Source organism: Vicia villosa, linkage group LG5 (genome assembly GCF_029867415.1).
Source record: "Vicia villosa cultivar HV-30 ecotype Madison, WI linkage group LG5, Vvil1.0, whole genome shotgun sequence".
Classification (NCBI taxonomy): Eukaryota; Viridiplantae; Streptophyta; class Magnoliopsida; order Fabales; family Fabaceae; genus Vicia; species Vicia villosa.
The window spans coordinates 14,334,585-14,478,763 of record NC_081184.1 but is presented as its reverse complement, the minus strand read 5'-3'; the positions used below and the strand labels follow the sequence as shown (position 1 = coordinate 14,478,763).

Genomic DNA, 144,179 nt, shown 5'->3' with positions numbered 1-144,179 from the left:
TCACATGGAGTTTTGTTTTGATTCCGGAATTACTCAGACACACTCCAACTCCCTGGAATTGTGCTGGAGTTTAGGAATCTTAATTTCATTGTATTCTGATAGTATGGATCTCTGAGGGGCAGGGAGCCTAATGTCCATTGTGAAGCATCGAGGCAGTGAGGAGTAGGCGTGGCGGGAATCTCATTGGCACACTGCCCAGATACAAGAGTTAGGAATAAAATATGATAGGCACATGCTTCACCATTTTCTTTTAAGCCTTTTTTTTCTATCAAGTGCCTAGTTTATTTTAATGAGATAGGAAATTTAGAATGTGGTGTCACTCCATGTCTTTGGAAAACACATGTTTGCATGATTTCTTATGTGATTTAGAATGTTTATGTTTAATTTCAGTAAAGTGTTTCGGATATAACTTTTATTTATGGTTCTTTTATTTTGTTTTTGCAGACATAAACAGTTTTCTATAACATTCTAGTTCTGTACATACGATGGGGTGTTTTCCTATATTGAAGAGAAAGAAGAAAAAGTCTGATCAGATTGTGTATGTAAAACGCGTAAGCCCTGGCGAGGATTCTCCAACAGTACTGCCTGAACCTCAAACTCATACTCGTTCACTCCAGTCAGCGCCTCCTAGTTTTAAGATCAGAGTGAAACCTATTCAAACCAGTGTTAGAGTCAATAACAATAGAATACGAGCATTGTCTGCTCCATCATCTCTCGATGAAGCAGACCAAGATGCTTTGGTCTCAATTGAATATGAGGAAGAAGAGCCAAAATATCGAGCTGCATCAGTGAAGGAGCAGCGTTCGCCTAGTCCACAGCCTTTACCGCTTCCATCTCCCAAGGGTGGTGGTACGCTGAAGGCTATTGGGAGCTTTAAGTTGGGGACAGCTAGTGGTCCCTTATATGCTTCTGGACCTCTGCCGCTTCCACCAACTGGGTCACTTAGAAATTTTTCTTACGACGAGCTTGCTGCTGCTTGCCACAATTTCTCTTCAGATCGATACATGTCAGAATCTCTTTCGTCCACCATCTATAAAGCTTCCTTTGGTGACGATGCTTCAAGTTCAAAAAAGTTTGAAGCCACGGTCACACGCCTTCGCCCATCAAATCAGGTACTTTTCTCTGTATTGCAGTATTTTAGTTTTACACGCCTTCACTCATCAACTCAGGTACTTTTTTTTTCTGTAGTGCAGTATTTTAATTTCATTTCTCAGTATTCTATGCATACAAATTATTAATTGCCTAATTAGTGATTACATCCCCCATTTGCATGTTAGTGATTTTAAAATGTCAGTTGATAATAAAACATGTTGTTGGATTCACTAAAGGTAAATTGTTATTATCCTCGAATACACATGAACCATGAAGCTACAATTCTTGGCTTTTATGGTGAGCAAAATCGATTCTTAATTATTCTACATGTTTTTCTTTTACCAAAATGCACTGGGTTAGTGATGTTTCTTTTTGCCCTATCATCAGTACTTGTGGGCTATTGTTTCTGATATTAAGATAAATGTTTGTGACAGTTATTTTGTACCATTCCCTTGTATGTATGGGTGTCCGCGGATTTGATTGGTTCTGTTTGGGGAGAAAAAACTATGCATGTGAATATATTGTCAAATCCTCGCGGTGTTAAAAAACTGTTAAGAATTGCATACTTTCTAATTGAAGGCATAATTTCAGTTACAAGTTACTGTTAGTGTTGTGAATTTTGTTACATAAAAACTCTAAATTACTTTTGGATTAAAATTATGTGCCTTTTTTCAGGGCTTGAAGGAATTCATAAATGAGGTTAATACTCTTGCATCTTTGCGGCATCCAAACCTCTGTAGAGTACTAGGATTTCACGCTCGTGATGGTTCGGAACATAGAATGTTGGTTTATGAGAAGCTACACCATGGAAGCTTGGACCGCCTATTGTATGGGAGATCTGATGGACCATCAATTGATTGGAATACAAGAATGAAAATTGCAATATGTGCTGCACTAGGTCTTTCTTTCTTGCATGAAGAAGGGCCTTTTCAGGTAATTAGTATGAAATTATATTGAATTATGTAATGAACTGAAGAAACCTCGTGTCGTTATGTCTTCATTTTCTATTTGTATGTGTTGGTGTCGTACTCTAACACGTGTCAGACACCAGACATGCTTTCAATGTGAAGTGTCGGTACTTGGTGCTATATGATCAAATATATGGACTGTATTATTTCAAGGATTTCATGATTAGTTGTTTTGTTTCGATTGACCTCCCTTTAGCACATTATTTAATCAAGTGTGCGTTATTCTTTTTGTTGACATAGCTCTTTTGTGTCTGCAGGCAATGTATAATGAATTCTCAACTGCCAACATACAGATTGACAAAGATTTCAGTGCAAAGCTTTCAGGGTATGGCTGTGTTGGACATGTTCCCAAGGAAGAGATTTCAAGCAGTTCATCTGTAAGTGCTTTAATTTATACTGTAGTGTTCCTCTAAAATACCTTTGATATTTTGCAATACCCTCTATATTTTCATCATATTTATCATGAACATCTGTTCCATAATTTCTGTTCGCATTCATCATGTTCATGAATTTATTATTGCTCAGGCCGTTGGAAACCTATCCATGGAGACACTTGAGAAAGGATTGCTCACTCCAAAAAGCAACGTATGGAGTTTTGGAATTTTTCTTCTAGAGCTACTTACAGGAAGAAAGAATCTCGATAGCCGTCACCCCAAGGAAGAGAGGAATTTGGTGAAGTGGAGCAGGCCTTTCCTATCAGATAATCATCGTTTGTCAATGATCATGGATCCTCAGCTCAAAGGTCGATTTCCTTCTAAAGCTGCAAGAACCATAGCTAACATTGCACAAAGGTGCCTTCAAATGGAGCCATCAGAAAGACCAACCATGGGAACCGTCGTTGAAATTCTAAAAAAGATACAAGATTTGAAGCATTCTTCTAAATTCCCATTGCAAGAACCAGCACAAACCTCTACAAAACAAATGTCAAGATCACCAAGTCTCGACGCTATCATCCACCCTGCATCAAGATCAAGTTTCTCTCCTTCACCATCAGCCAGAGCCCTGGTATCTGTTTCGCCTCCAAGATGGTCGGGAGTGCCGATTCAACTTCCGCATCACGCCTTTTCTTCTACCCTATATTTGGAGGAGCTTGACAGGCAAGAAAGCCGCAAGTCATTAACCTCAGCCTCTAGAAAGGCTAGTGTTGTTGAAGGATTTTGATTGTCTATAATTTTCATTTTTTATTTTATTATTCTTTTTCTGGGTGTAGTTCAACAAAGATTTATAGGAGATAAAGATTTGTAAAATCATCCCTCAGTGTGATGCAGAGAGGATGCTCTTTTGTGCATAGTGCAAAGGTTGGTCCCCTTGGTTCAACTAGTTACTTCATTTTTATAAAATTTTATACAATCTTTTGCATTTCAACCCTTATCCAGTACTAAAGAAAAAGAAATATGGTATACCAGAAAGTTGCAAAGATTTTACTATGTGTTATATTATAAAAGGTGCAATTAATTTGGTCTTGAAGTGTGGAATAAGAAGTATACCATTACCAACAACATTAGTGGCAGCAGAGTGATTATTTCATAGCATGGTTCTCATTCATGGCTGAAATAGATACATCACAAAGTGCAACAGTACTTCTACTATAATACTTTTGTCAAGAAATCATTGTCAATGTTGTGTAGCTATGATTATCTTCATTTTTTTAAACATTTATGATATATAAGACATTTGTCATACCAATTTTGAGTTGGATTTTATTGGTATATTTTGTCAGTGTAACAATAAATTACATATTTGTTTAATCATATTTCATTATTATGCCACTGTCAATTGTCGTATGTCATTTACAAAAATATTTTTAGAATTATCTATATAATGAGAGGTGATTTAATGACATGTGTACATTTTTTATGCATACTGATGTTACATAACAATTATTAACTCTATTTTATTTTTTTTTACATAAAATAAGTAATTTAGGAAAACAAAATAAATTTTAATTAATAAAGAATCATGAATTAATAAAATGGTCAACAGTGCCATTTTAATTAATAGAGAATCATGAATTTCAATTTTTTGTTACAATAATGTAAGATGTTATTAATGATGAGTTTATTTAGGTTGTTTTCTTCGAAAAAAATTGCTAAGAAGAAAACATTTTTGAAGTTCTAGTATCCATCACTTAAAAAAGAATATTTAAATTCTAGTATCCATCGTTTACAAAAGAAGAATATTTAAGGATTGCCTAATAATGGGAAGGTACTCCCTCCAGTCTCAAATATAAGTAAATTTGCAAAAAAACTCACCCTTTAAGGAGAATGTCTCAATGCATTTAATTCTTTCTAATTCTACCCCTATTTTTTGCTTTGGAAATTGTTACAAACATTTATAATGTAAAAAATTGTAGGGTATATTTGAAATAGTGACATTTTTTTTTGCTTTATAGCACCGGTTTAGTCCGGTTCGGGGGCGAGTTCTGGCATCAAGTGGTTCCATCCCCCTCCCGATCGCAGTTGCGGGGGATCGAACCGTGGTTCTCCCTACCAAATATTGAAATAGTGACATTGAATGTAATAAATATTGATTTTTTTTTGCTTATATTTAATATCATAGAAATTTAAATTTTTTTTTCTTATATTTGAGACAAATTTATTTGTCAAATATATTCCGCTCTAACAAAAGCCACATTATAATCTTTGAAAGATCTCAAATGCGTGTTTTTGAATAGAAAGTGGCAAATTTTTAAAAATCATACAAATTCATAGGTTTGATGTCAATTTATGTGAATGAGTGTTTACCATATTGTTTTAAATAAGAGTGACAAGTGAGATTGAAAGAAGGTTGAGTATACAAAAAGTTGAAGAAAAGCTCTTTGGATTATGTTAGATTGAAGGCATAAACAAAAGTGATATCTCGACAATGATTGATGTTTGTCATTGGTTTAGTAAGTACAAATTTTCGAGGAAGATCACGGTTATGAATGAGTTTTTTAAGGACGAGTAACATTGTAAATTTGGAGTTGTAATGACCTAAAATAATCATATAATTTTATTAAGCATTTGCATATGTTTTTGATGATTTTTAGTAGATTATGTTTAAGTTTTATGAAGAAATAGGAAGAAAATGAAGAAGTGAAGAAACAACACAAAGATGAAAAAGTGAATAAATTGCGAAGGAAATAACTATTTCAGCATAATTTACATCATGATTATGTGTAGTATTTTGACCATATCTATAACTTTTATGAATAAGGCAAAGTCTAAATCGGAGTCAAAATAGACGAAAATTATGACACTGTTACAATGCTGAATTGTGGAATTGAGTTTTTTCCCAATCCTAAAAGAAGGAAAATTAGATTTTAGAGACTTTGACTTGTGAAAGAGTTTTAGGAGCAAGGATTGACGATCTTTCTCAATTGAAGACCAAATTCTGCTCAGAAATTCATGTATTTCTTCTTTAACGTATCAAATTTTCCTTTTATAACTTCATACTGACCTAAGAGATTAGTGATTTGTTGTGTAAAATAGTGAATTATACATCAAAGAAAATTGAATTATATAGGACCATAATTGAATATAATGACTTTGCAAATCATTGTAATTACAAAGAAAATTAATTTAGACAAATAACACCTTCATCAATAGTGACATACAAAGGGATTCAAATTAAAGTCTGATTGCCTTTAATCTTATAATTTTTCAACACTTTGTTTAATTTTTGTTTTAAACCAACTCTCACGAAATCCCACTATTTTATAATTCTAGTACTTTTAAATTGCTTTGTTAAAATAAAACAATCTCTGTTGATACAAACTTAGATTTTATTATTCGGTGACATTTTTAGTACACTTGCTAAATATTCTTCAACACCCAAAAATTTCAATAGATTATGATTCTTAAAAAGTTACAAAAAGTCCATTTTTAATGTTGTCTCAGATTTATTAGTGACAAAATACTCTTGATCATGACTTTTGTTAAAGAATATTTGCGGAAAAAAAATTTGAACTCATCCAAAAATATGAGGTGATTCACCTTATGCAAAATGACAGAGAAATTTAGAGTATAAGAAGTAGAACCAGCAACATGAACATATCAATTTGAGAGAATTACCTTATTTTTTGGTCTGGACGAATCTTTTCCATTAAGTTGGAACTAGAGGTGGTTGAGAAGATGAACTAGGACGTTTCTCTTGTGGCTTATACATTTATTTCTTAGAATTTCCCATTGATGAATGATGAAAACATGATGAGCAATGATGAACTCGAGTTGATTTAAGTTGAATGATGAAGGTTGGAGATTTGAAGGTTGGAGGGAAAAAGAGGTGGAATGCATAAATGAATGAATGAAAATTGAAAATTGAAACTTAATTATAATGGAATGAATGAATGAGATGAGAAGTAGAAAGGTTTTAACAACTAGTATTGATTTAGAATTATTCAAATCAAGGTGAAAGATGATTTGAACTAAAAGTGGAAATTTAATTGATTTGAATCAAGCATTTGTATGATTTGAATCATAATTTAGCAAAACTCAACAATGGCTCTTTTTTATTTGAATCAAGTTATTTGGCGATTCGAATCAAGTTGGAAGAGGCGAAATGTTGAGAATTACCATAATTATTAATTTGGTTAAAGCAAGGTGGTTATTTGAATCAGATGCGCATTTCCTTTTTTTTTTATTTAAATCAAACTAAAGGGTGTTTTGAATCATCTGCCAAAAAATTAAATAAAATTGAAATGCTAAAATTTACTTTAATGAAAATTTGATTAAAAGTTTTAAATAAAAATATTTAGTGCAAATAAAGATTTTAATGCATATGAAAATTTATTTTGATGCCAATTGAAAAACAATTGATGCAAATGAAAATTTTGATGTTATGCTAATGATGCAAAAAGACATGCTATGAATATATTATGCAATCAAATTACCTCAAATAGTAGATAAAAAAATCTTACTTAAACAACATATAAAACATTCTAACAATTAAGATAAATCAGACATACTACAAAAAGATTAAGGAGAGAGAAGAATGACCATACCAATGTCATCTAATATTTAACTTGTTGCACAAGTAACATTACTAAACAACTAAACATTTATAGAAAAAGAACAATACGATAAAAAAATGTGATTGGACACGTCTTCATTTGCTCGTGTTGATGATCTTTCAATTAGATATTAATGAATTGAAACAGACACTCATTTTGAATTTTGTGCATGCGTCTTGCCATTAAAAAAATATTAGCTACTTCTTCACTTGAACTTAAGCTTCAACAAATTTGGTAATTGGTTCAACATTGACAATGATTTAGTACACTCAAATTATATTGCTTAGTATATTTTCATATAACTATTAATAGGAATGATGAACACACCAAATTTGTCTTACGAAGATTCTTCATATGAACTGTCTACATCTTCATTTAGGGTGACCTTGGAAGAAGAGGTTTTCAAGGAGATACTTATTTTCTATTCATTAAATTTTTTCTTTGTTTAGATTAGATTCAAATGCTTCAAGCTTTATGATAAATCAGTTTTTCAAACAAAATTGAAATATATAATATTGTCAAGTCATGTGGCTAGGTTGGCATTTCCTACACATAGACCTTAACATATTGTCAACAAAATTCTAGTTAGATAAAGTTAATTCAAATCTCTAAATTGATGACCATATGTCTTGTTAACTAAATAATCTTAGATTGCTTCAAATAATTCAAAGTCATTTAATCAACTGATATCAAGTAAACAAACATGAAATCATTTCTAAATGTACAAATTCTGCCTTTTAATATGGGAGTTCTATTGAACACGCCCATTGAATTGTTCTCGCCTTTGAATTTTGATTAATTGAACAAACAATCTAACATTAACTGTTTATACAGTCATAATCGTATAAAGTAGATTCAAACTACTAGATCTATCATAGACCTACACTTACATAATAAATCTCTATAAGTATATAAAAATCTATTAACATGTGATTCTTGAAAGTGATAAAGTCTAAGTCGTGAAAATCTATACTGAAATGTAAAAGATATATATATATATATATATATATATATATATATATATATATATATATATATATATATACACACACACAAATAGATATATAGATAAATAGATAGATAGACACAGACATACACAGAGTATCCAAGGTTTATATAAGTTCAGTATGTTTGTCCTTTCTTTGCACTTAGTCCAGTATTCAATGGCAACCCACTAAAAATTTGTTACATCTTTCGCTATTTTTCAAATTAGTATACAAGATATTTTCTTACAATTGACAATCAATTAACACTCAATATTTCAAGCCAAATTGCTTAAGCCAATACATGTCTAAATATGGATTTCCCTTCTGTTGTTGTAGAACATTCAAAACTTCTAAATTCACAAGATCTTCACTTGATCTTTACCCAATTTTTCTGCTAGATCCAAAGTTGCGCTCCAAGATTCTAATCTGCAGTAGTTTTCACTTAACTCTATTGATACTTTCTACGAGCCTTTGTTCTACTCAAGGATCTTGGAAATCTCCCAACTTTATCCTGCAACTACCTTCACTTGGTTATATGAATTCAATGGAGAACACAATAAAATTTTCTTGTTGGAAGTCAATCTCCAAGCACCATAATCACAATATCCAATCTTCAATCTAATACACTTAAAAAGATTCACAAATAAGATTATATCCCCAATGTACTTTGTATCTACCTCTCACACTTAGTCACTAGAGTTGTGTACAACAACAATGGGGTTTCTTGGTTCAAGGTTGAAGATGATTGACTATCTTGAAGAAACTCACATAACTCTTAAAACAGGTCTAACTAAATCAACACACTATGTAGTTTTTCTACTAGTTTTACTTGAGAGAGAAGGTGTGAAAGTATGGTTTATGATTATTCTCAATCAACACACAATATTTTCTAGATTTATGAAAGTATGGTTTCTGATTATTTTCAAATTGATGAACAACATTAACTTCAATTGTTCTGTTTTTGGAGAGGATGATGAAAATGATTTATATAGGTACTAAAGGTTAAGCACAAAATAGGTGAGATACTGAGAAATTGAATCGAGTCAGATCATAAAGTTATGATTTGAATTAGATGAAATAATGACCTGAATTAGGATGATAAAATCTAGAAATAGCTTGTTTGATTCAGATCATAGTTTGAAAAATGTGATTTAAATTAAGTAGTCACATGATTCAAATCATAGTTAATTTTCAAAAATTTATTTAATCATTATTTGAGTCATACAATGTTGTGATTTCATCAAGGTGGACTGTAACAACCACCTATAATATACATCTAGAAATATATTACATATAGTGTTAATTGATATTATTACACATAAGTGCCTAACGACAACATTATATATACATGTTTAAAGGAATAATGTACAATATGACACATGTTATACAAGGGTGCCTAATAAAAACTAAGAGGTATATACATAATATACATATGTACAACATCCACAACGGAATAACAGCAAAATGAAAGTCTGTGAAAAATCATTAGAAAAGCTTATCCTTTCCTTTCACCTGCATAGAATCACCTAAGGCATTAAACATACGTGCATTCGTACAATAGCAGAAGAACAACAAAATGAAAGTCTTTGAAACACCATAAGTCTTAGCGGGTTCCTTATCTTATGGATCCACTCGGCTCTACAGGGTTTCTAAAATATCACCCAACTTAAGCTTCTCGACATTAAACATGTGTGCATTCACACAATAAAGAAAGACTAAAGTATTTAATGTGTTATTTTCTTTGTATGGAAACATGCTCAATATTTTCATCTCCTTCTCCTCTACTTTCCTTATACTCTCTCTTACCAACTTTCCTTCTATTCTCTTAAAACCAATAACAAATGAATGATTGGTAACAAAAGGAAAGGGAGAAAATATCTTAAAGGATATTTTCATCGTCTAGAACAATTGAACTACTAAATCAAATTAGCCATATCTTTGATTCGAAACAAGCTTAAAAAACTCTTTATTTTAGTATTTCTATTTTGTGATTCAAGGCACAAATATTTGAATTTGACCAACTTGCTTAAGCTAAAAAAAATTGCAACAGGTTCAATTCTAATTGAGTGTAAGGAGTAACTCAAGGCTCAATACTACAACAAGTAATCAAATTACAAATAAATCGATAGAATCAAATATCAATATACAAATATAGAAAATACTACAGAACATAAAAATACAGATGAACTTCACTTTTACAAATGAAGCAAAATAATCAAGATAAATGGAGGATATGTGTAGACGTAACTTATCTCAATCTGGTATGTTCCAAAGATCCATATCCCTTACCCAACATAGTCAAGTTGATTAACATTTTCTTAGGATACAAATTGCTCAATTTTATGGACATGTTCTTAGAGGACCACAAAATCAAGATGAACCCCTTGGACTCATTCAATACTTCCTTCATGACCAATAATTTCAATGATTATTATGATGTGACGGCCTTTGGTCTTAAGAATTTTAGTTTCACCTACTAGAGACATGTGGACGGGGTGTTTGTATAACATATATGGAAGAACTTTGAAGTATACATAGATGACATGGTAGTAAAGATTCCATATGAGAAGAAACACTATGAATATTTGGAAGACATCTTACTATCCTTTATGAGGTATAACATGCACCTAAGCTTGTCCAAAGGCTCTTCCGAGGTCCAAACAAGAAATTTCATGTGCTTCATGTTAGCTAGAAAGGGAGTCAAAGCCAACTTAGACAAATTCTAGACCATAATTTACATGAGAATCCCCACCACAACCAACTTAGACAAATTCTAGACCATAATTGAGTTCAAGGTGAGTAATAACCGAAAGCAATACGGAAGAAATACACATGGTAAAATATTTGTAGAATGTTCAAAAGTTGTATAGAAATTTCAAATTTTTTAAGGTAACATTTGTGTCGAGGGAAAAAATATACGACAATGGATGGATGACACCTAAATTCTAATACTTTCAAGTGAACATGTTCCCTCAAATGAAAAGGAGGCGAGAAGAATAAAAAAAATTCTATAAAATTTATTTGGTTGCAGGGAAATTATACAAGAAGGAAAGAGTATTATTAATGTTGAGGTGCCTTTATGAGAATTAGAAGGTATTGGTACTGATGGAGGTGCACGAAGACGTGTATGGGAGCCACATAGGAGGAAAATAATTGGAGAATAAGTTATTAAGGGTTGGATATTACTAGTCCAGTTTGCCAAGGTTCGACGTCAACTTTGTCAATAAGTGCTACAAGTGCCAACAATTTTCAAACATACGTCACACTCCAACCAGGGTCATCCATTTAGTGACCTCGCCATAGCCATTAATATGTGGGAAATTGACATTATGAGATCATTCTCCTTGACCCTATGACAGCTAAAATATTTACTTCTGGTGAACATTACTTCACTAAATGGATTGAACTAGAGGCGCGGTTGAAAATCACTATGGAACGAGTAAGGTATTTTTATTCAAAACAAATAATTTGTAGGTTTGGAGTAACAAAATGTATTTTCTCAGATAATGAAAGTCAGTTTGCCAATTCAACAATGAGAGTATTTTGCCAACATTTAGGCATCCAAACCAAGTTAGTCACGATCGAAAACTCTCAGGGTAATGGTAGAGAAAATAACCTCGAGACTCGATACTTCCTATTAGGTCACGTATTCCACATTGAGGTATATATATATATATATATATATATATATATATATATATATATATATATATATATATATATATATATATATATATATATATATATATATATATATATATATATATATATATATATGCTTAATGATCATATTCTTTGCAAATCAGAAAGATACGGCCAAAATAATATCTTAAATAGAATATATTATTAAACCTATTTATTTTATTTTATTTTATTTTATTTTTTCTCTATCTTTCCTTCATCAGCCAATTAAACTATAACGTAGTCCCAATTTTTTTTTTAAGGTTAAATTTTTTCTTTTTGAAAAGCTAAATTGATTCTCACATTTTTTCTAGATGTTATTTTAGAAATTAACATAGACTTTCAAACAAATTAAATATTTTATAACATAATAATAATAATAATAATAATAATAATAATAATAATAATAATAATAATAATAATAATAATAATAATAATAATAATAATAATAATAATAATAATAATACTTTAAAAGTTGTAATATACTCTCAAGAATAGTAAATTTCTTATATTACAATATTTATAATATATAAAGCAAGAGATCGTATTTATGTGAATAACCAATGAATATATACTTTTGACATAGTCTATATACATTTTTATACATTGCTTATAAACATTTTTGTTCTAGATAGGAAGAAATTATATTTTAGATATTTCTTTCACATAAATTTGTCCGAAGAAAAAAGCTAAATTATATAATTTTATAAACTTGAAAATTGTTTAAGAATAATATTTTATTAAATATTTATTACTCTTTAAATTTATTTACAAATAAATAATAATATTAAACTCAAATAATCAAAGGGATATAAAACAAAAAAAAATACTCAAAATAAAAAGTTTTATAAAATATTTTTATATGATAATTTATCACGTTTCACAAATGACACATTATTAAAATTAAATATATCTTTCATTTGAACAGTAAAAATGTAAAAGAAAGACTAAAATTATTTAAATTTAAAATATAATGACTAATTTCATAAATAAGATAAAATATAAATACCAAAATTGTGATTAAGAAATAAATAAAGGGGAAAATAATCCTTAATATGCATATTAAATAATGTGCAACTGCAAAAATTAATTTATTCAACTATGTAGGATAATAATAGTAATAATAATAGTAGACAAAATTCTCTCTCAAGAATTTTTAAATATTACATGTTAAACAATGAATTCAAAATCATAATCTCTAATTAAATTTAAAAAATTTATAATAATTTTTAAAAAAATTATTGATTTAAAAATATCATTATCAACAACTCCTTTTACAATATATAAATATAAGTAAATATTATATCAAGGTTGGAATTCTAAATCAACGTATATTCATTTAAGGCTTAATTACAACTTTGTTTCTCTTATTTTGTCTTCTTTTTATTTTATTTTAATTTTAGTCTCTCCATTTTTAAAATCACGATTTTAATCTTTCTTTTGAATTTTCTTTTGAAAAAGAGATAAAACTATAGACTACTTTTACCAAAAAAATAAATTAAAGGGATGAAAAATGCACAAAAAACTAAAATAATAATTTTTAAATTTTCTTTTGAAAAAGAGATAAAAATATAGACTACTTTTACCAAAAAAATAAATTAAAGGGATGAAAATTGCATAAAAATTTAAAATAATAATTTTTAAAATATATAGGTTAATATAAATAAATAAAAAACGAAATAGAAAGAATAAAGTTATAATTAAGCTTTCATTTAATTCAACTAAAATATACCTCCACACTCAAAAGGGGGAGTACCAAAACTGTAAATAAGAAAATAAATAGAGGTTAAAATAATCTTTAATAAGAACTAGTGCCTATAACATGATCTCAAAAATATCTAATTTTTTAAATCAAAGAACCTTAGATTTCAAGAAAGAAAAAGGGACCAATAAGAAGAGGACCAAACTAAACCCTCTCAAAATTACAAAGTCTATAGCTAGACGTCTCTCACTTGTTATGTATGAAGAAGAAGAAAAAAGGAAAGATAGAAAGATAGAAAGAAATTCAAAACAAAGGAGGAAGAAAAGGCAACAGTGTAAGCTTATTCGTGCATTGGTTGCCTTCACGAAAGATACGTATTAAAATACATATTAAATATCATTTGTGTAACTATAAAAATTAATTTATTTCAAACTAAGTGGAATATCGCAAAATTTTTTTGTAAGAATTTTAAAATATTATATTTTAAAATTGAATTTAAAATTATAATTTCTAATTAAATTAAAATATTAAAATATTTTTTAAAAAAATTTGGTTGATTTCAACCACTTATTTACATTAATACATAAATATAAATAAATGTTAGCGTAACTATTTGAACCATACATTAACCATTTACATTCATTTAATTTCAACATAAAAAAATTACAATAAATTAAAAATCTTATATTTAATATTTTGTAATGGATTAAATATATATATATATATATATATATATATATATATATATATATATATATATATATATATAATTTTATAGATGATTAATTTATTCATTGAATAAAATTGTAAAAAAAAAAGTTACACATTTATGAAAAAGTAATTAAGGTTTATCCTTTCAAAAAAAAAAAATTAAGGTTTATATGGGAATAACTTAAATTTAAAAGCCATACGTATCCTCACAACTTTTTTTTAATCACAACCTAGAAGGCACAACAATCAAACCCAAGAACATATCAAAAAAATGAAGAAATTAAATATGAATGAGAATGACAGTGTTGTTAAAAATTGGCACACTTCAATTGCTCATCAAATTTCAGTCTATGGTGTTGCTGCTGGTTACTGTTTATCTGCATCTCTACTGTCAATCATCAACAAATGGGCTGTCATGAAATTCCCTTACCCGGGCGCCCTCACCGCTTTGCAGTATTTCACTAGTGCAGCCGGAGTTTTACTCTGCGGCTGGCTTAAGCTTGTCCAACACGACAAGCTTAATCTGATCACAATGTGGCGGTTTTTACCCGCTGCTGTGATCTTCTATCTATCTCTTTTCACCAACAGTGAGTTGCTTTTACATGCCAATGTAGACACATTCATTGTATTCCGATCGGCCGTTCCAATTTTTGTTGCGGTCGGGGAGTCCATGTTTTTACACCGGCCGTGGCCGTCTATAAAAACATGGGCTTCCTTGGCTACGATTTTCGCAGGAAGTCTACTTTACGTTGCAACTGATTATCAGTTTACGCTCACGGCTTACACGTGGGCAGTCGCGTATTTGGTTAGTATGACGATAGATTTCGTTTACATAAAGCATGTGATCAACACAATTGAATTGAACACTTGGGGTCTCGTGTTGTACAACAACATCGAGGCTCTTATGCTTTTTCCATTGGAGTTATTCATAATGGACGAGTTCAAGAAGATAAAGAATGATATCAATGACGAGACTGATTGGCATTCTTTCGCGGTGGTTTTGCCGGTGGTGCTGTCGTGTTTATTCGGTCTTGCGATCTCTTTCTTTGGATTTTCGTGCCGGAGGGCTATTTCTGCAACTGGTTTTACTGTTCTTGGGATTGTGAACAAGTTGTTGACAGTTATGGTGAATTTGGTTATATGGGATAAGCACTCGACGTGGGTTGGTACATTGGGGCTTTTGATTTGTATGCTTGGTGGGGTTTTGTATCAGCAATCTACAAGAAAACCGAAAGAAATAGTTCTAGAGAATCACATTGATGTAGAAGCTAAGCGCTAGAGATCTTTGAAAAAAAGATTGTGGTAAATTTGAGTATGAGACTAAAAATGTGTAACGAAACACTAGCAAAATAATAGTCTCATTTACTATTTATTTAGTTTTCTTTAATTTTTTTTCTATCTTGCTCTTCTATTTTTTCCTTTATCAGCTAAATGAATAGTATAGAATTAAAAATTTAGTATTGTTTGAAAGAATATCTCAGTCTACACTTTTTTTTCTCGTTGAATTGTTCCGTAGATACATCTACAGAATCATTTAAACAATGATAAAAAAAGATTTTGTAGATGCATCTACGAAACAAATTAACGTAAAATTTAAAAAATTGTGTTTTTTGGAGATACACCTCCGAAAATAAAGGATGTTTTTAGAAACGCACATAGTGCGTGAGATATTCCGATATTTTTAGAAACGCGCGTGGTGCGTGAGAGATTCACGGAATAGAATGAGAGATTTTTAATCATTGAATGTGTTTTAATTTTTAATATTTAAAAATTATTTTTTAATTTGCAAATTCAATCTCAATTGAGAAAAATCAATATTATAAGGTTAGACATCATTATCAAGGTTCGAATCCCACAGTTGTATGTTTGAATTTAATGATTATTATCACTTCGTTTAGAGAAAAAAAATTTAAATCAGTTTGTAAAAATTATTTTTAAAAAATAAAATAAAATCAAATATGTTTGGTAATTTTGTTTTTAAAAATTATTTTAGAGATTAATAAATGTAAAATTTTGTTTCAAGAGTTTATTTTTAGGGTTTAATGGATATGCACTGACAGTGTAAAATAGTTTTACACTGTCATCCAATAGAAAACAAGTAATTTTCCATGTCATTAAAAAATTTTAAAGATAAAAGTGTGATGAAATTGGATACATGGTTGTGATTAGTTGACAGTATAAAACTATTTTACACTGTCAGTGCATCATCCATTTTCTCTTATTTTTAAAATATATTTTAAAAACTAAAAAAGAGTTTTTCATTTGTATCATATTTTTTTAAAAGTTTAAAATATTTATAATATAAAATTCATTAAATATGTATGGAATATTTTTTAATCAACTATATTTATATATGTAAAGTGGATACTATAATAATCATATTAACATCTAATATATTATTTTATATTAATTATCTTTATATTTTACAGAAAAATGATATGTATTGACAGTGTAAAATATTTTTACACTGTCAACCAATCACAATCATGTATCTAATTAAAACACACTTTTAACTTTAAAAAATTAATATGACATGGCAAGTGTAAAGATTTTGATTGGTTGTATGTATAAAGTTAATTTAAACTGTGAATGCACTACCCTTAAACTCTATATTTTATATTTGTACACATTATATTTATTATGACAAAAGACAAATAAATATAGTTTTGATTATTATTATACATATATTAAATATGCATAATTTTTTACTATTTTATAAAATATCTTGCAGACACAATTTATAATATGAGAGTGAGACATGTATAACTTTACGGTTTGAATTTGTTAACTATTTTTTTCAATTTTCTTGACAAATAATTGAATTTAGTGTGTATTTTATACGGTATTAAATATTATAGTAATAATTTTTGAATTCAAATAACTCTTCTCTTATTATTATTTATTTATTTTGAAATAGTAAACAATTTTTCTTTGAAAAATGTTCAAGTTGATTAACAAATAAAATAAATACAATTATAGTTAAAAAAATAAAAGATAAAAAGATGATTTTTTTCTATACCAAAATAAATTAATAAATAATAATTAAGTATAAGAAAAAAATGTATTGGAAATATTATTTATGAATTTATTTGCAATTTTCACACATTTGTGTTTATAATAAAACAATGTGATTCATATAATTTTTTTAAATATTTTTTTCAAAAGTCATGCCAACTAAGTGTGGAATTAGGCAAGGGACCCTCTAACCTCTATGCTCTTTGTTATAATGATGGAACACTTGAATAGGCTTTTACACAAAATGCAGCTGTACCCTGATTTCAAACATCACCATAGATGTAAAGATTTGCAGCTTACTAATATTGCCTTTGCTGATGATGTTTTAATGTTCTTCAGGGGTGATACCAGGTCTGTTGGAATGATGTTGAAAGTCCTGCTGGAGTTTTCTTCATCAATTGGTCTGGTGGTAAATCCCAAGAAGTGCAGGGTTTACTTTGGTGGAGTAGATGCTGATACCAGACTCAGGATTAGGGATATGACTACTTTTCAAGAGGGTGAATTGCCTTTCAAATATTTGGGGTTCCCAATGACTAGTAGGAGATTGGAGATCCATCACTATATGCCTCTGATTGGTAAATTGTTGTCAGAATTACACACTGGAGCAGCAAACTTTTGAGTTATGCTGGGAAAATTCAATTGGTGAAAAGTGTTTGATTTGCCACTGCAAATTACTGGTTATAATGCCTTCCTTTGCCTAAACATGTTATTAATCATATAGATGCTACCTGTAGGTCTTTTGTTTGGACAGGGGGTGCTACAATAAAGAGGAAAAGCCCTGTGGCTTGGCATAATGTATGCAAACCTCGTAAATTTGGAGGTTTGAATGTGCTGGATTTGCAGACCTGGAATGTGATTACCATGATGAAATTGCTATGGAATATAAGTAGTAAGAAAGACAATCTTTGGGTGAGGTGGATTAATAGCTATTATATGAAAGGACAAGACATTATGCAGATGGTGGAAAAAGAGCAACACTCATGGATCTTTAAAGTTATATTGCGCCAATGAGAAGAGGCAATGGGATTGCAAGGGTGGAATTAGATGCAGAGATTCAGCACCAGAACTATTTATAAGCAAATGCGATCTGGGGAGGTTCAAGTTCCATGGTATAAATTGTTATGTGGTGATAGTACAAGACCTAGAGCCCTCATCACTCTATGGCTTACCTGTCATGGCAAATTGGCCACAAGAAATCGTTTATGTCGCTTTGGATTAGTGGATCAATCTACTTGTTTTTGCTTGCAGGAGGAAATTATTGACCATATATTTTTTGAATGTTATGAGACAAATAGAATTTCGCAGCAGGTCCGTAATTGGATTGGTATCCACCATTAGGCTAAGCCGTGGATTGAGGTGCTTGGATGGGTGACCCAGATTTGTAAAGGCAAGACTGTCAGGGCAGATATGCTTAAGTTGGCTATAGCTGAATCTGTTTATGGGGTTTGGACTTATAGAAACTGTGTTAGTTTTGGGAGAGATATTGATAGAAATAAGATTTGATCCACAATTATGATATGATAATCTATAGAGGATGGGGTAAAATGAAACTTAGGCCTCATATTGCCCTTTTGATGTTATAGTCTATTTGGATTGCTGGACCCTTGGGGTCGCTTTGTAATCTTTGTTTTTTGAATTAATATATATCGTATTTTAATTTTAAATTTTTTTTCAAAAGTTGTCGATTTATAAATACTAATGTGTTTACATTAATACATAAATATAAAGTCGTAATATCTTTTTTGGTTTTGTATGTTAATCTCAGTATTTATTTTGATTCCTTAATTTTAAAAAAGTTCATATTAGTCCCTTAACTCTTAAAAAGTACCATGTTAGTCCTTTTTGTCTAATTATCGACAAAAAATTTAAATATTGGTCGCTAATTAAACAAAAAAGATTAACATGATATATTTTAAAGAGTTAACAGACCAATATGAACATTTTTTAAATTAATGGACCAAAATGAACTTCGAGATTAACATACAAGATCAAAAAGCGTATTAAATAAAATATAAATAAATTTCATCATCTGAGATTGAACCCTAAACATGTCGTTTATATTCATTTAAATCAACTAATAACTAGCTCATACCAATTGAGCTACTCCACTCACCCTTACAAAAATTACATTTTAAAGTTGCACAATATTACAACATTTTCATTAATAAAAATGGTACCACTTTTCCTTTTTTCCCCCTCTTTTTTTCAGTTTTTGTTATGCACGAGAATAAACTGATTAAGAGAAGCTAGTTTGAGTCTGGTGTCGCGACAGAGCTTTGACTCCCATGTGGTGGACGAAACTAGCCGACGAGGTTAGGACTCTAATGTCAAAATTAATGTGTAAGTGAATAGAGAATTTTCAAATGGGGTGAAGTCCATATAATGGTGTGCTTTCCTTTCTTTATATGAGAGTTTTTTTGTAACCAAAATGTTAAAGGACTTCAAAAAATGCGGATGATCGTGAGATGAGTTTGATAGCTTTGATCGTTTCGTCCTTCCTCTAGGAGCTGTAAATAGTCGTTTAGTCCTTTTGTTGCATTTAGTTCCTTCTAACTTTTTGGCCCTACCCTTTAATGGACTTTTGTGCTCGGTCTAGAATAGTTTTCCCAAGCCCTTGTCTTTGTTGCAAAAAAAAAGAAGGGAATGACTTTGTACTTGATGGTGTTTGCATGTAAGAGAGGGGGGGAGAGAGAGAGAGAGAGAGAGAGAGAGAGAGAGAGAGAGAGAGAGAGAGAGAATAATTGACATGTGTCCCTTACTCTGATAATCCTAAAGAGTTATATTGTCACCTCAATCGTCGCAAAGATATCTCGACCAATAGTAGGGAGTAAAATCATGCAACTCCGGTTTATTTGAGGAAGTTGAATGGGTTTATGAAAAGAATTCATTTCCTTTCGCTCTCCCATACTTATGACTTTGTGGAAAGCTTTTCTTTTCTCAACCTTTTTGTGTTGAAGATTCTTGACAAGTGACTTATCATTCACCCTCAATTGACAACAAAGGGAAGATACTATTGAGCAAGTTTAAGTTGAAGGCAGATGAAAATTTAACAGTTATGTGAAGTACATTCGATCAAAAATATTATAAAGATGTTGAAACGTCTTCAACGATTTCTTAATGATGAAATGTAATGTTAAATTTACTTTTAAAAGAATATGACATTTTCATGCCCCGAAATAATAGAAAAAATTATCCAAATAATCACCATTATGATCCTTGGACGATCTAACTTTTTCTCACTTCTATTTATAAATTAATCTATAAAAATAAATATTTAAATGTAAATTGTAAATTGAATATTCCGTATCTTACAACTACACAATTAATTCATTGGACCATATAAGACATAATTGTTAACAAAACTTTCTTTCAAAAAATTTAAAATATTATATTTAAACCATAATTATTGACAAAACCTTTTTTAAATTTATTTAAATATATTTTTTAATTTTTAAAAAAAATAATAATTATAAATATTAATATTTACATTAACATATAAATATAAATAAATGTTGTGGCTAAAAAATAACTCATAAGTAAAAAATTTAGCCAACTGACACTTACTAATGAATTTACTTTACATTTTTAAAACTCAATTCAAATACACAATCTTTAATTAAACTTAAAAAGAATTGTAATACGTATTCTATATCACAAATTGATTAAATAAATCATAGTATGTATATTTTTTTCTTAATATATTTTCGTCTCATTTATTAATTTTGAAATTTGTTTCAGTCCCTTAATTATAAAAAATTATATTGATTTTTTAACTCTTCAAAACGCGCCATAATAATCAATTTTTATTTAATTAACAATAGAAAAACTAAAAAATTAGCCGTTAAATTCATCTGTTAATTAAATAAAAATGATTAACTTGACACGTTTTGAAGAGTTAAGAGTTTAATATAAACATTTTTTTTAATTAGGGACCAAAATAAACTCGAAGATTAACAAATAAAAAAAAGATATTAAACCTTATATTTTAGATGTGATTAAAATTAAATAATTATAAAGATCTAACGGTTATGATTAACCGGTCCATATCAATTAACTTCTATAAATTATATATAGCCAATTAATTATATATTTATTTAATAAAAAGTAAACGAGATTCATTAACCGAGCCTTCTGATACCGAGCCTCATCAAGGAGATCATTTTCATTATATACGAAAAAGTGATTCCTCAATAAAAAGTGACCCTCAATCTAATACTTGGCGAACGAGTCGGCACATATATCCTCCACTCCATCACCAACGTCACAAATTGCTGCATGGGCTTCAGGGTTGACAAGTTACCAGAAAGAACTGGTCTTCAAAAGGGGGAAGCTCTGGAAGAGGTTCAAACCCATGAATAGTTGGCTTGAGGTAGAGTAATCTTCTACCCCTAGCCTGGGATGTCGCATCACAAATGCATTTGAACAGATGAAAAAAGAGAACACACGGAATGTTTTTTATTCACGTACTCACACAAATATTAGTAGTCTTTCATGTATACCCAACATGTAGGGTGGAGTTGCACAAGAGTCATTGCCAAATGTTTTAGAACCTGTATCTTAAAAATAATGAAGGGGAGACGAAGACCCATGGTAAAAAAACACATATAAAAGGGAACAACGTAGCTGCCATATTTGTCACATATTCTCTCGTCTTCATAAGGACTCGATATTCTCCAATCAAAAGACATACCAACTTCTGTAAAAGCGTCGTCAAGACCACCTGCTTTAGCAAAGACAGAAATAGTGAAAGAGTAAACATGATCCATCTAAGAAGATGGAGTATCCTTCTGGGACTTGTGAATACATTTTTTTGATTTCTTGTTCATATTGCACTAACTTTTTGGAGCAAATAAGAATAATTTTATTCCAAAAATTAATCGTTTGAATACAAGCCGATCAAGAAACGATCCAGGCATCAAGCAAGACTAGAAAAGCAAAAAGACAAACACCTAGAAACATAAAACTATCTCAGAATCATGTTACAATAGGCTACAATATTGCACTAACTTTACAGGTGCAGGAAAATGAAATGCTAAAGAAAGAATTAACTACTAAACTGAAAAAGAAAGACTCAACGAGAAAAGAGGATACTTATTCCTCTGAAAGAAAGTTATATCCTAGAATGCAAAGAGGTTTCACCAAACACGTCTAGTCACTCACACGCGACACTAAATTTTTTTGATTCTCAAGAGTTGTAATAATGATATCTATGAAAAGACGTTTTGAATATGGTGCATTAAATGCACGATTCTTTAAAATATGAAACACTTCTTATTCACCAGTCCTAAAATGATCAGGGGATGGTCGATATCCAGGGCTGCAATATCAAGCCCCCACTTACCTTCATGTTGACAAGGCCTTGGGAGAAAATTGTTCTAGGTCAACCATATCAACTTTGAATTGTTATAGACCAACCATATCGACCTCGACCGATTGCCAGGAAGGGGTCTCACTCCTTCCAGAATTTTCCTAGTATTTAAAGATTATTATCCCTATGATTATAAGAGATCTCAACTGTAAATACATTCAACGACTCTATAAATGTCGACGAATAAATAACTAGTTCGTTATTTTTCTTTTTCTATATATAGAGTAGACGCCAAATTAAGGTAATAAGTTTCAAATTCAATTTTATTTCACTCTTCTTTTTCATACTCTGACTTGAGTGTTAGAGTTTTAACCTAGTAGTTCCACCCACTCCACTGTGTCGGAAGCTACGATCCACCATCACCCTCGTCCATCTTCTCATTTTTTATTAAGAATAGAACAAAATTGAGTCAAATACTGTTCACCCCCTGCCAAATTAGCGAGATTCGGTTTTCCCCCTTATTAATTTTTTTTTAGCCTTTTCCCCTTAACAAATAAAGATTCTCCAGAGGGAAACCTTATTGAGGGAGATTCCATCAGACATGCCTACGTGTAATGGATCTTCTTGCTTATGTGGCTGGTTGTGACACGGTGGCAAGGTCTCCTAATATTTCTTCATCCTTATATACATAACCCCCTTGCAATTTTAGGGTTTAACATTGTTAGAAACTTGAAATGGGGAAGAAGAAGCGTGCGTGTAAGAATAATGTTCCGCCACCGTCAAAGGCCAACAAACCGCCGTCACAGTCCAAGCAAAGGAAGAAAAAGGAGCAGGAGGCGGTAAAGTCCAAGACGGAGAAGCAAGTGAGGCATGCAAACAAGAACGAAGAAGGAGGAACCTCCATTCGTGATGAGGAGGTATGTGTAGTTAGTCTTTCATTTTTTCAGTTAAGATTAGGGTAAATGCTGGGTTTTTGTAATGTATGATTATTTTGATTTCAGTTTAACGATAAGTTCAGTGCTGTACTCCAATATGGTGGGGAGTTTGTGTTTCTGAACGACGGTCGTACGATTTATAGAGGTGGTATGTCGTCGTTAGTTTCGGAACTCCGTTTAGAAGAGTTTACCTTGGATAGTATACATAGGTTGGTGATGGGTTGGGGTTACCGTGAAGGGACATATAGAATCTGGACTCTAATTCGTGAAATATGTGAAGATTATTTTCAGATTAGAAAGGATGACGATTGTTATGACTTTGCTGCATATAACTGTGCGAATCGAATAGATGGGGAACTTTTTATAGAACATGATGTTGTAGATATGGGAGCAACAGTAAGACTTCCTAGGTGTGTTAATGAGGTTGGTGAGATGGAAGGAAGTGATGAAGATGAGGTTGAGGGGCTAGGTGATAGTGAAGATGAGAGGGCCACTGCGCTTGTTGATGGTTTTGAGGGGGTAGATATAAGTTTACCACAGAAAGAGATCCCAAAAGTTGCTGAATATGTTAGTGTTAGTAAAGAGAAACCTTGTGAGGAAGATGAATATATTAGTGATGAGTTGAAAAGTTCTGATCCTGATTTGTCTGATAGTGAGAAAGCTAAAGTCCAAAAGTTCTGATCCTGGCTGCTCTATCTTTCAGACAACAGAATCCAGAAGATTTTGTAGACAGTTGTTATCATAGGGACAAGTATGCCATATGTTATAGTTTTGCTATAAGTCCAATAAATGGTGAAGAAATGTGGCCTGAAGTAGAAGCTGATCCAATAATGCCCCCCATGTACAAGAGAGGTCCTGGCAGGCCTAAGAAATTAAGGATTAGAGAGTGTGGAGAAGAAGGTGCTAGAAGAAGGAGATTACCAGGTGTGTCTTATAGGTGCACCATCTGTGACAAATTTGGTCACAATGCTCAAACTTGCAAAAGCACAACTCAGAATCCCAATGCACTTAAAAGAAAGGTATGTCTAGTTCCTATCACAACTCAAACTGTTTTTTCAACCTGTATATGAAATTAACAAATGTTGTTCTTCATTCATGTAGAAAAAAGTTAAGTTGGATGCTCAAACTGCTGCAACTCATGAAGCTGAATCTGGTGCAACTGATGTAGCCCAAACTGCTGCAACAGATGGAGTTCAAACTGCTGTAACTCATGAAGCTGAATATGGTGCAACTGATGTAGCCCAAACTGCTGCAACAGATGGAGTTCAAACTGAGACACATCAGACTGATTTTTTTGGAGACATCACTGATGATGTGATCTCAAGCCTGCCAGACTTTAACTCTACCCAATGCTCTGCTGTGGATGGAACCTCACAAAGGAGAGGTAAGAAAAAGATGTCACCTACCAAGCCAATCAAGAGGAGGACAAGTGAAAGACAGAAGTTGTTCTGGTTTAAAAAACCATTAACTGGCCCAGGTGCTAGCTCTGAAGAACCATTATCAGTGACTGATGAAGAGAACAATGATGAGTCAAGGCGTGGGAAGAAGAAATTGAAGAAGAAGTATTAAGTCATGATTATGTATAAGTCCTAGTTATGTATAATGCTAGTGAACTTCAATATTTTGTTTATGTCATTTTTTTATGGTACAATGATGATGTATTTTGGTACAATGTTGGTACAATGGTACAATGGTTGTCCATTTGTTATCCATTTTGTCTGTTAAGTAATTTTATGCTACATTATCAACCAAACTTTTCAACAAATTATAAGAATTTAATGAATCATACTAAATCACATTAATTGAACAACCAAAACACATTACATTGCATATAACTGTAGGTTACATCTTTTGTCTCAAATATGAATTCATTTCATTACATATATGTGTACATTACACCAAACAAAAACCAAGACATGAACAATGCCACTTTCAGATGGGAAATGCTTCTCTTCAAAACAGCCTGCTTCAATTTGGTTTTTTCCAGAATTCCTTCAATCAACTTAACCTTCATATTTGCCAATTCACAGTCCTTGCATAAATGTTCCGAACTGCTGATTTCGTCATCCCAAATAAAAAAATCACAACTATTCTCCATCTGCAACAATTACAAAACAACAATCTTATTCAATTTTCAGTAAACCCATTTAACAAAAAAATGAAATAACTAAAACCTTACTCCTGCATTCTTGCACTTCCAGAATTTCCGTCCGCGATTCTTGGACGTCTTGGCTACCCACATCTTCATGGGACGACTGCATCCACATGTGGGGATCTTCAAATTCACGTTGGAGATGTAGGAATTGCAGCTACCGATACTTTTACTGGATTCCATTTCCACGGGTGAGAGTATGAACGAAGAGAGGATGAAGCAACTGGAATCACGAAGAAGAGATTGCGTAACCCTAAAATTTGGGAATAAACCCACCCACGTTGAAACCGAAGAAATTGAAGGAGCAACAATGGAAGAAAATCAGAATGAATACCATCGTGAACCCTAAATCCCAAATTATATGAGGAGACCTTGCCACCGTGTCACAACCAGCCACATAAGCAAGAAGATCCATTACACGTAGGCATGTCTGATGGAATCTCCCTCAATAAGGTTTCCCTCTGGAGAATCTTTATTTGTTAAGGGGCAAAGGCTAAATTTTTTTTTAATAAGGAGGAAAACCGAATCTCGCTAATTTGACAGGGGGGTGAACAGTATTTAACCCAACAAAATTTTATATTTTTTTAGAGATTAATTGATATTCTTTACACGGTCGTTGCATAACAATCATTCATAGGTAGTACTTTAGACATGATTAAAATAAAAGTCAAACAATTATATTAATCTAAGAATGATAATTAAAATTTAAATGTAAGTGCATATTATGGGTTAATTATATATTTATTTAATAAAAGGTAAACGAGATTCACATGGTAAAAAAAAAAACTTAAATTCAAAAGTCATATCCACCTTCTAAATCACCCTCACAACTTTTTTTAATAACAACCTGGAAGTCACGGTAAGCAAACCAAACACAGAATAACAAAACCCAATAACAAATCAAAAACGAACAAAAACATTTAGAAACATCAAACATTTTCGCTTTCACTTCACAACGCTCTCTTCAATTTCCACTTCAGGTTAGTTACTTCCTTTCTCTTCTCTCAATTTCTTCAACAATACCCAAAACGCACTAACCCTTGTCGTTTCACGTTTCACACTCCTCTAGTTCACACTATACTCACAAATTGAATTCAAGATCTGTTTTTTAGATTCCATAGATTGATTTTAACACTAAAAATTTATGCTTTTTGTTCAGATGTCAAAAGATAATGTGAATGTGATGAATTTGAATGTGAATGAGAATGATGGTGTTGTTGGTAATTGGTATAGTTCAATTGTTCATCAAGTTTCAGTTTATGGTGTTGCTGCTGGTTACTGTTTATCTGCATCTTTACTGTCAATTATCAACAAATGGGCTGTCATGAAATTCCCTTATCCGGGCGCCCTTACCGCGTTACAGTACTTCACGAGTGCGGCCGGAGTTTTTCTCTGTGGATGGCTTAAGCTTGTCGAACACGACAAGCTTGATTTGATTACAATGTGGCGGTTTTTACCCGCTGCTGTGATTTTCTATCTGTCCCTTTTTACAAATAGTGAGTTGCTGTTGCATGCCAATGTGGATACTTTCATTGTGTTCCGATCGGCTGTTCCGATTTTTGTTGCGGTTGGGGAGTCGGTGTTTTTGCATCGGCCGTGGCCGTCTTTGAAGACGTGGGCTTCGTTGGGTACGATTTTCGCGGGGAGTGTGCTTTATGTTGCGACGGATTATCAGTTTACGTTCGCGGCTTATATGTGGGCGGTGGCGTATTTGGTTAGTATGACGATTGATTTTGTTTACATAAAGCATGTGGTTACGACGATTGAGTTGAACACTTGGGGTCTTGTGTTGTATAATAACATTGAGGCTCTTATGCTTTTTCCGTTAGAGTTGTTGATAATGGGTGAGTTGAAGAAGATAAAGCATGAGATCAGTGATGAGTCTGATTGGCACTCGTTTTCGGTGGTTTTGCCTGTGGGATTATCGTGCTTGTTCGGTCTTGCAATCTCTTTCTTTGGATTTTCGTGCCGTAGGGCTATTTCTGCAACTGGGTTTACTGTTCTTGGGATAGTGAACAAGTTGTTGACAGTTATGATTAATTTGGTGATATGGGATAAGCACTCGACGTGGGTCGGTACAGTGGGTCTTTTGATCTGTATGCTAGGCGGGGTTCTGTATCAGCAATCAACAAGTAAACCGAAAGAACCAAAACAGGTAACCGCACAAGAAAATGAGGAGGAACAACTGAAGTTGCTTGAAATGCAAGCCAATTCTGAAACCAATATTAGTGATACCGAAGTTAATAAATCAAGGGAGGGAAATTGAAATTATATTCATGTAGCGAAATATCCGTACTGCCTTTAAAGTGTATGTTGCACAGGTATCCGATTTAAATGATATTATCATTTTTTCACACATGTCAATCCAATATTCGTTTATCAATGATATCTCAATGAATGTCAAGCTCATCAGATTCAAGTATGTAGCGTTTTGTTTACTTTACATTGGCTGTTATAGTGTTATGTTTTAGGTAAGAAACAAAATGATAGATGAAACGATTCTAGTATTGTCCGGATTGCATTACTCTATATAGCATTTTATTTGATAAACAAAATGACTATCAATTTAGTTCTCTTACTTTTGAGCTTTTTAACTGCATCATTTTATTATTTCAATTTTCATTGTCTTATTTTCCTTGCGATTCTGTAGAATGAACATTGTATTGTTATCTATCCTATCCAATCACATGTTTTTCTGAGTCGGTTTTTCTACTGGGTATCTGAAATGGTTACATGTCAGTATTTATATGCCATCTCCTTAATGAGGTGCATTGATGTGATAGAGATCTGACAATTATTTTCTTCAAGGAAGAATTTTGATTCTTGTCGGTGTTTATGACACTCTTGACCAGTATTTAGGATAAGTTTCTGTTGATTGAATCTGAATATGCATAATTTAAAGCTCTATCATATTGGCGTTTGGGTAGGAGTGCCACTAATTGGGGTTATGATTTTAATGTCCAGAGTTATATCCTAATGTTATCAATGATAGAACCGTAGAAGGTAAAAAAAACTGCCATATAAACACGCCATTGCGGCCTATGGTGCCGCCATGGTGGGCAATCCATCATCCCTTCACAAATTTTCTATGACGGTTGCCAAAAAATTCACCAAACCATTCTGCCATGGCTGCCACCATTAACAGCACTGATTGTAGTTCCTTAGGAATCCATGTTTTTCTTTTGGTACTAATCAAGTTAGCTAAGAGAAGCTGAGTAATCTTGATTTCAGGTAAGTGACATTCTTGATGGCCTTCCAGTACATAGAGATCTATACTTTTCTTTTCTGCATCATTTCTTGCCAGAAGGGCCTTTTTACACTTAACAAAGTAATCTTGTTGCATTCCCATTTTAAGGTGATGCTCTAGGATTAGATTTTATAGAGGAAGTTAGGAAATGATAATGATTTGTCTTGCTAACTTCAACGTTTAGTTTAGTGACAAAAAGATAAACCTCAAATCCAGGGGATTTTCCTAGTGGATCGCATCTCTTTTCTTTCTATTCATTTTTTGATGTCATCTGCTTTTCCGATTTCAGTTTCATTTGGCTTAAGATCATGTTATTGCCAGGTTTGATTGCTGGAAATATATTAATGCTTATCTGAAATATTTATATAGCTAACAAATGAAAATAGACAATCTTCATATTCGACATGTCCTAGAGTCAAACATGTGTCGTTGTCCGACAGCTAGGGATGTCAATGGGGCAGGGCAGGGGATGCATTCCCGCGGGATAGAGAATATGTTCGCCGTCTCCATTCTCGAAGTGTCTTCTGGGAGACTTTGTTGTCTATCCCCGTCCCCACAAGAGGAAATTTCCCATCTTTGAGGTTCCGAATGGGGCAATTCTCGCGGGGATCTGCTCTAACGGATGCGAGTTGACATCCCGACTGCTGTAAGATTCGCTACACTTAGCAGTAGCTTCTGGGACGTAGTTATATATAGTTAGTACTTGTTCTTCTTTCTTCTCTGAAATAGACCTATCTTTATACCTTTGCTTATGATTTATTTGGTTAATGTCTTTGTTTTAAAACACAACTATTGGGCACTTGAGACATGTTAAAGTACTGCTATGGGAGGTTGGATTCTATGAAATTCACATTTGAAAATACTTTATTGTTGGCATAAAGACATTATTGTGAAAGAATCTTGGTGCAGTGATTGGATCTTTTGTCATGTGACTAAAAGGTCACAAACAACCCTCTTCAAATGCTAAGGAGGACTGCTTAATGCTTATAGTAGACAAACAATGGGTCCTACTTTTTCATGGAACCGGCCATGTTGGTCCTTCAAAGCACCTGTTTATCTTTTTTCCTCTTTTTCTAAGAGTATGTTTGAAAGGGTGATTTAAGAGAATTTTGAAAATAATGGTTTTTAAGAATTAGGTCTATATCTTATATATGCTCCATATTTTCTTCACTATAAGTTGTTTTTTTTTTTACTATTTCACATATATATTAAAAAATATAAGAATTATTGTATGAAAAAGAGAGGGAGAAATTATGAAAGATTTTACGAGATTACTCTTCATCAATGCTATAAAGAAAATAAATTAAAAGAATATATAGAACAAAGGAAAATAAATATTTGAGAATATAATAAAAAAAATTATTAATTATTTATTGGTATTATAAAATGATTTTTTTAAAGCGGTATATAATAACAAATAAAAAAGTTAAACGAATATTTTGATATGTGATAACAATTCAATCACACTTAATTTATTTTAAAAATATTTCATAGTTTGTTTAATTTCTTAAAAACAAATTAATCTTTCCCACTCTTCTAAATTTATCTTCTCAAACACACCCAAGACATTTTTGTGATAAAACAATAATGAAGTTCAACTGTTCAAATGTTTGTTTTGGCTTCAAATTGAGTAGTTGATTATTTACTTATAGCCCTTGATGATAAGGTTTGACTTTTAACAGCTTATAAAATGGTAATTTCACAATGCTTTAGTGAGGCTAGGGATGTATTTACTGATGTTTTTAGTAAACAATCACGAATAATTAGTTTACTTAAAAGATTAATTAGAAAAATTTCAACGATAATTGTGCAAAGAAAAGGATGTAGAAGAAAGTGTGTGTTTTGGGTTTAAATATTTTTGAATAACACATAATTGAATACAAACAATAAACTTTGAATAAAGAGAATAGACGAGAAACAAAGTTAATGAAGTAAATGATATTTAATATAAATGCTTTGAATACAAAAGATTTGCCAAAAGTTTAAAGAGTGGACGCAGTCATATTTCTCACAAATTACTTTGCTCTGTAACTTGGATAATTTAGTTCTATAGAGAGTCAATGAGTTTTGGAACTCTGACTATAATGCATAAGCATGGATTATATACTACTACAACGATAACTGTCGACAACAGTTCAATCCTATGGGTTTGACATGTATCCCACTACTTGAGCCTTTATGATCTAAATTGTTTCCACGCATCTTCAAGGTTATAACTACTAAAACCGAATACCATGCCGATAACTGTATTGATAAGTGCTCTGAACTTCTCAACTTCTTACAAGAATATCTGATTCAATTCTATAGCACTTGTGGAAACATCTCTCCACTTAACTGATTTTTAGACTTAAAAAATATACTAAGTCTTAGACACCTGGTAACCTCGTCGAATCCAACCATTATGTCGAAATCTCTTTTCTAGATTTTGGACATGTTTTAGAGAGAGAGAGAGAGAGAGAGAGAGAGAGAGAGAGAGAGAGAGAGAGAGAGAGAGAGAGATAGAGAGAGATAGATCTTTTTCTCGTGAATCTGCTCTTGAGATTCTTCCAAACAATGCTCACCATGCTAGTCGAACTATTTTGATCTACATGGCCAATTAGTTGAAGCTTCTCAGTCGAGACTTATTGACACTTAGCATTTTTCAGCGTGGCTATCAGTATTCTTCGTTGACTTTTCTCCAGGTAGAATTTTTAGGCTAACAAATGCTCCAAAAAATGCCACGTTCGATCATGTTTAACAGATGGAAGATAGGTGGCATTTTTTGTAAATGTTCGACACTGTTTGAAGTAGCCTATACACGTCATAACAACTAGACGCCTTTATAGCCATCATGATCACTTTCTACCAAACTATCACGTCTCAAACATGCGTGCAGTAAATATTCATTATCTCTGATTTCTAAGGATATTAATAATCCACTAACTTAAATGGAATTAAGAGAATTCATTTAGTTTTATTTTTCCCAATGTTTAAAACGCCATTTGGTGATTTGGACATGCCACTTGTCCTAATTCTTTTGGAGGGAAATTCAAGAGTTTTCTTATTATAAATACCTCCTCGTTTTTATTTTCCTCCTCTCTCTTACCATTTTGTTTGAAATCCTTTTTGAAAAACTCTACAACTTATCTCAAAACACTTATTTTCCAAAACTTTCAAGACCCAATAACGACTTCTAGTCGTGTCATCAAGCTTACCCTACACATCCCTTATGCTGCTAATATCCCAGATCCTATTCTCATAGTCAATCACACCTATGTCCTAGAGCCTTCCATGAACGAAGAGAAGAGGAAGCTCTAGTATTCTCATGTACTCATTCCCTATTCCGTTTCAGGTACTACTTTCGCTTTTATAGGACTCTTTCTAGGCACATTAAGAAACACCATGTTTTCAAACATTTCTGTCCCACCTATCCTTTGTGTGAACCCTTAGTGTTCCTGCATGAATCCTTTGATTTTAGTTTTATGAAAAACCACGTGTTTCGGTCATCTCCCCTAACTGACAACAACTCTTCATATATCAACTGGCTGGATAGGGTTTAAAAGAAGAAACAACTATTGACTTGATACAACTCTCAACAGTTGGCCCTAGATACAACTCCCATATGCTTATTGCTGCCATTTGTTCATGGGAATCCTCCACCAATACATCCCACTTACCATGTGCCACTACATCATTTTGACTATACATCAACACAGGAAAACCGTTGCAAAATCATAAAAATCTGTTTCCTTTACCTATGAGAATGGTTTTCAGGCCGTACCAAACCAAACACTCTTCGACATGTTGGTCTTCGACCAACTGAAGGACTCTTTGAACCTTTTAGGCCTACTAAGACTAAGCCCAAATTCGTTTTTAATAATCTTGCATATACCACATACTTAGAAGAACATTACGCCTTGACTAAGATTGTAGGAGACCATGAACACACAGCTTTCCTCACTTACTGACTTTTTCGCTACGTTTTTTGCTCTAGATCCCTTAAAGTGGCCAAGAAATTTGTGCATGAAAAGAGGAACGTTTGCCTTAGCAAACTGATCTTGTGTGGCCTTTATGAATCTCTAGGTTCGCTTCTCGTGCCCTCAAAGAACGGAAGAATCCTGCAAGCCTCTTGGACTCTGTCCCAATTTGGCTACTCCTATTATGGCTTAATGCCACATTTAAACCCTTCCGAAAAACCAACATCTCACCTAATTTAGAGGAGGTATCGAAGGTCTAAGACTTACTCAACTCATACCAAATGATGACAAAGTTGCATCAAAGAAAATTAACACCTATAATTATATAAATTTGTATGAATATTCTTAAAATATCATTGTTTTATATAAATTGACACATATAATTATGGATATATCATCTACATTCTTTTTTACTGTATTTATATATATTGAAAAATTAAAATATATACTTAATGTGTTTATTTTTTGTATGAATATTCTTAAAATATCAATTTGTATATACATATTTCTAAAACCATATTTTTTGAAGTTTATTAATCCTCCTTGTTAGATCCAATGAATACATCCTAGCTTGACAATATCTTGAGTGATTTTTCAAGTAGTAATCGATGTTCACAATGACAAATGACTAGATTGTGACACATTTATCATCTTTATCTTCTTGTTAATCAAATACACTAGAATTGAATGTTTTAAATGATTATCTTATTTTAAACATATGTTAACTTAAAAATTAGGCTAAGTATTTAAACTCCACAAGAAAAATCTTCTTCTCTAATCTCCAAAATCCAAATAAGATCATCCAAATTATGGTTTGCACGAGCATGACCCCACACTATACATTAAGCCAAATGTCCTTGTAATTAACTACAGGCCTGCAATTTACTTGTCACTTTCTAATTGGAACTACAAGTTTTAGACAAAATGTCTCTTTTACCTTTTCTTTACAAAGTTTTTTTAATGTTTCATCAATTTTTCTATTTAATAGTTTCATTAATAGAATTTCACATGTTAATTAGTAGTGAATTACATGTGATTTGCTCTCACCTTGGCAATGCCAAGGGTGGCCCTATCCTTAGGTAACCCTTAATTGTCTATCATAAATTCATAATGTGCTGCTGCACCTTTCATTATATATGAAATTAACTAATGAGTTTTTATATTAAACTATATTTCTTGTCGGTTGTCACACTCGCTAAATAACCAACATATTTAATATAGAGTTAAAAGGTAGTGCACTTACAGTGTAAAATAATTTTACACTGTCATCCAATAAAAAATTATAAATATGCCATGTCATTAAGTTTTTTTTAAATACAAAAATGTTTTAATTGAATACATGGGTGGTGATTGGTTGACAGTGTAAAAATATTTTACACTGTCAGTGCATCACCCCTTTTCTCTTTAATATATGTGTGAATTTACATAATCATTTTATTTTTATTCATTTGTTGTTTTTATTAAAAATTTGTTTATAAATTTCTTAGTTATTTATTATAGTAAATAAATAAAATAAAATAAAATAAAAAATAATTAAAAAAATATATTTTGGATTGGTCACAACTTCGAAAAGAAGAATTTCTATTGTTAGTTTAAAGTCTCTTCACTACTACAATGTAGTATAATTTAATCTTCACACTCATATTATATTAAAGTTTAATCTAGTCATCTTTATAAAATTGGTTTATAAAGTGAAAAATATTATTTTATATAAATTCTTTAGAGATTTTATATCTAATTAATGTGAGATTTTAGGATCTTCCTGATATATGTCATCACATTTATCACTCTTTTTGAATTTGCTGCGTAAATATAAACGGTGGGCAGCCGTAGCTTAATTGATAGACTCTAATATCATATTAAAGTTTGATCTTATTCATCTTTACAAAATCAACTTGTAAAATAATATATATATATATATATATATATATATATATATATATATATATATATATATATATATATATATATATATATATATATAAGTAAACATTCACAATTGCCTCTCAATATGAGACATCTCATATAAAATTTGAGATATTTTCTGAATCATAACTTGCATTACTCTTTATTCTCTTAATGACTCGAATATCATGTTAACCTTGCAATTCACTCAATCTAATGTATCAAAGATCCATCTTACCATATCAAGACTTTACTTAATCATGTCACCGAATTTTAGGTTATTTGGCATAAAATTATTATAAAAAATATAACAATATTCAAAATAACAAATACTAATTTGTAAAAAAAAAAAAATAGAGTACCAAGTTTAGTTATGTGAAAAAGAAAAAAAAGAGTATCACTTTAACTATATTTAAATTTTGTTTAATAAATGTTTTTGCAAATTCAAGTTCAATTGACAAAATATTTGATATTATTAGATCGAACAACTTATTTATAAATTTAAAAGTGATTATTGCTACTTTAAGAATTCCAATTGATCCTTCTTCCTATTTTTCATTACTACAATTTAATAATTTTTTTCTTTTAAAATAAAATCAGGCAAAGTGTCTCATCCAAATCATTTTCAAATTTACCAACCCCTTACAACTTTATTACACAAACTTTCATTCACCCACACCAAATGTTCAGTTTCACTTTCCATTTCCAAGCTCTGAAAATGAGTTCAAACCCACAAATCACCATTGAACTAGATTGATCACATGCATTGCAAATCAACATTCAATCCACCATCTTCCTACAAAGCTTCTCTTTTTCTCAATTTCCTTACACAACACAAAAAAAAAGATTTTTTTTTTTAATTTTTATTTTTTATAAAAAAATTGAATTTTGATCAAATCCAAAACGACCCAGATGATGAAAAACCCAATCCCATGGCCAACAATCACGGTAGTGATATCTTGGTACACTTCAAACATCGGTGTTCTTCTTATGAACAAATACTTGTTAACAAACTACGGTTACAAGTACCCTGTTTTTCTCACCATGTGTCACATGATGTTGTGTTCTGTTTTCAGCTACGTTGGAATTTCGGTTTTGGATATTGTACCTTTGCAGAGTGTTCAATCGAAGAACCAGTTGTTCAAAATCTGTGGATTGAGTGTTGTGTTTTGTTTCTCTGTGGTTTGTGGGAATGTGTCGCTTAATTATATTCCAGTGTCGTTTAATCAAGCTATTGGAGCAACGACACCTTTTTTCACTGCCGTTTTTGCTTATGTTGTGAGTAGGAAAAGAGAAGCTTGGGTTACTTATTGTACCCTCTTGCCTGTTGTTGCTGGTGTTGTCATAGCTAGTGGGGTAAATAATTTTTCATCTTCAATGTTTTTCTTTTGTTGCATTTTTTCGATTTTGAAAATTCGGTATTCGACCGTGATGAAATCGGTTTGAAATTAGTTGTTGTCTTAACTCAATCTGACACAGACACGTATACACTTTTTTCAGAGGTGTTTGTGCTACGTATCTGACATTATATAAACATTTTTGGTGCAGAGTGAACCAAGTTTTCATTTATTTGGATTTATAATCTGCGTTGCATCAACTGCTGCAAGAGCATTTAAATCGGTGCTTCAATCCATTTTGTTGTCATCAGAAGGGTAATGATTTTTTTGGATTTAGGTTCTCGAGAATTTACAGCCAAGCAATTCAGACAGTCTGATTAAGATTTAACGACTCGTGTTACAAGTTATTTTCAATCAAATTTAAAAAAATTTAGAATATGAGTCGTTCAATTTTGATCAAATTGTCTGAATTGCTTATCTGCATCAAATGCATTAATTGAACAATGACATGAATGTCTGACACGTAAGTTTTACGTTGACGCCACTAATAATTTGAGAAAAAGAAATTAATTGAATGTAATCATATGTGTCTGGTGTCTATTATCAATCATGAAGTTCATACTTGTGTATTCATTCATTAAGCATCACATTATATGCAAAAGGATGGAGGAACACTATAACTATCATGTTACACACATATTAGATAGTAGCTTGTATGACAAGTTAACTAACTAACAACCTTGAAAGCTAAGTGTAACCAACTTTCTAGCTATCTCCTATATCTGCTCTAACTAACTCTTCATTGTTTGATAGTGTCATTTCATTATCTGTGTCAAACACCGAATGTATCTCCGTTCAGAAGTGTCGTGTTACATGCTATAAGTGCTAACTAGTCCAGCTATTATCTACTGCCATTGTTGACTAACTTAGAATAATGTTGATGTTTTGCAGAGAAAAGTTGAATTCAATGAACCTGCTACTTTACATGGCACCTATTGCAATGTTGGTGTTACTTCCTGCAACATTGTTGATGGAGGGAAACGTGATTCGGATCACAATAGAACTTGCTAGAGAGGATTTCAGAATTGTTTGGTATCTGCTTTTAAGTTCATCTCTTGCATATTTTGTGAACCTCACTAATTTTTTGGTGACCAAATATACAAGTGCACTCACCCTTCAGGTATGTCTCAATATCATATGATTTTCATTATGAATGAACTTGACTTATTTAGATTATGATTCTTTAATAAAGATTATGGTTTTTAAAATGTGCTTATATTTTGTCAATATTTTCAGGTTTTAGGAAATGCAAAGGGGGCAGTTGCTGTGGTGATCTCAATTTTGATATTTCAGAATCCTATTTCATTGATAGGAATGCTTGGCTATGTACTTACTATCATAGGAGTTATATTGTATAGTGAAACCAAGAAGAGATATACTTAGAAACTAGTAAAACTAACAAGATCACACAATCAAAAAGGATTATGTTATTTACCACATGCAAGAGGGTTGACAAGTTTCATATGAGTTTGCAGCATACAAAGAATTTCATTTGGAAAGTGATTGTTTTTGTTACACTTATGTTCCATTCTTTCCAAGCATTGTAGGAGTAGCTTTTCTTCAATCACTACAATTGCTTTTTCATAGATTTTTTTTAGAAGGAATTACAAGTCAACTATTATTTGTGAAAATGTATGTACTTTCAAGATAAAGAACATTTATTTATGCAAGAAGACGACTATGATAGAGGGCTTATAGTTAATGTCTTAATGACAAAATAAGGTTCAACTATATCAATATTTATTTGATGTATGAGACTAGAATAAATGCAATCAAAATAAATAATCTCAATTACAATTAATATATACATAGAAGAGTATTAGCAAATTCACAAGAGTGAGAAAATGATAAAAGATGAGTATATAAAATTTGTTTATTTAATTTGATCATACAAATCTATTATTTGGGAGGGATGAACTCCCCCTTTCACTATATTTTAAAATTTGTTACAAGAGATTTTACATAAAATTTAAATGACCGCGTGACCAAAAACCTTGTTTTTTCATTAACCATAGGCCCTCTATCATAGTCCTCTTTTTGCATAAATAAATGTTCGTTATTTTGTAAGTACCTAGATTTTTACAAATAATAGTAATTCATTCTGAAATTGTTATGAAAAAGAAATTGTAGTGGTTGAAGAAAGCTCCCACAAATGAGATACAAGAAAATAATATTACTAGTTTCCAAGAACAAATCTTATTTTCTATTTAAGCGTTTCTAATCTCTCTAACTTCAATATATGAATCATATAAATTCAAAATATTTAGAAGTATATACTAATCTCCTTATATACCTCTAATTGTCTCTCAAATTTCAAGAACGACGAATTCTAGAAATTTCTACCCTTCTTTCTAAGTGTCTTTCATAAAGATTACCCCATCTTCCCTCTTTTTCATACTCTCTTACTAACAGAAGTGACAAAATCATATTTATAATGTCTTAAAATATGAATATGTAGATTTCCTCACTCATTCCACAAACTTACCTAAGCCTCCTCTGAGTTGATCGGGCAAATCAAATCGAATACAAAACAATTAAACATTAATCGTTGATCGACAATTTGGCGGTTGATTGGGTGTTGATAGTTAACCAATCATAACTGTTTTCCCCCTTAATCACTTGAAGTTTTTGAGGCATATTTTGACAAATTAATGGTGATGCAAATTTATCCATCAATCATTTTGTTCCTTTCTCCAAAGCTTGAATCATTATTCACTAAACTTGATCAAATCCAAATAGTGCTTGAACTTTGATTTATACACTTGCATCCACTTGAATTCAACTATCCACTCCTTCTTAGTTAGCCTAACAAATCCATAAGTATGACTCTTCTTCAGTGAATTCCTTTTACCATTCATCGCCTTCAATCATATTTGTCTCTCTTTGCTTTCAAATGTCTCCCTTAAGGTATCTGATTATGAGTCTTGTAAGAGTTCAACTACATTAGAAACATAACAACCAATGTCAATACAATTGTATCCATGAGATGGTACAATTATCCTCTTTACCATATTACGAGTCAAATGATGATCAAGAACCAACATAAATTTTCCATCACTAGAATTAGAACCCGAAGTCTTAACTTCCTCCTCATCCCTAACCACCCTAGCAGGATCATCCACGTCAAATCGAGTCTTTCCACCATAATTGTTTATTCTTTCGTCTCTAGGCCTCTACCCTTACACCATAGCCTTATGATCAAGCTGGTATATCTTGATTTGCACACATGGAAAAACTTTGAAGCCCTTCACAGTAAACTAATTTATTGTTTTTCCACTAATAACTTTCATAGATGTCTTGAAGTCTATTCCTATGAATTGAGATCTTCTGGTCTGGTTAGCCGATTTATTTCCAACCTTACGCTAAAAAATCTTTGGAAACTCAACTACTAATAATATGTAAGTAACAATTGTGTGCCTCTTTATAATTTCTTTCACTAACATGCTTTGATCTCAAATCTTATAGCTTTTTCTTATCATGAATTCCTTCATTAATTAATTATGTATGACCAATAAATATAATAGCGGAACCTTTTAAAATATATAATCCACATATTTTTAAACCTTTAGACATGATAATTCATCATACAAAATTTTCGACACCCAATGTTTAACTCTAGTGCAATATAATTGATAATTAAACATCTTATGAACAATAAATTCCACATAAGGTCAAGAACATGCCTTACATTGTGTAACAGGAACTCATGATCATCGAATGACTCCACATTCTTTAAGCTTCAAAGTCTTCTTTTCCTAGGCACATATAATAAAAGAATTTCGAGTCTATGACCCAACTCTTTTCAGTCTCCAAACTCGACCACTAACATACACCTATTCTAATAATCGTCCTATATGAAACAACCGCAATCTGAACATAATCATCCTTGTCCCCTGTATCAGGATAATTTTGAAAATGATTTGCTCTCACAAAGTTATGATGCTTGTCTTATTAGTTATCGTTTACTTCATCATTTACTTCATCATTTTAGTAATTTAATCTCATCTTAGTTAAATCATTGTGCATCTCTTAGAATTGAGCGTTTTTCATCAAAACGTATTTTTGCATGCATAAATCAAACCTTTATCTAAAGTCGGTGCATAATGGTTCAAGTCAATAAGTCGATAACTTAAATCAAGAAATTCATGAATGTATAGTTCAAATTAGGAGTTAAGATTCTCTCCATTTCTCAAAAGGAATGGAGAACACAGTTACTAAAATATTGATGTATAAATGTAAATATTTTTGAAATGTGTGACATCTAATTTACATAATTTGACTTGCATTTAATGAAAATATGGGTAATGGTACTCTCCATTTCTTTTGAGAAATGGAGAGGATCTCAACCCTCAAATTATACTAATTCTCAAAATTATAAACACTTCATCTTTCTCAAAATTTAATTCTTGAATTGTGATTTAAATTATCCTTATGTATAACTAGAATCATGATATGAACGAGTAAATCAAAATTTGATTTTTAAAATGTGATTTAAATCACAAAATTTTCTAATTCGAAGCAGATAAGAACTTGATTTGAATAACATGAATGATTGATATGAATCATAGTTGAACTCCTCAATTTGGAGTTTCTCATTTTAATCATGTATTTCTTTGATTGGAACAAAAGTACTTAAAAAAAGTTGCATTTGGACGGTTCCAAGTGGCCGCATAACATAATTTCCAAAACAATAATTACCCGATTAAAAAAAACCCAATTTCCGAACACATTACTCTTTCTAAGCGCTTATTTCAAAAACAAATCTAAAAAAGGAAAGTGATCAAAGTTAAAACAAAAGGAACAACCCAAATCATCAATCCCCAAACGCAACGCAACCTTTTTGTTCTTCTCATTTCTCTGGATCATTGCCATGGTTGCTGATTCCAAGTCCAAATCTGACATCTCATTCGCTGGAACATTTGCCAGCAGTGCTTTCTCCGCATGTTTCGCTGAGGTAATTATTCTTTATTCCCATTTTTCTATCTTTTCTCACTGATATCAATAAATGCTTTCTATAATGATCCTGTGTAGAATTCTAAGATCCGTTGTTTTTTACATTGCTTTAATGCGGTTCTTGTTGTAATGGATCTGAATTGTACTTTGACTCAATGGAACTAAACTACTATTTATACGATTAAACACACACCGGAAACACGACATTGACTCTGACACGATGATATTGATAATAAATTTAAAAAATAAATAAATGAAATGTAATCACAAGTGGATGTGTTAGAGTTTTGGTCACTGACTCCGCTTTTTCAGAGGTGTTGGTGTTACCGAGGTTATATATAAGCTTCTTTGGTATTGAGTCAGCAGAAAAATGGAGGATCAAGTGAATATTTTTGTGGAATTTAGTTGAATGTTTGGGGGAGAATGAATGGATATTGATTCAAAGGGCTTTATGTGTGTTATTGTTTAGAGTAATGCTATTTGGTGTGTTTATTATAGGAAACACGGGAAATAAGTATGTGTAAATAAAATAATAACCTGGCATTTAGCTAAAACTATGAAGCACAGACAACTTTAGGAGGAGCTATGTCGCGGTGTTTGACCTGCGTTGGTGTCCGACACTTGTATGACACCCGTATGACACGTGTTGAAAAAGTCAAACACGTGTGGAAAAGTCAAAACAAGTGTTTCTGAGAAAAATGATTTTTTTTCTTTGATTTGTCCCTCTTATAATCGGTGTCCGAACTCGTATAACACTCATACAACACGTGTTGGACAATCTAGACAAGTTTTCATAAAAAATGTTTTATTTTTCTTTGCTTCAACGCACCTTATAAATTTCTCGAACAAATCTCACATACATCTAAAAGAGTTAAACATCTATTGAAGCAATGTTATCAATGAAGAATGAAATACATTAATTTTGATTAGAATATTTTTAACTCTTTAAATAATAAATAGATAAATGAAACTCAAATACTATCATATATGCAGCGGTGTCGGTATCCTATATTTTTTTACATTATCAATGTCAAAGTGTCCCGTGTCCTTGTCCTTGTCAAAGTCAGTGCTTCTTAGGCTAAAACCATGCTAGTTGTGACCATTGTGGCTGGAAATTGATGGATAGGATTAGTTCCTATTATTTCGTGAATATATATATATATATATATATATATATATATATATATATATATATATATATATATATATATATATATATATATATATATATATATATATATATATATATATATATATATATATTCATAAACACTAGTATTTTCCTTGTTTTTATGTGAAAAAGGTTTGTTCAGTTCATTAATTTTGATTTCAAACCAAACACATTACTCCATTTATCAGTCACTGAGTTTTGACTTTTGACTGCTCGGTTATGATGAAAGGCATGTGGTTTACAATCCGGGCTGTTCATATTTTTGAGTGTTAAAATTGACCAAGAGTTTTCTTTTCCTTCCTCGTCCTTGGTTATCTGTATATGTTGAAATTAAATTGCTCGGATAAAAAAATGCTTGATTTGGAAACTGTAATGATCTGAGTTGATGGAAAACTCTTGGATTTTTTTGGTGAATAGAATGGAAGGGAGTGAGTTGGAAGTGATGGAAAATGGAAAGGAAGGGGAGTGAAGCTATACTTGACAAAATCGATTACTTTTTCAAATTATCTCCTATGGAAACATCTTCTATGTTGTGGAAGGTTTATTTAGAAAGTGTTCCATAAATATGTGGATTTTGTTCGTATTTTGCTATCAGTGGAGATTGATTCCACGATAGATTCCGCTTACATATATTTACTAGTACTACTAATTACTTGTGGTGTTTCTCATGCCTGGTTCATTTGTTAGTTCTTCTCATACTGCTTTAAACAAATACGTAATTGTACCTATGTTTTGAAAGTCTTGCTCAGAAGTTCTTATAATTGAAATAGGTATGTACCATACCTTTGGATACTGCCAAAGTTAGGCTTCAGCTTCAAAAACAAGCTTTAGCTGGTGATGTATCCTTACCTAAATACAAGGGTTTGCTGGGAACGGTTGGAACAATTGCCCGGGAAGAAGGTCTTTCAGCACTCTGGAAAGGCATTGTGCCAGGACTACATCGTCAGTGTTTGTATGGAGGATTAAGAATTGGGTTATATGAGCCTGTAAGATTTGAATCTGGTTGCAGAAACTTATTCACTTGTTTTAGGTCATCTGTATTGTTTGATTATTTATCTGATGCTGTGAATAGCACGGGGTTTTAACAGGTTAAGACTTTCTATACGGGAAGTGACCATGTTGGTGATGTTCCGCTATCAAAGAAAATTCTAGCTGCATTTACGACTGGTAAATCTCAATGACGATGTTAGCATTTCATGTTCTCTCTATCACATTTTTCACTACAGGAGTCTTCTATCTTCTCGTTAACAATGCTAAATGAACATGGCGAATCAAATGAAAACTGAAAAAAATGTTTATAGAAAGTAAACAGACCCTTACATTCTTTCAATAGGAATTTGTGTTGTCTCAACCTGGATACTCATTGCATACAACTCTGCAATTTGTTTTGTCAGGTGCTGTGGCAATTACAGTTGCGAATCCAACTGATCTTGTCAAAGTCAGACTTCAAGCAGAAGGAAAATTACCTCCTGGAGTTCCCAGGCGCTACTCTGGATCTTTGAATGCTTATTCGTCAATCGTGAGACAGGTTTCTATACTTTTAACCTAACATGCTTTATGAAGGAGAAATATGCTTTTATTTGTATTAGTTTCTAACTTTTTATTGGTTTAAAAATCTGCATCTAATACTTAGGAAGGAGTTAGAGCTCTTTGGACAGGGCTGGGCCCCAACATAGCAAGAAATGGTATAATCAACGCCGCCGAACTAGCTAGCTATGATCAAGTGAAGCAGGTAATTTACTCGTAACATGCATTATGATTTGTGCAGGAAACCTTTCTTTTTATTGATTTCATTGTAAATATTTGAATAACTGTATTTTATTTGTGCAGACTATTTTGAAAATTCCAGGATTCACCGACAATGTTGTAACTCATCTCTTTGCTGGCCTTGGGGCAGGGTTTTTCGCCGTTTGTATCGGCTCCCCAGTTGATGTGGTAATTTTAAAGGGTTCGCTAAACATGCATTATAGATTTGGCTTTTATATTTCCTATTGCTTCAACATTTATCTGTTTTACAGATTGATATGAATGTGTTCCATTTTCTTCCATGATAAGATAAGAATCCTAGAATGATTACACAATGGTAGAATCAGTTAGCTTTGATAGCTTACTAAAAATTAAAATTTGTGTTTGACAAAAGCTGATCTTGTTATGGTTCATTAGAGTCGACATGTTTAGATTTATTTTTGTTTGATTTTTTTATATTGGTTGCAAGAGATGAAGTGTGCTTCCTGCTTGTGAATTCTTACAATTCCACTAATTTCTTGTTCTATCCTCCTTTTGGTGAATATGCAGGTCAAGTCAAGAATGATGGGAGATTCTAGTTACAAAAGCACCCTTGATTGTTTTGTCAAAACCTTAAAGAATGATGTATGTTTCCTTTCATTATAATTTTGCTGTTAAAAACATTTACCGCCATTTTCGCTTTAGGCACAACTATTAACTCTGAATCCTTTCCTGTTGAGATAGGTGCATAAAATTCTTTTGACTACTTTATCATATCTAATTGTGATCTATAACCGTAATAGAGGCCGCAATATAACAGTTTTAGAACTCTCTGCAATGGTACTGCAAATGCAATTACGGCCATACCGACCACCTTTTTCATGCATTTTATCGTAGTAGGTTGCAGTGTATCTACAAAACTTCAATTTAAAACCGTGCTGGTTATGATACACAAGCTTAGTTAGCTGAACTTATATGTCACCTTTTATTTTTCTTTTGGATTAGTTTTGTTGAATGAGAAGGTAGACATTTTGATACATTTTTCTGTCACTTACCTTTAAATTGAGTCAAACAAGGGGCTACAATGTGAAAGGGTTGTCTTTTATCAAAACTGATTGGTTGTGTGATCTGATGTTTCTCAGGGACTCATGGCATTTTATAAAGGGTTCATCCCAAATTTTGGACGACTAGGATCTTGGAACGTAATCATGTTTCTAACCTTAGAACAGGTAGAATATGAAAACTCTACTACCTTTCGTTGTTGTTTTTTTCCGTTTATGTGAAAATGGCATACTATAAGTATATAGTCTGAAAAATGCATTTGGGGTCTGTTTGCTTTGAGAAAATGAAACGGGAAATTCTAGCTATGATTCCGAAAGAATCCAGTTCTCATCAGCAGAGACTCTAATAGTTTAAAATAAAGTCGTCTGCAAAGAGAAAATATGTAGAGAGAAAATTAGTGTTTTAGAGAAAAGATAATAGGATATTGATAACAGTCAGATAAAATCACGTAGAAGGAACCATTGTCTTGGATGCATAACATTAACATGTTTGAAATTTAGTTCATGCCGCTTCGAGGAACTCAACTCAAAATTCCCAAACAAAATGAACCTCTCTCTTACAGACTCTTTTAAAGATGATTCACTTACACATTAATAGTCCCATTTTCTTTGTCCATGTTGGCATCAATAAGAAAAAAAACACTTGAGTTTGCAACCTGAAGGTAGCTTGGTATAGAAATATGTTAGTCGCCCATTAGTTAGGGGGAATTAATATTTGTAACAACTTTTAGTAATTCCAAAATAGAAGTTAGTTAGAAAAGGAAGTTAGTTATTGTACTCGCAAAAAATACATCATTGCTACTTCACTGGAGTCGAACCAGTGAAGCTCAGTCGTATAAGATTTATCTCTCTTTTTCGTCGCTGCCATTCTCCTTATATATAGTCGCTCTGATCCAATCAGTAGTTAAAGCCCAATAAATGTCATTAAGGCGATTGTCCCGGTTTGGGGTGACCTCTTAATGATAATTGAAACCATGCCTTAATGTGAGATCTTTGACCATAATGTTGCCAGTTAGCCATAAATACCATATCCAAATACCTCGGGTCGTCAAATTCGATTACCACCGCCTTGTCAACGTTGGGCTAGAAAGATCGGCCTGACCCATTAACCTGACCCAGTCCGGCTTCCCTCTACCAGGCAAGCTAAGATTCGGGGTAGGCTGTAACTTAAACGTCACTGACCCGGCTCTAAATAGATCAGACATGGACACAGTCTCTCCAGCTTGAGGCCACCAAGGGAGAAGTACTTTAACTGAGAGACCAGATTATCCACCAACCCCTCAAGCATGAGGCCTGTAAGAGCGAAATGCTTTAAGTGAGAAGATAGAAATTAGAAACAGAAATAGAAATTAGCCTATTAAAATGCAAATTATATAATATTATAGTAACTATCACAGTATGTACATACTGTAACAGAAAAAGTATTCCACAAACTTTAGCTATTCATTTGTGTTTCTTTTCTCACTTATTTCTTTCTTCTTATGCAGACTAAGAAGTTCGTCAAAAGTTTAGAGTCATCATGAGCTCAATCAATTACATGGACCAAATGCAGTTGAAATTGTGGAAAATAAAGGTCCTTATATCTTCATTTACTAACTAGGATTTAGTCAAACATTTCAAAAAAAAAAGTACAAGTTAAACAAATGAAAATATTTTATAGATACCAGCTTCTTATTATTGCAATCTGTTTTGTAGGATTGCATGTTGTTTCTATGTAATAATTCTCTTCAAATTCTACTATCAACATGTTTGGATGAGATGACCATTCAAGCCTCAAAACCAATGCATTTGTTATAAATAAATTTAAACATAGCTTATCCCTTGATCAGGTTTAATTTAGATAGTGCTTTCATGGCCACTATTTTCTTCAAGCACTCATATACTTGACTCTTCATGGTTAAATTGTTTTGGTTTCAACCTAAATATTTCTCCACCTAAAATAGTGTGAGAATTATTTAAACTGAAGTGTTGCAACATTTACATCCAAATTTGCTTACAAAACTTGAAAAACTAATATCAGAACAAGATTTGTTCACTATAGCGTAAAACGAATGGAGCGGAAGATGTAATCTTCCAGCATTTATACTAATGACATGTGTATTTTTTTCTTACATGCTCCTTCGTATTATGGGATTATCGTAGATACACTATGATGTTAAAGTAACAAAAAATGTAAACATTTAGAAAGTAAAATGAGTTGAATGATCATACATGTGAGTAGACCCTCTATTTATTGCCTGTATGAACTCATAAACACTTTGATCAATTGTTATCTTCGTTGAAGTAAACATTGAGAGCATATCATTCAGGATAAATGTTACACTTCATTATAGTGTCGTGTTAGTTAAAAATATATTTGTTGAAAAAATTTCACATCATTTAGTTTCGTAAAAAAAAAGTCATAGACTATATAATAGATTCAAGTTCATCGTTACGAGATACACAAATCAATAACACTTTATGTTTGTATTGGACTTTTTCGTTCTCTTATTCTCTTGTGTTAGAATGTTATGAGATGTAGTTAAATATTAGTTTTGGAGAGTGTGAATGTAATAGGAGCCTAAGGGTAGTTAAAAATAAATTATGTGTTGTAACAATTTTCACAGAATGTTATTCTCTAGCTGTTATTTGACAACGAGCGTAGTTTTTTATCTGGTTTTAGAGTTTCCACGTTATGTCTTGTGTTGTGTATGCGTTCTTTTATTTTCCCATTGCTTATTTTTCAACCGATTGGTATCACACTAAAGATCTGAAGCACCTATAACGAATCTCTATCTCCATTTAGCTTAACGATCTAGATTTACTAGTCGGAGGTCCTTAACTCCTTACCTTGATTTGCACTTAAGTTTACCGACAAAATCCCACTTGACTGAAGAAATCTTAATATCTCGCTTCACTCTTCCCAAAGGAACATTTGAATCTTAATAAGCTTCTTTAAAATTCTTTAAAATGTTCACATGTATCTTCATAAAAGATAGAAAGAATACAGGGTTAACATTAAGCACATAATTAAAAAGAACCACTCGACCATGCAAACTAAGATGTCTATGCATCTAGAAATGAAGAGTATTTTGGTCAATAAACTTACTAAAAAAGTTCTAAGTAGTTTTAAGCTAATGATTAGCCCCACCAGCATAAATAGATACTTAAATGAGAGGGTTTCAAACCAACCACAGAGGAAATCACACGCAGAGGTCAAAAAGACAAGGTCCACAATAACTCTTACAAGACTACTCTTGAAGAAATTTATGTGGAGATTTGAATCCAACTCAAATCCCTTTATGATAGCATTAATACTTCAGAAGTTTTCAACAGTAAGAACTACCAAAAATAGGGTGTAATCCATATACTTAATCGAAGGTAAAAGACCGCCAAATCAATTCTTCCCAACTTAAATAGTAAAAATCAAACCTAAAAAATAAACCACTAAACCCCTTAGCCATAAAGAAAAAAAGGAAAAGATCTAGAGATTTCCCTGCTTCAAATCTCAGGCTCCCACAGAAGAGGAGGGATCCATTATGTGGATTTGAGAATAATGTCATGCATAAACCTGACCCCATCTCATTGTCGTATCTATTTAAAAATTGTTCGAACTAACCAAAATCAATATTTGATATAACAATATTTTAGTAACTATTTTTTTAAAATTTAATTATGTTACCATTCTTCACAAAACAAATCCACTTTTTAGGGATGACAATTTGTACCATATCCGATGTATTTTCGAAAAAAATCTCGTAAGTCATAATCAATAGATAAAAAATCGCAAAATAAAAATGAATGCGGATACGAATATCTTAGTACCCACTCCGCTCTATATCGACACAATACATATCTTTATATTACGATTTATATTATTATATAAAAATATATGTCTATTAATTTTAAAAAATATATATCTTATTAAACAATAAAATAAAATATAGAAATATTGAAATTTATTTATATATTTTTACATAAGGAATACTATGTAACCGAAAAAAGTTAAAAACCAATTTCCATTATATACGCTTATATACGGATAAATAACAAATCTTTTAAATATTTTTTATAAAAAAGTAACAAATCTTTTAAATATTTTTTATAAAAAAGTAACAAATCTGTTTGATTCAAAATCAAATTAAATCTATAAACAAAGAAGAAAAAAAAAAACAATAAATAAGGGTTATTTGCTGGAGTCCAGCCCTAGTTGCAATATAAATACTGTCAAGCTCTTCACTAGTTTATACTTTCAAAGGTTAGGGTTTTAACGTTAGAAAAAAAAGTGAAGAAGAAGATCAAAATTCAATCATATGGCATCAACAAAGAAGATCAATCTCAAGAGTCGTGATGGTGATATTTTTGAAGTGGACGAAGCAGTAGCGTTGGAATCACAAATGATCAAGCATATGATCGAGGATGATTGCGCTGATGAAACCGGAATCCCTCTTCCAAATGTGACCAGCAAGATTCTGGCAACGGTGATTGAGTACTGCAAGAAGCATGTTGAGGCTAAGAATTCTGAAGAAAATTCTGAAGAAAAACCTGCTAATGATAATGGTCTCAAGGCTTGGGATGCTGAGTTCGTCAAGGTTGATCAAGTCACACTGTTTGAACTCATATTGGCTGCAAACTATTTGGACATCAAGAGTCTGTTAGATCTTACATGCCAGGCTACTGCGGACATGATGGTCGATAAGAGTATTGAGGAGATCCGCAAGATGTTTAATATTGTGAATGACTTTACGGAAGAGGAAGAGGAAGCAGTTCGCCGCGAAAATCAATGGGCTTTTGAATGATTACATATTTACTTTGAAAGATTTTATTAGACATAGAGTGATAACTGATAAGCTTTTGATATATATGCTTAGTACTTGTTTTTCTTTCAGAATTATATTTATATATCTCAGCCTGATTTAATGTTTCTCTGATATTTATATCGAAGCTGTGTTGATTGTTTTGTGCATTGGTTCTGTTTGGAATTAATATCGAATAGTTTGTGTATTTTTTCAGATTCTATCATTTTTCTCTTTCACATATGTAGATGTGATTTGTGTATATTTTCATATAGTTGTATTGTATCATTCGCTGTGTAGTTTGTGTATGTTGTTATGATTGAATGATTCAATTTCAATGTAGAGATCGAAAGAATGTAGGGCTATTATGATTCAGAATTGAATCTTAGTAGCTCCGATCTCTACAATCAGACCTATGCAATTTCAAAAAGGTTCAAAATAGTAATAAAAGAAGGTGAATGATTAAGAATAAATAAGCTCAATCAGACCTATATACATTAACATCTGAATAAATAATAAGGTTTCAAAATAGTCTTTATTACACCAATCGTTAGTTGGTCCAGTGGTGATTGGCGTTGGACTTGGTAGGGAGAACCGCGGTTCGATCCCCCGCAACTGCGATCGGAAGGGGGATGGAACCACTTGATGCCAGAACTCGCCCCCGAACCGGACTAAACCGGTGGTATAAAGCCAAAAAAAAAAAAAAATAGTCTTTATTACGATTCCTGTAACTATATAGTACTAGTACCGAGTACCGACGATTTAACGTGCTACGCCATTTAGACGACATGGCATCTCCATAAGCTCGATCAATTGACTATATTAATTTTGTTAAATTTTTAACTAGTTTGTAAAATCCACTCAAAATTTGCCAATTCTAAAATCTATATTGCGATATCGGAAATTTCACAATTTTACCAAAAAATATGTGAAAAGTAAGATTTTTACCAGAAGTATCAAAATTTGCGGTATAATCCTTTAGAGTTTTATCGAGAATTTCAGAAATTCCAGTAGTTTTACTTGCATAGAATTTTAGAAATTCCAGTATTTATTCATAGCATAATACCGGAAATTTCACAATTTTTCGGTTGTTCAAAAAATTGGAATTTTATAATTTCCGATAGTTAAATTTTAAAAATTGTACCGAAAATTTCAGAATATTTGGTGATATGAAGGAAAATTTGAAATTGGCAGTAGTTCGTTGATTTGTTACGTTTTTTCATTTTACAATGAAGAACAGGGAAAAGGACGATACCATTGTAGGCATGACCAGAGATAGAGCTGTAGCCCGAGCTAGGGTTGCTGAGGCAGAGTCTTCCCAGCTACAGACTGGACGAGTAGCTGAGCATGTGCAGTTTTGCGCACCTTATAACACCTGATGCCGAAGTGTGAGATTAGACGAGCAGCTCAGAGAATTGTTAAGACTAAGAAAAGCACTTTATGGCCTGAAGCAAAGCGCCTCGAGAACTAGATAACAAATTCGATCATTATTTCATGGATCGAGGATTCAAGAGGAGCAAGAGTGAGCCTACATTATACATCAAGTCTCACGGTCAGTACACTCTGTTTCTCTCTCTATATGTGGATAATCTTATCTACACGGGAAACAATACTAAGATGATGATGGAGTTTAAAGAAGACATGATGAAGACCTTTGAGTTAAACGACATTGGTTTGATGAGTTACTTCCTCGGTATAAAGGTAAATCAGAGTAATGACATGATATTTGTAACGTCCCAATTTATTTAATTAATTAGTTATGATTGATTGTATAATGTTGTGTGATATTTAGTGTTTTGGTGCGTTTGGAGCCCCTTCGGTGTAGGGTGATAACCTTTAGAAAATTAGAGTTAGAAGTGTCGGGATGTGTGAGTAATTGTGTAGAGACATAAGGGTGAGAGGGTGTATTGTTACTATAATAATTTAATTAGAACTTAAATAGATTTTAAATAGATTGAAAAATATTAGTGATAATAGGATTAACTAATTATTTAAGTTTTAATTTATTATTTAATTAATTAGTTGGGAATAATAATAATAATAATAATAATATAATAAGGGAGTTAGAGGTTAGTGAGGTCATAATCGAACAGTATGTGAAGAGAGAAGGAAAAGAGGGAAGAACAAGGCTAGAGCTATTGATATGTATGTTTGGGGATTATGAATTGTTATGGTTGTTTGTGTTATATTCATGTTTGTGATTTTTCTATGTATGATTGAATCCCATTGATGATTGATATGTTTATGTTGGAATGTGATGATTATGTGTATTAACAAACCCGTCATTGCTGATTGCTTAATGCTTAAAGGAAAATTGGAGATTTGGGGTAGGTGAGATCTGGTTTTCGTATTTGAAAAATAGCAAAATTTTCCTCTATCGTAGTGGTAATCGGTTACCACAATGGGTGTAGTCGATTACAAGTGCGAAACCTTCAAAAACTTTAGAAATTTCGAAGGCGTAACCGATTACGAGTATGTGCGTAATCGAGTACGCAATGTTAAATTTGAAACTCTGGGTTCTGGAAAACAGGCATTATCGATTACACCCTTGTGCATAACCGATTACGATTTCGAAAATTGAGAAATCTGGGCAAGTTGTGAGTGTGTAACCGGTTACCATATGAGTCGTTACCGATTACACCTCTGTAGGAATAGTATTTATGAAACTTTGAAAATATGTATCTTGAGTTTTGGGTGTCATTTTGACGCGCTGTTTGAATCTGTGGAAAGCTGAGATAATGTTCTTTCATGTAAAAATGGTTCCATGCTTCTGGAACTAAGTTTGACATGGTGAAATTACTTTACGTACTGTTAAATAATAGGTCCACTGGGCCTTAGGGACTATTATTCTTGGGCTTAAGCATGTTAGGTCAGGCCCAATACAGACACATATATATTCCTATGTAACTCTTGTGTGACTAAGATACAGAAGCGGGAATTTCTTTCCATTTGATTTTTCTTGTTCCTCTCTGCATTTCTGCATTTCATCACCAACAAGATGAATCACATTCATCTTGTAATATGGTATCAGTGACCAAATCAACATTCTACTTTCATCTGTTTCTTTCGCTTCCGCTACACACACTCTGCATAACATTCATCCCTTTCTTCCCCACTCTCTCTTCAACCTCCATCCATGGCATCGGATCAAGATTCAGATCATGATTCCGAAATCCACAAATCACCAAAACACAAACCCACCGATCCAACCCTAAATCCACAAAACCCCTATTACCTCCATCCTGGAGAAAATCCCGGTGCTACGATCGTTTCCCCTCCGCTTGACGAGAACAATTACCACAGTTGGAGCAAATCGATGCGTCGAGCGCTCACATCCAAGAACAAACTCTCCTTCATCAATGGCAGAATCAAGAAGCCCCTTCCCACCGATGACAGCTATGAACTTTGGGAACGCGCCAATAGCATGGTGCTCTCTTGGATCAATCTGACATTATCACCTCACATCGCTCAGAGCACAATATGCTTCGATTCCGCTTTTGATCTCTGGGAAGACCTCCGTGAAAGATTCACCAAAGGTAACCACTTTCGCTTCTCCGATCTCCTCCGTGAAATTCACTCTATTCAACAAGGTGATCGAACACTATCTGCATACTTTACTACACTAAAAACTCTATGGGATGAACTAGAGGATCTTAGGCCTATCCCTTCTTGCACCTGCTCTATTCCCTGTTCTTGTGACCTAGCCCGTGCTGTACGAAATTACAAACACCTGGAATATGTGACATGTTTCTTGAAGGGATTGAACGATAGCTATCATAATATCCGCACCCAAATCTTGCTCCTTGATCCTCTTCCTAGCATTAGCAAGATATACTCATTAATTGCCCAGCAACAAATAACTCCCATGACTACATCACCCACCATCCTTGCCGTCACCGGTTCCAACACCAAACCAAAACCTAAATCCAATTACAATGCCAAAATGGTGTGCACAAACTGCCAGAAAACCAATCACACCATAGACATATGTTACTTCAAACATGGCTTCCCTCCAGGATATAGAAATAACAACCCCAAGAACACTTCTGATAACAAAGCTGCTCAGAATCCAAACAAGGACATAGGCATCTCAAGAGAAGACTACAAACACCTGGTACAACTCCTACAGCAATCGCGCAAGGCTACACAACCATCCACAACAGACAAGCCTGACAACCCTGTCACTCCTCTTATTTCAGGTATGACACAAACAGGTAGTATCTTCACTAACCCTTCTCTATGGATATTAGATTCTGGCGCATCCCACCATGTATGTCCATTCATTCACTGTTTTTCCAATATAACACCCATATCCCATATTTCCATCACTATGCCTAATAATACTACTATATCTGCTCATTACTATGGTACCATCACTTTTGATAACTGCTTCATAATAGACAATGTATACTACATACCTGAATTTAGGTTTAGCCTTCTTTCAATTTCAAAATTGTGTAACAATTCCAGATACATCGTCTCCTTCTCACACAATTCTTGTATCATTCAGGATGTGTATACCAAGGAGAGGATTGGACCTGTGACACAAACACATAACCTGTACATCCTGCACAAAACACCTATCAACAATACTGCCTCTTTTTATGATTTACAACAGTCAAACATTTCCATCAATTCTACTGTCTCTAATAAAAACACTGCCTTATGGCACAATAGATTAGGTCACCCTTCTACTGATGTATTACATAACATGTCCCAACAATTTGAGGACATTTCCTATCATAAAAATTCTGCCTGTAATGCTTGCCATCTTTCTAAACAATGCAAACTTGCTTTTTCTTCAAGTAATTCTGTTTCTTCTAATTGCTTTGATCTAATACATATGGACATATGGGGTCCTATATCTATCCCTTCTTTAGATAATTTCACATATTTTCTTACCAATGTTGATGATCACTCTAGATATACATGGACTTTACTCATGCATTCTAAATCTGAAACCCGTGTTCTTATCAAACAATTTATTGCATATTGCCATACACATTTTAAATGCACCATAAAAACAATTAGAAGTGACAATGGGTCAGAATTCCTCATGCCTGCATACTATGCATCTTTAGGTATTCTCCACCAAAGGAGTTGTGTTGAGACACCTCAACAAAACTCCATTGTTGAGAGAAAACATAGACATTTGCTTCATATGACTCGTGCTCTCCTATTTCATGCCAATTTACCAAAGTGTTTTTGGTCTTATGCATTATGTCATTCCACTTATCTCATTAATAGGCTAACCACCCCTGTTTTACAAAACAAAACACCTTATAGCCTTCTTTTCCATACTCCTCCCACATTCAACAACCTAAAGACCTTTGGCTGCCTCACATATGCTAGCACTTTACAAAGACAAAGAGATAAGCTAGACCCTAGGGCCTCTAAATGCATTTTTTTAGGATATACTTTGGGCATCAAAGGCTACCTTTTGTTTGATCTACATTCTAGGAAAATTTTCAATTCTAGGAACTGTATATTCTATGAAACAATTTTCCCATACACACCATACAATTCCACTGACCAAAACCTCACTAACCAACAAATCAGTGAAACTGAAACAACTACCACCCCATTCCCTTTTGACTTCCCATCCAACTCCACTACTCCTAATAACCACCAAACCTATAATACTAATACTCCCCTCCTTACTGATTCAACTCATACCTCTCCTCCTCCCTTCATTCAGAATACCACTAATAATGACCAAACTGAACCATCTTCCCCCCAAAATCAGAATACTAATACTTCCCCTACTAATGACAACACCAACCCTGTTCCTGCTACTACATGAACTACACATACAATTCAAAACTCCAACTCTTCTCTACTGTGATAATGCTTCCGCAATTCACATTGCAAGTAACTCGTCTTTCCACGAACGGACGAAACACATCGAGATCGACTGCCACATTGTCCGCGAAAAGCTTCAGCAGCAACTCTTCCAATTACTTCCGGTATCTTCATCACAACAGCTCGCAGATTTATTTACAAAACCATTAGACACTTCTCTGTTTAAATCTAATATTTGTAAACTTGGGCTACATACAATATATCCTCAAGTTTATGGGGGGGTGTTAAACAATAGGTCCACTGGGCCTTAGGGACTATTATTCTTGGGCTTAAGCATGTTAGGTCAGGCCCAATACAGACACATATATATTCCTATGTAACTCTTGTGTGACTAAGATACAGAAGCGGGAATTTCTTTCCATTTGATTTTTCTTGTTCCTCTCTGCATTTCTGCATTTCATCACCAACAAGATGAATCACATTCATCTTGTAATACGTACTGAAGACTATATGTTGCAGTATAATACCGTTGTTTGAATTATACATAATATGCATTGTTGTAGCGTGTTGTGTTCTGAATATTATTGCGGAACTGTTATAGCAAGTATGTGATGCTGGTGGCCAGAATTGGCGGAATACAATTGCCAATGGTGAAAGGCATTGTATTCGTTGTTTTTGCATGTTTACTACGTGTCATGTATCATTGGTGTTTGGACGGTGGCCCGTAGTGGTGAGCCTCAATCCTATTGTGTGATTTGAGTGTGTTTTGGTGTGCTCCGTGCCTATGGTGAGGATCGGAGCGGTGAACCAGAGTATTCACAAAAATGGTTCCACATGCATTGAGTCTTTGGTATTGAGTCTATGCATTGCATAATTTTCGTTATTGTGGTTGCTGCATAATTGTGATTATGGCATGATGTGATTTTACATAATCAATGTGTGATTTGTGTGTTGACGATGATATGGAATTTGAATATGTGGAATGGGTGACTATGCATGAAATAATCCGTATTTACTTATCATTATGCATTCCTTTTGATTATTGCGATATCTCATCCATTCGGTTTGAATGTTATCTTTACGTGGGTAACACGCATATAATCCGCAATGAAGGTGGATTTTAGTTGAAGAGGGTGCTATTCTTTATTTGATTTCGTCAGTGTCGGTGTCTTCTCTGATATGTAACACTAGGGGTCAAACGTTTGTGTGTTATACTTATGTTGTTGGAAAACTATAATGTCTCTTTTGTTGCAATCTTTATAATTACTACATGGTTATGTTTCATTTTAAATTAAGTATTTGGAACCCTTCGTTGATGTTTTTGAGCTGCAGTAAATCAAAGTTTTACAGTTGTCATGATAAGTTATACTCCCTTTGTCCCAAAATATAAGAAAAAAAAGCATTTTTTTGACCCAAAATATAAGAGAGAAAAAAAATCATCTTTCATATTTTCAAGACAAAATTAATTGCATATTGCATTTGATTTACATTCTCTCTCATCTTTTCTTTAACCAACAGCCAATCAGATTTATTTTTACATCTTTCTAAGCACTTTATTTCATCAAACCCATAAGTTAAATGATTATGTTTATACTTTTTAAGTGTGTTTTTTTTGTTTTTTCTCTTATATTTTGGGACGAAGGAAGTATGTGTTACATATTACTATACCATGAGCAGGTTTGTATTTGTATGAATGTGACATTCTAGTTGGACGAAGCTTTTAAATTACTGTGATGTTTATTTAAATATTATTTAGAAAAAATTAGGGGGTTACAATATTCATCTCGCAAAAGAAATACATAGAAGACTTAAGAAACTTAAGATGTACGGTTGCAAACATGTTGATATTCCACTCATAACAAATGAGAAACAATAGAAGAATGATGGAACACCAAAATTTGATGCATTTGGATACAAAAATCTAATTGGAAGCCTCCCATATTCAACTGCCACACGGTCAGACATAATGTATGTTACAAATCTTCTATCGAAATTCATTCAAAATCCAAGTCAAATAACTTTTTGAGGTATCTACAAGGAACAAAAGAGTTCGGTATATGGTACACTACCAAAACCAACCCAAGATTGCTTGGCTACTATGACAGTGATTGGGCAGGTTCGAAAGATCACTACTACATTTTTGGCCTACGGCCACGCTAAAATTTTCCACAGCTCAGAAACTGTGGCAATATATATGATTTGGCCAGGGTTTTATAAGCGTAGACTAATGTTTGAAAACATTGAATCCAGACTGTGAAACTGTGGCCTTTCCTTCAACTACCCAAGGTTATTTAACTGCAGATATTTTAAGCCACAAAGTAAAACCCCGGCCTATAATTTTGACTTCAAACTGTGGCGCAAGCCCAAAAAATTATATCCCGCCAAATTTTCCCTCTTTTATTCAGTTTCCCTCTCTTGATTATTTTGTTTTCTATTTTTTTTAAGTTACAAAAAGAAAAAAAAATTTAAAACATAAAAACATATCTTATTTTGTTTTCTATTTTTTTTAAGATTAAAAAAAAACTAAAACATTAAAACATCAAACACTTTTCCCTCATTCATCAAACACGTTTCTGATTCAGTGACCTTTCTTCTTCCTCTCCTCTCGCGCACAGCTCAGTCTCGCCGTTTCTTCCTCGAAAATATCAAAATTCATCTCCGTTAATCAACTCTCTGCATTCCTAAACCCATAACCTTCTCCGTTTCTCCCTAAATCTTCTCTGCTTCTTTGCATTGTAAACCCTAAATCATTTTCCCTAAATCTTCTCGGTTTGACGAAGAAGTACAGATCCACGGAACTTCCTCGTCCCATTGTTGTCACTTTTCCACTCAATAACACCAATGTCTCAAAACTATCTCTAGCTTTTCCACTCTTCCCTCTTTCAGATTCCCTGTTTCAGATTCAAAGTCTCTGCCATGGTTTCCACCGTCACCACCACTAAAGTAGTCCCCGCCGTCTTTGTCGGCGGCGGAAGAGTTGGAAAGGCTTTACAAGACATTGGAGAAGGCCAAGACGTTCTTGTGAAACGTGGAGATTCAATTCCTCTTGATTTTGAAGGTCCTATTTTGGTTTGTAATATGAATAATGATCTTGTTTCTGTTCTTCAAACCACTCCTCTTTCCCGATGGAACGATATATTGCATCGTTTTCTTTCCAACTTAAATGCTGATTTTGTAACATAAATATCACAATTCTTTAGGCTTGTTTTGATAATTCATATAAGTGCTTATGAACTAACTATGGGTCTGTTTGGGTAAACAACTTACTTGAAACTTGCTTATCAAAATAAGCACTTATGAAATAACTTGCATAAGCTATTTTTCTAACAATAGATACAGTAAAGTATATCCAACTGTTTTTACTTTCATACAAGTTATAAGATGTTTTCAAGTTGTTCTCGTGAGCTCTTTTGATCAGTCATGCTAGTGATTATGTTAGTAGATAAGTTCAAATAAGTTAATCCAAACATGTCTTTAGATCCGTAAGTATTGTTATTGTTGATTGGTGTGGCAGATTTGGAGAGTCTCCTATTGATGGTAAGACTGATACCAATCCTGAAGGATTGACAGCTGCTTATGGCAAGTGGTCTTTGGATGTTTCTGAAAGATTAGTGGCTGTTTCTATTTATATTGATGCAAGTATGGTATGGTGTGAGAGTGCAGTTGGTTTTGTTGAATGGCATTTAGTTTGGGAACTGATTGAGTTGCATTTGTTTAGTCTTTGTTTCAAAAGCTGTTTTAGATTATTCTTTTTCCCTTTTTTAAGTTCATTGAGCAGGAGTTAATATTTGTAGGTGGGAAGATGGTCTTTACAAACGCATGGAATATGATTATGATGGAATTGTTAAAACTCATATCATCAAGTCTCCTTTTGTTCAGGTACTGTACATAGAATAAGCTTTTCATGTATGTGATTAAGTTCTAATTAATTCTATCATCCAAGATTCATCCAGATAATTATTTTGAAGATACCTTTTTCCTATAAACCATTGTATATTTGTTTATGATTCAAATTCCTCTTGGAGTCACGGAGGACAGACTCATTGGGTCAGTTGATGTTGAGGAATCTATGAAGACAGGCACGACTGTTTTCCAACCAGGCCTACTTGCTGAAACTCATAGAGGTGTTTTATATGTTGATGAAATTAATCTTTTGGACGAGGGTATCAGTAATTTGCTCCTTAATGTACTGACTGAAGGAGTAAATATTATTGAAAGAGAGGGAATCAACTTTAGGCACCCATGCAGGCCCCTTCTGATTGCTACCTATAATCCTGACGAGGGTTCTGTTTGGGAACATCTGCTAGACCGTATTGTAATTAATTTGAGGTAATGCTGTAATATACAATTTCCCCCTTCATAATTCTTTTTCATTTAGGTATACATAATGCAACAATCAATTTGCTATGAGCATAAAAGATATTGGTCCATCTCTGTTTCATGGGGTTATGTGGTTCAGATTTTAAGGGGAGTTCTGTCCCCTAGTTTTTGCAAACAAGCAAGATCTTCCGAATGCTATGAAAAGTAGAGTAGGAGTATGTATCTTTGTTTACAATACTTATTTTTTTGTTGACGTTGTCAACGTTCTAGGTATGCATTAACTATTTTCTTCATGTTTAATTATATTAAACTCATCTCAGAAGCCTCTGTATGACTAGCTTCTTTCTTAAAACTTCATATACCATTCTCTTCTACCTATTTATGCACCATTTTTTACAATCATATTGTTTTTTTCCTTGTTTCTTCCTTTAATTGTTGCTGAATGCCTATTTGCAGGTTACATAGCATATAACTTTGTCATGGGTGCTTACTCATATTGGGGCCCTAAAGCTGGTTATAGTATCTATAACATGGTAAGACTTTATTTCATGTGATGACCAAGTGTGTACATAATATTTTACCCTTCTTTCATTTATATATTGTTGCTTGCTTAAAATAAGTTTATTCCTGATATTTTAAGATAATTTGCTAATGAAACACAATGTTTTTTGGTATAAAATCATTTTACTAACTAGACTTTACTTTGTCAGACTAATGCAGATATGATATTTGGAGGGATTATAATTGTTTGTGGAATATTGGGCACTTTAGCAGGAGGCTTTGCTCATATTCAACTAGAAGGCCTTCTGAAAGATTACATGAAAGAAATTCTGTTGATGACATTAGTGACATTAGGGAAGAAAATTATCATATATGGAGTATGATTTATAATTAACCACTTCTAGGGATGATGATCTGTTTGTAGTGTTTATAGCAAGTCTTTGTCACTCAAGTTTTTATATTTATTTTTAGTTCAAGTTTATTAGATATATAATGTGGTTTATCAATCATATAGTGATGCTATTGTCATTGATGTGTAGACAGTAAAATAATTTGTATTCATAAAATTATAGTAATCAAATTTTAAATTCTTTAAAATTGGCACAAGTGATTGGTGTGTTGGATTAATATAAGCCACTAAATTTATTTACATTAAATTTATATTAAACCATGGCAAGATTAATGGTTTAGAATGCGTAAAATATAACCACAGTTTTAAATCTGTGGTCATAACCAAACCGTGGCTATACCTTGAACCAAAACTGAATGCTAAACGTTAAATTGAAACCGTGGCTTTACCATATGGCCACAGTTCTGTAATCATGGCAAATATAAACCGCGGCCTTAATCAAACTACCTAAAACGTGGCCTATAAAAGCCACGGTTGTCAAAAAAATGTGGTATATACCAAAAAACCGTGGACTATACTTTAGGCCACGACCGCATATCCCACAGTTGGATTTTCGTGGCCAAACCGTGGCCTCAGCGTTACACCACGGTTATTTTGCATATAGCCTCGGTTTCTTGGGCGTGGCAGAAGACCCTTTTTTGTAGTGGATGACATGGCGAACACTTTTGACCATACTTTCTCAATATGATGATTAGGAATTTCTCTTGGGCATCGAAGAAGCAAACTACGGTTGCACAATCCACTGCAGAAGCAGAGTACGTGGAAGTTGTTGAAGCAATGAGTCAAGCTATATGACTTTGTAGAATACTTGAAGACATGGGAGAAAAACAAGACGAGCTTACTAAAATCAACTGCAACAACAAATCAGCAATCACAATGGCAAAAAATCTAGTGCATCACAACAAAACAAAACACACAACAATCAAGTATCAGAGAAGCTGAAGCAACTAAAGAGATCAAACTTGACTACTGCAGGATAGAAGATCAAATTGTAAACATATTCAAGAAGGCATTGCCGAGACCAAGATTTTAAGAGCTACGTGCTACACTTGGAGTCATAGAAATTTGCATCAAGGAGGAGTGTTGAAATTGCTATAAATTTCTAAAATATTCTTAAATATAAAGTGTATAAAAATGGTAAAAGAGCCTAGAACTATAATTTGTATGGTAGAAGAACCTAAAACTATAAGTGTAAGGAAATGATAGAAAAACCTAGAACGATCATGATACTAATCTATCATGAAACATCTAGAAAGAACTAAAATAATGTATAAACATTCATCACTATCGAGAGGTTGGTGACTAAAGCCTATAAATAAAAAATCGGAACTTTGAAATTGACCATCCAAAAAATCAATGACATTATCTTTTTTCTAAATAATTTTCTAAAACTATCATTTACAAACTATCAATTAATCAACTTCCAACAACTTTGATAATAATAAATACAAACTCTACTATTTTTCTCTTAATAAATTTGTTTGTTAGTTTCTAACCAATAGTTTTTTGTTTGCTTGTTCCCAACTAGTAGATCAATTTAATCATTCAGGTGGAAGGATGATTTATGGAGGATTGGTGGCCGTTCTCTTCGGTGCTCACTTGTCATCGATTTTAGTATTGTCTACATTATAAATGGCATTGGGAATGCTAGGTTCAGCAACAAATCTCCTACAGTCATAAACACTAATAGGATGATAAAGGCTCCAATATCTTGTAGAGGCAAACACTCTAATCTTTGTGCTTCTTCTACCATGGATGACTTCATACTTCTCTAGTACAATTAGTTATGAAGATATGAGAGGGCATTGGCTAATCCTTATGCACCATGCATAAGTCTATCTAAGCCATTGGATCATGTTTTTAATCCAGTATTGAGTATTGAGTATTGAGTATTGAGTATTGACTATTGAGTGGTGAGTATTGAGTAATAACAATTGATGTTTAGAATTTGATCTAATGATCCAAGGGTCCATAATAATCTATGCACGGTGCATAAATTTTTATCTATGCACGGTAACTGCACCCATGTGAGAGATCATATATTAAATATAATTTGTATTTAATTCTATTTGAAAAATATGAATTTTTAAAACAAAATAATAAAATAGAATAATAATTAATTTTTCCACTTATAGTATGTAACAGAAAAAAAAGGTTAAAAATCAATATCCATTATTTACGCTTTATACGGATAACAAATCTTTTAAATATTTTTTATTAAAAAGTAACAAATCTTTTTGATTAAAAATCAAATCAAATCCATAAATTAAGCAACAAAAAAAACAATAAATTACACTTGTTGGCTACGCTGAGTCCAACCCTAGTTGCAATATAAATACTGTCAAGCTGTTCACTAGTTAATATCTTCCAAGGGTTAGGGTTTTTCAATAATATTCAACAATCAAAGTTCAATCATGGCATCAACAAAGAAGATCAATCTCAAAAGTCGTGATGGTGATATTTTTGAAGTGGACGAAGCAGTAGCGTTGGAATCACAAATGATCAAGCATATGATCGAGGATGATTGCGCTGATGAAACCGGAATCCCTCTCCCAAATGTGACCAGCAAGATTCTGGCAACGGTGATTGAGTACTGCAAGAAGCATGTTGAGGCTAAGAATTCTGAAGAAAATTCTGAAGAAAAACCTGCTAATGATAATGGTCTCAAGGCTTGGGATGCAGAATTCGTCAAGGTTGATCAAGTCACACTGTTTGAACTCATATTGGCTGCAAACTATTTGGACATCAAGAGTCTGTTAGATCTTACATGCCAGGCTACTGCGGACATGATGGTCGGTAAGAGTATTGAGGAGATCCGCAAGATGTTTAATATTGAGAATGACTTCACAAAAGAGGAAGAGGAAGCAGTTCGCCGCGAAAATCAATGGGCTTTTGAATGATTACATATTTTCTTTGAAGATTTTATTAGATATAGAGTGATAAGCTTTCATATATATATATATATATATATATATATATATATATATATATATATATATATATATATATATATATATATATATATATAGGGGACGACTCAAGTGAGAACACTTAGTTATTATGAGAAATGAGAACAATGAATCACGACCATTAAATTTTGATTTTGTTGATTTTAATGGTCTGGATTGGTTTCTCTTTCAATGTTGATTTAAAATAAATATTAAGGATCCTAGAAAGAGAAACCAATCCAGACCATTAAAATCAACAAAATCAAAATTTAATGGTCGTGATTCATTGCTCTCATTTCTCATAATAACCAAGTGTTCTCACTTGAGTCGTCCCATATATATATATATATATATATATATATATATATATATATATATATATATATATATATATATATATATATATATATATATATGCTTAGTACTTGTTTTTCTTTCAGAATTATATTTATATATTTGATGTTTCTCTGATATTTATATAGAAGCTGTGTTGATTGTTTTGTGCATTGGTTCTGTTTGGAATTAATATTGAATAGTTTGTGTATTTTTTCAGATTCTATCATTTTTCTGTTTCACATATGTAGATGTGGTTTGTGTATATAGTTGTATTGTATCATTCTTCTTTTTCGCATATTGTGTATATTGTTATCATTGAATGATTCAAGTTCAATGTAGAGACCGAAAGAATGTAGGGCTATTATGATTCCGAATTGAATCATCATAGTACGAATCTTAGTAGCTCTGATCTCTACAATCAGACCTATGCAATTTAAAAAAGATTCAAAATAGTAATAAAAGAAGGTGAATGTTTACAAATAAATAAGCTCAATCAGACCTAAATACATTAACATCTGAATAAATAATAAGGTATCAAAAGAGTCTTTATTACGGCTCGTGTAACTATATAGTACTAGTACCGACGATTTAACGTGCTACGCCATTTAGACATGGCATCTCCATAATCTCAATCAATTGACTATGTTAATTTTGTTAAATTTTTTAACTCGTTTTCAAAATCCACTCAAAATTTGCAAATTCTAAAATCTATATAGCGATATCGGAAATTTCACACTTTTACCGAAAATTATGTGAAAAGTAAGATTTTTACCAGAAATTTCAAAATTTGCGGTGCAATCCTTTAGATTTTTATCGAGAATTTCAGAAATTTCAGTATTTTTACTTGCATATTTACCGAGATTTCAGAAATTCCAGTATTTATTCGTAGCATGATACCAGAAATTTAACAATTTTCGGTAGTTCAAAAAATTGGAATTTTATAATTTCCGATAGTTAAATTTTGAAATTTGTACCAGAAATTTCAGAATATCTGGTGATGTGAAAGAAAATTTAAAATTGGCAGTAGTTCACTGATTTGTTACGTTTTTTCATTTTACAATGAAGACCAGGGGACAGGACGATACCATTGCAGGCATGACCACATATAGAGCTGCAGCGCGAGCTAGAGTTGATGAGGCAGAGTCTTCCCAGCTACGGACTGGACGAGTAGTTCCCACCGATTCTCATCGGAAACGATTAGCTGAGCATGTGTAGTTTCCCGCACCTAATAGCACCTAACGCCGAAGTGTGAGATTAGACGAGCAGCTCAGAGAATTGTTAAGACTAAGAAAACACTCTATGGCCTGAAGCAAGCGCCTCAAGCACTAGATAACAAAGTCAATCATTATTTCATGGATCGAGGATTTAGGAGGAGCAAGAGTGAGCCTACATTATACATCAAGTCTCACGTTCAATACACTCTCTTACTCGGTATAAAGGTAAGTCAGATCAATGACATGATATTTGTAACGCTCCAATTTATTTATTTAATTAATTAATTATAATTGATTGTGTGATGTTGTGTGCTATTTAGTGTTTTGGTGCGTTTGGGACCCCTTCGATGTAGGGTGATAACCTTTAGAAAATTAGAGTTAGAAGTGTTAGGGTGTGTGAGTAATTGTGTAGAGACATAAGGGTGAGAGGGTGTATTGTTACTATAATAATTTAAATAGAATTTAAATAGATTGAATAATATTAGTGATAATAGGATTAACTAATTATTTAAATTTAAATTTTATTATTTGATTAATTAGTTGGGAAATATAATAATAATAATATAATAAGGGGTTAGAGGTTAGTGAGGTCATAATCGAACAATATGTGAAAAGAGAAGGAAAAGAGGGAAGAGCAAGGCTAGAGCTTGAGGAAGAATATCCATTGTTAGAGGTCAGAAGCTTTGCTAGGAATTTGAAGGTAAGGGTGAGGTTTCAAGCTTCTAAAGGGTTGTATAATGATATGTATGTTTGGGGATTATGAATTTTTATGGTTTTTTGTGTTCTATTAATGTTTGTGATTTTTCTATGTATGATTGAATCTCATTGATGATTGATATGTTTGTGTTGGAATGTGATGATTATGTGTGTTAACAAACCCGTCATTGCTGATTGCTCAATGCTTTAAGGAAAATTGGAGATTTGGGGTAGGTGAGAACTGGTTTTCGTATTTGAAAAAAAGAAGAATTTTCCTCTATCTTAGTGGTAATCGGTTACCACAATGGACGTAATCGATTACAACCGCGAAACCTTCAAAAACTTTAGAAATTTCGAAGGCGTAACCGATTACGAGTATGTGCGTAATCCAGTACGCAATATAAAAATTAAAACTCTAGGTTCCAGAAAACAAACATTATCGATTACACCCCTGTGTATAATCGATTACGATTTTGAAAATTGAGAAATCTGGGCAAGTTGTGAGTGTGTAACCGGATACCGCATGAGGTGTTACCGATTACACCTCTGTAGGAATAGTATTTATGAAAATTAGAAAATCCGTATCTTCAGTTTTGGGAATCATTTTGACGCGCTGTTTGAATATGTGGAAAGCTGAGATAATGTTCTTTCATGTAAAAATGGTTCCATGTTTCTGGAACTAAGTTTGACATGGTGAAATGACTTTATTTATTGAAAACTATATGTTGCGGTATAATACTGTTGTTTGAATTATACCTAATATGCATTATTGTAGCGTGCTGTGTTGTGAATATTATTGCGGAACTGTTATAGCAAGTATGTGATGCTGGTGGCCCGAATTGGCGGATTACGATTGCCAATGGTGAAAGGCATTGTATTTGTTGTTGTTGCATGTTTACTATGTGTCATGTATCATTGGTGTTTGGACGGCGGTCCGTAGTGGTGAGCCTCAATCCTATTGTGTGATTTGAGTGTGTTTTGGTGTGCTCCGTGCCTATGGTGAGGATCGGAGCAGTGAACCAGAGTGTTCACAAAAATGGTGCCACATGCATTGAGTCTTTGGTATTGAGTGTATGCATTGCATATTTGTCGTTATTGTGGTTGCTGCATAATTGTGATTATGGCATGATGTGATTTTACATAATGTGTGATTTGTGTGTTGACGATGATATGGAAGTTGAATATGTGGAATGGGTGACTATGCATGAAATAGTCCGTATTTACTTATCATTATGCATTCCTTTTGATTATTGCGATATCTCATCCATTCTGTTTGAATGTTGCCTTTACGTGGGTAACACACATGTAATCTGCAATGAAGGTGGATGTTAGTTGAAGAGGATGCTCTTCTTTATTTGATTTCGTCAGTGTCGGTGTCTGCTCTGATATGTAACACTAGGGGTCAAACGTTTGTGTGTTATACTTACGTTGTTGGAGAACTATAATGTCTCTTTTGTTGCATTCTTTATAATTACTACATGGTTATGTTTCATTTTTAATTAAGCATTTGGAACCCTTTGTTGATGTTTTTGCGCTGTAGTAAATCGAAGTTTTACAGTTGTCATTAATTAGTATGATAAGTTATACTCCCTCCGTTCCAAAATATAAAAAAAAAAGCATTTTTCTTGTCCCAAAATATAAGAGAAAAAAACTATCTTTCATATTTTTAAGACAAAATTAAATGCATATTGCATTTGGTTTACATTCTCTCTCATCTTTTCTATAACCAACAACCAATCAGATTTATTTTTACATCTTTCTAAGCACTTTATTTCATTAAACCCACAAGTTAAATGATTATGTTTATACTTTTTTTAATAAGTGTGTTTTTTTTGTTTTTTCTCTTATATTTTGTGACGGAGGGAGTATGTGTTACATATTACTATACCATGAGCAAGTTTGTGGTTGTATGAATGTGACATTCTAGTTGGATGAAGTTTTTAAATTACTGTGATGTTTATTTAAATATTATTTAGAAAAAATTAGGGTGTTACAATATTCATCTTGCAAAAGAAATACATAGAAGACTTAAGAAATTTAAGATGTACGGTTGCAAACATGTTGATATTCCACTCATAACAATGGAGAAACAATAGAAGAACGATGGAACACCAAAACTTGATGCATCTGGATACAAAAGTCTAATTGGAAGCCTCCCATATTCAACAGCTACACGGTCAGACATAATGTATGTTACACGTCTTCTATCGAAATTCATTCAAAATCCAAGTCAAATATACTTTTTGAGGTATCTACAATGAACAAAAGAGTTCGGTATATGGTACACTACCAAAACCAACCCAATATTACTTGGCTACTATGACAGTGATTGGGCAGGTTTGAAATATGACATGACGAAATATGACATGACGAGCACTTTTGACTATCCTTTCTCAATATGATTTGGAATTTCTCTTGGGCATCGAAGAAGCAAACTACGGTTGCACAATCCACTGCAGAAGCAGAGTACATGGAAGTTGTTGAAGCAACGAGTCAAGCTATATGACTTTGTAGAATACTTGAAGATATGGGAGAAAAACAAGATGAGTTTACTAAAATCAACTGCAACAACAAATCAGCAATCACAATGGCGAAAAATCTAGTGCATCACAACAAAACAAAACAATCAAGTATCAGAGAAGCTGAAGCAACTAAAGAGATCAAACTTGACTACTGCAGAATTGAAGATCAAATTGTAAACATATTCACGAAGGCGTTGCCGAGACCAAGACAATAAGAGCTACGTGCCACACTTGGAGTCACAAAAATTTGCATCAAGGAGGAGTGTTGAAATTGCTATAAATTTCTAAAATATTCTTAAATATAAAGTGTATAAAAATGGTAAAAGAGCCTAGAACTATACTTTGTATGGTAGAAGAACCTAAAACTATAAGTGTAAGGAATGATAGAAGAACCTAGAACAATCATGATACTAATCTATCATGAAACATCTAGAAAGAACTAAAAAATGTATAAACATTCATCACTATCGAGAGGTTGGTGACTCAAACATATAAATAGGAAATCGAAATTTTGAAATTGACCATCCAAAAAATCAATGACATTGTCTTCTTTCTAAACAATTTTCTAAAACTATCCTTTACAAACTATCAATTAATCAACTACCAACAACTTGATGATAATAAATACAAACTTTATTATTTTTCTCTTAATAAATTTGTTTGTTTGTTTCTAGCCAATAGTTTTTTGTTTGTTTGTTCCCAACTAGTAGATCAATTTATCTCAAAGTGAATTTATCTAAGAGTAGACTTTTTGGAGTTAATCTTGAGCCAGAGTTTATCCAAGCGGCGTCCTCTTTTCTTTGTTGTGACATTGGTTCTTCTTCTTTCGTGTTCCTTGGTATTCCGGTGGGGGTTAATCCGAGGAGATGTGCGGTTTGGAGACCAATTACGTCCAAACTCAAAAGAAGACTTGGAGGGTGGCACCACAAACATCTTTCTATAGGAGGGAGGGTGGTTTTATTGAACTCTATCTTGTCGAGCATCCCCATTTTTTTGTTCTCTTTTTACAAGGCTCCGACATCTATTATTAAAGAGTTAATGGCTATTCAACGTTCTTTTCTTTGGGGGAGTTGTGAGGAGAAGAAAAAGATTAATTGGATTTGTTGGGAGAAGGTGTGTAGACCAAAAATAGAAGGAGGGCTTGGAGTGAAACATTGTGGGAGATTTAATTTGGCCCTTTTGAGCAAGTGGAAATGGCGGATCTTGAACGGTGAAAGTTCTTTATGGACTAACTTTATTTTTTGTAGGTATGGAGATATTAAAAGAGCTATGCTAAGAGAACCTCTCTTCAATTCTAGGAGTAAGGTTTCTCTTTGGTGGAGGGATCTTTGTGCCGTTGGAGAACTTTCCTCGAACAACACAACGAATTGGTTCAAAAATTCAATCTCTTGCAAGCTTGGATCGGGTAATTTTTTTGAATTTTGACTTGATCTTTGGTTGGGAAATACTCCTTTTTGCACTCTTTTTCCGGAGCTTTTTCTTTTGGTGGATGACATCCATTGTAAAGTGGCGGACTTAGGCGAATGGAATGATGATGTGTGGGAATGGAATCCTCTTTTTTCGGGCGTTCGGCTTGGCGGGGCAGCCGCAGATCAATTGGAGTCACTACGCCAAATTTAAGCTGTAGCAGCGCAGCTACTAAAGCACTTTTAGCAAAAGCGCTCTCGTAGGGCTCGCTAAAAACAAAATTAATAAACAAGGAAAAATGATGCAAAAAAAGCGCTCTGGTAGGGGGAGTTATGAGAGCGCTTTTAAAAAGCGCTCTGGTAGGGGGGGGGGGGGTATGAGAGCGCTTTTAAAAAGCGCTCTGGTAGGGGGGTTATGAAAGCGCTTTTAAAAGCGCTCTTATAGGGTGGGTGCTACGAAAGCGCTTTTGGGATAAAAGCGCTCTGGTAGGGGGTGTTATTAAAGCGCTTTTGAAAAGCGCTCTGGTAGCCCATTTAAAAAATTATATATTTTACAAACACACGCGTTTTGTTTCAGATCTTTCTTCTTCCTTCGTTGCTCCGCCGTCCTCTCTCCGAAACCCTAGCAACCTCCGCCGTTCTTCTTCCTTTCAGATCCAAAACACACGAGTTTATGGTGAGTTGAGGTTCGTGTTGTTGCTGAGTTCGGTTTCGATTCTGAATCTACAAACCAAAACCGGGTGAGACCTTTCTGAGTTTATTTCTTATTCTCTCTTCCTCTCTCAAATTTCTGAAGGGTTTGTTTGATTAGGAAAGTGATGAACAAATGTTTGGGTTTGATGAATGTTTGTCTGGTTATGTTTGATGATGATTTGTGAATGGTTTTGTTTCTGATGAATGGTTTGCGTGTATGAGAAAGATGAACAATTAGGGTTTTGGTTAGTGTTTGCGGCTGTGTATTGTGATTGTTGTTGGATGAATATGAACAATGTATTTACAGTTTCTGGAGAGGTTTTTCGAAGATGATGAACAGAATTTTTTTTAGGGTTTTTGGTTGTTGGCTCTACGGCTGATTTTTTTTAGGGTTTTTGGTTGTTGGCTCAATTGACTTGTTCTTTTATCAAAAACTATTTTTATGTGCATGTGGTTGTTAATTGATTTCTTATAAATTGGTTTCTGTTCTGGTATAGCACTATTTTTATTAACTATTTTGTCTTTTATTCGGAGATGAGGAAATTTTTGGTTGATAGAGAAAATATTGAGAATGTGAATGTTGTGTAAATAATCACGTTTTTCTATTGTAGGTTGAGCTTCAAACAGTGGATGGACTGGTAAAGGATAGAACACAATGTGCCCCTGCCGATTATGTTCCACAGAATATGAATCAAGTAATGTACCCCGAAGTCTTCTGTGGCAGGATCGTTCGGGGTACAGTTATTTGATTCATATTCTGTGACACAATACAACATAGCTCAGGTGACTACTGGTTCTCCACTAAAGCATCAATACAACATAGCTCCAGATAATACAGGAAGCGTACATTGGTTGCATAAGAACTCGGAAGTTGTTTCCCATTTAGTTGTTTTGGTTTAAAAATATGTGAATTGGTTTAGTTGTTTTGGTTTAGAAATATGTATATATGTATTTTGATTTACATTAATGGTATATAATATAATACTTTTTTTGTATATAATCAATATCGATTATAATGGTATATATCGATTTGAAATGATAAATTATAGGTTCATGAAAAAATACTGCCAAAAAATAGTAAATTACAGGTTCTAAAATATTGCTGCCAAAAGTGCAGGTTTAGAAATAATAAAAAGCATAAAAAAAAAAAAACGCAACATACGAAAGCGCTTTTGAAAAAAGCGCTCTTATAGGGGTGCCTACCAGAGCGCTTTTTCCTGAAAAGCGCTCTTAAAGGAGGGCCTACAAGAGCGCTTTTTCCAGAAAAGCGCTCTTATAGGGGGGGCCTACCAGAGCGCTTTTAAAAGCGCTTTCGTAGCCTATGCCAGCGCTGGCTTTGGCAGCGCTTTAAAGCGCTGTTAAAGGCCAAAAAAAGCGCTTTTAAAAGCCTTGCGCGTTGTAGTGAGTATCTATTTAATCTTCTTCATTCGGTTTCCCCCCGTGGTGATGACATTGATAGTTTTGTTTGGTGGCGGGATGTTTCCGGTTTTTCGGTAAGTAATGCTTATAAGGCGTTATGTTTGAATCTACTTTCGGAGCCTATTTTGAATTCTTCTACATCTTTGGCTTTTTCTCTTTTATGGAAAACAAAAGTTCCGAGTAAGATTCATCTTTTTGGTTGGAGGTTAATTTGGAATAGGCTTCCAACGAAGATGGAGTTATTTAAGCACGATGTGCTTGGTTCCATCGGTTTGACGCTTTGTCCGTTGTGTGGTGATGCTTTTGAGGATTTAGATCATCTCTTTTTTGGTTGTAGAATTTCTTCCTTGTGGTGGGATCGGTTAAGTTCTTGGCTCCGGTTGTCTAATGATACCTCTTGTACTACTATTGTTGACCACTTGCTTTGGCTAGATGTCTCTTGCAAAGCGGCACTCTCATTGGATTTGGGATGGTTCTTTGGGTTGGTTTTTTGTTGGGTAATGTGAAAATGTAGGAATGATATAATTTTTAATAATCTTTCGTTGTCGTCTTTTGATGTTTTGGGTAGGATCAAATTGCTCTCGTGGATTGGTTGTTAGTTTTTCATAAAGGGCCTGTTAATGGCTCTTGGGTGGATTGGTGCAATGATCCTAGGCTAGTTTTTTGTTGATGGTTTGAAGGGTTTTGTTCCCTTTTCTTGTTGTGTTGTTTTGTTGTATGTTTGGGTTGTAGCACCCCTAGTGCTCTTAATTGATTCCCTATTTTGCTTAAAAAAAATCATTCAGGTGGAAGTATGATTTATGGAGGATTGGTGGCAGTTCTCTTCAGTGCTCACTTGTCATCGATTTTAGTATTGTCTACATTATAAATGGCATTTTGAATGACATTTGGAATGCTAGGATCAACAACAAATCTCCTACAGTCATAAACACTAATAGGAGGATAAAGGCTCCAATATCTTGTAGAGGCAAACACTCAAATCTTTGTGCTTCTTCTACCATGGTTGACTTCATACTTCTCTAGTACAATTAGTTATGAAGATATGAGAGATGATATATTAAATATAATTTGTATTTAATTCTATTCGAAAAATATGAATTTTTTAAACAAAATAATAAAATAGAATAATTATTAATTTTTCCACTTATAGTTTGTAACAGAAAAAAAAGGGTTAAAAATCAATATCCATTATTAACGCTTTATACGGATAACAAATCTTTTAAATATTTTTAATTAAAAAGTAACAAATCTTTTTGATTCAAAATCAAATAAAATCCATAAATAAAGCAAAAAAAACAATAAATTACACTTGTCGGCTACGTGAGTCCAGTCCTAGTTGCAATATAAATACTGTCAAGCTGTTCACTAGTTAATATCTTCCAAGGGTTAGGGTTTTTCAATAGTATTCAACAATCAAAGTTCAATCATGGCATCAACAAAGAAGATCAACCTCAAGAGTCTTGATGGTGATATTTTTGAAGTCAACGAAGCAGTGGCGTTGGAATCACAAACGATCAAGCATATGATCGAAGATGATTGCGCTGATGAAACCGGAATCCCTCTCCCAAATGTGACCAGCAAGATTCTGGCAACGGTGATTGAGTACTGCAAGAAGCATGTTGAGGCTAAGAATTCTGAAGAAAATTCTGAAGAAAAACCTGCTAAAGATAATGGTCTCAAGGCTTGGGATGCTGAATTCGTCAAGGTTGATCAAGTCACACTGTTTGAACTCATATTGGCTGCAAACTATTTGGACATCAAGAGTCTGTTAGATCTTACATGCCAGGCTACTGCGGACATGATGGTTGGAAAGAGTGTTGAGGAGATCCGCAAGATGTTTAATATTGAGAATGACTTCACAGAAGAGGAAGAGGAAGCAGTTCGCCGCGAAAATCAATGGGCTTTTGAATGATTACATATTTACTTTGAAGATTTTGTATGTATGTTTAGTACTTGCTTTCTTTTACATAATTATATTTATATATTTCAGTTTGATTTAATGTTTCTCTGATATTTATGTCCATGCTGTGTTGATTGTTTTGTGCATTGGTTCTGTTTGGAATTAATATTTAGTAGTTTGTATATATAAAATGGTGAATGTTAAAGAATTTCACATGAGAAGAATATCGAAAGACATTATTTATTCAGATGCTAATGTATATATTTTGTAACTATATAGTACTAGTACCGACGATTTAACGTGCTACGCCATTTAGACATGGCATCTCCATAAGCTCAATCAATTGACTATATTAATTTTGTTAAATTTCTAACTAGTTTTCAAAATCCACTCAAAATTTGCAAATTCTAAAATCTATATAGCGATATCGGAAATTTCACACTTTTACCGAAAATCCTGTTAAAAGTAAGGATTTTACCAGAAATTTCAAAATTTGTGGTACTATCCTTTAGATTTTTATCGAGAATTTCATAAATTCCAGTATTTTTACTTGCATTTTTACCGAGAATTTAAAAAATTCCAGTATATATTCATAGCATGATACCAGAAATTTCACAATTTTTGGTAGTTCAAAAAATTAGAATTTTATTGTGAATTTTATAATTTCTGATGGTTACATTTTGAAAATTGTACTAGAAATTTCAAAATTTCTGGTGATATGAAAGAAAATTTGAAATTGGTAGTAGTTCACTGATTTGTTACGTTTTTTCATTTTACAATGAAGACCAGCGGTTACTGAGGCAGAGTCTTCCTAGCTAGGGACTGGACGAGTAGTTCCAACTGATTTTCACCTGATTAGCTGAGCACGTGCATTTGGTTTACATTCTCTCTCATCTTTTCTCTAACTAACAACCAATAATATTTATTTTTACATCTTTCTAAGCACTTTATTTCATTAAACCCGCAAGTTAAATGATTATGTTTATACTTTTCTTAATAAGTGTGTTTTTTCCCTCTCTTATATTTTGGGACGGAGGGAGTATGTGTTACATATTACTATACCATCAGCAAGTTTCTGTTTGTATGAATGTGACATTCTAGTTGGGTGAAGTTTTTAAATTACTGTGATGTTTATTTAAATATTATTTAAGAAAAATTAGGGTGTTACAATTTTCATCTCGCAAAAGAAATACATAGAAGACTTAAGAAATTTAAGATGTACGGTTACAAACGTGTTGATATTTCACTCATAATAAATGAGAAACAATAGAAGAATGATGGAACACCAAAACTTAATGCATCTGGATACATAAGTGTAATTGGAAGTCTCCCATATTCAACAGCTACACGGTCAGACATAATGTATGTTACAAGTCTTCTATCGAAATTCATTTAAAATCCAAGTTAAATACACTTTTTGAGGTATCTACAAGGAACAAAAGAGTTCGTTATATGGTACACTATCAAAACCAACCCAAGATTACTTTGCTACTATGACAGTGATTGAGCAGGTTCGAAAGATGACATGACGAGCACTTTTGACTATACTTTCTCAATATGATTAGAAATTTCTCTTGGGCATCGAAGAAGCAAATTACAGTTGCACAATCCACTACAGAGTACGTGGAAGTTGTTGAAGCAACGAGTCAAGCTATATGACTTTGTAGAATACTTGAAGACATGCATGGGAGAAAAACAAGATGAGCTTACTAAAATCAACTGCAACAATAAATCAGCAAATGCAATGGCGAAAAATCTAGTGCATCACAAGTCACAACAACATAAAACATACAGCAATCAAATATCAGAGAAGCTGAAGTAATTAAAGAGATCAAACTTGACTACTGCAGGATAGAAGATCAAATTGTAAACATATTCACGAAGGCGTTGCCGAGACCAAAATTTTAAGAGCTACGAGCTACACTTGGAGTAACAAAAATTTGCATCAAGGAGGAATGTTGAAATTGCTATAAATTTATAAAATATTCTTAAATATAAAGTGTAAAAAAATGGTAAAAGAGCCTAGAACTATAATTTATATGGTAGAAGAACCTAAAACTATAAGTGTAAGGAAATGATAGAAGAACCTCGAACAATCATGATGCTAATCTATCATGAAACATCGAGAAAGAACTAAAATAATGTATAAACATTCATCACTATCGAGAGGTTGGTGACTAAAGCCTATAAATAAGAAATCGGAACTTTGAAATTGACCATCCAAAAAATCAATGACATTGTCTTCTTTCTAAACAATTTTCTAAAACAATCTTTTACAAACTATCAATTTTAATCAACTACCAACAACTTTGATGATAATAAATACAAACTCTATTATTTTTCTCTTAATAAATTTGTTTGTTAGTTTCTAACCAATAGTTTTTTGTTTGCTTGTCCCCACCTAGTAGATCAATTTAACCATTCGGGTGGAAGGATGATTTATGGAGGATTGGTGGCCGTTCTCTTCAGTGCTCACTTGTTATCAATTTTAGAATTGTCTACATTACAAATAGGGTTGGAGGTGCATGTCAGAGCGAGACGCAATTTGGTCTGATCTTTTGGAATTCAGGTATGGTGAGGGAATGAATTGTCTTTAGGATAAGGTGACGGTGAATAAGGTTAATATTTTTTGTTGTGGTGGCGAGACGTGAGGGAGGTGTGTAGGAGTAAGTTAATTGGTCAATCTTAGTTTTTAGCTCCTTATCGTGCAAATTTAAGTTTGGCCATATGTTTGATTTTTTGAATCACTGATGAGCATGTAATTTTACTTTTAAAGGTTTGTTTCTGAATCTGTTTGAGGGGTGTTCGTCGAAGGATTAGAATGTGACAGATTTAAGATTACGGGAGAATGGTGATAGATAAATGTTAAGGAACCCTAGATCTAAGATAACATAAAAAGACAATAAAACAAAACAACTTTTCTTCTTGATTGATTAATGGAGGCTGCATACAATTATATATTAGGGTTTTCTACTTCTAAAAGGGCCATGGGCCAACACGGTACAATAACTAATTAATAATGTAATAAAAGACCACTAGTTGCACCTCCCTAATTTACTATAAAGTCTTTTAGTAAAATAGATGGCTTCTTAATTCTGCTGGGCCTTGTTGTCTTCATAACATTACTCTGTGGCCCATAAAGAACCTTGTCCTCAAGGTTCAAAGGTAATGGGCTTGTTGAAGTATCCCTTGGGAGTGAGTTGGGGCACAAAACCGTGGGTCCAACAAAGCCAGATAATCCACTTGTGTTTGGAGATATCTTGGGCGCGGGAATCTGTGAAGCTGGAGATAAGGAAATCGTGAGAGGATCCGGCGCAATCTGGATGGACGGCTGTGATTGAGCATTGGTAAGGGATGTTATCTCTTGGGCAGTGTGTGGGGTTTGGGAAACGTGTGTGGCTGGGTTACAGCTGGCTTTTTGGAGAACACGTGAAACTTTATTGATAGTGGGGACAGATCCGTTGGAAACACTAGGGGCACTCTTGTCAAAACCCTTATGTTTACTTACTAATGCAGATGAGGAGTTAAGTACCAATTCAGTTTCACTTCCACCACTTCCCTTACTTTTTCTCTCGTCAAAACCCACAAGCTTCACACCTGCTCCCTTCTCTGCTTTATCTTGCCTAGACTGTTGCCGAAACATCTTTCTCTTTTCACCGCTTCCCTTGCACGTTACTTCCCAGCTTTCTTCACCGCTGTTCGCTGAAACCGCAAATGGTTCCAATCCCTGAGGTAAGACTTGTACAGGTCGTGTATCCTTTCGTAGAGAGTTGTTACTTCTTGCCTTGCTAACTTGTGGTGGATCTTTGTTCTGCAGGTCATCCAACGTTGTTACCCGGTCGTTGATGGTGGACAGGCGAACCAGATCCGGTATTGGAAGAGGGCAAAATTCCTGTGATGGATCCTCACCGTGATACTTTCTCAGCAAAGAAACATGAACAACCGGATGGATACGCGAGGAGGAAGGCAGATCGAGCAGGTAATCAACAGATCCTATGCGTTTAATCACCTTATACGGACCAAAGTATCTCTTTGCTAATTTCTGTGACTGACGATGGACCACTGTTGTTTGACGGTAGGGTTTCAGCTTTAACAGGACTAGATCCCCTTCATGAAAGGTAAATGGTCGTCGTTTGCTATTAGCTTGCTTTTCCATTACGATCCTACTGCGTTTCAGATTCGATTTTAACTCTGCTAACACGTTGTGTTGTTCTTGCAAGGTGTTGTGTAATGATTCCTCCGTTGCTGAACCTGTAACATAGTCTATGAGCTTTGGAGGATCTCGTCCATACAAAGCTTTGAAGGGTGACATTTGGATGGCGGTGTGTTCTGTTGTATTGTACCAATACTCAGCTAGGTGCAAGAACTGATGCCATTTTCGGGGGTGCTCTCCAGCAAAGCAACGCAGGTATGTTTCTAAAGACCGATTTACTACTTCAGTTTGTCCGTCCGTCTCAGGATGATAAGAGGTGCTGTAACGCAGGTTGGTGCCTTGGAGTTTGAAAAAATGCTTCCAGAACTTGCTCAAAAACAATGGATCTCGGTCAGATACTATTGATCTTGGAATGCCATGAAGGCGAAAGATTTCAACAGTGAAACGAGCTGCTAGATCGCGAGCGGTGAAGTGTGTAGGAAGTGGCAGAAAATGAACAAACTTGCTTAGACGGTCGCAAAGAACCCACACCACAGTGTGACCGCTAGAGTTCGGTAAGTTCGTTATGAAATCCATTGTAATGTCCTCCCACACTCTATCTGGAATAGGGAGGGGTTGTAGCAATCCTTTCTTCTTTTGTGTTTCGTACTTGTTCTGTTGGCAGTTGGTACAATGTTTGACCATATTTTTCACTGCGAGGTACACTCCGGGCCAGCAGAAAGAAGCACGTAACCGAGCTAATGTAGCCTTAACACCAGAGTGGCCTCCTTCTGGCGTATGATGGTATTCAGTCAAGATTTGTTGGCGGAGATTTTCCAGATCTGGTACGTAAACTCTTTTTTTGAAATAAAGTAGTCCTTGTGATATTGAGTACTCCTCGCTATTCTGAGAAGCTAATGTTAACAGTTGTTGACCTACCCTGTCTGTTTGATAAAATTTCTTCAGGGTCCTGAACAGATCTGGGACAGGGGAAGATAGAGCCAACAATAGTGCTTCCTCTTTGTCAAACTTACGACTCAAAGCGTCTGCAACCAGATTTGACTTCCCAGGTTTGTACGAAATTTCAAAATCAAAACCTTGTAGTTTAGCCGTCCACCGTTGTTGTTCTGGTGTCTGAATACGTTGTAGCAATAGATCTCGTAAACTTTTCTGGTCTGTATAAATGTGGAATTTGTGACCAATCAAGTATTGACGCCATTTCTTTACAGATTCTGTGATGGCCAACATCTCTCGAACATACACTGAAGCCGCCTGCATTCGTGGACACAACTTCTTACTGAAGAAAGCAATCGGGTGACCCTCTTGCGATAAAACAGCACCAATGGCGATTCCGGATGCGTCTGTATCAATGTTGAATATTTTTGTAAAATCTGGCAGCGCTAAAACTGGCATGTTTGTCATTTTATTTTTGAGCATTGTAAAAGCGCTGTCAGCCTCTGTACTCCAAGAAAATTTAGTGGAACGAAGTAAATCGGTGAGTGGAGCGGCGAGAGAGGCGTAGTTTTGAACAAACCTACGATAAAAACCGGTGAGCCCTAAAAATCCACGGAGAGTCGAGAGAGAACGTGGCTGTGGCCAATCTAAAATAGCTTTTACTTTTTCTGGATCGGGTGCAACACCACTCGCCGAAATTATATGCCCTAAGTAGTCAATCTGATTAGCTGCAAAAACACACTTAGATAGCTTAACAAAAAATGACTGTTGCTGTAAAAGTTCAAACACCACCTGCAAATGTTTAATGTGGTCACTAAAATTGGAACTGTAAATTAAAATGTCATCAAAAAAAACTAGGACAAAGCGTCTGAGAAAAGGTCTAAGTAAATCATTCATTGCTGACTGGAACGTAGAAGGTCCATTAGTTAAACCAAATGGCATAACTAGGAATTCATAGTGTCCGTCAAAAGTTCGAAAAGCTGTTTTATATGTGTCTTTCGATGCAACCCTGATCTGGTGGTAACCTGAACATAGATCTATCTTGGAGAAAATTGTAGCTGAGCCAAGCTCATCTAGTAATTCATCAATAGTTGGGATAGGGAATCTGTCTTTGATAGTGACAGCATTGAGGGCACGATAGTCCACACAAAACCGCCATGTACCATCTTTCTTTTTCACAAGTAGGACGGGTGAGGAAAAGGGACTTGTGCTAGGAATAATTGTACCATCCTTAAGCATTTGTTGAATTAGGCTAGCCATGGCATCTTTTTTTGAGTGAGGATATCGGTAAGGTTTAACATTGATGGGTGGAGTGTTTGGAAAAAGGTTAATATGGTGGTCTTGTGGTCTTGGGGGGGGTAGGCCTGTTGGTTGTTGGAAGATTGATTGGAAATTGGTTAAAAGTTTGAAAATCTGTTTTGGTAAGGTGGTAGAAGATTTGTCAAGAGTTGGTGAGGCTGTTGTGTTGATTGGTTTGTCCATTGGTTCGAAAAGCAGCAAGTGAAAAGAGGCAATTGAATCTGTATGTATTAGTTGACGTAATTGGTGGAAAGTTGTGTGCATGGGTCTAGAGCTAGGATCGCCGGTTAGGGTTAGAGGTCTATTTTGATGCTGGAAGGTGAGGGAAGGAATTGAAAAATCTGCTTGAATAGGACCAAGTGTCCTTAGCCAAGCCATGCCCAACACAATATCTGCCCCTTCGATTGGTAGCAAGTAAAAAGGGAGCGTAAAAGGTTTGTTTTGGAGAGAGATTTCCACCTGGTTACATATTCCTTCGCATTGCAAATGAGAACCATTACCCACCATAACTGAAAATTGATTGATAGGGGTAGTGCGGAGATTTAAGTGATGGGCAATTCTAGGCTGCATAATATTGTGTGTACTCCCCGTATCTACGAGAACCATCACTGGCAGTCCTGCAATTGATCCTTTGAATTTGAGTGTTTGTGGGGAAAATTGGCCTGTTACCGCTTGGGGGGAGAGCTGAAAGTAAGTGTCATTCAAATCAGTGTCAGCAGTATCAATAATGTTCTCTTCAAGTTCTGGTTGATCATTGCTGATGTCATCATCAGCAATTAGGATAAGGAATCTGCCCGTGGAACATTTGTGGCCAGTAAAGAACTTTTCGTCACAATTAAAACAAAGTCCCTGCGCGCGTCGCTCTTGTAATTGGGCCTGAGTTAACTTACGAATTGGTGTTTTGGGCTGCTGTGTTGTGGGGGTTTTTGGAGGATATTGGTTGTTTTGTGTGGGTGAAGAGAGGGCTTTGGGATTTGAGAGGGTTGGATGAGGTAAGGGCTGTTTGGGATAATTTGTGGGAAAAGATTTGGAAAATTTGGGCTTTGAGTCTTTAAGCTTAGACTCTATTAATTTAGCAAGGCCAATGGCTTGGGATATAGTGGTGGGCTTGTGAATGGCCAATTCGTTTTGAATTTCCAATTGTAATCCTGATATGAAACAATTTAAAATTGCTTCAGCTGGCAGCCCAATAACCTTGTTGCCAAGTTGCTCAAATTTAGTTTGATACTCCATAACAGATCCTAGTTGTTTTAACTTGAATAATTCAGCTTGATGGTTCTCAAAAGTAGATGGGCCAAATCTAAGTTCTAATTCTCTTGTAAAAGACCCCCAAGTAGTTAACAAGCGATTTTGATGCATCCACTTAAACCAACTTAAAGCATCTCCTTTCATATAAAAAGAAACAAGAGATAAACGATTCTCCGGTGGCATATTATAAAAACTAAAAAACTGATCCGCTTGAAAAAGCCATTCCAACGGGTTAGATCCATCAAATAAGGATAGTTCAAGTTTAGGGGATCGGAGTGGGGGTAAAGTAGGAATTTGATGGTGTTGTGGGTAGAATTCTGGTTGTGGGAAAGGAAGGGAAAGGGGCTGGGGTGGTAAGAAAACAGTCTGGGGGTGTATGTAAGATGGGTATGTATTAAAAGGGCTAGGTGGTGCTGACGTCACCAGTTGTGGCGCTGATGTCACCAGTTGTGGTGCTGACGTCATCACGACAGCAGGTTGGGGGGTAGAAGTCAGGTTGTTGGGTGATGGTCTAAGAGGTGAGTGTGCTGGTGTGAGAGTATGTGTGAATGGGGGAGAACCAAAAGAAATGGTTGAGGAATTTTGTGCAGTACCTGAAGTAGAGGCAGACTGTGCAGCAGCAGCTGTCACCTTAAATTGTTTATCCCCTTGCAGTCCTGCCTTTTGAATGGCAGCCATGAGAGCTTCAAATTTGGAATTTTCATCCTCTTTTTCAGCATTCAACCTTGTATGAAGTTCCCCTACTTGCTGAGCAATAGATGCTGACATTTGTGCAAATCTCACATCTAATTGTTCTTGAGTATCAGCCATAGCATTGTTAAGGTTTAATGTAGAAATTTGGATAGCTTCCTCCAAAATTTCTTTGGAAGAAGGGTTTGGAGGTTTAGGTGGAGCCATGGAAGGGAGGAAGAGTATTGATGAAAGCACCAATGATAGATAAATGTTAAGGAACCCTAGATCTAAGATAACATAAAAAGACAATAAAACAAAACAACTTTTCTTCTTGATTGATTAATGGAGGCTGCATACAATTATATATTAGGGTTTTCTACTTCTAAAAGGGCCATGGGCCAACACGGTACAATAACTAATTAATAATGTAATAAAAGACCACTAGTTGCACCTCCCTAATTTACTATAAAGTCTTTTAGTAAAATAGATGGCTTCTTAATTCTGCTGGGCCTTGTTGTCTTCATAACAAATGGTCATTGGAAGGTATGGATTCTGGAGACTTTTTGGGGGCTCTATCAGATGAGTGGAATGATGCTGTTTTTTCTTGCTAATTCTTCTCCTGTGCAGAATGCAGTGATTCGGTTATCTAGTGGCGTAATTAGGATAACAATGAGGAACTTTTATCAAAGTTTGTACCTTGTGAGGATTGATGGAACTTTGTTGGACAACGATAAAATTTAGGTGATTAATAACATATGGAAAGCGAAGGTTCTCGGAAAGGTCAAGATTTTCGGATGGCATTTCATTCTTAATAGCCTTCTTACTAGAACATAGTTATTGCGCGGAGAGGTGTCATTACTAACGTATCTCTTACCACTTGTCTGATGTTCTCTCAGTTCGAAGAGAGTCTCTTCCATCTTTTCTTTGGGTGTGGGATGAGATTTTTGAGTGGCTGGCAGGTGAGGTGGTTGCTTCCGGAAGTGTTGGGACTAAGCAACAGTGGTTGATTACATTTGTGATAGTTTTTCATTTTCTTGTTCAACCCTCTTTCTTTATGTTTTTCTGGTTGCTAGTTTCCCGAAACACATGGGGTGGAACTAATTTTAGATTATAGCTAATAGAGGCTTATATGCTGACAAAGACAATTAGTTTGCTAATCTGTCAGAATTAGTAGTGGTGTAATTGTATTTTGATTTGTGGTTAATTTTTTATATTCGGTTGTTTTGTCTTTGTTCCTTTTGTATTGGGTTAACACCTTTTTGTGTTGTTTAATAAAAAATCACTTATAAAAAAATTAAAATTTATCAATTTTAAAATATATTTAAACGAATTAAGCTGAGGAGATCTCAAGTTCATACTGATAATGAAAATAAAAGTTTAAATTAAAAGTTTTATATAAAAAAATGATAGGATAATTATACTATATCTAAAATATATTTTATCCCTATCTAGAATTTATTGCACATCAAGGTAAGATTAAATTAATATAAAACTAATTATATCTATTTTATAGTAAAAATTATATTTAGAATTTGAATTAGGTTAGAAATCAATAAGTTATAAAAAATATAATTAAATAATTGAATATTTATGTAAAATCTAATTTAAATATTAAAAAATAATTTTTACATTGAAATATTAAATTAATAATTAATTTATAGAACTTAAAATATTTAAAAATTATTATTCAAAATTTTAAAATGGTAATATTAATTACTTTTACAAAATATGATTTGCAATGATAGTCTTATTATATAGATTGAATATAGTATAATTAAAATGGTGGAATATAAACAACATGGTTTGTAGCATCAAATTTTTGGTTTGGAGGTGGTCTTCCTTCGGCAATATTACTTATTCCAATGGTAGTTTTTACGATTTTTACAAAGATCCTTGGTCTTATATGTCGTAATTGTAATTGATCGTAATATTGTTTTTTGTCGGCTTAGGGTCGCTTTTGTATTCGGGTTGGAGAACCCCTAGTTCTCCCTATTAATATATCCCTTGCTTACCAAAAAAAAAATTAAATATAGTATATTTAAATATGACATATCTAATATTAATTATTTCGCTATTCTTGATTTTTTTAAGAAAATTAAAGTAAATTATCTAATAATGTCTGAGAATTTTCATAAAAGTTATAAATTGAGTTTGTTTCATTACTTTTAGATTAATTATTTAGCATTTCTTATTTATTTGTTAACTATGTAACAGAAAAGCCAATATCTACGGGGTAGCAATTCTTTTAAATATTTTGAAAAAAATAAATCTTTTTGATTCAAAAATCAAATCAAATCAAATCCATAAATAAATTTTGTTAGGTACGATTGAACCTCTATCCTTTAAATACTACTCAGAACCTTTGTTTTTCTCTCTCTATTTTCTAGGTTTTAGGGTTAGGGTTTTATCTCTTTAATTAGAAAAAGTTAAGAAATTAGAATACAATAATGGCATCAACATCAGCAAAGAAGATCAATCTCAAGACTCAAGAGTAGTGATGGTGAGATTTTTGTAATAGACGAAGCAGTGGCGTTGGAGTCCCAAACTATCAAGCATATGATTGAGGATGATTGCGCTGATGAAACCGGAATCCCTCTTCCAAATGTAACAAGCAAGATTTTGGCCAAGGTGATTGAGTACTGCAATAAGCACGTCGATGCTGGGAAATCTGATGGAAGATCTGTTGACGAGGACGAAATCAAGAACTGGGATGCTGAATTTGTCAAGGTTGATCAACAGACACTCTTTGATCTCATCTTGGCTGCAAACTACTTGGACATCAAGAGTCTGTTGGGTCTTACATGTAAAACTGTGGCGGACATGATAAAGGGTAAGACACCGGAGGAGATTCGCAAGACTTTCAACATTAAGAATGACTTCACTAAGGAGGAAGAGGAGGAAATTCGTCGCGAAAATCAATGGGCTTTTGAATGATTACATATTTTGTTTTAAGATTAAATTAGAAATAGAGTGCTAAGTTTAGAGAAGAAATTTATATTATATTTTACTTGTTAAGGATCAGTCCTATGGATTAATGTTATGTTTAGTTTTATTTTTACATATTAACTTATATATGAATATAGTACTTTTATTTTTTAGTAATGACGTTGTGTTGACGGTATTGTGGATTGGTTCTGTTTGGAACTAATATTGAAACAGTTTGTGTCTTTCCTATGGATGTATTATTCCGACCTCTTTCAGAGATAGTGTAGTTTGCATATATTTTCAGTTTAAAATTGCAGACAAGCAGTTTCAAAATTATTTTTAGCGGATTATTTCAAAGAAAAATTTAGGATGGATTATTATTTATCATTCTATATCAAAAACAATCTTAAAAATTAAACATTCCTTTTTTTTCTTCTCAATATCTCTTTTTAAAAGACCTCTTATATATGTTTTCCTTCCAAATTTTCGCAGTAATATAGAAAGTATGAGTTTGTAATTTTTATTTTTTAGAAATTAAATAAAACCGTAGACTTAGAATTAGGAATTGCAATGGGTAAGGGATTATTGTATCCGTCCCTCCAGAGTTTGAAAAAAAAAATTATATCTAAATTTATATTCACGTGCACATCAAATTTATGGAGCACCTGTTCTCTGCAATTTTAGTAAAAATAAATCTATCAATTGAAAAATATCATTTGAATTTTTTAACAAAATTAACAATAAATTCAAAGATTTTACTTTGAATTGTTAAAGATATAAACAAATTTTTTATATGAAAATATCAATTAAAATGTACAAATACTAGTATTTGGACCCGTGCGAGGCACTGGTTAAAAAATTTCTAAGTAAAAAAAATATTTTAGAACTATTTATAATTTAAAAATAAAATTATAGTAAGATTATAATTTATTATAAAATCTCTTTGTTCGGCGGGATACATAAAAATTTCTTTAAAGAATAGAGTATGTATTGTAATTTAAAAGGATATATTTAACTATAAAACAATTATTGCATTTCTGATAGATATATTTAACTATTTATTGTGTTCATAATTATAACAATAATTCTATTCTTTATACCATAATTGTATGATATGATTGATACAAAATAATACTACTCTCTCCGGTCTCAAATATAAACAAACAAAAAAAATTTATGGTCTTAAATATAAGCAAAAAAATAAATATTTATTACATTCAAGGTCACTATTCCAAATATACCCCTACAATTTTTTAAATTTTAAATGTTTGCAACAATTTCCATAGAAAAAAATAGGGGTAGAGTTAGAAAGAGAGTAAGAATTAAATGCATTGAGACATTCTCCTTAAAGTGTGAGCTTTTTTGCAAATTTGCTTATATTTGAGACCGGAGGGAGTACATTCTTACATAAATATAATTTAATATTGTTATATATATATATATATATATATATATATATATATATATATATATATATATTAGTATATTTATTATTGTTGTTAATACTTTTTTCTAAAAAAACAATCTTATAGTTAAAAAATCAAATATTTATTTCATTTTATAATTTAACATTATTAAATCATAAATCTAAATTAAAAATAATTATATAATATAATTAATTGAATCATTTAATATTTTTGTTGATTGAAAATAATATTAAATAACAAAGGATTATTAAGATACTAATAAATTTATATCTCATTTCAAATACTCTATGAATAAAAGGCACATAAAAATAAAAAGTTAATTCTTTTTTTTTTTGTTGCCAAAATAAAAAGTTAATTCTGAATAAACTTACACAATTAACCAATCGTTAGTTGGTTAATGCAAAGGTAAAATATAACGGATTTAATGGATTTAAACTATTTTCTCTTTTATTTCAATGTCTAATTTTTTTAGATATTTAAATATTTTTTAATCAGTCATTCATCTTCTAAATTAAAGGTAAAATATACAAAGTTGATGGATTATTCCATTACAAATTTAAATCTAAATAAAAACTGAGCATCTTGACATTAAGGCACTACTTAATTAAAACTTTTAACTTGTGTAGCATTTACATAAGACAATTTTTTATATTTTCTTTTTACAAAAAAATTCTTTATTATTAAAATATACAAATTACACTCTTCTCAAATGATTCAACACACAAACATTCAATCATGAGTTTCTTTACCAATCAAATAGAACAGTCGAAATTGAATAGCATGCACATGAGTGTGATTAGAAAGAACACAAAATATCTAATCACTTGAAATATTAAACCAAATGCAATAAATAAATCACATTACAAAAACAAATTATCCTCCAACTAATAACATCTACTTTTAGCATTGCATTGTGAATTGAAAATATTAAATTTCAAAAGAATGTGATATGCACAAGCTAATGAAGCATGGTATATGATAAGAAAGATGCAGAGATGTTGGATAACTACATAATACTCTTGTTTAACTGGGAGAGGGAAACACATGATCCTTATCTTGTATAATTACTGTGATATAAATGGAGTTAAAAAATCAGAAACACCATGTAGTCTTTGGGAAGAATCACTTTGGGTGTCTTGGGTAAAGATGAACGGAAGTAAAACATTCATTCATTGAACTTTGCAAATCCGACCTACACATATGTTTAATAATCTGCATCTGTTAATCATCATTTAATCTGCATTTGTTAATAATCTGATTAGAAAATACAACATATGTTTTCATACCTCGATACACTGGCAAATTGTAGAGGAACTTTGAAAGTACCTCATTTCTCGCGCAGCTCTGCGACTTCTTGCGCTTTAGCACCAAAAAGAAACTGAAACAATGGCAGAAATTTCAAACTGGAGCTGTTAAGCCAAGATTGTTAACAGAAATACAAATTTCCAAGAAATATCAAAGTAGGCCTCAATTATTTTTTTTTTATTTTTTTTTTGTGTAAGCAAGATATATTAATAACGGAGAACTAAGGGTTCTCCAACCCGATTACACAAGAAGCGGGATAACCCGAACAAAAAAAAAAGGAAAATTACAACCAAATAAACTTATGAGAGAAAAAGAAGCGGATCTTTTAGAAACTCATAAAACGAATAATTGGAGTATGTAATTTTCCCACAAAGCAGCGTTATATATGTAACTATTAGGTTGAGGTTGCTGAGGAGAGTTCCCATCTTTAGCATCAGAATTCCAATATCAAATATTTAAATTTCTACACTAATTGTAAATATTTCATTCATTAGAATAATCGTATGATACTGCAATTCTTGTTTCAAATAAAAAAGGGGCCATAGAGAGATACCTGGCGAGAATAATTTTTTGAATTAACATCAGCTCCATTCTCAAGCAACAATGCAACAATCTAATAGAAATCCAAAACAGAAATAGAAATAAATAAACAAACTTCGAAAAAAGTATGATAAAAAAGAGTTTTTGAAGATGTGAATTGTGAACTTGTTCTGCAATTGAAAAACATGATGTGGTTCAATATGCCAGATTAATTCGAGCAGTTTGATCAACAGAACCAGAAACAAGTTATGTGCCAATGTAATTCCAAGTCACGGAGTGCACCTATTGAAAAGAAAGAAACAATACCCAGTTAAGAAATGAAATAGAAACATTGAAAAGAGAGTTTTTTCACATAAACCTAAGAATTAAACCACAAGAAGCATGATGAATGTTAGAAAAAAGCGGTACCTTCTTCTTGTGACCGGAATATTCTCTGCTATGAAGATTCTTGAATGAGTATTTTTTCTCCATTGTTGGAAGTAGTAAATTTTAATTGGATTGGAAGCACTTTCTCTTGAATAGAAGAAAAACCCTAAAACGTAAATCATTAGCTGGAAAACATAAATCATTGATGAGAATAAATGCAATTCGGAAGTGAGAAGCATATGAAATAATGGATGAATACATGAATCAGGTTTTGGAATATGGAAATTAATAAATTGTTGAGGAATCGAGGTTGGTATGTGAAGGCGTGAAGCGGTAGAAGCTTCTCATGGGAATCGAGGTCTGGTATGGGATAGGATAGTATATATGAAAGGTCACAAATTATTAACTAAATTAAAGACTAAATTAAATAAAAAATATTTATTAACTACATCAAATTATTAATTAAATTAAGGTTTTTTCTTTACCCACCTCCCTATGGGGTCACCCACAGCGAAAACCCCACTTTACCCCTGCTTCGGAAATGCATTTCCGAAGTATTTTTTTTTATAAATTTTCTCAGACTTCGGAAGTGCATCTCCGAAAACACCAAATGGGGGGTGTTTTCGGAGATCCACTTCCGAAAACACCTTTTTTCAGATTTTGGGGGGTTTCGGAAATGCACTGCCGAATTATGCAGAAATTGTGTTTTTTTTTATGTTTTTCTTAACAGTCTCGTATTTTTAATTAAAGGAAAACGCCAAATAAAATAAGCGACATATAAAAATAAAATACTAATATGATAAATAAAATCCAAATAATATATACAAGCCGAACCAAATAGTAATAGTGTGCGAAAGATATAATCCGAAAACAAAAAAAAACCCAAACCCTTACTGGGTATGCCTAACCCTCCCTCCCTGGGACCTCCTCTGCCGCCTGTATGCCGCCGTACGGTCCGCATCAGTGACGATCATCTCCATCACAGCGACTGCCTCTGGACTGCCCTGATGAATGACACCTCGATCCAACGCGTCACGTCCAAGCATCTCTATCCGCTGGCAGATCGGAAGGAGATCAATGGCGTGGTCATCCTCGGCCTGCTGGTTCTCCAGGATCTCCTCGTATGCTGGCCTAGGAGCGCCGGGAGCGTCGGGTCTCAGCAGAGGATGTGACACCCGATAGAACCATGTGACATACCCCTCCACACTGTGCCAGTCCTGGGTGACCCGAATGCGACGATACTCCTCTGGTACCACATGACGCTCCCAATCCTCAAATATGCCAGTGAGCTGCACTCGGGTCACTGTGTCAGGAGCAGCCTGAAAAGGTGACCTGGGCATCATCTGCACAAACCCAAACTGTCGCATGCACCGCTCAAGGAGATACCGCACCATGGTGCTGGTCCCGCATGCCAACCAGCCAGAATATAAAGATATGCCGTCAAAGGGGACAACATGAGTGTAGTCGCTGAATGGCCTCCAAGTGACGTCATCGTGCATCGTGCGGTCGAGGTACCCACGGTATGGTCCCACTGCATTGTTCCCCCTCTGGAGAACGTATCTGGCGGCCCTGGGCATGTATCAGCACCGGAGAGCGCAGCCACGGTGATACTGTACAAATAGGGCGCTATCCGCCTCCTCAGATTCGGCCGCCGCCACCAGGTGGTGCTCGAAATAAGCGCTCAGTATGGTGAACCGGATATGAGACCCATTTGTCGTCATGCACTCAAAGTCAACAACTTCGGGCTCCATACCCAAATAGAGCGCCATCCACTCACTAGCTTCGATCCTCTGGATCTGGGAGTGGTCCAACAGCGCCCCCCTGATCGGCAAGTGGAGAAGACACTGCACATCTTGCAAGGTGATCGTCATCTCCCCAACCGATAAGTGGAAACAAGACGTCTCCCTGTGCCACCGCTCCACAAAGGCCCCCTACATGCCGTGGCTGATGGTGGTATACCCCGTCATGCAGAGCCCACTAAGCCCTAAAGCTCTCACCGCGTCGTTAAACCACTCAGCAGTCGGTTTAAACAGACTGAAAACCTTACGGGAGTGGTTCACCATTTTCAAAGGCTCTCTCTCCTGTTACAAAAAAAATAAATAAAAAAGTATGTTAAATAAACCGTTAAGAAAATATTGAATAAACGGCTAAATTATAAACGTTAAATAATATAGTTGAGCAAATTATAAAAAATATCTCTCCCTCCCAGATACGCCGAGCGACGTGCTCGTGGTAGGTAATCAGCACGGTAGTGTCACTGGGCCCTCCCAGGTAGCCCTCCTCCTGCTCCTCCTCCTCCTCCCCGTGTGGAGGGTCAACATCCGGTACCTCCTCCGCCTCGTGGTATGTCACTGCCTCCTCCTCCTCCTCCTCTCGCTGGCGGGAAGAAGATACCCGAGCCAGACGACTCTTCGATCCAGATGTAGAGGTACCCTCGTCCATCTGACGGGGAACTCGCACACGTCCTCGGCCCTGCCCCCGTCCCTGCGTCGACGCCAGCTGCGCCGCCGCCCGCTCGCGTCTAGCCGACGTAGTCTGGGTTTCTCTACCCTGTCTGATGCGTGCTTGGTTTCCTGACATGTTCCTGAAAACAATTGAAATCAATAAATATGCGAGACAACTGAAAAAACTAAAAAAAATCATTTCTGATACACTTCGGAAGTTCATTTCCGAAACTGGGAATGGAGGTGTTTTGGGAAATGAACTTCCGAAACACCCCTGCGAAGAAGTTTTCTGCAACTTCCATGGCAGACCCCAAAAACAAACTTCAAAACTATGTTTAATCATTCTAAACAACCTAAATAGCAGTACCAACCTAACCTAATACAATTTTGCTATTTCTAAACACCCTAATAGATATTTTTATCATAGATCTAAAACTCGAAAAGCTTACCGATTGAAGAGATTGGAGGGCTTTTGAATGTAGTATAGCAAGGTTATTGGAGCCTTTGATGTAGTCCTTGGAAGTGGTTTGCACAAAATTTCTCTGGGGTTGTGTTTGAAGTTTAATTAGGGTAAAATGAATGGGGGAGGGGGCTGTTTTGTTTATTCTGCAAAACGCGCAGTATTTCGGAAATGTACTTCCTAAATGCTGTTTTTGGAAATGCATTTCCGAAATAAGACAAATTTTGAAAAAAAAAGGCGCTTTCGGAGATTCATCTCCGAAAACACCTTTTTCTTGCATTTCGAAATGCATTTCTGAAGTCAGGGGTATATATGTTTTTTCACAAGAGGTGGCCTAGAAGGTTGGGAGGTGGGCAAAGAAAATCTCTTAAATTAATGTATAGGAAGCCAATGTTTTGGAAGTCTAAATTAAATATTAAATATAAAAAAATTATAAAAAATAATTTAAATATAATTATAGTAAGATTTCTTAAAGTAGAAATAATTAAAATAGTAAGGCTATCTCTAATTGCGACACCTGTCAAAATTTCCTAAAAACTCATTTTGCTTTATTCTATTGTATGATATACTATGCGGGTACGAGCAGGGTGAGTACTAAGGTATCCGTACCCGCACTCATTCCTATTTAGTTTAATGGATAATTTTTGCAGGTTTCTATTTGATATGGATACAATTGCCATCCCAACCTAAAATTATTATCTTTATCTTTCCGATAGATAAACTAAAACAATAACCCCTTTCTCTTTTGGCAAATTCTAATTTTCACTACGCCAAAATTGGCTTTTAAAAGCGCACCTACAACAGCGCTTATTCACAAAAGCGCTTTCGTAGGTTTGGTTAAAAACAAAATAAAAAAACACGCTAGAAAAGCGCTCTTAAAGGGGGGGCAATGAAAGCGCTTTTCAAAAGCGCTCTTATAGGAGGTGGCTATGAAAGCGCTTTCCAAAAGCGCTCTTAAAGGGTGGGGTATGACAGCGCTTTTCAAAAGCGCTCTTATAGGGGTCTTATAGGGGGTGGATATGAAAGCGCTTTTGAAAGCGCTCTTAAAGGGGGGGGGGGGGTTACGGAAGCGCTTTTAAAGAGAAAGCGCTGGTATAGAGTGGCCTATGAAAGCGCTTTTGAAAAGCGCTCTTGTAGCCCTCATTAAATATTTTTAAAACTAAAACACGCTCTTTTATTTTAATTTCCAGAAACATTCTGAAAGTTCTTCTTCTTCCTCTCACGCTATTACTGTTATTCCGTCGAACCACTCACCCTCTAAACCACTCACCCTCACGTCTGAACCACTCACCGTCCGTCTCAACCACTCTCCGTCGTCTTCTTACCTTCAGGCCACCGCCGCCGCCGCCGCTGCCGCCGCCGTTCTTTGGGTGGGATTTTAGGGTTTTCTTGGTCAAAATCAACATCTTCTTGCTGCTTTTGTTCAGGTAAAATCTTCCCACTATTCTGGTCTGGTTTAGGCAATTTCAGCGAGGACTTTCTGTTTAGGGATTTTAGGATTTTAGGGATTTTAGGATTTTAGAACTTGTAATTGCAAATGAAATTTCTGGTCTGGTTTGAAGACAGTAATGAAGTCAGTGATACATTCTTCTGTTATGGATATCAATAGAAAAATTAAGAGAAATATAATGTCTTAAAATGCTAGAAAGCAACACACTTACTGATTGATACATAATTTTGAACTAAAGTGTTGCTACTCTTGGACATTTTCTTCCACTCTTACCACATTTCATTTAGAAATGTAACTAAGTTTTTGAATACAAAACTACTTGCTGTTGCTGCCTAAATTAAGGTATCTCAAAAAATGAAAACAGAGACAATAAACATCATCGACTTCTGTGAAAGTTCTATTTTAAAATATTTGTACGGTGATACTACATATATGGTTATAACATATGTTAAATAAATAAATATTAAGTGACATAAACTTCAAAAGATAGGTTTTTATTTTTTTTAATTTGTAATTATAACTAGATTGCTTCTGTTGATGATGATGTGAGTTCTAGTTTTGTTTTTGTTTTTGTTTTTGTTATTTAGTGATGATGTGAGTTCTAGTTTTGTGATGCATTTGTGTAGTTTATGTCAATGGTGATGAAGGTTAAAGGTTATTATAGTAATGGTGAAATTATAGTAAGGCAATTTCATGGGTTTATGGATGGTTATTTGGTTGTGGGTTTATTATTATTCTATTAAGTGTACTTTTATAGTTACTTTGAAGTCTATGGTTTCTACTTCTAAAATCATAGTAGTTTGTGCTACAGATTGCATATAGTTCCTTCACTTTTATGATATTTGTATTTAACTGCATCGTGCGTGTGTGTTTAATTTTAAAGTTACTTTGAAGTCTCTGGTTTCTACTTGTACAACGCCGATTCAAACCTACCCATCTCCCACATCAAGTCTAACTCAGGTTACTATCCCTTTCTTCTTGCTTATAGTTTGTTATTTTCTGCTTATAGTTTATTGTTTATGGTTCTATTTAATATCAATTTAGTGTCTCTCAACCATTTTTTTGGTTTGTGGACTTATATTACCTTGAAATAAGGTAAGGTCTTCTTTAAGAAATCGGGTATTCTGATTAGGTATTCTGATTAGGTATTCTATTATGATGATAGCTATTTATTATCTTGACAGAATTCCTTAGTACCTGATAGAGAAACCAAGAAGCATTTGTTTAGCTTAATTAAGTCATGGATAAGACATGGATGAGATCAAACCGATTGTCGAAAGAGTACGAGAAAGGGGTATGGGAATTCGTTGAGTTTTCGGTTAAGCACTCCGAAGACCCGCTTCGAATGCCGTGTCCTTGCTTGGGTTGCTGTTATGGGGATAAGGTTGACGGGAAACAGTTGGGATCCCATTTACTACGGTTTGGAATTGATAGAAGTTATACATGTTGGACAATGCATGGTGAGAAAAGTAACAGGAATGCTGGGTCGAGTTGTAATAGGAAGTATGCTTCAAACGACGATTGCACAGACACATACGATTGCGATCGAGTCGAAGAGATTGCAGAAGCGCTTGAAGAAGATCTTGCGGATTGTCCCAAAATGTTTGAGAGGTTGGTAAGCGATGCAGAGAAACCGTTGTATGATGGTTGTTCAAAATTCACAAGATTGTCTGCGGTGTTAAAGTTGTACAACTTAAAGGCGGACAATGGATGGTCGGATAAAAGTTTCACAGAGTTATTAGCCCTTATGAAAGATATGCTACCAGAGGATAATGTTCTTCCCAATCGAACGTATGAAGCCAAAAAGATGTTGTCCTCTATTGGCATGAGCTATGATAAGATACATGCATGTCCAAACGATTGCGTTTTGTTTCGAAACGAGTATGCAGTGTTGAATGAGTGTCCTAAATGTGGTGCCCCTCGATATAAGAAAAAGTTGTCTCCTGCTAAAGTCTTATGGTATTTTCCTATAATTCCGAGATTTAGACGCATGTATCGTAGTGAGACCGATTCAAGACACTTGACTTGGCATGCAGATGAAAGAATTATTGATGGAAAGTTGCGACATCCGGCAGACTCACCACAATGGATGAAAGTTGATACTGATTATCCTGAATTTGCAAAAGAAGCAAGAAACCTTCGGTTGTCATTGTCTACTGATGGAATGAACCCGCATGGTATTCAAAGTATCTCGCATAGCACATGGCCTGTGATTCTTATGATCTATAACCTACCTCCGTGGCTATGTATGAAGCGTAAGTACATGATGTTATCAATGCTAATTTCTGGGCCTAAACAACCAGGGAATGACATAGACGTATACTTGGCACCGTTAATCGAAGATTTAAAGTTTTTGTGGGACAACGGTGTGGAGGTTTACGATGGGTATAGGAAGGAAAGTTTCAACTTGAGGGCGATGTTGTTTGGAACAATTAATGATTTTCCAGCATACGGAAATCTATCCGGGTACAGCAATAAAGGTCAAAAGGCGTGTCCCGTTTGTGAAGATGAAACCGATACGACACGATTGGATCTTTGTCAGAAGAATGTCTTTCTCGGTCATCGTAGATTCTTAAATTCTAATCATCACTACCGTGGGTGGAGAAAAGCATTCAACGGAAAGGCCGAACATGGTACAGCCCCGCCTTTTTTGTCAGGTGATCAAATTTTTGAAAAGGTGAAAGATGTGAGCACTCAGTTTGGCAAGCCTTTTGCACATTCACTTGTCAAGGGTGGGTGGAAGAAGAAGTCCATTTTTTTTGAACTTCCATATTGGAAGTCGTTGTACGTAAGACATTTCCTGGATGTTATGCATATTGAAAAAAATGTATTTGACAGCGTTATAGGTACGTTACTCAATATACCAGGAAAGTCTAAGGATGGCGTTAACATAAGGAATGACATGGCAAACATGGGGATGAGAACTGAATTGAGACCCGTGACGAAAGGAAGACGAACATATCTGCCACCTGCTGTTTACACTCTATCTAGAAAGGAGAAGAAAACATTGTGTAAGTTCCTCAGTGAAGTTAAAGTTCCAGAAGGCTACTCTTCAGATATTAGAAGACTTGTGTCCATGAAAGACCTCAAGTTAAAGAGTTTGAAGACGCATGATTGTCATGTTATAATGGAACATTTTTTACCAATAGGTATACGTTCTATTCTGCCAGAAAAAGTAAGAAGCGCAATAACTAAGTTGTGTTTCTTCTTCAGGTCAATTTGCAGTAAGGTGGTCGATCCCGCGATCTTACCAACATTGCAAAAAGAGATAGTTGTTACTTTATGTGATCTTGAAATGTATTTTCCTCCCTCGTTTTTTGACATAATGGTTCATCTAGTCGTTCATCTTGTGAAAGAGACACAATTGTGCGGACCAGCTTATATGAGATGGATGTACCCTGCTGAACGTTATATGAAAATATTAAAAGGGTACGTGAAAAACAGAAGTCGACCGGAGGGTTGTATTGCCGAACGATACGTTGTTGAAGAAGCGGTTGAGTTTTGTACTGAATATCTGTCAAATGTTCAATCAATTGGACTCCCCAAATCTCATATTGTCGAAAAAGAAGAAGGAAAAAGGCTAATTGGAAATAAAGTTGTGACAGTATCAATGGTCGAACGGGATCAAGCGCACTTGTATGTTCTGCACAATGAGATTGAGGTTGAGCCGTATGTTGAAATGCACAAGGTTGTTCTCCGAGATTTAAATCCAAATAGAAATGAGAACTGGATAGTACGAGAGCACAATCGAAGTTTCATTCCGTGGTTTAGGGATCATATTTATTCAAAGTATCGTTCAGATCCTGCTTCAGTAACAGAAAGGTTGAGATGTTTAGCCTATGGTCCAACTGTAATTGTGCTTTCTTATAGCGCATACGCTATTAATGGATACACATTTTATACCAAAGAACAGGATGATAAAAGTACTATGCAAAATAGTGGTGTTACCTTGGTTGCTGAAGCAATGCACATATCAAGTGCGAATGACTTAAATCCGAAATTTGCAAATTTGTCATATTTTGGGGTTATCGAGCGCATTTTGGTGTTTGATTACGCGAAGTTTCAGATTCCTGTATTTGGTTGCAAGTGGGTTGAAAATAATAGTGGCATACGAATGGATAAGTCAGGATTTTTGCAAGTGGATCTCAATAGGGTAGGGTACAAAGATGAGCCTTTCATTTTAGCCTCTCAAGCTAAACAAGTGTTCTATGTCAATGATCCGACAAGTACGAAATGGTCTATAGTGCTTTTATCTAACAAAATAGTAGATGAAAACATTGAAGATCAAGGTGATATTGGTGTTGGCATTGAATCTTGTACAAGAAACGATCAAAATGAGAATGAATCTTGTACTAGAAATGATTATAATGAGGGTATTTGGATCAATCCAACCGTCCGCGTTGTTAAGAGACGCGTAGAACACAATCCTACCAAGAAAAGAAAGAGACGTTAGTGATAAAGGTAATAGTATACATATTCCGACTAATTTGTTTTATTCAATTTGTACCGATTGTTTTAATCAATAGTATAGTACTTATTCAATTTTGGTGCATATTCTCGTTTTGTACATAACTTTTGAACCATGTATCCGTTTGTCGACTTCTTTACATGTAACTATACTATTTTGACGATTCCGGAGCTGCTCATGCACTTATATGTTCATTTCGGGACTGTTTTTTTATCGGTTTTGCTTCTGCCCGTAATCAAAAGTCGGGCTTAGGGTCTGAATTTCGGAAAACCGACTTTATTTTTGAGTCCGTGGGGACGTTTTACCATAGCCATGTAAATTTCGTTCAATTCCGACAACTTTATTTTTTGACGCTTATTTTGATTTGTACCGATTTCGTTTCCGATTTACTTGTACATGCATGGTTTGACTTCCATTTTACTTGTATAGATTGTTAGCTTATTAATAGTGTACTAATGTGCTTTAGTTTGTTTGATACAGGTTAAATGGCTCCGGATAGAGATGCTCCACCTGAAAACTCACAAGAAAGAGATGCTCAAGAAAGAGATGCCACGGATACAAATGCTCCACCTGATACTGAAGCAAAAGAAGTTGCACGAGGCATCACTATCATGAAGGGAATCGTTCGACATAGAGACCAAGGATTAGTATACCGATTGGAATGGAATTCTGATAAACAAGCAATTGGTCCTAATTCTGCAAAGTTGACAAGTTATATTGGTACACTTGTTCGTATGCATATTCCGGTCTCCGTAGCTAGATGGAATATGAAAAGCAAAGACTTGGATGAGAAAAAAGACGCGATTTGGGACGAGCTTCAGGTATATATCATATATGGTTAATTGTTGTTATTATCTTGACGATAAATTGTTTAAATTACTTATACTAACACACTATGCGTATGTTTTTTTGCAGAGGACTTTTGAGATACCAGATGATCGTAGACGCTACATACTTGGTTTGGCCGGCAAAAGATATAGAGGGTGGAAAGCTTTTTTGACAAACACTTATCTTAAGGATAAAGATGGAAACTTTCTTGAAGAGGCACCGGGACGGCCAAAAAAGTATGAGATCTTCATTGGTGAAGAAGATTGGGCTAAGTTTGTAGAGCAAAGAGATGAAGATTTTCGGAAAAGGAGTGCCAAGAATAGTGCGAGAGCATCCAAACCCGCATATCCATACAAAAAAGGGCGTTTGGGATATGCACGCTTGGAGGATAAAATTGTAAGTAAATAGAAATGCGTTTTAATGTAAATGAATTACAGGAGACCTTGTCGCAATCGGCATCCACCGGAGAGGGGAGCATACTTAGTAGAGCACTAGATGCTCCTGAGTATCCCGGTCGGGTGAGGGGTAAGGGTCATGGTGTGACTCCAACCTCTTTTTACAAGAGTCCTAGGAGAAGAAATCCTTCAAATGAAGAAGTGTTGCAAAAGTTGGCGGAATTGCAAGCACAAGTCTCTGAATTGCAAAGAGATAAAGAGGCGTATATGAGAGAAAAGTGCAACACTTCATCGGTGAAAGAAACTAGTGATAAGGCTAGTATCAACTATCAAAGGAAATTTCCCGAGGTAATTATAATTTTTTTTCCTTTTAAATTGTTCTATTTTATTAATGATAATGACTTTATATTTACTATTGGTTTAGGGCATTTCATCTTGCCAACTATACTTATCGGAACCGAGTTATCGACTAGTTGGCAAGGGAAAAGTGCACAACACTTTGGGAGATTTACTTCACCATAGACCGCTCCCGGATGGACACCTGAAAGTATCGGTGGATGTTGTAGTAGATCATGATGCGATGCTACCGGTACCTGACATGGTCTCAGAGACGACATTGCTGCGAGATGCAATAGGATCATTTGTTGCATGGCCCTCGGAGCTCATTACCATTAGTGATGAGGTATATTGAAAACGATTATGAATCATTTAGTTTTCGAATGTCAATTCTAAACCGTTTATTAATTATTTTTTACATTTTAATTTTAGACTGCTCCTATAAAACCCACAGTTAAGGGTAAAGGGATTTTACAGGAGGAGGAGTCCGTTGCATCACTAAAAGAGGTACATTTAAAGTGTTAATAATTAATCTGAATCTAAATCTGCATGATTTTATATTTTACATAACATGTATGATTTTTAGGCATCCGCTCGAGAGTCACAACAAGTGACGCAGCAAGTTCGTACCGTACCACCCACTGGTCCTCCGAAGCCAGCGGGAAAAAAAGGCGGTGCTTTTCTGCCTCGGTACCGGTCGACGCTCGCAACAATGGTTGATATGTCCGATTTGACGGATGGTGCTGCACGTGAAATCGTTATGGATGAGAGTGTCTTCGGTATTGAATTCAAGTCACTTATTACACTTGATGACTTGGAGGAGATTTTTAAGCATGATCAACTAGGCGTCAATAACATGCACTCATACATTCGGTAATATTCCCTCATCCGATATATTATTTAATTAGTCCCACAATATAATTTATTTACACATTTCAATGAAAATAATCTAATGTTTATTATGTTTTTATTTAAGGTTGTTGTATGACAGAGTGTTGCGCGGGACTCCGTTGTCTAACAGATTCCGTTTCGTGTCTTCCGCCCACTGCAGCGGAATGGCAATTGATTCGGAACCGGAATCAGTTAGACAGTGCTTAGTAGATAGATTCATGTCCACCGGCAATACAGAATGTCTGCATCTTTGGGCGTATAATACCCGACCAGTAGGGTTAGTTTCTCATTCTTTGTTCATCTAATCTCTGTTTCTTTTGTGTATAGCAAAATTTTCATATAACCTATTGTTTTATTTATAGAGCACACTGGTTGCTGCTTGCTATCAACCCTATAAGGGAAGTCGTGTATTATCTGAATTCGGTAAATGGTGAATGGACCAATTATCCGGCCATGAAGGACATCGTTGATTTGTAAGTGGGATCGTTCTAAATATATATTCGTGTATATTTATATATATATATATTTACTTATTTGTGGGATTGATCTAAACATATGCTTTTATATATTTGTTAATTAGATCAATACAAGTGTTCCGAAGTCAACGGGACGCACAGGTATCCCGAACTAAATCTAGCAACATTACTTGGATCCAAGTGCAGGTACATTATTTTTCACAATGTTGCTTATAATATATTTATGCTACTTGATAAAACAATGCACAACTATAGAATCTTATTTGTTTTTCTATGTAGTGCCCGCAACAGAAAAACAGTTACGATTGCGGATACTTTGTATTGAGGTTTATGAAAGAAATCCTTCAGGCAAATCAATTAGAGATTCCGATCACGGTATGAATTTATAACTTAAGATAATTTCATATAATTTATTACATTTAACTAAATGTATCATTCATATTTTGTTTTTGTTTTGTAGTACCTTGACGAATTCCGTGCCACTGGATACCCGAGACTTAAGTTGGAAGAAATAAAAGAGGATTTGTGTCATTTTTATATTAAGCGCTTTTTCATGTAGGATTTGTGTCGAATTGAAGTACTATAATATTATTGATGTTGTAATGATGTATATATATAATATTGGATATTATAATGGTATTATATTAGTATATATATATATATATTGTCTTACCGATGGCTGAAATAATATCGTCGAAAATAAATTACAGGTCGAAAATATTACAGGCTGAAAACATATTACAGGTCGAAAATATTACAGGTCGACTGGGAGGATTAAATTACAGGCTGCACATTAAAATACCTCATTTAGCTACTAAAGCGCTTTTTAAAAAAGCGCTCTTAAAGGCCCACATACTAAAGCGCTTCTTTTTAAAAGCGCTGCCAAAGATTACTAAAAAAGCAAAAAAAAAAAAAAAAACAACATACTAAAGCGCTTTTGTAAAAGCGCTCTTATAGGGGGGGCTATCAGAGCGCTTTTTCTGGAAAAAGCGCTCTTAAAGCCCACCCTATAAGAGCGCTTTTACAAAAGCGCTTTAGTATGTTGCGTTTTTTTTTAATTTTTTCTCTCACAGGTGGGCCTATCACAGCGCTTTTCTGGAAAAAGCGCACTTAAAGGGGGGCCTACCAGAGCGCTTTTTCCTGAAAAGCGCTCTTAAAGGGGGGCCTACAAGAGCGCTTTTTCCAGAAAAGCGCTCTTATAGGGGGGCCTACCAGAGCGCTTTTAAAAGCGCTTTCGTAGCCTATGCCAGCGCTGGCTTTGGCAGCGCTTTAAAGCGCTGTTATAGGCCAAAAAAAGCGCTTTAATAGCCCTTCCTCGTTGTAGTGTTTTAAAAAATAGAGAATTAAATGTGGTATCTTTTCAAAGCATATGGTCGTATATTATATAACTAGACCTACTATTTTCATGGTTTGGGTGTGACCTATTAAGAATTGGTATTAGCATTTGTGTAAGCTTTCTCAAATAAGTTAAAATTATTTTCGTGCGTTGGTGATGAGTGTGAATTGCAAGTGCACGATTGTGTCAAGTAATACAAAATTTAGATCTCACAAGAAGATGTGTGATTACCAAGTTCTATGTCAACTATGCTTATCTAAGACGATCCCAAGTAGTTTGTTTGATTGCAACTTGAAAGATAAATTTTTAACTATTAGTATAAAAAGGACAAGGAATTATGATTCATCCATCTAGACTCACCCCTTCAATTGTGTATGTTTTGAATTACGATAAGTTCTAAGCAATTTTTATAGAAAATAAGATAAATATGTGTCACCCACTTTTGTGGCGTGCAGATCTAAACTTGTTTCAGGAACAACTAAGTAATTCAATCAACAGTGCTACTTCTTGTCACATGACGATTCTTCTTGATTGTTTCTCAACCAAGATCAAGTAACCTTGTCAGTAGTGCCTCGAACTCAGTTGTTTAGCAACTCACTTTTAGATGTTAATTCATTATATTTCAATGTATGAACGACATCTCTATTAACTTACTTTCGCAACCATCATAAATGTAAAAATAATATTCAATTTTTGAAATGAATAAAGCCTAAACTTCTCGTAAACTTAAAGACATAGATTTAATAGATATTTATCATAAGATGGACTCACATAACTCCAAAGTCCATAATGATCTACTCACTGATGGTAAGACGGACAACAACAATAATCAAAAGTAAGAGCATTGCAAGGAAAGTAAAGAATAAGAAACAAGTAAAGTAAATCAAAAAGTAAAGTAAAGAAGAAAACAAGATTAAAATAAAACTAAAAGGAAATACAATGTTTTCAAGGAATTCTAGTGGAAAGTGATGGATCCTCCTTAAGTGTCACCCTTATGTATCTTCCCTTTTGCTTAATTTCGTAGCCTCTAATTATACTAATCCAAGCCTTAAGTGGTCTATCATCTGCATTAATTTTGAGCTTACAGGTTAGATGGCAATATATGTTGGCAGACTTCTGGCTTTATGGGGACAGCAGACATTGCTATTTTTACAAATTCCAATATTGTCATCAAGTCACAGTGGGAGCGCTTATGCACTCTGCTGGCAGCGGCCGGTCCTCGTAGCGGCACGGTGGACGAGTTTGAGTGGTGTCCGAACAACAGTGGTGTTTTCTCTGTGGCAAGCATTTCGGCTATGGTATCCAACTTGAAGTCTTGTGCTTGGCTGCCACAAACAGTTAGTGTGCTGAAAGTTATGTGGAAAATGTTGATTCCTCTAAAGATTCAAATTTTTTCTTGGAGGCTATTCACTTCTAGACTCCCCACCAAAAATTTGTTGTTATTAAGAGGAGTTGCCAACATATCTAACCCGTTGTGCGAATTTTGCGGAAATCATCTGGAGACCTTGCTTCATTTATTATTTCTTTGTCAAGTATCTAAGAAGGTGTGGGAGTGGATTTTCTTGTGGATAGGGGAAGAGCTCCCTTTTACGATTGAGGACTTCAAGGACTTTGGTGTTTTGCAAGAGAAGGTAAATATCGTTAATGCAAGGTTGAAGATTAACACTATATGGAGTATTTGGATCATGCGTAATTCTATCATATTTGAGCAAGTACCGTATAGTTTTGATGTGGTGTTTTATAACGTCATGTACTTCTCTTGGAGTTGGTTAGCTAGTAACAAAATGTCCTCTTCTTTGTCTACCTTCTATGAGTGGTATAAGTTTCCGCTAGGTTGCTTTATGTCTTTGTAGTTTGTTATAGGGTTGCACCCCTAGTGCGATTTCTTAATTCAATTGCTTATTAAAAAAATTGAGCTTAATTGTCACTTATCAAGATCATAAAAGAAATGGAGATTATAGATGCCAAAAGGTCATAAACTTAGCCAAGTAGTCAAGAATTTTTAACTAGCTAAGGCGTTACCCATGGTTCTAGTAAAAATAATTCCATCAATTAAAAAATATCATATTATTTTAATTTTTAAACATACTCGAATCTAAATAAATTGCACACACTCACCCCTAGGGTACGCCTCTCTTGGTTGCCTTATGAATAAAGGTCGTGTTCCTCGAATATAGAGGTATCTGAAGCGAACGTCCCTCGATAAACAAAAAAAAATCATCAAAGATCATAGTCCCTCTAATTGCTGCCTACAAAAATATGATCTTATCCCTTAAGAGGTTGTCTAACAAAGGATGATTTGTCCCTTCAATATCGCTAAAGATACCTCTATCTTGTTGCCTTCAAACGACCTACGACGATCTTTCGATGTCCCACACATCCAATCAATGGGAATACTAACCCCGAATGGTAAGGATAGTCCTATCTCTCTTAGGAGAGTAAAAAACATAGAAAAAGACCAAACTTAGAGTAGATTACTGTTAATTTTCTTGCTCAAAAAATAAAAGTTTTCCACATCTCTCTTTTAAAACAAAGGCTACGCTTTCAAGCTAAAGTCCTTTCTCTTTTTCTCTTTTTTTCAAACAAACCACAAACAAACATGAGATAAGCAAATTAAGAGCCCACGGATAACCATGGATAAAAAGGGTGCTTACACCTTCCCTTTTCATAATCTACCCCCCGAGCCCGTTTTTCTTAAAAGGTCTTTTTCTGTTCTTTTTTCCCTTACAAGATATTGGATAAAATAAAAGTCGATGGCGACTCATGCTTACCGCGATATTTTAAAGGTCAGTTCAAACCACCGAGTTAAACTTATGCGTGATGTTGTAGCCTATGGGGGGTTTCAAGGGTTTTATTTCAATGAGAATATTCATTTTGAGCTGCTCCAATTTGCGGATGATACGGTTATTTTATGTAATGGGAATTGGGATAACTTATGGTGTATCAAGGCAATTTTAAGGGGTTTTGAAATGGTGTCTGAATTATGTATCAACTTCAACAAAAGCAAGTTGTTTAGTATCAAATTAGTGAAGAGGTTTTAATTACGACTTAACCTTTCCTGCCTTGTGATATCGGTAATCTGCTATTTTCCTTCCTTAGCTTTCCAGTTGGAGCAAATCATAGGAGAAAGGATACATGGAAGCCTATTTTCTCGAAGTTAACGAGAAGGCTTTCAACATGGCGAGAAAAACATATTTCTCTTGGAGGTAAAGTAAAAATTTTGAATTTTGTGCTGATTAATATCCTGATGTATTAGTTGTCGTTCTTTAAAGCTCCTAGAGTTGCGTGGGAAGAAATGATCAAAATTCAAAAGGAATTTTTGAGGGGAAAAGGGGATGATAAGAGAGGTATGTGTTGGGTCAATTGGGATCTGCTTGGCTAAAGAGGATGGAGGTTTGGGTGTTAGAAACGTGTAGATTTTTAATCTTAGCTCTAGTTAGCAAATAGGGTTGGAGGTGCATGTCGAAGCGGGATGCAATTTGGTCTGATATTTTGGAATTCATGTATGGTGAGGGAATGAATTGTTTTCAGGATGAGGTGGCGGTGAATAAGGTGAAAATTTTTTTGTTGTGGTGGTGAGACATGAGGGAGGTGTGTAGGAGTAAGTTCAATGGTCAATCTTGGTTTTTTAGCTCTTTATCGTGCAAATTAGGGTTTGGCCATAGGTTTGATTTTTGGAATCACTGATGAGCTGGTAATTTTACTCTTAAAGGTCTGTTTCTGAATCTGTTTGAGGGGTGTTCGTCGAAGGATTAGAATATGGCAGATTTAGGATTATGGGAGAATGGTCATTGGAAGGTATGGATTCTAGGGACTTTTCGGGGGCTCTATCAGATGAGTGGAATGAGTTGTTTTCTTCTTTCTAATTCTTCCCCTGTGCAGAATGCAGTGATTTGGTTATTTGGTGACGTAATCAAGATAACAGTGAGGAACTTTTATCAAAGTTTGTACGTTGTGAGGCCTGATGGAACTTTGTTGGACAACGATAAAATTTAGGTGATAAATAACATATGGAAAGCGATGGTTCCCGGAAAGGTCAAGATTTTTGGATGGCATTTCATTCTTAATAGCCTTCCTACTAGAACAGAGTTATTGCGGAGAGGTGTCATTACTGACGTATCTCTTACCACTTGTCTGATTTGCTCTCAGTTCAAAGAGAGTCTCTTTCATTTTTTTTTGGGTGTAGCAGGAGGTTTTTGAGTGGCTGGCAGGTGAGGAGGTTGCTTCGGGAAGTTTTGGGACTAAGCAACAGTTGGTTGATTATATTTGTGATAGTTTTTCAGTTTTTGTTCGACCCTCTTTCTTTATGTTTTTTTGGTTGCTGGTTTCTAGGAACTTATGGTTATTTTTTAGATTCAGTTGTTTTGTCTTTGTTCCTTTTGTATTGGGTTAACACCTTTTTGTGTTGTTTAATAAAAAATCGCTTCTAAAAAAAAAAATTTCAATTTCAAAATATATTTAAAAGAATTAAGCTGAGGAGATCTCAACCTTCATACTGATAATTAAAATAAAAGTTTAAATTAACAGTTTTATATAAAAAAATATGATAGGATAATTATACTATATCTACAACATATTTTATCTCTATCTAGTATTTATAGCACATCAAGGTAAGATAAATTTTTATAAAACTAATTATATCTATTTTTTATATAGTAAAAATTATATTTTGAATTTGAATTAGGTTAGAAATCAATAAGACATAATAAATATCATTAAATAATTGATTATTTAAATAAAATATAACTTAAATATTAAAAAAAAAGTTTTACATTGAATTATAAAGTTAATAAGTAATTTATAGAAATTAAAATATTTAAAAATTATTATGAAAAAATTTCAAATAGTAATATTAATTACTTTTAAAAAAATTATGATTTGCAATGATAGTCTTATTATATAGATTAAATATAGTATATTTAAATATGACATATCTAATATAAATTATTTCGTTATTCTTGATTTTTTAAGAAAATTAAAGTAAATTCTCTAATAATAGCTGCAAATTTTCATAAAAGTTATAAATTGAATTTGTTTCATTACATTTAGATTAATTTTTTGGCATTTATTTATTTATTTGTTAACTATGTAACAGAAAAACCAATATCCGGTAGCAATTCTTTTAAATATTTTGAATAAAATAAATCTTTTTATTCAAAAATCAAATCAAATCAAATCCATAAATAAAATTTGTTAGGTACGATTGAACCTCTATTTGTCCTATAAATACTATTCAGACCCTTTGTTTTTCTACACTCAGCTCACTCTCTATTTTCTAGCTTTAAAGAGGGTTAAGGTTTTAGGGTTAGGGTTTTATCTCAGTAGAAAAAGTTAAGAAATCAGAATACAATCATGGCATCAACATCAGCAAAGAAGATCAATCTCAAGAGTAGTGATGGTGAGATTTTTGTAATAGACGAAGCAGTGGCGTTGGAGTCACAAACCATCAAGCATATGATTGAGGATGATTGTGCTGATGAAACCGGAATCCCTCTCCCAAATGTAACAAGCAAGATTTTGGCCAAGGTGATTGAGTACTGCAATAAGCACGTTGATGCTGGGAAATCTGATGGAAGATCGGTTGACGAGGATGAAATCAAGAACTGGGATGCTGAATTTGTCAAGATTGATCAGAAGACACTCTTTGATCTCATCTTGGCTGCAAACTACTTGGACATCAAGAGTCTGTTGGATCTTACATGTAAAACTGTGGCGGACATGATAAAGGGTAAGACACCGGAGGAGATTCGCAAGACTTTCAACATTAAGAATGACTTCACTAAGGAGGAAGAGGAGGAAATTCGTCGCGAAAATCAATGGGCTTTTGAATGATTACATATTTTGCTTTAAGATTAAATTAGAAATAGAGTGCTAAGTTTAGAGATGAAATTCATGTTTTATTGATTATTATATTTTACCTTAACAGTCCTATGGATTAATGTTATGTTTAGTTTTATTCATGAAAGAGGTGCAATACATATTAACTATATATGATTTAGTACTTTTATTTTTTAGTAATGTATTGTGGATTGGTTCTGTTTGGAACTAAGATTGAAACAGTTTGTGTTTTTTCCTATGGATATGTATCATTCTGACCTCTTTCAGAGATAGTGTAGTTTTCATATATTTTCAATTTAAAATTGCAGACAAGCAGTTTCAGAATTCTTTTTAGCGGATTATTTCAAAAAAAAATTTAGGATGGATTATTATTTATCATTCTATATCAAAAAAAAAATCTTAAAAATTATACAATTCTTTTTTTTCTCTCAATTATCTCTTTTTAAGTTTTATGAAGTTAATCTTATCATACACATTCTCAAAATCAACTTAGAATGCACTTACTTACTTCTTTTCTAGCAAAATCCACCACCTCATTCACCACTAGCACCCCATCAAGCAATTGTCTATCGGGAACTTAGAATTAAGAATTAAGAATTGCAATGGGTAGGGTATTATTGTATCCGTCCTTATACCCAAAGTTTGAAAAAATGTCTGTATCTAAACCTATATTTGCGTGGACTTCAAATTTTATACTTTTACCTGGATTCTATGGATACTTAATTATTCTTACACGCACCGGTTACCCACAGTTCTAAGTACCTGCACCCGTTATCTACAATTCGAGTAAAAATAAATCTATCAATTGAAAAATATCATATCATTTGAATTTTTTAACAACATTAACAATAAATTCAAAGATTTTACTTTTGAATTGTGAAATAAAGAAACATTTATATTAAATAGTGTAATAGTTTAATTGTGATATATTTTTTAAAGATATAAACATATGTTTTTATATAAGGATATCAATTAAAATAAAGAAACATACACTACGCGGGTATGAGCAAGGTGGGTATTAAGATATCTGTACCCACACTCATTCCTATTTATTTTAATGGATAATTATCCGAGCCCGTACCTATTTTTTACGGGTTTTTTATCCTATTTATTATACATAATTTTTATAAATATCTATTTGATATGGATACAATTGTCATCCCAACCTAAAATTTTTATGTTTATCTTTCCGATAGATCAACTAAAGCAATGTCCCTTTTCTCTTTTGGATGTCCCTTTTCTCTTTTGGAAAATTCTAATTTTAAGAAAATAGAGAATTAAAGGTGGTATCTTTTCAAAGCATATGGTAGTATACTATATAACTAGACCTATTATTTTCATGGTTTGGGCCTGACCTATTAAGAATTGGTATTAGCATTTGTGTAAGCTTTCTCAAATAAGTCAAAATTATTTTCATGCGTCAGTGATGAGTGTGACCTGCAAGTGCACGATTGTGTTAAGTAATACAAAATTTAGATCTCACAAGAAGATGTGTGATTATCAAGTTCTATCTCAACTATGCTTATCTAAGGTGATCGCAAGTGGTTTGTTTGATTGCAAATTGAAAGATAAATTTTTAACTATTAGTATAAAACAGGACTAGGAATTATGAATCATCCATCTAGACTCACCCCTAAGATTGTGTATGTTATAAATTGCGAGAATTTCTAAGCAATTTTTATAGAAAATAAGATAAATATGCGTGTGACCCTCTTTTGTGGCGTGCATATATATCTAAACGTGTTTCAGGCAAAACTAAGTAAATCAATCAAAAGTGCTACCTCTTGTTACGTGACGATGCTACTTGATTGTTTCTCAACCGAGATCAAGACGCCTTGTTAGTGGCGCCTCGAACTCAGTTGTTTAACAACTCGCTTTTAGATGTTAATTCATTATCTTTCAAATTCATGAATGCCATCTCTATTTACTTGCTTTCGCACCCATCTTAAATGTAAAAATAGTAATCAATATTTGAAATAAATAAAGCCTAAACTTCTCGTAAATTTAAAGACATAGATTTAGTAGATATTCATTATATGATGGACTCGCATAACCCCAAAGTCCCTAAAGATCTATTGACTACTGGTGAGATGGGCAACAACAATAATCAAATGTAAGAATATTGCAAGGAAAGTAAATAATAAGAAACAAGTAAAGTAAATGACAAAATAAAGTAAAGATGAAAACTTGATTATATCAAAGTGCTAAAAATTACAAAGCCTAAGCTAAAGAACTAAAAGGAAATAACAATGTTTTCAAGAAAGTCTAGTGGAAAGTGATGGATCCTTCCTAAGTGTCACCCTTAGGTGTCTCCTCTCTTTTGCTTAATACATTAGCCTCTATTTATACTAATTCAAGCGTTAAGTCCTCATTATTTGCACTAATTTTGAGCTTAATTGTCACTTACATCACTACTACATTTTTGGCTTACGACCACGCTAAATTTTTCCACAGCTCTGGAATTGTGGCCAAATACACGCTTTTGCCATGGTTTTCAAATCGTAGACATATGTTTTAAAAATATCGAATCCGGAGTGTGAAACTGTGGCCTTTACCTCAGTTGCCACGGTTATGTAACGGTAGATATTTTAAGCCGCAATCAAAAAACCGCGGCCTTATAATTTTCAGTTCAAACTGTGGCCAAAGCCCAAAGAAAAAACCCCTCCAAAAATTCCCTCTTTTTTTTTTAGTTTCCCTCTATCTTTTTATTTTCTTTTCTATTTTTTAATTAAAAAAAACAAATTGAAAGAACAAAAACATGCATCCACGATCTGAATTGTAAATTCGAAAGAAGAAGACGAGACCCTAGCTAACTCCATCTCCATTTCGCTGCGCCGCTGCTGCCACCTCCATCTCCGCTTACAGGTTAGTTTCCTTTCACCTCCATCTCCGCTTCACCTTCATCTCTACTTCACCTTCATCTCAGACTTCATCTCTGCTTCACCTTCATCTCACTAACCTCAATTCTCTGTTCATACGAACCCTAACTCTCTTCATCCCTTCACCTTTTCCCAAATCTTCTTCAAGATTTTACCGAAACCCTAACTCTCTTCATCCCTTCATCCTTCTCCCAAATCTTCTGTTGGTTTAGGGTTTATGTGTTTACAAATTGATTTTAAGTTCAGATAGTTTAGATAACGTTTCTCAATAATTCGTATCTTGTGATTTCTGAAGCACAAACACCATACACAACACTGAAATTGACATGCAAACACCATTAGTAATTTCAGAAAATAGAAGTGATTTAATATAACCATATATGTTCTCGTGTAATTTTCATGTATGTTGTAGAGAGGAGCCCTAGTTGATTTAAGAAGTTGAAAGAATATTTTGACTCTACATCCTCTGCTGCAGTTGGAAAGGTATTTTTATTCCATGGATAGAATATCGGTCATGTTCTTCTCATCTGTTTGCACCGTTCAACAACTATAATATCTCGCGTTACAAAATTTTCAATTAAAATTAAATTTTAGAATGATTCTGATTTTTACTATTGAATGCATATTGAAATATGTTTATAAAACAGTACAAACACAATACGTACAGAAATAGACATAAGGTTAGTCCTATATTTATTTGTATTCATTGGTTAATGGCTGAATGGACTTGTAAAATAGTCTGGATATGTTATCAACAGTTCCATTTCCTATCATCATTTAAGACTATCACTTACTTTATACTCGAAAGTGAATTGAATTGTTCGCTCTAGAGAAGTTAAATCCTGATTTTCCAAGCTTGATTGTAGAATTTCATTGTGATTGGCGTTATCTTTCTATTGACTTTGTAAACCATCAAACTTCAAAGTTGTACCTGAAAACTCAAATCACAAACAAGACAATGTTTAAATTGTAGACAAATGCTGCCGCAAGTACACTTATTATTGTGATACAATTACAGTGCGGCACAACTGCACTTAGAGACTTCAATTTTAAACCTTTGAATTTGAAACTTGAAAGTACAATAAAGGATAAAAGAACATGGCTCTATCAGTACATAGTACCAAGATAGCAAGTTTTCATGCGTGGAACATTATAGGCCCTATTTTCATTTTTGAACATTGGCAGGTACCAAACTTGTAATATACATACTGGTTCTGTTTTTCACTATTAGATATAGAAGATGCCATAGCTTATGTGGGTGGCTTCAATACATTTTACATGCTGAGATGCATGTGAATAGTTTATTTTTCTAAATTTCTAAATGAAATTGGCTTTGCTCTAATTTCCATGCATCACATGTATAGAATATTGCGTGCTTAACATAAAAAATGAGTGAATTGTTTGTTTTGTCTTTCATAGATTGGCTTGGACAAAGGATCACACGGCAAGAAGATTGATTTTTCTGAGCAGGTTTTAACTCCTCTTTTATTTTTGGCTAATTTTAGTTGATGATTTTGAAACTGTAATCATTTCACCTAAAGCAATATATAGATGCACTTTTTCCTCGCTATTGTTTATCTGCATACTACAGTAATCATACTACAGTAATCAGTAATCATGTTAGTGCTTTTCTTACCTAATTAGTTGTAAATTAGGTATAATGTATATACAATAATTCTTGCAAAGATTTTGTCCCTGTCTTGTGGCCAATGTGATAGTTTAATTCCACTTATATTGTTAAAATTAGGATTGGGTGGTACTGGAAAACCTGTTGTTGATTCAAGTCTTGTTGGATATGTTGTTTGATTTAGTTCATAGTTCATACATTGTTTGATTGAGGTATAAAGAGACATACCTCATTAGTCTTATGAAATGTTATATGTGAGTTTGTTTTTGTTTCTGAGAGTTAACAGTAACATGCTTTTGTAATATTTTTTTGGTTCTGTTTTTGAAAATTAAAGTCATTGCAGCACATGTTTTGGTACTGTTCGTACTTATTTTTTGTATGAATTCAGTTTTGAATGTGTTATGTGTTTTGAATGTGTTATGTGTTGTTTTTCAAATATTTAGATTATCAAGTGATGGACAAAGACTGGACTAAATTTTCGTGGTTTAGTCAAGAGTACATCAACGATGTTACTCGATTTTTAGACTTTGCCTTCACTAATGGATAAAGCTGCAGTTGTTATATTTGGCCTCACATTTGTTGCAGAATCATGAAATCCTTGAGATTTGTTTTGTGGCCATTCTGGTTCCAATACAAAACCAGTTATTGCATTAGCATTCTCAATGGCAAGTTCATCGGTCGAATTTACTTGATCGAAAATCGTCACATTGTTAACAATAGTCTTATTGGTATTTTCTGATGTTGGTATTTTGTCAGAAGAGAATAGAGAGAGAAAAGCATTGCCATAAGCAAGTTCAAGATACTGAAAAGAACATATATTTATGTCATGCTGTTAAATATATATACCACAAGTGAGAATTGTTAACAAAAAACATGTAAATTAAACAAAAAAAAGAACATATATTTGTGAATGCAAATGATTATGAATTCTGATATACTTGTTTATTATGAATCCATTAAATGAGCCTCTAAAGTTGTAATATGCTGAATGATGTTTGGAATGATGTTTATTGCAGAGTGGAGACGAAGAAGATTGTGATGAAGATATGGAAGAAGCTTGTGATCATGAAGATGTGGAAGAAGGTTGTCCTGAAGATGTGGAAGAAGAACAAGGAGATGATCAAGAAGAATATTAAGAAGTTGTATTTTATATTATCTAGCTAGCTAGTTCTTAGAACTTTTGTTGTTATTTTGGGATGACTCTTTTAGAGAAACTTGTGTTTAATTTAGCTCTTATTTTGAATCCCAGGGTTGTTTTGAATTTAGGATGACATCAAAACTTAGTATCCAACTTATTAGTGGCACTATAAAAAAAACTTACTTTTGACGTTAATGTTAATTTGCTTGTAATTAATTAGATTCTGATCATCAATATTATTGTTAATTATATATATATATATATATATATATATATATATATATATATATATATATATATATATATATATATATATATATATATATATATATATAATGACATATTTATGTAATGATATAGAAATAAACTGTGGCAAGATAAATGGTTTAGAATGCATAACATATAACTACGGTTTTAAATCTATGGTCATAACCAAACCGTGGCTATATCTTGAACCAAAACTGTATGTTAAACGTTAAATTGAATCTGTGGCTTTACCATATGGCCACATTTCTATAATCATGGCAAATATAAACCGCGGCCTTAATCAAACTACCTAAACCGTGGCCTATAAAAGCCACAGTGGTCAAAAAAATGTGGTATATACCAAAATACCGTGGACTATACTTTAGGCCACGACCGCATATCCCACAGTTGGATTTTCGTGGCCAAACCGTGGCCTCAGCGTTACACCACAGTTATTTTGCATATAGCCTCGGTTTCTTGGGCGTGGCAGGAGACCTTTTTTTTGTAGTGCCTGTACTAATCATAAAATAAATGGAGGTTACAGATGTGTTAAGGTACAAAACAAAGAAAAAGAAAGGTAGAGAAATCATTGCATTGATATATTTTTTATTATAGAAGAGAAAGGAGAAGAAGCCACTATATATACAACTTGCTCTTAACGGATAAACTCTAAAATAACAATGGTAGTTACTAACAGTAAAAACTACTCACTAAGAAAAGTAAATCACTTATGGTGTATCAAGGCAATTTCGAGGGGTTTTGAACTAGTGTCTGGATTATGTATCAAGGCAATTTTGAGGGGTTTTGAACTAGTGTCTGGATTATGTATCAACTTCAACAAAAGCAAGTTATTTAGTATCAAATTAGTGAAGAGGTTCTAATTGCGGGTTAAACTTTCCTGCCTTGCGATATCGGTAATCTGCCATTTTCCTTCCTTAGCTTTCCAGTTGGAGCAAATCACAGGAGAAATAATACGTGGAAGCCTATTTTCTCGAAGTTAACGAGAAGACTTTCTTCATGGCGAGGCTAACACATTTCTCTTGGAGGTAAAGTAACACTTTTGAACTCTGTGCTGATTAATATCCCGATGTATTGGTTTTCGTTCTTTAAAGCTCCTTGAGTTGCGTGGGAGGAAATGATCAAAATTCAAAAGGAATTTTTGTGGGGAAAAGGGGATGATAAGAGAAGTATGTGTCGGGTCAGTTGGGATAAGGTCTGCTTGGATAAAGAGGATGGAGGTTTGGGTGTTAGAAATGTGGAGATTTTTAATCTTGCTCTAGTTAGCAAATAGGGTTGGAGGTGCATGTCGGAGCGGGATGCAATTTGGTCTGATCTTTTGGAATTTAGGTATGGTGAGGGAATGAATTGCCTTCAGGATGAGGTGGCGGTGAATAAGTTGAAAAAAAATTTGTTGTGGTAGCGAGACATGAGGGAGGTGTGTAGGATTAAGTTCAATGGTCAATCTTGGTTTTTTAGCTCCTTATCGTGCAAATTAAGGTTTGGCCATAGGTTTAATTTTTGGAATCACTGATTTTACTCTTAAAGGTCTGTTTCTGAATCTGTTTGAGGGGTGTTCATCGAACGATTAGAATGTGGCAGATTTAGGATTATGGGAGAAAGGTCATTGGAAGGTATGAATTTTGGGGACTTTTCGGGGGCTCTATCAGATGAGTACGGAATGAACTATTTTTTTCTTCTTGCTAATTCTTCCCCTGTGCATAATGCAGTAATTCGGTTATCTAGTGGCGTAATTAGGATAACAGTGAGGAACTTTCATCAAAGTTTGTACGCTGTGAGGCCTGATGGAACTTTGTTGGACAACGATAAAATTTAGGTGATTAATAACATATGGAAAGCGCAGGTTCCTACTATAACAGAGTTATTACGGAGAGGTGTCATTACTGACGTATCTCTTTCCACTTTTCTTTGGGTGTAGCGGAACCAGGAAAGTATGGGAGGCGATTTTTGAGTGGCTGGCAGGTGAGGAGGTTGCTTTGGGAAGTGTTGGGACTAACCAATAGTTGGTTGATTACATTTGGGATAGTTTTTCAGTTTTTGTTTGACCCTCTTTCTTTATGTTTTTCTGGTTGCTGGTTTCTTGGAACATATGGAGGGCCAGAAACACTTTGGTTTTCACTAACAATGTTTGGACCATCGGAGAGATCATTAACCGTATAAAATCTATGGGGTGAGACTGATTTTTGATTCTAGCTAATAGAGGCTTAGATGTTGACAAAGACAATTGGTTTGTTAATCCGTCAAATTTAGTAGTGGTGTAATCGTATTTTGATTTGTGGTTGATTTTTTGGATTCGACTGTTTTGTCTTTGTTCGTTTTGTATTGGGTTAGCACTTAGCACCTTTTGTGTTGTTTAATAAAAACTTGCTTATAAAAAAATTAAAATTTATCAATTTTTAAATATATTTAAAAGAATTAACCTAAGAAGATCTCAATGTTCATACTCATAAATAAAATAAAATTTTAAATTAACAGTTTTATAAAAGAAATATGATACTATATCTACAACATATTTTATCTCTATCTAGTATTTAGAGCACATCAAGGTAAGATAAATTTATTATAAAACTAATTATATTTATTTTTTAGAATAAAAATTATATTTTGAATTTGAATTAGGTTAGAAATCAACAAGTTATAATAAATATAATTAAATAATTTATTATTTATATAAAATATAATTTAAATATTAAAAAATAAGTTTAACATTGAATTACAAAATTAATATTTAATTTATAGATATTAAAATATTTGAAAATTATTATTAAAAATTTTAAAAAGTAATATTAGTTACTTTTAAAAAATCTATGATTTGCAATGATAGTCTTATTATATAGATTAAATATAGTATATTTAAATATGACATATCTAATATAAATCATTTCGTTATTCTTGACTTTTTAAGAAAATTAAAGTAAATTCTCTAATAATATCTGCAAGTTTTCATAAAAGTTATAAATTGAATTTGTTTCATTACTTTTAGATAAAATTTTTGGCATTTATTTATTTGTTAACTATGTAACAGAAAAACCAATATCTACGGGGTAGCAATTCTTTTAAATATTTTAAATAAAATAAAACTTTTTGATTCAAAAATCAAATCAAATCATATCCATAAATAAAATTTGTTAGGTACGATTGAACCTCTATTTGTCCTATAAATACTACTCAGACCCTTTGTTTTTCTACACTCAGCTCACTCTCTATTTTCTAGCTTTAAAGAGGGTTAAGGTTTTAGGGTTAGGGTTTTATCTCTGTAGAAAAAGTTAAGAAATAAGAATACAATCATGGCATCAACATCAGCAAAGAAGATCAATCTCAAGAGTAGTGATGGTGAGATTTTTGTAATAGACGAAGCAGTGGCGTTGGAGTCACAAACCATCAAGCATATGATTGAGGATGATTGTGCTGATGAAACCGGAATCCCTCTCCCAAATGTAACAAGCAAGATTTTGGCCAAGGTGATTGAGTACTGCAATAAGCACGTTGATGCTGGGAAATCTGATGGAAGATCGGTTGACGAGGATGAAATCAAGAACTGGGATGCTGAATTTGTCAAGGTTGATCAAAAGACACTCTTTGATCTCATCTTGGCTGCAAACTACTTGGACATCAAGAGTCTGTTGGATCTTACATGTAAAACTGTGGCGGACATGATAAAGGGTAAGACACCGGAGGAGATTCGCAAGACTTTCAACATTAAGAATGACTTCACTAAGGAGGAAGAGGAGGAAGTTCGTCGCGAAAATCAATGGGCTTTTGAATGATTACATATTTAGTTTTAAGATTAAATTAGAAATAGTGTGCTAAGTTTAGAGAAGAAATTCATATTATATTGTATTGTGGATTGGTTCTGTTTGGAACTAATATTGAAACAGTTTGTGTATTTTCCTATGGATGTATCATTCTGACCTCAAGCAGTTTCAAAATTCCTTTTAGCGGATTATGTCAAAGAAAAATTTAGGATGGATTATCATTTATAATTCTATATCAACAAAAATGTTAAAAATAAAACAATTCTTTTGTTTCTTCTCAATTATCTCTTTTTAAAAGACCATATTTCATCTATATTCATACTTTTTCTGTTCCACAAAATTCTCGTATCAACATAACTAATTGAAATCTCGTGATCATTCTTATTTTTAGTTTTATTATCAATAATCTCATTATCATCATCTTGATCTTGACATAATGCACTTTTGCCTTTTCTGCTATGCATGTAAAGTTAAGAATACAAAATTAAACTCAAGTGATCAAATAAAAAACACAGATGATTTACATATTGAATCAACAATGGAGTACCTTGAAATTATACTTTTCGGTTTTCTGGTGTAGAACCAAATCCACATATAAAATTCGTTCTAGAAACATTAATGTGTAAGTGTTATTCAAATATCCAACACAATCAATCATACCTATTATAAATTCATAGTTTAGAAATTTTGGTATGTGATAGGGGTGTGCAAAATAACCGGTACCCAAAAACCAAATTAGTATCCAAAATAAACCACATTTAAAAGTCCAATCCAAATTTATGTATACAAACCGGTGGCCCGTTAAGAAAAAACCGGTACCCATTAAAAAAAACCGGTAACCATTATTATAAACCGGTTCAAGTATGGTATACTCCAAAATAAACTCCAATTAATTATTACTAATTATTCCAGATTTTCAATTAATTCTTCATTAACCACAATTACTCAAATTAAAGCTCAAAATTAGGAGAAAAAGGGATTAGGTTTAGAAAATGTGACCATTGGATTTGAAAGTTCTTCTTCCTCTCCTTCACGATGGCGCCGCTCACCTTCCATCAACCAATCAACACCGCCGTGCGCGGCCTCACCTTCCGCCTCACCTCTCTATCAATCCTCCCTTCATCCCTCTCATCCCTCCGATCTCTCTAATCTCTCCATTCGTTTCGTTTATGAATCGTTGTTGCATCGTGAAATAGACCGGCTTTCTGAGAGTTGCAGAATGTTGCGAGTTCGTCGTGAGGCATTGATGATGAAGGAGGAAACCATGTGATTGTTGATGTACTGAAACCGTAACACAATATTCCATGGTTTTAAATTTTTTTAAATTTTAATTTCGTTTTTAATTGACATCATGTGGGTGGTTGAGATAAAAGAGGAGAGAGACAATTTTATTTTTTATTTTTAATTAATAAAAAAAATGTGATTGGTTGTGTGTAAGTACAGGTGTTGGGGTTGTGTCTATGTAAGTATTTTCCCTTGTTGCATTCAGTGATGTAAGCTAACATATTTGGTTGATATGCTTGGTCGCTGTATTTAGCGCATGGTGTAGTAAAATATTGATTTTAGAGTTAATAGTAATTCATTCCCTGAAAACAAAAGCGCTTTTAGGAAAAAACGCTGGTATAGGTTTCGCTAAAAACAAAATTAAAAAACACGCAAAAAAAGCACTCTTATAGGGGGGGGGTTACAAAAGCGCTTTCAAAAAGCGCTGGTAAAGGCATGGGTACGAAAGTGCTTTTCAAAAGCGCTCTTATAGGGGGAATATGTGTCGCGGGGAAAAATCGTTATCTTTTTTCGGGATGAGACACCTGATGCCTTCTTTGGGCTCGGGTGCTCAAAAAATGATTTTTCTTTTGTACCGACCAAACTTTTTATTGTTTCCAAAGTAGGAAAAGGAAAAAAGCTGCAATAACCTTAAAAGTGGGGGAGAGATCTTTGGGTAAGAGGGTTGGTTATACGAAGGGAAGGTATTAGCACCCAACATATCTATAGTACTCTATAGGTTTCTTTGTTTTGTTTTTCATTCCATGTTATTGAGAGGTTCTTGTGAAATAGGTGGGACCTAAGGTGTTTGTTTGATTATGCTCGCAAAGATCATCGCGATCCTCTGCATACATATCCCTTGGAGGGAATCAGAGCATCTGTAGCTCGGGGTCTACGGGTGCTAAGGTTTGAATGGTTTTTTTTGTTTTGCTCGCCAAGGATACGGCCTTGTGCCTACGTATTCTCAAAGGGATGTTGAGAAAGTCAGAGCAATCGTAGTTCCCACTTATGCTAGTGGAAGCAAAGGAAAAGAGACAAATGTCATCTCAATGCTCGATGTATCTAATCAATATCATCACATACATCTGTTTGATTTTTGTTTGAAAATCTTTTCATTATAAGCCCTGGGCCATGCCACTTATGGCGCTTAGAATGATAAAGATATTTTTGTTTGTTTAACCAGCCTTGTGGCAAAAACTTTCAATGAAGTCAGCCTTGTGACAAAAAGTTTTGATTAATCAGCCAGCCTTGTGGCAAAAGTTTCAATGAAGTCAGCCTTGTGACAAAAACTTTGATTAATCAGCCAATATGGTGGCAAAACAGTTTGATTGATTAGCCAGCCTTGTGGCAAAAAGAAATTTGATTGATTAGCCAGCCTTGTGGCAAAAAAGTTTGATTGATTGATTGTTTGTGATGATATAGAAGAGATACTCCTATCATAGAGATGAAAAATGTCTAATCTCCTAGGGTTTTTTGTTTTGGATATTGGGGATGCTTATAAGAAGCCCGTGGGTCCTTGTACGAAGCCCAAGAGGAGGCTATCCGAGGGTCCTTGCATTGTAAGCCCAAGAGGAGGCTATGGGAGGGACAATCCAGGGTCCTTGCATTGTAAGCCCAAGAGGAGGCTATGGGAGGGACAAGTCGTTTGTACGAAGCCCAAGAGGAGGCGTGGTATAGTTGGTTTGAGCTCTTAGAGCGATTTCACCGGGAAACCATACTCTATGTTCTAACCTAAACTAGGGAGATTCTTTGCACGAAGCCCAATAGGAGGCTATGGGGAACCTAGTGTTGTACTAAGTTGAACAAGCATATATAACACTGCCCCTGTTCAATTATCTTAAACCTGAAGATGTAGAGTGGTTTGTATGCCATTCGGTATCTGAAGGTGGAAGATGATTGAACACTAGAATACCAAGAAATTTGCCCTATTTGCAGTAGGGACTTTTTGTCGGAGATGGGCTTGTAGATGCCATCTGGTAGTTGTTGGAGTATGGATTGTTGCGAAATTTCTGCTTTTGCCGTCTTCTCTCTTTTGAATGTTGAGGAACCGTCAAAGGTATCGACTCAAATCTGTGTTGGGTTATTTAAGGAACCGTCAAAGGTATCGACTTAAATTCGAAGCATATTATTGAGGCACCGTCAAAGGTATCGACTCAGATATGCGGATAGATTGTATAAGGAACCGTCAAAGGTGTCGACTTATATCTGAAGTATGTCGTTAAGGAACCGTCAAAGGTGTCGACTTAACTCTGAAGCATATCATTGAGGCACCGTCAAAGGTATCGACTCAGATATGTAGATAGATTGTATAAGGAACCGTCAAAGGTGTCGACTTATATCTGAAGTGTGTTGTTAAGGAACCGTCAAAGGTGTCGACTTAACTCTGGAGATAGATCATTAAGGAACCGTCAAAGGTATCGACTTAATTCTGGAGATAGATCATTAAGGAACCGTCAAAGGTATCGACTTAATTCTTGAAAGTAGAGACAGTAATATCCTGAAAAGTAAAGGTTAGTTTTCTTATGTCATGATGCATGTGTTATGTAATGAGTCTCTCAAAATAAATGAGAAATTTTGCATGTCATGCATGAATTTATTATGAAGTTATGTATGCAATGCATGAATATGTTTGTGTCATATGGTATGTGATTATGATCCATGTTGTTTTAGACGAAAAAAAAAAAAAAAATAAATCTCCATGTCTTCGTGATTTTGATGTCTGATTTCGTCTTGAAGATGCTCAGCTGGGGATTTATAATTTCTGCTTGGGGATGATCAGTAACTTGATGTACCCTGATTGGATAAAGAGAAAATAGAGATGTGAACTATGTTGGGGAGCCATGTCTTTGTTGGGATAAGAGTGTTGGAAGACATCTTCTGGAGGATTGCTCTGTGGGGATATGATTTTGTGAAATCGGAATTGCGGGAAGGCATGGATGCCTTGAATATTTCCCCCAGTATTATAGTGACTACCATTCCTGGATTTGATTAGGACATGCCACTGAGTATTTGATAAAGATGTAAAACTAGACTTGCATAGATTTTCCCCTGCTAGTAGGAACTTTGGAAAGATTCGCCTCGCGAGGGCTTTATGAGATGTACACTATGGGCGATATGCCCCCAGTAATCATAGGCTCAAGACAGTGTCCCATGTTGATTGGGGAGTAGCTTTAGATATACTTGGATGTATGCCCCTGATTGTTCGAGCATCCATGAGAGATTCTCGGAATCTTGACTTGATTGCCCCAGATTGATCGGGAAATAGTATGAAACCCACTTGGGATATATGCCTTTGACTGTTTGTCATTTGAGAGATTCTCGGAATCTTGACTTGGTTGCCCCAGATTGATTGGGCAAAACATGTCATGCCCCTAAGAGACATGGCTTCTTGGAGTGATTTTGTTTGTCGGGATAACTTTCAGTCATTAGCCATACCCTGTGCAAATTTATTCTGATGCTAACATTTGAAATTACGTAGCAAAATATGTTTAATAATGAATTCATGAGATGCAATGCATACGTTTGTCTTGAGTTTTTGAAAAACATTTAAAACATGAGATGCAAAAACACGACACTTGTAAAAAATGATATTTGTAATAATGTTTGTAAGAATGAAATACCGACTCCTCGTTTTTTGGTAAACCTTAAGGAGTCAGGATACCCTTTTTTGGTGACAGTATGCTTTCGAACTAACCATGCTTCAATTAGGACTTTCAAGGGTTGTAACGTGGCTTGGTTCACGGTTTAAGAAACGAAGGATAAAGGCTCAAAATTTGATTGTACCCACCCCTCTTCGTGATGATCTTCGATCCTAAGCTCAGTTAATTCAACTTATGCATTCAGGTTCCAAGAGATTTTTGGATTTGCACCTTTGATAATGATGATGGTTCACAAGCAAGGAAAGCTTTTGAGATGGCAGTCGCTTCTTCCTTTGGTAGTCACAACATTGTGTTGTATATTGACTTCTCTTTTTTCATCTTTTTGATATCCCTAACTTTTGCCTGAACTGTCTATTTTAAGCTTACAGTCAGCGGGATGCCTCGATTTTTGCCTAAGTCATCTTTTTGTTTTTTGACTTAGCAGGCTTTTCTTTGTACATATGTTTATTCATTTTTTTTTGGAAAGATATTGACTGCCTCGCTTAATGATTGATGAACCATCATTGGCTTTTGATTGACATCTCCAACACTTCTTTGATGTGTGCGGATGAACGCTTGTGATTGAAACCTTTGTTGAAAGGTGTACTGAATGATTCTCTTAAAATAGAATGCACAACCAAATTAACTGAGAACTACCCTGCCCCGGGTTATGATCAAGGGTTTTAATTAGCACAAGAAAGAAACTTCTACTTCTTAGGCTCAAAGGGGTTGACGAGGGATTAACATCCTTATATCTCCACTGTTTAGGAATCGAAACAATGCCTGTACATCGTCAGCATAGTCTGTTTAAAAGCATACTGTATGAGGTTGCGGTATCGTTTTCGTCATCCTCCCTCAAAAGGTATACAACTTTAGCAGGAATTGAGTATCACAAAACACATGCAAAGTAAAGATGCAGTTTAGAATGAGCGGTAGCGAAGTAATTTATTCAAGACAAACATATGCAATGCACTGATGATGATTATTAAAACAGATAATGTCTATCATAATTTGAATGTTTAAACAAACAGAGAAGAAACATGCAAATGAAAGTAGATCTAATGATCCAAAAGTTCATCCGTCGAGATGTCAATCAATCTTGTCATGACTAGGCATAGGAGCGGTGATCACCACAGGGGTTTCAGGAGGGCTGGATTTGACTTCTCCGTCATTGATCAGATCTTGAATCTTATTCTTTAATGTCCAGCAACTGTTTGTGTCATGTCCAGGACTATTGGAATGGTACGCGCACCTCGCATTGGGTTTATAGTAGGTGTTAGAATTCTTAGGAGCATCCCTCAGAGTAATCAATCTGATTTTCAACAGATGTTTTAATGCTTGAGCCAACGACATATTGATCTTGGTGAATTGATGCTTAGGTACGTCTGACTTTCTTCGTTGTTGTGGGACTTGGTGTAGAGATTCAGAGTATCCGGGGTTCGAGCTTCCGGAATGTGTATCTGATTGAGAAGACCAGAACGGGTCATGCTTTAGACCATATCTGTAGAGGAGTGTCAGAACGAGTCATACATTAGACCATATCTGAGGAGGAATATCAGAACGAGCCATACATTAGACTATATCTGTTGAGGAATATCAGAACGAGCCATACATTAGACTATATCTGTTGAGGAATAGCAGAACGAGTCGTACGTTAGACCATATCTGTTGGAATGTCAGAACGAGTCATACATTGGACTATATTTGTTGAAGGATATCAGAACGAGTTATTCATTAAACCATATCTGAAGGGGAATGTCAGAACGAATCATACATTAGACCATATCTGATGAATAATGCCAGAACGAGTCATACATTAGACCATATCTGACTGAAGATACCGGAACGGGTCATACATTGGACCATATCTGATAGGGAATACCGGAACGGGTCGCACATTAGACCATATCTGATAGAGAATGCTTGCTTGTTAGAGTCGATGAGTTATTTGACGAAGTTTTGGAATGTAAAAGGGCTTGTCAGAATGAATCTCCAGCTCGATTATATCTGAGAGGAATGATTGTCGAGGCGGAACCTGAAAACAAAGTTAGAAATATGCGATGTCATGAATGAGAATGGAATGTTTTCAAGGATCTTTAGGAGTTAAGTTAGCAACATTGGAAAGTGATTTGGTCGCATATTTGTTTGAAGAATTCTGACTCTTGTCTTTGAACATCCTTCTTTGAGAATCAAGCTCACCATATCGAGTGGGTCATCGCCTCTGATTCGGGACACTCTTAAATTTGAAGATACATGGCTAGAGGAAAATAAATCCTCTTGCCCCTTGATAGGTGCGATGTCTTTGAATTGGAAGGTACGTGGCCAGAGGAAAATAAATCCTCTTGCCCCTGGATAGGAATTCAGTCCTTGATAAGAGTACTTGAAATTGTGCGTTCTAAATCCCTAAGATCCTTGAAAGGGTTAGTTAATTATGTTATGCTTATGATGTCATGATGTCATGATGTTATGTGAATGCAGTGCATCAAGCAAAGCGTAAGATAATAAGGGTAAACAAGTCTTTTAGTAAAACCTGCAGGGAAACAAAGGTTAGTAGTAAACACAAACAAACCACACAAGTCACACAATTTTGGCTTAAGGCTTGCATGGAGTCTGATCAGGTGTCCTTCCCAAGGGTATTTCTATGGATAAGGATATTTCAGCAACGGGTTCTACCAAGTGACTCAGAATTGTCAGCCCCTCTAAAGCACCCTCGAACATGATACATACATACCATGCAATGATACTTTGAGAAAGAACCTATCTGAGTTGTAGTATCGGGTAGCGACTATGCTCTTAACATACATCAAGAGTAGTCCCCCCACTACGTTCCTAAAAGTCAGGATGGGTTAAAGGTTACTAACGGTCCTTGAGCTCCGACTCACCCACATGTATCCACACGAACCTCCCTCATACAAGAGAAGCATGTAAACACCTATAGAGGCCTAACTCAAGCGTGAACTCTCATATTGACCAATCCCAAGCATACACAAGGGAGGTCGCCATGACTATGCCACTCTTATCTTAAGGTGCACTCGAATCCGGGTATAGGATTCATCTTCCATTCAATACCCAAAACAACCTTGAAAAGTAAAGCAAGCAAAGCAAACATTAAGTGATCCTAAACTTTAAGGTAACCCCTCTTTTATTCGAAAGTATCCCCAGCAGAGTCGCCAGTTCTGTAATACGGTGAACTGACTTTTTATAAATCGAAATGTCGCGGTAAAGCATGAGTCGCCACCGACTTTTATTTTATCCAAACAGATTCGGAAAGGCAAAAAGAAACAGAAAAAAACCTTTTAAAAGAAATCTAAGTTCGGGGGGTAATTTATGCAAAGGGAAGGTGTAAGGCACCCTTTGCATCCATGGTTTTCCATGGGCTCTTAATTGCTTTGCTTGCTCGTTTTCAGAAAAAGTAGATGAAAGAGATAGGGACTTTAGCTTGTGAATAAGCGTTGCCCTTTTGAAAAATTATGAGAAAGAATATAATAAAAAGGTTTGAGCATTGCAAGGCAATTAGGGGCAATTACCTTAAACTCAGATAATAGGTCTCTTTTTAGCCTTTCAGAATGAAAGGGTCTATCCTTGCCATAAGAGGGCAGGAAGCCTTTCGTTTGGAGGTTGAAGGGTCATCGAGATATCGTTCGCCCAAAGACTGACCCATGCCATAGAGGGGCAGGTAGTCTAAGGGGAAAGATCAGAATAGCCTTTCGTAGGCAACCAGAGGATACCTTAGCCTTTTTCGTAGGCAACTTCCGAGGGTCGAGGTCATGTTAGTGTATCGAAGGCAGCATCATTAGGGACCATGACTTTTAATCGAGGCAACATGGCTGAGGTATCCTCGTATTCGAGGGACTGGCTATTCTGCACAAAATACAAGACAACAAGGCAACAGGCAACAAGGCAACAGAGGGGTTACCCAAAAGTGTGCGTGTGTGCAACAATCACGTGATTAAATTCAGAATAAGTTATCTTGTAATTAGTTATTCTAATTCAGTTCAAGACTTGCACTCCCTAGGATTACTAACCACGCAATAGATATTAACAGTAATAATGGGGAAGGGAAATTGTAACCAGCGGAGGAGAGGGGAATTGAAACCAGCGGGATAAAAATAAAGAAAAAGGTTTAACACAAGTAATAATTGAGGACAGGATTTAGGGTTACCAATGTTCGTAGCTTTGGCAATTTGACAAACCCTGAAAATGTGAGAAAAATAAGAAGGCAAAATAAAATGAGTGCCTTATCGGTTCGGAGATCAAATACGGTTAACCATAATCGATAAAAAGTAAAAATACAAGAAAAGAGTAAAATACTTAGCTTCGATTAATGAAGGTTGATGGGCAAAGATTTGCCTTGAGCATGAAGCATTGACCCTGACCATTAAAGAAAGAATTGGCAACAGAATAAAAAGAAGAAGTAAGTGTAGGAGGAGTTCATTGACAGCGGGAATTAAACCCTAATTAAATAAAATAACAGGCAAAAATATTTAAATAAGAAAGGTTAAAACTTAGCTTTGAATTTGACGTAATATGGTTGGCAATCGGAGGTAGCCTCGAGGTCAATCCTGAAAAATAGGCACAAATAAATAAAAGCGTGAGTGCAAAAGAGTCCATTGAGTTTCAAGGACAAACCCTAATAACAACTTTATAAGGCAAATAAATATTTAGATGAAAATAAAAACGGGACTTAGCTTTGTAAAAGGCGTGGCGCGGGATCGGAAGGCATTTGAAAATAACCCTGAAAAGGACACAAAGAAATATTTTTTCAGTGTATGGCAAATTCTCGTAAACCCTGATTCGGGCGTAAATTGACTAAGTTTAATAGAAAAAATGAAAATCGAATTAATTAATTATTGGTTTCGCAACCTAATTAATTAAATCAAGGAAAAGAAAATAATTTAATCGGACAAGAAACATTCTCATAATTTTTGTTAATTAAAAGAAATTAATTAAATAAATCAAACTATTTTTTAAAACAAAATCAAATTATGATCATTAAAAAAAAGGGTTTATTAAATAATAATGACTTTGTAAAGATTTAATTATCATTTAAAAGGTTTTTAGAACAAAAACAAAACAAACAATGAATAAATGAAAAGATTATATAATAAATAATAAAGTAAAAAATAAAAAAAATTGGAAGAAACTTAGCTGAAATCTGGTATGGCACATCCTGGAAAGTCTATGATGGTCCTACATGTTAAGGAGCGTTAGATCCGCTTGCTGGGAGATCTGATGGTGGTGGCGTGATGGTGTTGCGTAGGTACACGTGAGCGAGCTGCACAGGACCTGTCATAGAAATCTGGAAAAATAATATGTGGGGTGTGGGAATCGAATCCCTTCCCTCTCGGTTAAGAGCACACGCCTCTTGCCAATCCTTCCACCTTTTCATGCTGATAATCAATTGAACGCGTTAATATATAATAAAACAAGATTCTGAAATATTTAAAACACAAATGCGCGCGAACTTATCTTCTTCTTCCTTGGATTTCTGGGAAATGTTGCAGACTTTTACCCACGACTTATATGCGTAGCTATAGCCCTGTCAAATTCAAATAACGCAATACGCAATAGAAAATCCCCTATAAAGCAACGATTCACCTCGGTTAAACCTCACGAACACAACGGTGGATCTCTCTTGGTCTAATTTTGCTTTGAGCAAAAATCCCCAAATCGTACCTTAAAACCCGTGACACCTATTGGAAGCGATTCTGGGCGTTATAGACTCCGCTCTTGAACGGGAGACGACCAACGATCCTTCAGGAAGACAACTGAACCTTCAAAAGCTCTTGAAGCTCCTTTAAACTCCCAAACCGAAATTCCAATTTTTTGATTATTCTTGAGTTTTGTACGAATGCTTCTGGCTGTAAACCTTGTCCAAGGAACCCCTAATGTTGTGAATTGATCAACTATTTATAAGTGAGTGTACTAGGGCAACAGAAATACATCCAATCTTCCTTAAATCCTTGATTGAATTTTCTTGAAAATATGTGTTAAAAGTTCCTAAAAATAGACCAAACTTGATCTTTCTCAATCCAATCTTTCTTGCACGAATTTGAGTGAAATATATTGTCTAATTGATGATTGAAATTGATTGGAGACAAAAGCAAATCAAATCTTTTGCAATTTATATGATTTATTTTGATTTTAATCACTTTTAATATGAATAAAAATTCATAATAAATCAAATAAATTAAGTAAATTCGTGGCAAATGGATTTTGGATCTTGGATAACTTGGGGAGCAAGATTGGGTCATAAAAACTTGGGCCTCTTGGCAAAGAAATCAATTTTGAAGCTCTTTTGTTCACATTTTTTTCTTCAAAATTAGCCCAACTTTGACAAGGCATATCTCTTTCAATTTTTTAGGTATGAGAGTGTTCTAAGACATTTTAGAAACCTTGGAGAGTCCCCTAACCAATGTATTTGGTCCCATATTAAAATCATTTTCCATTCTCATTTTATGACCTTTTGAAAAAAGTGTCTTTTTGTTGACTTTTGAAAAGGACCCATAATGTATGAAGCCATATCTCTTAAACCATTGACCTATGAGCTCTGATTCTTGGACCATTGGATGGAGGAATGAATTCCCTTTAAAATGAGCTTTGGTGGGAATTTTTCTGATGAAGTATGAATATTTGGTGAATTTTCAAAGTTTGGTTGACTTTTTCAGTTCATGCCCAAAATAGTAACTTTTGACTTTTGACTTTTCTGATCTTTCCTTGTATCATCATGATCGACCCTTGATCAAATGATGATTTTAGGGTTATGAGGATGTTGTTGACCAAATATCTTGAACTTTGACTGTACTTTGACTTGAAACGACTGTTTTGCCCTTGAGAGTCGATTGTTGACCTAATCAGGATTTGAGGGACTAAATTTGTTCTGTTTGACTTGAACCTTTATATGGAGATGCTTTGGGATGTTGGTGACCCTATGGAACCACCTTGAGACATTGATTCAATGATTTTCCACTGAATTAGTCAAACCCTAATTCAGAGCTTTTGTGTTTTGATTTGATTTTGTGTATGGAAAATAGCATGGGCAAATTTTGGGGTATGACAAACACAATCACAAATATGAACAAGTACGAACAAATATGAGCAAGTACATGAACAAATATGAACAGTTATACATATATATATGACAAAGTATGTGTATATAATGGAGTTTATGAAGGAAATATACCTGTAAGCATGATCCATTTGTATACACAGGGGCTCGGGACTCATACTCGGGGAGAGGCCCATTGAGTTTATTCAAAAGCTATGTAAGCAGGTATTTACAAAGGGGCTTGGGACTTATACCTACATGGAGGCCCATGGTATTTTTGGGAAGATTTAAGGAAAACCTTCATTTTTTGATTTGTTATTCAAGGTTAAAAGAAATTGACCGAGGTATGTACAAAAAGGGTGTACAATGAAATACCTAATTTCATGTACGGGAATGGGACTTATACCTATGTGGAGGCCCATGTTTTATTTTATAAAACATGGTTGATTGTTTTGTTAAAAGATGCGTCGTTTGTTGTTTTGAAAACAGTTTGAAAAGTATTGTTTTGAAAGAAGTTTATTTGTTTTGAAAAAAAGACTGTATAAAAAGAAAAAGGAATGGGTCTTATACTCTCTAATATTCGAGAGGCCCCACATTGTTTTGAAAATCAATTGATCAATTAAAAAGATTTAATCAATAGTTTCCTTTGAAATCAAAAAGAAATGGTTTATCGTTTTGAAAAGAATTGTGATTGCTTGTTTTAAAACGGTTTGAATTTGAAAGAAATCAACTTAATTAATTAAGACCCAAGTGATTAGGGTTTGATCACAAAAAGAATTTACAAGTGATTAGGTTAAAAAACAAATGAAAAAGAATATTTTAAAGTATTAAAAATACTTAAAAATATATCATTTTAAACCTAATAAAAACATATTAAATAAATATATTTTTTTGTGATTTTTTTGGTATTCATAAAATACATATATTAAATAAGGAGTGTACAAAAAATGAAGTGAAAATGATGAATTTTGATTGGTTAAATTAATTGATAAAGTTGTGTAAAAAATTGAAGAAAAATAGTGATAAAAAAAATGGTTTTGTCTCCACAAGGGTTTGAACCCACGCACCTTCTCTCACTAGCCAAAACACTTACCAACTGGGCTGCGCGCGCAGCTTGTAATACACACGTATCCAACTGATTATATTTTAAACTCAACATTTGAAATTTCTGAATCAAAAATGGCGCCAAGAACACACCTTCAACTGAATTTTGAAAATCTCCAAAACTGTGTTGTTTTGATCAAGTAAAGGGTCTATCTCACTCGGTTTTTCACGAGGAACATGATGGTAACCTCACAATTCATTTATTTTTGCTCTAAGGTGATCAATTTTGTGATGAACACGAAGAACCCTAAAACTGAAATTCAATGTGAAATCGTGTATGTGCAAGTTATGATGCAATTGATTGAGGGTTAATGATCCTCATAGGTGCAGAAACAAGATGGTATGTTCATATTTCATTTATGATGCATGGAGAATAGAGTTTGAAGTTCATGAGGCTTACCTTTAAGAACGGCCAAACTGGGAATCGAATTCTGAGTTAGAGGTGTTGCAGCTGCTTTGTAATGATCTGGATAGCTTCAATGATGATTATGGAACATGTCTGGATGCTTGGAACCACCTGGATTCATCTGAGCATGACCATGGTACCCGATCTGCAGAAGCTTCAAGAGTGAATCGAATTTGATGATGGATAGGTTACAGGTCATATGTGAGTGTTTGGATCATTCATATGAAGTATATGGAAGGTGTTAGAAGTGATAGTTTGGACAGAAATGATCTGGAATGGAAATTGGCATGATAAGGTTCATTATATGCAAACATGGAGGTTGAAGAGTGATTCTGAGTTTTAGGTGTTTTTGGGGTGTGTGAATGATTCAAACACATCCCAAATGATGTTTATGAGATGTTAGAATCATCAATTTGGCCATAACTTCAAGAATTTGGAGGTTGGGATTTCTACCTCACTTTGAAACTTAAAACTTGCAATTCAAGAAAGAAGAGAGAAAACCTATAATTGTGAGGTTTTGGTGTGATTTTGAATGAAGTTTGGACCTCTATTTATAGGCCATGGATTCTGAATACAAGCCCTTGCAAGTTGATCCAAGAATGGTGAGTTGGCACTTAAGAGATAGAAAGGAATCTTACCATTAAATGCATATGGTTAAAAGTGACTTAACCATGGTTATTTCTCTAAGCTTCTTATCTCTTTCCATTCTGATCTCAAACCAGAAAAATATCTTTCAATTATTGCATTGGTGTGTCATCACTTGGATTATAGGTCATGTAGTCTTGAAACTTAGTGAAAAATGGTGAAAATTCAAGTGAAAATGATCACTAATGTCAAAATTCAATGCCATGGCTACACTCCATATTTTTTCATGCTCTTGGACATTTTGGAAAGCTCATGTTATGTACTTCAAAACCCTAGTTGGAAGTTTCTTCAAGACCTTTAAGGAAATGGGTGAAAAAGATCCATGAACTTTGAAGAAAATGAAGTTTTAAGTGAAATTTTCAAAAGATACCAACTTTGAAGCTCCATATCTCTTAAATGGTTGATCTTTTGTAAAAAAATTATATGTGACAAAGTTGTTCATTGGATCAAAATCTACAACTTTCATGTTGGAAGTATTTTTCAGTTTGTAGGTGAAATTTTGAGAAATTCCCTTCCAAAGTTTGGAAAAAACCATTGAAAAACACTTAGAATTTTTCTAAGTATGGAAAGTCAAACTTTTGACTTTTTGATTCTTGATTGATTTTCTTGATTTTTCTTGATCAAATGACTTCATATATCATATATTGATGATTCAAAACTTCAAAAGTCATGGTTGACCAAAATTCCCCAAAAGTCAATGGTGATCTTGTACAGTTGACTTTTTCAGACGAATCGCGTTTCTGGAGACTTCAAATGAAACAGTCTATCCTCATCAAATGAATGGTATGAATGGATCACATTGAAGCATTAGAGGATATTGAGCCATGGTTTAAGTTGTAGCACCATGTTCTGATAAAAAAGTCAGTTGTTCAGTGAATTAGGTCAAAAACCCTAATTGTCGACCTGATGAAATTGATGATTGTGGATCTTGAATTGAGATGCAATTTCCATTGGATATTGTCATAGGGATTATTTGAGGATGATTGAAATCTTTGATTGACTTCCTGGGGATTTTTAGGGTTTCCCAAATGTGATCCCTGATTTTGGTCCCTGATAGTTCAAAACCCTAATCTGATGATTTGAAATTTCACTGTTGATCAATCCTTGTGTAGGAGATGTCCTGAGCCAATGGATTAGGTCAAAATGATGCACTTGGGGTCTTGAAGTCATGTCCCAAGTCATTAGGTCAAATCCTGAGCAAAAGTCAGGAGTATGTTATCTTCAGTCAAAACCCTAATCTGGTTGATTCAAAGTCCCTGAGCTTGTTGAAATGAATCTCTGAGGACCAAATGTTGATTGTTGATGAAGATGATTCATTTGAAATGAAGGGAGAACAAAACCCTAATTGATTGTTACTTGTACTGATGAGTGATTTCTTGATTAAACCCTGCTGAGTCACAAGTAGCAAACACAAGCTATGCAATTTGTTAGAGATGCAAATGATGTATATGCAAATGATATGAGGTGGTATCTTAGGTCAAAAATTGGGGTATGACAATATGAAAGCGCTTTCAAAAGCACTGCTATAGGGGGTGGGGCACAAGAGCGCTTTTATCCTAAAAAGTGCTGGTATAGCCTTAGTTACGAAAGCGCTTTTCAAAAGCGCTGTCATACCTTATTTAAAATTAAAATTTTTAAAAACAAATTATACTAAACGCGTTTCATCGTTTCCAAATCCCTAATTCCTCTTTCTCTGTCATTGCTGCCCACAAAAAACTTAGAAAATCTTTGAAATCATCTCAGCCATCGTTGCCATCGTCGCCCACAAGAGAACATCGTGCCATCGTTTCCATCGTTGCCCACCATTTCAACTCAGAAAACTCACCATCTCAGAAAATCGTGAGCCACCATTCTCCGTTCTCAATCAGTAGCCGTCGGAGAAGAAAATCGTGAACCTTAAGATCAACCTTCGACCACAACCTCCCTCCATTGCCGGACACCTCCGCAACCTCGTCGGACTTCCTCCCTCCACCGTGAATCCTCTGTTTCTCTACTCGATTCACGCTGTGAGCTTCTGCTTCGCGTCGTGACTCTGCTCTCGCACTATTTTCTCGGTAATTTCATGTTTATTGTTGATTCAATTATTTGCATTGTGGACGAAGCCTGTTTATTGTTGTTGGTAGTTGATGATAAATTCTAGTGTGTGTCTTGTTGTTTGAATATAAGTGTGATGATGATTACATGCTTGCTACTTGTGATGATACTTGAATTCTGAATTTGCAAATTGTGGTGCCTAATGAGGAATATTCAATTATGGAGGTTGTTGTTGTTAAACGAATTTGAATGAGAGGTAGAAATCTGCGGTGACAGTCAAACCACGAGCTTTTCCCACCTTTATCCAACGTGAACCCTTTGTTGTTTCCCATGCAATGCGGACAACCCATTTTGCCATGCGTACCCCAACCAGACAACATGCCATATGCTGGAAAGTCGTTGATGGTCCACATCAATGAAGCTCGCATTGTAAAGTTTTCTTTACGTGATATATCATAATTCCATTATCCAATCCACAATCTCTTCAAATCATCAATTAAAGGTTGTAAATACACATCAATTCCTTCTTTTGGACTCGAAGGTCCTGGAATGACGCACGTCAAAAACATGTATGGTTTTGTTATGCACATCTCAGGAGGGAGGTTGTAAGGGGTTACAGTAACTGGCCAACAAGAATACATACTTCCCGACGCTTGAACATAAGGAGTAAAACCATCTGAGCATAATCCAAGCCTGACATTTCTAGGTTCTGCGGCAAAATCAGGATGTATTAGATCAAAATGCTTCCATGCCTCGCCATCAGATGGATGCCGCATAGTGCCTGGACTAGTGTTATTTGTGTGATGCCATGTCATTTGACTTGCACTGTGCATTGAAGCAAACATTCTTTTTAACCTTGGTATTATCGGAAGATAAAATATGGACTTTAGTGCTACACGGTCTTGATTAGTGTTAACGGCTCGACTGGGAACTTTATATCTTGGACTCATACAAAACTTACATTCCTCCAACAACCCATCTTGAGTACCAAACTCATTTTCGTAGAACAACATACAGCCATTAATGCAACAATCAATCTTTCTTACTCTTAAGCCCAACTTCGACACCAACTTATTTGCTTCATAAAATGTTGTAGCCAAGTTGTCTTTCATTGCAGTTGAGTCCAACATCATCTTTACGGAGAATTACAAACACTGATCAGGAACATTCCAATTTGCCTTGGCGGCCAACAATCTCACACATATTGATAACTTTGAGTCAGACGATCCATCAAAAAACGGCGTATTCATCTCATTCAACAACTGATAAAATTTTTGCGCTTCCTCATTCGGCAACTCTTCCCCACCAAAATCTTCAGGTTCATCATAGGTCACGTTCACACCAAAAGCATCCTCAACCATGTCACCAATCAGATTAAAGTTTTCCTCATATTCCACAGGCGGCCAACTACTTGAAGCATGAGAGTTGCTAGTCTCTGGTACGTTACTAGGCAGTTCTTCACCGTTAAACGTCCAAACCCAATAGTTTGCAATGAAACCCCTTCTATGCAAATGAGCTGTTATTTCCTGTGGGTCACTAATTATTGGTCTACATTCACATTTAAGACAGGGACACCTAACTCCTCCTTCGCTTCGACATAATTCCTGAGCAAATGCCCAACTGATAAACCCTTCAACTCCTACTATAAAATTGGGTTTAAGTCCCATTCTTCCTGGAAATGTTCTATCGTACATCCAACTACGATAATACCGATAATATTCCATACTGCACATTTATACAATCATTGTCATTTTGAGTTAGAATACTAATCAACTTAATATTATTCTTAGACGTATACTAGTTAATATTTACTATTCTTAAAAATATTATTTAATAACAATACTACTAATATTTTTAACTACACATGTTATATTGAACCTATGTTAACCATAAAGTTACTATTTTATTAACTACACATTTTAAGCTACACATATTGAAAATATTCTTTAGTAAAAATACTAATTTTAAAAATTTACTATTATTAAAAATATTATTTTATTTTAAATTATAATTTTTTATTTTTTATTTTTAAATATTAATAATATATTGTAAACATAACTTTTACACTCATTAAGATTAATATGTATATTATTTTTAATAATAATTTCTATTTTTAAAAACAATAATATATATTACATATAAAACATATTCTATTAGAATTCTTTTAATAAAACTATTTTTATCAAATATATATAAAAATGATGTATTTTTAATTATAGTTTGTTTATCTTTCTATTCTTCAAAAAAATAACTTATTTTATATAAACATAAAAAATTCATAACTTATATGTATAAAAATATTTTCTTTTTAATATTTTATTTTCATAATTCATAATATAAAAATATTATCTTTTTATTATAAACATAAAAAATTAATTTCTATATATGTAAAAATTAAATTTATAATAAAAATTAAATTCTATATAAAAATATAATAAATATTCTATTTTTTTAAAATAAAGTATAATATACCTAATAAACAAACATATATAATAAACATATCTAATAAACAAATATATAAATATAGTATATATTCTGTTTTTTTAAAATATAATATAATAATACTCCTTATAATAAATAATATATATAATAAAAATTAAAAATGAAAACTTTATAATATACCTAATAAATAAACATATATAATAAACATACCTATATATATATATACTAGAACAAATACAAACACAATATATATACTATAAATTCTATAACAAATACAATATATTTTCAACAAACACAATATAACGAACACAATATATACTAGAATTTTATAAATTTTATAACAAACACAATATATTTTCAACAAATACAATACCTATTAAACAAATTTTATAAACAAACATATATACCTATTAAATCTATTTAATATATACTACAATACACAAAAATAACTTACCTCTTCTTCAATCTACTCCTCCTTCTTCAATCTACAACCTTCTTCAATCTACTAATCTATACAAAAAAAATCAAAAATTAACAACAAAATATATAATAAAATTATAAGAAAATAAACAAAATATCAAAATAATCTTAACTACCTTTGAGATTGAATTGGGATTGAATTAATTTGGGAGAGAAGGGTTGGATTTTAGGAGGAGATGATTTTGGGAGAGAAAGGGTTTGGGTTTGCAGAGAAAGGGAAGGGTTTGAGTTTGTAGAACTGTCGTGAATGGTGGTGGGGGGAAGTGAAATGGCTGGATTAATACATAATGTAGCGACGTGGAATGCACATCACTATTTGCCACGTGACATCCACGCCGCAACAAGGCAACGGTCACATACACGCCTGCAAAGCTGCCACTGTGTCACATCAACAGAACGGTGCTTTTGATTTCTAAATGTAGCGACGTGATAATAACGTCACCACAAAATTTTTCAAAAATTTGAATATTCCCCCCATTTGAACGTTATGGGGTGTGATGAATTAATTTATGTAATTAATGTAGCGACGTGTATTCCACGTCGCAACTGTTTTTCACATTACCTCATGTCTGACTCCCAACCACTTTAAGGCTGTAAAGTAATTTAATATTAAAATATAGGTGGCGACGTTAGACTCACGTCGCAACAAGCATTTTTGAGCCACGTGTTGTCCACGTCGCTAATTATGTCGCTGGAGATGAGTTTTTTTGTAGTGAATGTTGCCTTTACGTGGGTAATGCGTAGGTAATCTGCAATGAAGGTGGATGTTAGTTGAAGAGGGTGCTCTTTTTTATTTGAATTTGTCGGTGTCGGTGTCTGCACTGATATGTAACACTAAGGGTCAAACATTTGTGTGTTATACTTATGTTGTTTGAGAAATATAATGTCTCTTTTGTTGCAATCTTTATAATTACTACATGGTTATGTTTCATTTTAAATTAAGCATTTGGAACACTTTGTTGATGTTTTTCTGCTGTAATAAATCAAAGTTTTACACTTGCCATTAATTAATATGATAAGTTGTATGTGTTACATATTACTATACCATGAGCAGGTTTGTGTTTGTATGAATGTGACATCCTAGTTGGGTGAAGTTTTTATCTTACTGTGATGTTTATTTAAATATTATTCGGAAAAAATTAGGGTGTTATAATATTCATCTTGCAAAAGAATACACTGAAGACTTACTTAAGAAGTTTAAGACGTACGACTGCAAACATGTTGCTATTCAACTCATAACAAATGAGAAACAATAGAAGAATGATGGAGCACCAAAACTTGATGCATCTGAATACAAAAGTTTAATTAAAAGCCTCTTATATTCAACAGCTACACGATCAGACATAACGTATGATACAAGTCTTCTATCAAAATTCATTCAAAATCAAGTCAAATACACTTTCGAGAAGGAAAAAGAATTTTGAGGTATCTACAAGGAACAAAAGAGTTCGGTATATGGTACACTACCAAAACCAACTCAGTATTACTTGGCTACTCTAACAGTTGTAGCAACCTGCCTAAAAATTATAACTTAGAGTCGCCACCTATTCTACCAAGGCGAATAGGAAACCTATGCAATTAAGAGATCAGGGTAAGATACTATATTCAGGTCGAGGGAAGGTGTTAGGCACCCTCAACCCTTTCCTATTGGCTTTGAATCTAAGGTGAAGGTTTATGGCTAAAATATTGAGTAGGGGAAAAATTGAGATTTTAGGGAGGGGGACTCGCCTTGTTGCCAAGTGCCTACGTATCTCCTTAGGGAGAATCAGAGTCAACGTAGTTCGGGGGACGGGTTGTACGCCCTTAAGGTTTGAAATTTGATTTGAAGGTTTGAAGGCTTTAAATAGCCTGTCGTAGATAAAAATCTGTATTTGGAGTTTGAGGTTTGAAAAAATGTTTTGAAGTTGTTTTAGATGTTCTGGGCGTACAACCCTGATTTGGCACAATTAACCGCAATGATCAATAGGTTTGATCACCATAGTCAAAAGATTAGGGGTTTTGTACCATTACCAATTCAAATCGATTGATTCGATTATCACTAATAATGGATTATTGTACTTTATTATTTTTTATGCATTTTGCTTTGTATTGTTACCCCTCATAACCGATTGATTCGATTACAAATAATAACAAATTAAATTTAGAACAAGGGAGGATTAATCATCACAATCAATAAGATAATTGCAACCATTTAATCGAATATGATTTGATTTGTAATTTATTTAAATAATATTTTAATTAAAATTATCATTGCCCATAGCGATTAATCGATTTAATCGGCGCGAACAACAAATTAGGACTTTTAATATAAATATCATATAATAATTTATTTTTTTTAAAAAAAATAATTATTATGTAATTAATATATTAAAAGATATTTTATTTAAACAAAACAAATAATCAAAATTATTTAAGATTATTAGAGGTTATGCTTATGTGTGGTTGTTAGTAAGGTATATGGTATAGGGACTTGAATCAGGTGCGTTAGATCTGGCTGAAGGTATATCCTAGGGTTCAGATTTTGAAGGTGTATGGTAAGGCATGCAGTCAGAGGTGCATGGGATGACAAGAGGAAATCTTGTAAAAATATTGTAAGGGCCAGGGATCGAACCCTGGACCCTGGGATTACTACACACACACCATACCACTCCAACCAACTCAATTGGTTGTTTATAGTCTGGAAGATAAAGATAACATATTAAACATTGCCAGCTAACCAAAAACAGGCGCGCAAATTCAAACGGCCCAATGGTACCGCGCCACCTCGTCATCGTCCCCAATGGGGCTGCAATTTTCTGAAACAGTTAGCTACGAAATAGACGCGTTTTGGTCGTAGCAAAAAGAGACCTGGAAAATAGCAAATAGCTTATGCAAGGATATAAATCCTTCGCGGCCTTACCATCTCCTTCGTCCCAACCACGCGAACCAGGTTATACCCTTAATTAGCCTTAATTTAACCTTTATAAGAAAAACCCAATCTGAACCCTAAAAAGCTTGAACAGCCTCCAATGGCCGATCAACCCAAAGTGCACAATAATCCAATTAATATTCCAGAAACGTGAACAACAAGCATATGAACGATAACACATAAACAATTTAACGTGAGAATGCACAAATCATGCCAATCGATCCAACGTTCAGAGCGACTTACCTTGGTCAATCGGAGGTGATTCTGGGGGTTTTGATGCAGAGCAATGATCCAGGCACGTTCTAAATCTCCTGAGGAAGCTATTGGAACCTTCAAATCTTGTTGAAACACCTTGATTTATCGAAACCGAACTCAAGCTTCTTAGAGATTTTTGTTGTTCTTGAATGTGTACCTCTGCCCAGAAAAATCGTCCCCTAATCCTATGGCTCGTGTTTAGTACTTATAGGAGGACCAAATTAGGTTAAGAAATCATGCCCAAGGTCTTTGAATCAAATCTTTCCAAGTTTGTGGAAATTGAATTTTTCTTTAAATATAATCTTTCTATTTTGGCCAAAACCTCACTTATTCTTTCTCAATCCAATTGTCACAAAATTGCCATATATTTTGTCATTAATATTAATTGGAAATCACCAAAATATATTTTCCAACAAAATATTTGATTTTCTTTTAATTAACTTATTTTAAATCATTAAAAAATGAAATAAAATTATATATTAATTAAATAGAAAGTAAAATTTAGGCATGGGGTTTGGGTAACTTGTGGATCAAGTTTGAGTTGTAAAACATAGGCCCATTTGTAAAATTTCTCAATTTGAAACTTCTTTTTTTCACATTTGGTCCTCAAAAATCACCCGACTTTGATCGATCATATCTCACTCAATTTTTAAGCTATGAGGGAGTTCTAATACTTTTTGGAAACCTCAAGAGGTCCTCTACAAGCCACTTTGGAACATATTTTTCATTTGGGGCTTTTATCTTGATCATATCCTCTTTGACAAAAAACTGCTTTTGGAGGATGCCTGAAAAGGACCTGTAATCTTTTGCACTGTATCTCTCAAATGAATCATTTCTAGCCCTGGCTTGTGAGAGACAAATTTGTAGATAATCCAATTTCCTTCAACATAGGCTTTGAGTGGGGAATTTTTGATGTTCCATGTGAAAGTTATGCCCAGTCAAAGTTGGGTTGACTTTCTCCTAAGAAACCCTAATTTGAACCTTTTTGTATTTGTTCATCTCTGAGTTTCTATTAATGGAATCATGATCAATCTTTGATCAAATGATGGTTATACTTCACATACTTGATGTTGACCAAAATTGGGAGGCTTTGACTATGCTCTGATTATGGTTGACTTTTAGGTCAAACCAGTTGACTGTGGATCATCTGGACTTTTGAATGAGTAATCTTTGGGACTAAATCTTGCACTTTGAATTATTGTAACTGGAATATGGAAGGTAAATTTTGGGGTATGACAGCTGCCCCTGTTCAATCTTCTTGAACCTGAAGAGGTAGAAGATGATTGGACACTGAAATGCCCTGAAATTTGCTTGCGTAGGGAAGGAGTTCCGCAGGAGATGGGCTTATAGATGCCACCCATTTGTTTGACAAGATGCTTATCCAGAGCATATGCTCTTCATACCAGGATCATATTGATTGTATCTGAAGATACGGAGTAATGTCTTACATAAGACTACTTGAAGAGGTGTTTGGAATGGATATGAAAATTTGTCTTGAAGAAGACTACCTCAAAAGGTACTTAAAACAAGAATGTCTCGAAGAAAGCTATCTAAAAAGGAGCTTTAGAAAAAGGAATGTCTTGAAGAAGACTACTTGAAGAAGTTCCTAGAAAGGATCGTCGGATTTGTCTTAAAAAGACTATCTGAAAATATTCTTAGCAACGGTGAGGAATGTCTTTAAAGACGACTACCTGAAAAGGTTGAAAGATGTCTTAGGAAGGACTACCTACAGAGGTTCTTAGAAAAAGAGATGTCTTGGAGAAGACTACCTGAAGAGGGGTTTTTTTTTTAGAGAGGATTTGAAAACGTTTTGAACAAGATTACCTATACAGGTTATAACACGTCTTAAACAAGACTGCCTAGGAAGGTATGCTATATCTTAAACAAGACTAACCCATAAAAGTATTTGGAAAGGGTGTGGTACGTTTTACACAAGATTCACCTGGAAAGGCTCTTAGACGGGGTATCTTAAACAAGACTTACCTAGAGAGGTTCCTATAAAGGGAACGATACGTTTTAAACAAAACTACCTAGAAAGATTCCTATAAAGGGAACGATATGTTTTAAACAAAACTACCTAGAAAGATTCCTATAAAGGGAACAATATGTTTTAAACAAAACTACCTAGAAAGATTCCTATAAAGGGAACGATATGTTTTAAACAAAACTACCTATAAAGGTTCCTATAAAGGATATGGCATGTTTTAAACAAAACCATCTAGAAAGATTCCTATAAAGGGCATGATATGTTTTAAACAAAACCACCTAGAAAGGTTCCTATAAAGGACATAAGACGTTTTAAACAAAACTACCTAGAAAGGTTCCTATAAAGGGCATGATATGTTTTAAACAAAACCACCTAGAAAGGTTCCCATAAAGGACATAAGACGTTTTAAACAAAACTACCTAGAAAGGTTCCTATAAAGGACATGAGACGTTTTAAACAAAACTACCTAGAAAGGTTCCTATAAAGGACATGAGACGTTTTAAACAAAACTACCTAGAAAGGTTCCTATAAAGGACATGAGACGTTTTAAACAAAACTACCTAGAAAGGTTCCTATAAAGGACATGAGACGTTTTAAACAAAACTACCTAGAAAGGTTCCTATAAAGGTCGTGGGACGTTTTAAACAAAACTACCTAGAAAAGGTCAGGATACGTCTTACACAAGACTGCTTGAAAAGGTTAGGATAAGTGTCTTGGACAAGACTACCTGGAGAGGTGAGAAATTCTTAGATTGCTTCTGGATTGTCTTTGAAGAAAGACTTGGAATGAGGTACTAGAATCGTATATGTTGAGATTGAATCGTTGATACGATCGTATTTGCGCTTGTAATGTGATGATAACATCCTTTTTGATTATGAAGTGACCTAAAAAGGCAGTGTTAGTTTTATGCAATGTTATGATGCATGTGTCATGTAATGAGATTCTCAAAATAAATGAGAATTATGCATGTATGCCGATCCCACACTGCGGGATGTAAATAGTACAAGCGTGGGAAGATCAATTATGCTCTTTGTATGATGCCAGTGTGACCTCTCGAATATTAGAAATTTTGAGAGACGTGCCCTTTAATCTGAAGGAGGAACCTTTAGAGAGAACTCGAGTTTCACTATGTCTTGCCTGATATGCCTTGCCCCAGTGTTTGAATTCTTGAAAGATATGCCCCTAGTCAATAGGATTCTTGATTGTATGCCCCTGTTTTAGGAAAACCCTCTGGATGTGGTTTCCTCATTCAAGGGTCTTTATCAGGAATGATCGTCTTTGATTAGACCAATTTTGAGGACTCCTTGATGCTAAGTGTTGATTTGAATGTGAAGTAGATGCTTTTTAGGATGAGTCATGCGTTTAGGTCGCATCCCGACGGACAGTGATTTGCTGAGTACTCAGAATGAGATGATGTCTTCTATAAGACTACCTGAAGAGGTCCTTGGAAAGAAATGGGAGATTATCTTAAATAAGATCGCGCTTTAAACAAAGCTCAAAGGGATGTGTTTGTGCAGAGGGTCAAAATATTCCTATAGAGGATAGAGACTTTTTTTTCTTGTGGCGTTTTAAAAAAAACTTAGGAAAAGATATCTTGAAGAAAATCACCCTAGAAAGGATGGCGAACTGTCTTAGAGAAGACTCTGTAATTTAAACAAAGTTTGACAAGGTTTTTGGAAGCATAAGAGAAGTTTGAATATGTCTAAAAAAAGACTAACTGAAAAAGTTAAGAGATGTCTTGCAGAAGACTACCTAGAAAAGGTTCGTAGAAAGGAATATGTCTTAGAGAAGACTGTTTGAAAGGGTTTGAAAATAGAAAGGATAAGAAGGTGGGTCCTTAAAGGACTGTCTGAAAAAGGTTCCCAGAAAGGGTAAAGAGTATTTGAACATGTCTTAAAGAAGACTATATGGACAGATTGAGAAGTATCCTGTAAAGGTTCCTGGAAAGGATGTGAGAGGGGCATTAACATCATCTGATACTGAGCGACCTTTGCAACGTGCCCCCAGGTAATGGGCCTGCCCCATGGGCTATTCAGCGTCTTTGAGAGATTCTATGGATCCTGATTAGATTGCCCCATGTAAATGGGATAATGATGGGTTATGCCCCGTGTACACATTAGCCACCCCAGTCATGCGTAAGAGATGTTTCTTTTTTTTTGACAAGCTTTCAAAGTTGCTTCGTCAGTCAGTAGGATTTTTAGCCATTAGCCATGCCCCATGCAACTTCTCCCTGATGTTTAAACATCTGAATCCACATAGACAAGCGTACTTTGCAATGAAATTCATAAGATGCGAATGCATATGTCTGTCTCGAAAGTTTAAAAACATTTTTTTGAATAAAACGAAGTTTTTTTTTTGTAAGAAAGTGATATCAACTCAAAAGTTATAGTAGACCTTAAGGAGTCGGGATACCTTTGGTAACAGTATGCTTTCGAATTAACCATGCTTCAGTTAGGACTTTTCAGGGTTGTAACGTGGCCTGGTTCACGGTTTAAAGAAACAAAAGATAGAGGCTCAAAGTTTATTTGTACCCATCCCCATCTTCGTGATGTTCTCTAGTCCTATGCTCAGTTGACTATGCGTTTAGGCTCCAAAAGAATTTGGGAATTGTGACATT

At 34.2% G+C, this 144,179-nt stretch overlaps 14 protein-coding genes across 20 annotated transcripts in view; 13 read left to right on the top strand and 1 right to left on the bottom strand.

The window, feature by feature from the left end:
* The window catches only part of LOC131601371 (probable serine/threonine-protein kinase PBL1), a 4,453-nt gene extending 1,028 nt beyond the window's left edge, over positions 1 to 3,425 (top strand). Inside the window, exons 2-5 of the mRNA XM_058873168.1 lie at positions 445 to 1,112; positions 1,768 to 2,025; positions 2,318 to 2,437; positions 2,586 to 3,425. Coding sequence (XP_058729151.1) covers positions 486 to 1,112; positions 1,768 to 2,025; positions 2,318 to 2,437; positions 2,586 to 3,221 — 1,641 coding nt within the window. The 5' untranslated portion in view covers positions 445 to 485 and the 3' untranslated portion in view covers positions 3,222 to 3,425. The remainder of the gene's footprint in view (positions 1 to 444; positions 1,113 to 1,767; positions 2,026 to 2,317; positions 2,438 to 2,585) is intronic.
* Positions 3,426 to 14,384: 10,959 nt separating this feature from the next.
* Positions 14,385 to 15,446, top strand: LOC131606322 (GDP-mannose transporter GONST3-like). The gene has a single exon (XM_058878571.1). The coding sequence runs from the start codon at positions 14,405 to 14,407 to the stop codon at positions 15,410 to 15,412; it is 1,008 nt and encodes a 335-aa protein (XP_058734554.1). The 5' UTR covers positions 14,385 to 14,404; the 3' UTR covers positions 15,413 to 15,446.
* A 1,916-nt stretch (positions 15,447 to 17,362) lies between these two features.
* On the top strand, positions 17,363 to 18,159 carry LOC131604262 (uncharacterized). Its single transcript, XM_058876713.1, has 2 exons — positions 17,363 to 17,723; positions 17,900 to 18,159. Exons 1-2 carry the CDS (start codon positions 17,363 to 17,365, stop codon positions 18,157 to 18,159), a joined length of 621 nt encoding a protein of 206 aa, XP_058732696.1.
* An 8,230-nt stretch (positions 18,160 to 26,389) lies between these two features.
* LOC131601368 (GDP-mannose transporter GONST3-like) lies at positions 26,390 to 27,897 on the top strand. Its single transcript, XM_058873165.1, has 2 exons — positions 26,390 to 26,523; positions 26,703 to 27,897. The coding sequence occupies exon 2, from the start codon at positions 26,703 to 26,705 to the stop codon at positions 27,807 to 27,809; it is 1,107 nt and encodes a 368-aa protein (XP_058729148.1). The 5' UTR covers positions 26,390 to 26,523; the 3' UTR covers positions 27,810 to 27,897.
* Positions 27,898 to 35,310: 7,413 nt separating this feature from the next.
* On the top strand, positions 35,311 to 37,745 carry LOC131601369 (probable sugar phosphate/phosphate translocator At3g11320). Of its 2 annotated transcripts, XM_058873167.1 has the most exons (5): positions 35,311 to 35,613; positions 35,728 to 36,007; positions 36,200 to 36,303; positions 36,940 to 37,168; positions 37,285 to 37,745. In XM_058873167.1, exons 1-5 carry the CDS (start codon positions 35,564 to 35,566, stop codon positions 37,429 to 37,431), a joined length of 810 nt encoding a protein of 269 aa, XP_058729150.1. In that variant the 5' UTR covers positions 35,311 to 35,563; the 3' UTR covers positions 37,432 to 37,745. The 2 variants fall into 2 exon arrangements, with proteins under 2 accessions (XP_058729150.1, XP_058729149.1); XM_058873166.1 differs by having other exon boundaries at positions 35,311 to 36,007.
* Positions 37,746 to 40,763: 3,018 nt separating this feature from the next.
* LOC131601367 (mitochondrial uncoupling protein 1-like) lies at positions 40,764 to 46,816 on the top strand. Of its 2 annotated transcripts, XR_009283651.1 has the most exons (10): positions 40,764 to 41,002; positions 42,943 to 43,158; positions 43,261 to 43,339; positions 43,567 to 43,700; positions 43,806 to 43,904; positions 44,003 to 44,107; positions 44,468 to 44,542; positions 45,040 to 45,126; positions 46,446 to 46,531; positions 46,654 to 46,816. XR_009283651.1 is itself a non-coding variant. In XM_058873164.1 (9 exons), the coding sequence occupies exons 1-9, from the start codon at positions 40,919 to 40,921 to the stop codon at positions 46,479 to 46,481; spliced, it is 915 nt and encodes a 304-aa protein (XP_058729147.1). In that variant the 5' UTR covers positions 40,765 to 40,918; the 3' UTR covers positions 46,482 to 46,816. The 2 variants fall into 2 exon arrangements, 1 of the variants encoding a protein (XP_058729147.1); XM_058873164.1 differs by having other exon boundaries at positions 40,765 to 41,002; positions 46,446 to 46,816.
* A 2,434-nt stretch (positions 46,817 to 49,250) lies between these two features.
* LOC131606321 (SKP1-like protein 1A) lies at positions 49,251 to 49,736 on the top strand. Its single transcript, XM_058878569.1, has one exon. It carries the CDS (start codon positions 49,251 to 49,253, stop codon positions 49,734 to 49,736), a length of 486 nt encoding a protein of 161 aa, XP_058734552.1.
* Positions 49,737 to 58,066: 8,330 nt separating this feature from the next.
* Positions 58,067 to 63,665, top strand: LOC131601366 (SKP1-like protein 1A). Of its 2 annotated transcripts, XM_058873162.1 has the most exons (2): positions 58,067 to 58,478; positions 63,195 to 63,665. In XM_058873162.1, the coding sequence occupies exons 1-2, from the start codon at positions 58,452 to 58,454 to the stop codon at positions 63,663 to 63,665; spliced, it is 498 nt and encodes a 165-aa protein (XP_058729145.1). In that variant the 5' UTR covers positions 58,067 to 58,451. The 2 variants fall into 2 exon arrangements, with proteins under 2 accessions (XP_058729145.1, XP_058729146.1); XM_058873163.1 differs by lacking the exon at positions 58,067 to 58,478 and having other exon boundaries at positions 63,177 to 63,665.
* A 9,757-nt stretch (positions 63,666 to 73,422) lies between these two features.
* Positions 73,423 to 73,911, top strand: LOC131606320 (SKP1-like protein 1A). Its single transcript, XM_058878568.1, has one exon. The coding sequence runs from the start codon at positions 73,426 to 73,428 to the stop codon at positions 73,909 to 73,911; it is 486 nt and encodes a 161-aa protein (XP_058734551.1). The 5' UTR covers positions 73,423 to 73,425.
* Positions 73,912 to 76,948: 3,037 nt separating this feature from the next.
* Positions 76,949 to 82,429, bottom strand: LOC131604261 (uncharacterized). Its single transcript, XM_058876712.1, has one exon. It carries the CDS (start codon positions 82,427 to 82,429, stop codon positions 76,949 to 76,951), a length of 5,481 nt encoding a protein of 1,826 aa, XP_058732695.1.
* A 295-nt stretch (positions 82,430 to 82,724) lies between these two features.
* LOC131601365 (SKP1-like protein 1A) lies at positions 82,725 to 85,138 on the top strand. Of its 3 annotated transcripts, none has more exons than XM_058873160.1 (2): positions 82,725 to 82,747; positions 84,697 to 85,138. In XM_058873160.1, exons 1-2 carry the CDS (start codon positions 82,734 to 82,736, stop codon positions 85,136 to 85,138), a joined length of 456 nt encoding a protein of 151 aa, XP_058729143.1. In that variant the 5' UTR covers positions 82,725 to 82,733. The 3 variants fall into 3 exon arrangements, with proteins under 3 accessions (XP_058729143.1, XP_058729142.1, XP_058729144.1); XM_058873159.1 differs by lacking the exon at positions 82,725 to 82,747 and adding an exon at positions 82,784 to 82,800 and having other exon boundaries at positions 84,688 to 85,138; XM_058873161.1 differs by lacking the exon at positions 82,725 to 82,747 and having other exon boundaries at positions 84,680 to 85,138.
* Positions 85,139 to 99,849: 14,711 nt separating this feature from the next.
* Positions 99,850 to 100,359, top strand: LOC131606319 (uncharacterized). Its single transcript, XM_058878567.1, has 2 exons — positions 99,850 to 100,021; positions 100,125 to 100,359. The coding sequence occupies exons 1-2, from the start codon at positions 99,861 to 99,863 to the stop codon at positions 100,342 to 100,344; spliced, it is 381 nt and encodes a 126-aa protein (XP_058734550.1). The 5' UTR covers positions 99,850 to 99,860; the 3' UTR covers positions 100,345 to 100,359.
* A 6,844-nt stretch (positions 100,360 to 107,203) lies between these two features.
* On the top strand, positions 107,204 to 107,683 carry LOC131606317 (SKP1-like protein 1A). 2 transcript variants are annotated; one of them, XM_058878566.1, is made up of 2 exons: positions 107,204 to 107,577; positions 107,659 to 107,683. In XM_058878566.1, exons 1-2 carry the CDS (start codon positions 107,204 to 107,206, stop codon positions 107,681 to 107,683), a joined length of 399 nt encoding a protein of 132 aa, XP_058734549.1. The 2 variants fall into 2 exon arrangements, with proteins under 2 accessions (XP_058734549.1, XP_058734548.1); XM_058878565.1 differs by having other exon boundaries at positions 107,204 to 107,683.
* Positions 107,684 to 112,857: 5,174 nt separating this feature from the next.
* Positions 112,858 to 117,364, top strand: LOC131606316 (SKP1-like protein 1A). The gene is made up of 2 exons (XM_058878564.1): positions 112,858 to 112,872; positions 116,876 to 117,364. Exons 1-2 carry the CDS (start codon positions 112,858 to 112,860, stop codon positions 117,362 to 117,364), a joined length of 504 nt encoding a protein of 167 aa, XP_058734547.1.
* The last annotated feature ends 26,815 nt before the right edge of the window (positions 117,365 to 144,179 follow it).

Bases quoted from the DNA above. Each gene is read 5' to 3' on its own strand.
- LOC131606322 (XM_058878571.1), top strand. From the start codon at position 14,405: ATGAAGAAATTAAATATGAATGAGAATGACAGTGTTGTTAAAAATTGG.
- LOC131604262 (XM_058876713.1), top strand. From the start codon at position 17,363: ATGGAACACTTGAATAGGCTTTTACACAAAATGCAGCTGTACCCTGAT. The intron at 17,724-17,899 runs GTAAATTGTTGT...TTGTTTGGACAG, and splicing joins TCACTATATGCCTCTGATTG to GGGGTGCTACAATAAAGAGG.
- LOC131601368 (XM_058873165.1), top strand. From the start codon at position 26,703: ATGTCAAAAGATAATGTGAATGTGATGAATTTGAATGTGAATGAGAAT.
- LOC131601369 (XM_058873166.1), top strand. From the start codon at position 35,564: ATGATGAAAAACCCAATCCCATGGCCAACAATCACGGTAGTGATATCT. The intron at 36,008-36,199 runs GTAAATAATTTT...TTTTTGGTGCAG, and splicing joins GTGTTGTCATAGCTAGTGGG to AGTGAACCAAGTTTTCATTT. The intron at 36,304-36,939 runs GTAATGATTTTT...GATGTTTTGCAG, and splicing joins ATTTTGTTGTCATCAGAAGG to AGAAAAGTTGAATTCAATGA.
- LOC131601367 (XM_058873164.1), top strand. From the start codon at position 40,919: ATGGTTGCTGATTCCAAGTCCAAATCTGACATCTCATTCGCTGGAACA. The intron at 43,159-43,260 runs GTAAGATTTGAA...GGGTTTTAACAG, and splicing joins GAATTGGGTTATATGAGCCT to GTTAAGACTTTCTATACGGG. The intron at 44,543-45,039 runs GTATGTTTCCTT...GATGTTTCTCAG, and splicing joins TCAAAACCTTAAAGAATGAT to GGACTCATGGCATTTTATAA.
- LOC131606321 (XM_058878569.1), top strand. From the start codon at position 49,251: ATGGCATCAACAAAGAAGATCAATCTCAAGAGTCGTGATGGTGATATT.
- LOC131601366 (XM_058873162.1), top strand. From the start codon at position 58,452: ATGGTTTCCACCGTCACCACCACTAAA. The intron at 58,479-63,194 runs GTAGTCCCCGCC...GCATCAACAAAG, and splicing joins CCACCGTCACCACCACTAAA to AAGATCAATCTCAAAAGTCG.
- LOC131606320 (XM_058878568.1), top strand. From the start codon at position 73,426: ATGGCATCAACAAAGAAGATCAACCTCAAGAGTCTTGATGGTGATATT.
- LOC131604261 (XM_058876712.1), bottom strand. From the start codon at position 82,429: ATGGCTCCACCTAAACCTCCAAACCCTTCTTCCAAAGAAATTTTGGAG.
- LOC131606319 (XM_058878567.1), top strand. From the start codon at position 99,861: ATGGTTGATATGTCCGATTTGACGGATGGTGCTGCACGTGAAATCGTT. The intron at 100,022-100,124 runs GTAATATTCCCT...TTTTTATTTAAG, and splicing joins AACATGCACTCATACATTCG to GTTGTTGTATGACAGAGTGT.
- LOC131606317 (XM_058878565.1), top strand. From the start codon at position 107,204: ATGGCATCAACATCAGCAAAGAAGATCAATCTCAAGAGTAGTGATGGT.